Source organism: Arachis ipaensis, chromosome B5 (genome assembly GCF_059453495.1).
Source record: "Arachis ipaensis isolate K30076 ecotype BB chromosome B5, ASM5945349v1, whole genome shotgun sequence".
NCBI lineage: Eukaryota > Viridiplantae > Streptophyta > Magnoliopsida > Fabales > Fabaceae > Arachis > Arachis ipaensis.
The window spans coordinates 159,476,401-159,620,043 of NC_142440.1; the positions used below are offsets into that span (position 1 = coordinate 159,476,401).

Sequence of the window (143,643 nt, forward strand, 5' to 3'; positions counted from 1 at the left end):
GCCTAAAATAAGAAAGCAAAATGAAATCATATGAATGTAGCCTAGTAAACTTATTGGGTCTCAGTTTGCCGAAAAAAATGATTGGGTCTCTTAATCAAACTACGAGTGTTCAAATGTCATCTTAAGATCCAAAAAGAAAAAAAAAAACCTTTCATCTTTAATATAGAAAATATAATCAATTCTAAAAAAAAAGAAAAATATTATGTTATCACCAAAAATAGCTTTTTTTTAATAGAAAGAATTAGTAGAATTAGTTAAAATTATAACTTTTGGCAATAGATATTTCTTCTCCACAAAAGAATAAAGATAAAGTCATAGTTTTTTTTAAATAAAATATGATGTAAAGAACCAAAAGAAGAAAACTTAAGAAAAAAATTAATTTAGATTATTTATATATTTGTTGATATTTAAAATTTGCTACACCATGACTAATGGAATGAAATATTATCGTTAAGAACGGAAGAAAGTAGGCACCGGATTCAATGGTCCAGAACGTTTAGACCATTAAATAGTCTCCTAACAAAACATATTTTTTAAGTTTTTCAATAACGGTTAAATAGTCCGTTTCTAATTTTAATTACAAATTAATCCCATATATTTTATTTAATTATAAAAATGATTTTTTATTTATAAATTATTACTTTATGATTCATTTATTATGTTTATTAATAATAAAAAAAAAACAATAACGAATTAGATCTTTCATTCATCGTAATAACTTTTTGACAATTTCAATCGATTAAAAGTTTATATTTGATCCATTACATCCGTCGAGAATTTTGAAATCATGTTTCTTAGAAAATCAATTGATTGGATTAACAAAACAATGGATTGAATTTTAGGTTCCTATAACTCAATCAATTTATAAACCATTAGTCACTACTCGATTCAAAATTTATAAAAACGATATGAAAATTGAGAACGGCGCGATTCAAAATTCAATCGATTGGATTATCCTACCAATCAATTGAATTAGAATATACCATTAGTCACGTACAAAATTCAATCGAGGTATTATCATACCAATCGATTAAACCTTCATATATCCTTTTAATAACGACCTTCAATCGATTGGGTAATATAAACAATCGATTGAATTATAAAAACTCACATTCTAGTCATCATTCAATCGATTAGGTAATATGACCAATCGATTGATTTTTGCGAAAAACCATACTGTCTTGCAACTTTTAATTGATTGTTTTGTGGTAACCTGAAGTCCAATCGATTGAATTATGGAAACTTGAAATTCAATCGATTGTTTTGTTAATCCAATCGATTGATTTTCTACGAAATACGATTTCAAAATCCTTGACGGATGTAATGGATCAAAGATAAACTTTTAATCGATTGAGATTGCCAAAAAATTATTACGATCAATGAAAGATCTAATTCGTTATCGTTTTTGTTTTTTATTATTAATAAACATAATAGATGAATGATAAAATAATAATTTATAAAATAAAAAATAATTTTTATGATTAAATAAAATATATAGAGTTAATTTGTAATTAAAATTAAAAACAGACCGTTATTGAAAAACTTAAAAAACATATTTTGTTATGGGACCATTTAATGGTCCAAACATTTTGGGACCATCAAATCTTTTGCCAAAAAAGTATATAGAAGTGTGTAGAAGATACTTTAATCTGATAGTTAATGATACTCTAATCAAGTTAAAATGCTGAACTGTTACACTTGCAACTGTACATATATACCCTATGTATTCTATCATGTATTTCATTATTATTCATTCTAAAAAACACAACAATACAGTTCAGATGCACATCTCAATTTTAGACTCTACTCTCTCTTTCCAATTATCACTTTCTCTATTTCTTTCACCAATTCTAGTTTCAACTATCTTCTGATATCTTTTAGAAATATAAAGACCGACCTTTTCTTTAAAAAAAATTTTAAATTTATTTATTCGCATATAAATATGTGATGCACATTATACGCGGAAACATCATCATCTAAAAATTAAAATAATATAATTTAAATGATTATATATTTTATTTGCATTAGGAGATTTGAAAAAGTTAAATCTTACATGAAGATTCGAAATAGTTTTATAATTGTAATAATATCTGAATTATATATCCTAATCAATGTTTAATAAAATTAAGAGAGTACCTAACAAAATGAAAGGAGTACGTAATAAAATTAAGAGAGTACATAAAAAAAATTATGTACTTTTTATTCAATTCAAAATATATAATTGTAAAAAAAATTATTTTAAATAATAAATATATATAACTTAACTTTTTTTTCTTTAATTTCATTATTTAAAAAATATGTCTTCTTCTTCTTTCTTTCAATAGCTCCTCTTACAACCTTTTTGGTGATCTCAGTGGTGCCAAACTTAGAAGGCAAGTACAAAATTATGTCAAGAATTTTATTGTATTAGTCGAACAGCAGCTGGTGGTGGATCAGCGGTAGCATCTGCAGCAATTGCAAGCCCAACAGCTTCAACCAAATAATTCCATGCAGACATTGTGTGATTCTATTCTCTACAAAATGAAGAAGGTTGCATGTTAGTACAAAGTAAAAAGGTGCATATTACCCTTACATTTATCTTCTCTGCATACTCTATTATGCTTATCCATTTGACTGCATCATAACAATAATGCTATTTTCAACAATTCAATCTCAGAAATATAAATTATATTGTACGTAGATCAAATAATACAAATTAACCTAACTCAAAATCAAAGCAAATAATGAAAATTATTACATTCATATCTAAAGAGAGCAGTAGTTTGACGTCTGGATGGAGCGCGGGTTGGTCGAAGAAGAGTGTAATTAATATTATATATGAAATAATATTTTATTTTTTTATTTAAGTACTCTCTAGGTACTCCTGAAGTTATATATTAAATAATATTTTATCTTATTATATATTAAGGTTATATATTAAACAAATTCAGTAAAGATGTTATCCAACCTAAAAATTTAAAATTTAAAACTGTAAAATAATTAATTATTCTTAATGATCATTTAACATTTTAAATTATCATAAAATTATTATATTATTGGTTCTAGCAAAAAATAACAATATTTTATTTAAATTAAAATAATTATTTATTTGATCAAATTAAAATAATAATTAAATAATTTAATAAAGATCTTAATATTTATTAGTGTGTGACTCTATAAATTCAATATTAAATGGATAGTATATTATTAAATTTACTAATAAAATTTGGTGTCTAGTAACATTCTTCGACATCTAACAGTATGAAGTAATATCTTTTTACTAATTAGAATAAGAGAAGAATAAAGTATAATTCTTTCCATAATTTTTGGCTCTCTGTTAATCTTTAGAGTAGGGTTTAATTATCAAACTCTAATTTATTAACATTATCATAATGAACCAACTAATAAATAACTCTAAAAACTCATTTCTTTATTCATTCAATTCGCTTGGATAAGATTTATTTAATTCAATCATTATAATCATATAACTCAAAATTTATCGAAAGTTAACAGATTATTAATTTTACAAATATTTAAATCATATCCAATATGTATTCAATTAGTATCTTAAGATATTATATGTCTGAAATCAAAATATAATAAATAATTAAATACTTTGTTAATTATCATGATAATCTCAGATTAAAAAAAAAAAAAAGATGTTGAATATCTTGCATGTTTCTTCGGAGATTGGGGACTATCCCAGTAGAATTATCTTAGAAGGACCATACCCTTTACCAGTTTACCATTAATGGATATTAAAGCTCGGATTACTTCTTCGATTTCCTTGTCCAAATCCATGTGCATGCCCTCATTCATAGATTTTATTATAGATAAATGATAACGTCATTCTTATTTTTATAATGTCATTTTATATACATAATTTTTTTTATATTATATATATTTATATATAAATTTGTTTAGACATTATCAAAATAGAAGTGACAATATTATTTTTTTAGAATATATATTCCTTCAAGCAAATGTATGTTAATTAATATATAAGGGAGCATATATATATATATATATATATATATATAGAACCTCACCTCACAATAAATATTCTCAATAGAAAAATTCAATTGACTAGATGTAAGAAACTAAGAATATGGGACCGTTACTTGTTAAGGTCTCTATCTTACCAATAAATGATAATAGAATAGAAATCCACACTTAACATCAATAATAAAACAAAGACTTCAAAAGTCTTTGAACTTTTGCCGTTAATAAATAAATAAATAAATAAACAGGTTGCTTGGGACTTTTATTTTATATATCTAAAGTAAACAGTACCAATAAGAACAGTGATTATGGTTAGTTGATATGGCCACATTGACACGTAGATGTTGATGTGCAATTTCATGGAGAATGTGGTGGTAGGGCTTTAGGGACACAAATGGATCCAACCCCTATCATGGAACAGTGTTGCACCAACAACACATGCTTAATTAACTAACTATATTCAATGTTTTTGTACGTGTACCATTGATGAGAGATTATAATGGATCAAGCTACTTTGTGTATGCAAGAATTTAATGGGTCTTCATTTTCATAATGACTATATGTCTATATGGTGCTCTTAGTTTTCTTTTATAAAATGGATATATTCAAATGATTATTACAATAATTAAGTTGCATGGTTGAGAGTTGAAAGATTTCAAATTGGATAAAAAAAACCCCCTCAATATTAAAAGGATATGGTTGAATGAATAGTCATTATATATTGATTAAGAATCAACTAACAATAATTCAATAATTTTCATTATTATTAGGCAACGAAGAAAAAAACCAGATATTTTAGGGGTTTTTTTACTCAAGATGGTCCTCATGATAATAATATATGCATGTCATTTGGAAGAAAAAAAATCAATGCATTATTCATGTGAATTGTGAAGTATATATATATATATATTCAATAGATTATTGCATGTACAAGAGGAGATTCAAATCCTCGACCACTTACTTAAGCGGATAAATGAACTAATGACTACTTGACCAACTCAAATTAATTTCTTTTATATATATATATATATATATATATATATATATATATATATATATATATATATATATGACGATAATATAATTCTTTATTTTTTGTTAATTTACTAAATTTTATAAATGTGAGACATCTTTTATATCACAAATCTTATGTTTACTTTGTCTAAATAGTCTATAAATATCAGATATATATTCCTTATTTTGTGAATTAGTTTTTGAGATTGAGTTAGACGCGTTACGCCTACTCAATATCAATTCTAATATGGTATCAAAATTTATCATTCAATATTATTAGGCTACCTACTTATAAATATTCACACTTTAGATAAATATTTTAGATGTGAAAAAAATGTCTTACAAATTTTACTATATTTCTCAAGAATAAAATCTCTAAATATTCTATAAATACGAGACACTCCTCACATTATGAACTAATTTTTAAAATTAATTTAAATTTATTCGATCTCGATTCTAATATAGAATCACTATTCAAGTTTAATCTCTATGTTATCATCTACGTAACCACACTCCTCACATTACAAACATGTTTTTTATGTGTGTTTCTTCCTTCTCAACTTCCATCCTTCTTTGCCTTGTCTTTTAAACTAGTATATGTATGATCAAATATATATTATTCTCAACATACAACAAGGGTAAACGTTTTTAATCTCAACATACATATAATATACATATTATTTTATCGAATTAAAGACGAATATATATAGTACATAACTGTATATGTTGGGGACATTATTCATTCCTAAAGCACACATGTTTAAAATGTGATGGCCAGAAGATGAACAAATGGACGACATATGGATAAGGAAATTCCTGTTTCAGCTGAACATCATGAAGAGAGCACATTATTATTATTATTATTAGAGTAAAAGATCATTTTTGTCCCCAACGTTTAAGATAAATCCTATTTGTATTCCTAACGTCGTCTTATTTGTATCCCTAACGTTTATAAAAGTGATTCAATGTATTCTGTCGCGTCAATTACACATCATGTGCTTTAGTTAGAGTTTTGAAAATCTCTTCTTCAAGTTAGAATACAAATGTTTGGGTCAGAATTGATGATCCACTCAGGATAATAACGAACTCATTAAAAGTTGAAACTAATCACTGTAATATTTACATAATTCACTTTTTTAGAGACATAATTGAATATAAATACAGATTTTGAGTACAATATTAAAATCGAACATATACAAGTGAGACCTAATTGAGAATGAATACATCTAAATGAGAATAATTGAAAAATACAATCTGATCTATTAGTATAACTGACGGTAGGATAACATTGAATCATTTTTATAAACGTTAAGGATACAAATAGGACGATTTAAACGTTAGGGATACAAATAGGACTTACCCTAAACGTGGGAGACAAAAACGATAGTTTACTCTTATTATTATTATTATTATTATTATTATTATTATTATTATTATTATTATTTGCGTCACCTCCAACTCTCATAGTGAGTTTATAAGATAATAGCCAACTCAAGAATGCTCTTCATTCCTGTTGGAGCATATATATTACGCATAAAAGACATAATAAAGATTACAAAAAATTAATTAAGCACGTGTATGTATAAACTAGTTCCATCTTTTGATAGACATGTTTCGATCTTTTAGCAAGGTATGTGCCCCCATGATAAGTGCTATGAATATGAAATAATTGTCTTAAGACTTAAGAGATGGACAATGGCTTAGTGCTGAACCCTATGTTATTTATGGATGGGCTTCCATTACAATTCGCAAGACATCAATTAACGAAGGATGGAAAAAAAATAAAAATAAATAATAAGTTCTTGATTTTCATATACCTCTTATCTTTTGTTTTTACATTTTTTTTTTTGTAAAACTTTGAAATAGAAGATATTGAAATAAGAACAGAAACCCGTTAATAGTCTCTAGTAAACTCCTTAGAATCATATAGTAGTATATATATAATTGAAGTTCTATAGAGAATGGCAATGTGGTAATTTGCTCTTATAATTAGTATAAACAATTTGCATAATATTTATTGATAATATAAAAATTTAAATACAGTTATTTTTATGTGAAGTTATTAATTAAAAATCGTTATATAATTTAGGGTAAAGTATATTTTTTGTTCTTGAAGTTTGACAAAAATTTTAAAAATACCCTTAAGTTTTATTTTGTTTCAATTTTGTTCCAAAAGTTTTCGATTTGCATCAAATATATCCTCGACGGCTAAATTTTCAAAAAATTTAAGACCAATCTAATAATAATGCATAAAAATTATGTTTGATTTACTTGTGTTGATGGTTGTTATTATGAAATTGTTGTTGAATCGGTTTTAAATTTTTTGAAAATTTAGCCGTCAAGGGTATATTTGATGCAAATCGAAAATTTTTGAGACAAAATTGAAACAAAATAAAACTTAGGAATATTTTTAAAATTTTTGTTAAACTTTAGAACAAAAAATATATTTTATCCTATAATTTTATATGTTTAACTAAATAATTATTTAATAATTTTCGACTATAAATTTTACATAAAAATAACTACACGTGAATATTCACAGTATAAAAAACTATATATTTGGATAGGATTTTGAATTTGGATTTGGTCAATTTCTGTGATTAAATAAATAAAATGCAGGACAGTGGAAACCATTTAAGCAATAATGATCATAGATATATATTAACATCATTATGGTTGTTATAGAAGTCATTTCAAACAACTATGTTTCATTTTTCAGGTCAATAATCCATTTTATTTATGGAAGCTTGAATGGATTATATTCTCCCTTATCTGATCGTCACTGCTATGCATCTAGTTTTTCAATAAACATCTCATTAATTATATAATTAATGAAACTGTATAAATGACTATAAGTGCTTAATTTTTGTATTATTTATTTTAGTTTTGTATTTTTCACTTTAATAACAGTTTTTAATAAACTATATTCTAATTTGCAGCAAATATTTGGCCACTCTCATGCGTAACATCATTATGGGGAGCGCACTATAAATGGATAATTTCACATCATAATGTGCATAATTAAGATCACATTTAATTTATAAATTCTAAATCTTAAAATATATTAGACAAATAAAAATATTTAAAAAAATAAAAAATAATCTAAAATAATTCAACATTATCTTATTATATATTTTTTAATTATCGGTTATATTATTGAATATTATTAAAAGTAATAAATGATATATAATAAAAAATGTTCAGAAGTTAATAAAATTTATTATTTTTTATTATCACTTTTAGTTATTAATTCAAATTTTTTTTAATTTAATAATTTAATAATATATTTTAAACCTATATTTTAAAATATTAATAATTAATTACTAATGAAAACAATAAATTTTATTAATCTTTTAATATTTTGTATATAATTATAATATTATATACATAAAATTATAAATATTAAGTTAAATAAAATAATTTAGATTAGGTTACGGACTACAAGTCCAATCCAATTAGCCGCTGGGTCGGGTCACTACCTCTGACTCAGGCCCAAGCCATTCCTCACCAGGAAAATCTAATGGGTTGGTCCCCAGCACTCGACCCAGTTGACGTTCGGCTTCACCACCTGCGCGAACCGGCACACCACTCCTAACAAATCGGTTGGATCAGCTTACTCGGGGCAACACCCGAAGCCCCGACCTAAAGTCCGGGACGACCAGCACTTCCCACGTGGACAGGGACAGCTCACGAGCATCCTGGCTAGTGGGCTATGTCATCTTTGGGCCAGCCCAACACAGTATATAAGGGGAGAGGTCAGCGCTCTCCCGAGGTACACATCACCTTTTCTAATTTGGTTATCATTTCGTACGGACACTGACTTGATCGTCGGAATGTCCTTGTAGGTGGCCACCCTCCCCTCTCTCGTCCGTCACGCCACCAACACCACCAATCTCCAACTAAGGGTCAAAAACCCGCTTTGTGCTACTCCAGAGTTTCGCTCCCCCATCCTTCCATCATCAACCGACCCGTCGAGCACCCGAGGTAACCAGGTGACGAACAGATTATCATGCATTTTTTCAGCATTATCGTTTGTAATATAATGATATGTTATAATGGCCACGAACAAAATATTATACATAATTGTACAATAATGCATGCAGTGCACTAAGCTACAATAACCTTCCCAATCAAATTTATACAAAAAAAAAAATGCATTATTATTACCATAGTACTGTGTTAGATGGATTTCCACCACACAATTTTTTAGTGATTCAGTACTTATTTGTTATTTCTTCTGTGTTTTCTATTATTAATTTATTACTATAAGCTGTGTTGATGGTGAAGCTTGCCAAAAATGTACTATAAATTAAAGGCATTGTAAGAAAGAAAATTTTCCGTAAAAGGTATTGAATAGCAAAAATATTAATAATAATTATTAAAGCTATATGTACTTGAATATTAAAGCAATCATGTATGTGCTATACAGGAAATAAAGTTGATGACAATATTTTTCTTAGAAATGAAGTTGAGTCATGAGTGTCACTACTCTTGGTTTGGATTCAAACCAAGGTGGGGAAAAAATATCATGTCGCTATGGATATTATTATATAGGGATTTAATTTGGAAAGGGATCTCATAACTTTTCAATTAGACCAAATATTATAACCATTTGAAAAATAAAATATATGTAACATATTATAAATTTTGTAGTAATAAAAAAGGCACACCATGTTACTTACCCTTTTCTCCTTTTAAGCTCCATGATCTAAACACATCTTATTGATTTGATAGTATACAGCTAATTTTTTTTATATATATTTCTACAAAATTATATATCTCAAGGTCTTTTCATTTTTTGGAAGTAACATATATCCTTATTATACTAAAGTGATACAAGCATCATATTATTATATGCTAACGTCAAAGAAGAGAAAATCGAGATTTTACGTGAAATCAAAAAAATAAATTAAATATATAAAATATAAAATTTTAATATAATTTAAATTATAAAATTATTATATTTAATATAAATTTTATAAATTAATTAATTTATTTAAAATTATAATATTAAAAAATTTTAAAAATTAAATTAAGATTTTAATTATTATGACTAATACCAAATAAATAAAATTCAATATTACTTTTTTTCTTTATTATTATTATTATTTTTTTTTTGATCCATTCATTGCCCCTATTTAACTTTTTTGAAGGAGCAAGAAGATCCTTTGATACTCCTAGTAAATCTTTGTGTATCTAACCTTTTCCTCTTCACTAGCTAGCTAGTACAAGCTAAGTTTTTTTTTTTTTCCTTTTTTTTTTTTATCTTTTTTTCACAGTAGATTGAATAGGAGAGCTCAGAAGAGAGGTTTCTAGTGGTTATCCACTCAACTATCTTAGTGGTGCCAAAAATATTGATGGGATAGGTGAGAGTCTTATTGATAATTGTCCTATATATGCATTACCAATAAGATACCCTCTTCTTCTAATGCAAATCCTAATGGCAAGAAGTTGGGTAGGAAATCTATTTCACCATTAATATCAACCTTCTTCTCAAAAAACATGCCATACAATATAGCAAGCACTACATACATGATACATACCGTTGAAATCTTTTAACATTTTATACTATTTTTAACATGTCCAATAGCAAGAAAACATATGCTACTAGCTATATTACTATTTGAACTACCTAGTAACTACATATTTTTACTATAAATAAATTATTTTAAATATAAAAAAAATTATATAAATACTAAAATTAGTCATCGAATATTTATGTATAAATATATATATAATTTCATTTATTTTTAATGTGTAACTTATATATTTTAATATGTATTTATACGAATGACTAATTTTTTATTTATACGTGGTATGATTGTTTAAATATCAGGTGATTTTTTTTTTATTTTGATAAAAGTAACATGTGTATAATGTAGGACCACACAACCTAATTTTCAGTCGATATGCTTAGTTATAACAGGAAATGATATAAATATTTGCCAAAGTTAGTAATTGAAAAAGATTATGATGTGGATTTTCTTTTTCTTTTGCCTTTCTAATTAAGTCTCATGCGTGTATGTGATGATTCTAGCCCAAGAAAATTAATTAGAGATGAAAAAACTTAGTTAAAAGTGCATAGGGATTAAAGTAAGGTTGTGAATCATGAAATTTCTATTGAATTTTCTCACTTTAAGATTTTATTCTTTTATCTGTCTTCTTTAGTAGTATAGAAATTTGATTTGTTATTCTAAAATTCTTATTGGTTTTGTATATTAATTTTAATATAAAGGGTTAAGTATGATTTTGGTTTTTAACGTAGAAGTCAAAATTTTTTTGGTCTCTAACTTTATTTTACAAATAAAATTGTCCCTGAAATTGGTATTGGTTTTAAAATGGTCCTTTCGACAAAAAAAAAAAAAAAAAAAAACAATTTTTTTAAAACAATTTTGTCCTCTATGATTTGTGTCGCTTAATGTCATTCCTGTGAAATCATTTTCCCCTCTTCAAATAACTCAATGTATGTTTCTGAACACACTTGAGTAGATTTTGTTGTTGAAAGTTCCACCGAAGGTGCGGTGTGACATTCGTGACTCGTCTTCATCTCTGGAGACAGTAGTTATTGAGGTATGGTTACTTTTCATGCATTGTCGCTTCACGTCAACTATTTATTGCATTTGGGTGGCTTGAGCTTGACAACAATGTTCCTTCGTTTGAGTTGTTTAAGGTTTAATGTAGGCTGCAGTGACTGTGGATAAAGTTAGGGTTTGTGATTATCTATTTTTTTTTCTTTATTGTTTGTTGTGGTAATGTATTGTGTTGAATAACAAGGTTGTTTGAGCAGAAGATGGTGTACATTAACATGAGGTGCATCATGTAAGTGTATTCGGATATGAGAACGGGGTATTTAAGTATTTGAAGGGACAAACTACAATTATCGAAGACATTGATGGTGATCAGTGATCTGTATTTGACGCCTATAAAGAGCGAAGACAGTTTAGATACTTGCAGTCCAACATTGCAGCATTATAATATAAAAATCCAACTGTGAATGATTCGGAGAATAACTTGAAGATGCTGAAAGGTGACTCAAATACCATTGAAATGTGCAAAATAGTTGGAATGAGGGGCTTGATAGAGTTGTTTGTGGTCCATGATGTTGGGGATGCGGAGAGATTTCCAGAAGTTTGTTACATTGACGTAAGGGGCGTAACTTAGGGTGTTGGAAGTGAGGAACGTAATGTTGCTGGTCGTGATGATATAGTTGTATTTGACGACCCTGTCCCTAAAGCAGTTGAGGGAAGTGGGGCACATAATGAGGAAAATTCATGAAAGTTATGAGGTGGAAAACAGAATGGAGGAGATCAACATGAAACCAGTGATGAAAACAGTAATAACCCTGAATATTTCTTATCCAATGAAGAAAGGGACAATACAAATGACATACACTTCACTGACAGTGAGAAAGAGTATGAATATGACAATGGATTTGAAAAAATTAATTCTGTGTCAAAGATGGTTACTGTTGTCAAGGAAAAGAGGGTTGGGACAAGTCAGCTAAGTGATGAGGAAGAGGCAGATAATGATGAATTGAAAACAGACTATCTGATTGGTGGAGATGACTTAGAAGAGGATGATCATGAGGAGGATGCTGATGGTGAATCAGATTGTGAGGGTCAAAGATTTTCAATACACAAACTTCAAAAGGACATGACCAACTAGAAATAGACGGTAGGAACACTTTATGCATCTAGACAAGAATTTAATAATACTGTGTTGGTTTATGTAGTTCATACAGCTAGAAAGATCAAGTTTAAGAAGTGTGATTTGGTGAGGGTGAGGACTGTTTGTTAGAAGGATTGCTCTTTTTAGCTTTAATGCTTTATGCACACAGGGTTGGCCGGTTGGGAGAGTCAACATGACAGTTAAGAAGCATAAATTCGTAATATACTTACATGCAAACACATAAGGTTGGCATAATGCACTCAAAATGGCTAGGCAACCAATTTAAGAAGAAGGTTGAGTCTAATTCAAAAATCAAAATAAAGGAGTATGTGGCAAAGGTACACAAGAAGTGAAATCTGACTGTGACCAAATCGATGGCAGCAAAAATCAAGCAAGAGGCACTAAGTCAGATCATGCATTTAGGGAGCAGTATATCACTACTAGAAATAGAGTTTTTTCAGACAAAATTTATTCCGTTTGAATGACTTTTTCATTATGGATAAATTTGAGACAAATGTTGAACAATTTTTAGTAGAGGTTATAAAAGAATATATTATGTTCTAAATTTGTCTAAATTTTGTCCTAAATTTTGGCGCCAAATTTTTTCTGGATGACGCCAAAATTTTCATACAGATTAGCAACACATTTTAGACAAAAGTTATAATTTATCAGTATTCCATCCGAATATGCGCAATAACTTCAGACGGATTTGGGACAAGTTTGAAAATTTTTAATTTTATCCTAAATTTGTCTATAATTAATCTTAAATATTTTTACTAACTAACCCTTCGAAGTAGCCAAAAATTTTTTACGACAAATTTAGGACGAAAATATCATTATTTGTAAATTCTGTTTAAAAGTGCATCAATTTTTAAATAGATTTCAAATGTTTATTGAAAAATTTAACATTTAGTATAAAAATATTGTTTATATTTTAAATTTGTCTATAATTTATCCCAAATATTTTTTATTATTTTAAAATAAAATTTCTTTTTCCTAAAATAACCTTAATTATATATAACGTATAAAAAGGTATATTTTTTGTTTTTTAGACTCAATTTCAAAATATCTTAATCAAAATATGAAATAATCATCATATTAATTAACATCTTATTTATTATTATACATGTTTTAAAAAATTAGATTAATAAGTACATTAGTATTTATTTATGAACCCGTCTTTTATAATAACTAAATTTTTTTGCTTTTATAAAATTAATTTCATATGTTTTAACATTATTCATATATTAGCAACATTATTTTTTAATTTATACAAAAATATAGAATAAAATAAAATAAAAATAAACCCAAACAAAATTCAATTAAACTCTTTCTTTTTATCTTAAACTCTTCATTAATTTTGTAAAAATATTATTTCATTTTAATTTATTGTCTCAAGATAAAAGTATAGATATTATTTAATTTATAATAATTGAGATAATATATTTTTAAATAAATCTATTAAAATATAATGAAATTAAATTTTCGTCATTTTCTGTTTTCATAACCATTACTAAACTCTCAAATTCAATATTTTTTTCAAATAAAAAATATTTTTTATAAATTAACAAATTTATTGAATTTTTTAAATTAAATAAATATAAAATAAACAAAAATACATAAAATATAGTATAATTATATAAATATACAATTGACCAAGTCAGAAGGGTTCTAAAAATTGAATACATTTCGAATATTGAGCCCCTAATATATGTCAAAAGCGTTAAATAGGATTTCAGTATCCGAAATACATGTAAATATAGAATATAGGCTCAATACTATGCATAATGCGCAAATTGATGACTCAGTATCCCATCGGATACATGGTCATTCATTTTAATTCAAATAATTTTATATTTTAAAATTATAAAAATATTTTATTTGAAATTTAGATTATTTAAATTAATAATTTAATTTAATTCAATAAAAACAAATATATTTGTATTGTTATACTAATCATTTATGACTACTGCAAAATTAATTTAAAAAAAATGACATTATTAATTTAAGTCATGCGCATATAAAAATAAATTGATTACACTCTACGCGTATAATGACGCCATCTTTTATGTTGATATGATAAGATAGTATCTATACAATATAAAATTAATTTAATAATATCACGCAATAATATCTAGGAGATAATAATTTTATTAAATATAATACTCTCTTAAAATAATCATAAATAATATTTATAACAATTCATTCCTGTATATAGAACGTTTTAAACTAATATGAAAACGTTTCAATTAATATGAAAGATAGAAACCATCACATTATTTAAAATGTAGCGATAAGTCACATAATTTAAAATTGTTATCACATTATTTTTTTAGAAACCATCTCATTTAAATTAATACTCAACAAAATAAAATCATATATAATTTAAATTTAAAAATTTTAATATAATTTAAACATTTCAAATGATAGAATACATAAAAAAATTTACAAAATTTATTATATTAAATTGATAATTTTAAAGTACGTATTTAAATGTAAAATTTTAAATTATGTGACTTAAATTAAAATTGGAATTAAAACCGTTTATCTTCTATAAAAATTTTTTTTGATCTTTTAATTTATCCTTCAATTCATATATGATTTTGTTTGTTGATCTTCACACACAGACATAACATCCTAAAAGAAATGAAAACTGTTTATCTTCTGTAGAAAAATTTTTTTGATCTTTTAATTTATCCTTCAATTCATATATGATTCTGTTTTGATCTTACACACAGACATAGCATCCTAAAAGAAATGAAATAAATGTTATCAAAGTCACAAAGGTAAGAAACCTCTCCATGTCATACATATAAGTCAAATTGTCCTACCCGCAACTTCTTCCTGTTAGTATGTTATAATTTTATACTATTTATAATATATTTTAGTATTTTTTAAGTACTCTTAATAATTTTATTTTTAAAATTTTAAACATTTTTTCGCTTAGTCTAACATTTGTTACGCATAATCTGTAATTATATACTATGTTTAAACTATTAAAAACAAATTATACGAATTATAGCAATATATTCTTATTAATATTCAAATATTATCTTCTATATATTATAATATAACATCTTCTAATTGAATAAATTTTATAAAAAAAAAAAACCTTAATTATATATAACTTATAAAAAGGTATATTTTTTATTTTTTAGACTCAATTTCAAAATCTCTTGATCAAAATATGAAATAATTATCATATTAATTAACATCTTATTTATTATTAGACATATTTTAAAAAATTAGATTAATAAGTACATTAGTACTTATTGATGAATCCATCTTTTATAATAACTAATTTTTTGTGCTTTTATAAAATTAATTTCATATGTTTTAACATTGTTTATATATTAGTAACATTATTTTTTAATACACACAAAAATATAAAATAAAATAAAATAAAAATAAAGCCTAACAAAATTCAATTAAACTCTTTCTTTTGTCCTTAAACTCTTCATTAATTTTGTAAAAATATTAATTTTGCATGTGAATGTATCTATATCTATGTCATCTTTCTAGTTTAATTTCATCATGACCCATTTGTAAAATCATGCATAAAATCATTTTGATAAAATTTGTTTCTTAAAAAGGGACAAGCAAGGTAAGGGTAAATATATATACATGATATCACATACATAATTTCAGGGACGAATTTAAAAAAATTTATTAATGGGAGAAAATATATATAACATAATAATTATTTTTATAATTATATTTATTATTATAAAATAAAATTAATTTTTAAATTATTTCACAAATAAATTAAAATAATAAAATAATTATTTAAACAATAATGTATTAATAATTCAACATCACAAAATTATAATTAAAATTAAAAATCACTGATAAAAATGGTAGTGAAACCATATCTACACAACACACTACTTCTATTTTGGCTATAATTTTTTTTTTTTGAATTTATGGTAAAATTAATCACATAAATAAGAAAAAAAACATGCAATAAGGCATAAAAGTTTAATTTTTTTCGCATATATAAACTAACTCTCACTTCGTTAAGAAGATCTTAAATAAAATCATATAAAAAGATGAATTAGAGTTGGTAGAGTGAAGTTAATATATGATGAAAACTCAGGTGTAGTGAAGTTGATAGTTGTAAATGGTTAAATGATTTAATTGATTTGATCAAATTTTCATTTAACTCTCAGTTATTAACTTTACATGAAGTTAACTGCACTTAAATTTTCACCTTAATATATTTGAACGGGAGATATTACTCTTAGAAATAGAGGCAATAATCACACTTTCACCCAAACAATGAAGCAAAGCAGCGTTTAGGAGAAGAAACAGATGACAACATTATATATTTAGATTACTTGAATAATTTTTAAACTAGAAGAAAGAAAGTTAGAGAGCAGAGAGAAAAAAAGAGTTGAATAGAAATAATGCTTTGAAAAATTGAAATTATTTAAATTGAATAGGTTACTATTATTAGCTTTTTATTAAATAATTAATATAATATTTTATAATATAATAAAGTCATTTAATCTTTTTTCTTTTTATTTATATATAGATATTGTGAAACAAAAAAATAAATAAAGTGAATGGGGTGAAATTTATTTATTTTATGGGACAAAGAAACATTTTTACTATATACTATATATAAAATTTTTAAAACTCAGTTGCCCCTACACTTGCTAATATAAATTTGTCTCTGAAATAATTTTAAGAGTGCTAGGGGCTAGTAAGTTTTGTGATTTGTAGTTATTAATTAGTCATTATTAATATTTTTAATAGTATGAGATTTTATCCAATGGTGTGAGATTACTCACTTTTTTTAGTTGGTTAAGTGCTGGCCAAATTTTAATAAAAGTGCTGACCCACTAGACTTTCTCACCTTATAATCTTATGTACGATAAAAAATAGTTTGATGCATAAATATTCTACGTTAATGCAGAATTCGAAAAAAAATTGTATTTAAAAAGTGTAATGTAGACAATCTAATATGATAAATTTCTGACTATTTTTACGATTTAAATCTGCGACTTTAAAATTATAATGACACAACTCAATCGTTACTCCAAAACTCTCTTCTAATTTTATATAGTAATATATTTACTATAGAAAAATGAGACACAAGATTTCAATTCCATTACACCAAACAAACAACAAATAACTGAATGATTGCTTGTTGTTGTGCACTATGAGTGTTAGTGCTTGGAAAAAGGTTCCCCCTTAACTCTTCTACTTTGGTAGCAAGGAAAAAAAAAAAAAACATACATCACATTTTGATTGTCCACTTGCACAGTATCTTTGTTGCTGCTTCTGCTATATACTACTACTACCATGAAAATGATACAACTACTAGTGCTTAATGATTTCACTTTTTTCATTCAATGGAGGGGCCTTACCTTACCTTACCTTAATTATTCTAGTGCCCTTTATTTGATATAAATATGTAAGTGCTCTAGCATAGTTGGCAAAATTCATCAGTTCCAAAAGCCTTTATATATATTGACACAACTTTCTTATTAGTTTATAGTCCATTATTCATTCAAAGAAATTATTAAAATATGAAGAGTTTTGTAAGCTATATGGCTATTGTGGAGAAAAATAAGCCTTATGTTTCAATGCTCTTTATTCAGTTTGTATATGCAGGCATGGCTTTATTATCTAAGGCTGCAATTTCCAAAGGAATGAACCCTTTTGTTTTTGTTGTTTATAGACAAGCCTTTGCATCAGTTTCCTTATCTCCATTTGCTTTCTTTGACAGGTTTAATTCTCTCATCATCAATTAAATTATTCTTATTATTATTAACCTTTATTAGTGATTACTAGGCTTCTAAATTCTAATTCTCCTTTGGTTGTGTGTGTTAATTTTGTAGTAAGCAGAGTGCTCCCTTGTCATGCAAGTTACTGTGCAAGTTGTTTCTTATTTCACTTGTTGGGTATGAATTATGAAATTATGAATAAACTATATATTAATACTACTCTAAGATAGTGACATAACATTCTAAGACACACTTTGCTTTTATTTCTCATGTGTTAAATGTGCAGGTTGACAACAAGTTCAACACTTTACTATGTTTCAATCAACTACACTTCTGCAACATTTGCTGCAGCCTCCACTAACACTGTCCCAGCTATTACTTTTATCATGGCAGCTTTAATTAGGTAAAATTTAAATAAATAAGAATTAATTAATAGGCATCTATCAAAAGGGTATTGGAAAGTTTCATTATTTAATTTCAGGGTGGAAAGCATTTCCATAAAAAATGTGCATGGAGTTGCTAAGATTTTTGGTTCTGCTCTAAGCCTTTCTGGGGCAATAACATTTGCCTTAGTCAAAGGACCTGCCCTTGATTTCATGAGATGGTATCCACAAAATCAGAACCATTCATCATCAACTTCTGTGGTTCACTCCAAAGGGGATAATATCAAAGGTGCTCTTATGATGCTCTCAGCAAACATTGCTTGGTCCTTATGGCTTATTTTGCAGGTAACTCATCAATTCTATTTTTCACTACTATACTTATAATGTTTTTGCTTATTCTCCTATTTGATTCTATTTCCTTGGAAACTTAGGAAAGTGCTTTGTAAAGCTTTTTTATGTAACTAGTTATTTTGATTTTCTTACTAGAGACTCTAAGTATAATCTTAGCTCTTTTTATCGGTTTGAATAAGATATGACTTATAAATGATTATCACAAGTATTTTCTTACTTTAGATTTATTAAAAAAAAAGGACTAATGCATTATTTTATATCTTTTCTTTCCCAATACAAGATATTTAGTAGTTAGTAATATATTGATATTATGACTTATACATTGACAGATAATTTTACTAATTTCACCTACATAAATGATTATTACAAGTATTTCTTAATTTGATTTTAAAAGAGAAAAATAATGCCTGTTTAAAAGAGAAAAATATATTTAGTAGTTAGTAATATATTAATCTCTTATGACTGTGATTTGAACTACTCAATACAGGGATTTGTTGTGAAGGAATATCCAGCAAAATTTAGGCTTACAAGTGTTCAATGCTTGTTTAGCTTCATTCAATCATCTGTTTTGGCTTTATCAGTGGAGAGAGATCCATCAGCATGGAAGCTTGGATGGGATATTCATCTTCTTTCAGTGGCCTACTGTGTATGTTCTTATATTATTCTAATTCTAATCATGTTTAAGAAAACAAAAAGGAAAAAAAGATTGTTAGTAAATTACTAATGTTAATTAATCAACATGCCTAATTGAGTAGGTAAATTTAGGTACAGAAAAGTAATGTGACATGTAAATGTAAACATTAGTAAAGTTTGAAACAAATTTTGGTTCCATAAAATATGGCTTTGTTCTTTAAAGGAAATTTCTTTGACTATTTATATATTTGATTTTTGTAGACTAAGATTAACATAGAATCTTGGACTATTATTCTATATATATCACTATCCTGAGCTAAGTGGACATTTTTTTTTTATTTTGGTCCAAAATGCGGTTGCATTTTTCCTCAAGGGGATAGGACATTGGAGAATGACATATATATATATATATATATATATATATATATATATATATATATATATATATATATATATATATATATATATATATATATATATTTGATGCCCTATAGTCACATCATATGAGAACAAAGTTGACATATAAGATCTCAATAATGGTCCACTCCACACTTTGATTAGTATCAATTTTTGTTCAGCACATAAAAGTTACTATTCTTGTTAAGCACACAACAAATATAACATGAGATAATATAATAATGAAATTAATTAAATAATGTTACTTAATAATATTAAGATTAATTATATATATTCCAATGTGATTGGCAGGGTGTAATTGTAACAGGGATTTGTTATTGGCTACAAGTGTGTACAATAGAGACAAAAGGACCAGTTTTCACAGCCATGTTCACTCCTCTTGCTCTCATAATCACAGCAATGTTATCAGCACTTTTGTGGAAAGAAACTCTTTACTGGGGAAGGTTCACATTAAATTATACTCTCATCTTTCTTTCTATTTCAAGATGCTACTTATATTAGTCATTATATTGCTTATTAAAGTCATTTATTATGATTATTAATGATATAAGAAAAATTAGGTAGACAAAAAAAATCGTCAGAACTTGCCTTATTTAACATTATAATTATCGCAACAATTAATAAATGCTAAATAAGGTAAGTTATGGCTGTTTTTGGCTGATTTTCTTTGGTTACCAAACATTTTCGAAAAATTAGTGTTTTTAATACATGAATTACATGTTTTATTCTTTTAATATAAAATTTATATTTTGAACTAACACCTTTAAAACATTGCATAGGAAAATTTATAAAACAGAAATGTGAACCTTATTTGCTACTAAATATTTTTAAAATACTTATTAAAAAATATGAAAAGTTTAAAGAGTTTGACGTATTATTATTGTTTAAATTTTGAAAATGAATATTGTCCCTTTTATTTTAATAATGCTACTTTTTTTTTATATATTCATACAAAAATACAATACAAACACTTATAAATGGAGCAACATTATAAAAAATAAAGACAATTTCATTGACTTTTATTTTTCTTAAAAAATATTTTATTAGTGGATTTTGGTAAAATAAATATGGAGATTGTTTATTAGTTAATCATAATTTTTTTTTTAATTATGGCAGTATTGGTGGCACCATTTTATTGGTTGTTGGATTGTATAGCGTATTGTGGGGGAAGAGCAAGGAGAGTGTAGAAAGGAAAAATCATGAAGTTGAAGAAGTTGAACAAATTAAAGAGGAAAACAGATTGGAGTGCATTATACAGAATTGAAGAATCTGATTGATTAGACAAAAAATTAAGAAATGATATATGTATATGTCTTCCCTGTCCCATAATGTTTTGTTGAATGCCCTTCCTTTTATGCCTCTTTAATTTATAAATGTCATGTGTATATCTTATCAACTTTAATTAGTAGTATTATTATTTTTCCATCTACTTTTTCTTTTAGACAACAATATATATCAGTAAATAACTAAATATAATATCTTATTTATTTTATATATAGATATAGATTATATACAGTGTGTAGACTATGTTTTCATTTTCGAAAAAAACCCAAAATAGTCCCTGACAATTACTTCGAAAGACAACGAGACCCTTGATAAAAAAAAAAACCCAACCCGACCCCTGACAATTACCTCGAAAGGACAACGAGGCCTCTGTGTCAAAAAAAATTAATGTTATTTTTTTTGGCACAGGGACTAATCAGTCCCAAAAAAAAATATCAAGAGCTGAATTTTGTGTTTTTTTTCTTGAAGGCCTCGTTGTCCTTTCGAGGTAATTGTCAAAGGTCGGATGGGATATTCACTCTTTATTTTCATGTAATAATGTGTAATTGTTTTCAACGTTTAGAAGCTAAGTGATTAATTCAGTTGGTAACTTATGGTCCTTTACCAATCAAGAAAGAACAAAGAGTAGTTTATATTTGAAACATTAGATATTTAGATATCGACTTACACTTTATTTATCATTATAAATAAATATGAATTTATTTCTTAAAAAAGAGTAAAATATTTATTAATAAATGTTCTGTAAGTTTTTTTTTTAATAAGTTGGATAATTCTCTATTCTAAATATTATACTATCACAAACTCACTCATACTACACACTATATATATACACACAACACTTTAAGAGTTCTTATTCACTACTTGATGTCATCTAAAGTTTCGAATCCGAATATAATTACTTACAAGTTACAAGAGTTAAATCTCAATTTGGTCCCTGAAATTTAGCCCGATTCTCAAAATGATCCCCACAATTTCGTTGGCCTCAATTAGAACTCCTAAATTTGCAATTGTGGCTCCAACTTGCCCCTGCGATCATCTCCGTCACCAGAATGCTGATTTGATGCAATTGCATGACACGATGGACACTACTTAAATGTCGGCGCATTGGTTTCGCGCCCAAACCTTTTGGAAACCACGTCATTTCAGTTTTTTGTGGGTTAAAACTCTTTTTCTTTCCACTACGACGATCATAAGTTGCCAAAAATTAAGAAAATTCTTACACTACGTGGTTTCCAAAGGGTTTGCATGCGAAACCAATGCGCCGTTGTTTAAATAGTGTCCATCATGTCATACAATTGCACTAGATCAGCATTCCGATGACGGAGATGATCGCAGGGACAAGCTGGAGCCACAATTGTAAATTTGGGGGTTCTAATTGAAGCCAACAAAATTGTAGGGACCATTTTAAGCATCAGGCCAAATTTTAGGGGCCAAATTGAGATTTCACTCCAAGTTACAAGACAAATAAATTGTCATTGCCTCGACCCCAAATGTTTTGTATTTGTTTTTTTGGTATTAATATTTATTGTTATTATCGTTCTTTTGGGCCAGCCTGTTCTTTTGACATAGTTTTGGACTTTTGGATCAGCCTCGAACAGGCTAGTGTGTGTGTTTTATATTGTATGAAGAATGAATCATCATATTGTGCAAAGCCCAAATCCATATATAGTACGACCCGGACCAAAAACCAAAAACCGGATTTTTACAAAAAAAGATTGTGTTGGATAAACTACAAGAAAATGGTGTGTCGATTGTTAAAAAGACGTTGATGTTAATGCCCAAAAAAAAAAAAAAAAAAACATTGATGTTAAAATAATATCTACTATAAAGAGAGTAGATTTAGCGGGACAGATATAGTAATAATTTCAGTAGATTTTTTATTAAAGTAAGTAGAAGTTTGGTCTCTCACTCTTGTGAATGGAGAATATTTTTGTTTGTTTGTTTCGTATTTTTGGTTCGTATATTTCTTATGTATGAGTGAGTCTGCGAATGTGTCTATGAACATGCTTCCTATAACAAAGACATAATAAAATCATTAATAATAATAAGAAAAAGTACGAGGAGCCAATGAAATATTTATACAATATGTACAATAGAGATTTAGGGAGTATTAGAAATATAATCATTAGTGTTATCTTTTTCCATCAGCTGAAACTTTTGGGATGAGTAGTATCATGACATTGTATTAAAGCGCTAGATTCGAAAGGTTAAGAGTTCGATCCTTAGTAAACCCTAAAATCAATTTAAGCGGAATTCTAATAATAAAGATATTATCTACTGCAATATAATAAGTAGCCAATAAGTAGTAACCACTAGTTTTAGCTTTGTAAATACGCCAATTATAAACCTAAATTCTAATTAACTACTTAATTATAGTGCTGTGCCATGTATTATCACTTTCTTTGAAAAATAAAAATATATTTAAAGAAAGCGAATACATATATTGAAGGCTTATTAGAATCTTATATTATACTTATATCAATGAATTATATTGATATCCCATAAGAGAATTAGGCTGGCCCTTGAAGTTATTATAGATACATTAGTGTTATTAGGATCTTCCAAATCTAGTGGCTTAAAAAGATAAGGATGATTAAGGTTTCTAAGTGCGAATCTAATTATTATATATATTGTGGAATCAGAACCTTAAAAAAGTAATGCGTTACAGGTCGGAAAAAGGGAACTATAAATATAATAATGAACTAATTAAGAAAGTATTATTGCTAGATTAATATAGTAATTAATTGCTCCAAGGTTAAAAGCAAGAAGCTAAATATATGAGCCAAAGAAAAAGCAACAGAATAGAGAAACCGTCGTTAATGAATATGCATATATATATACCTCTAATTATATATATGCATGCTTCTTGAAATTTCATAACAAGTAAATGCCAATTGAATACTTAACACACAGATAGGATTCAAATATGTCATTACAAGTCTATTCACACATCACATGTTTTGTTTTCTCAATTTCTAAATCAATCTATCCAAGAGTTAATCTTATCTATAACCACCATTAATAATTTGCTATATATATAAAATAAAATTTAAATTCTTAATATTTGTTTAACTAGACAATAAACTGACTACTTGACTAATTTGAATTAGTTACTTATTTAGGCAACAATTAATATCATATATGAACAATTCTAAGGATGAGCACAGGTCGGTTTGATTCGGATTTATAGTAAAATTAGAATCGAACCGATCAAAATATAATTGGTTCGGTTTGGTTCGGATTTGCGATTTTTTGTACATGTAACCGAACCAAACTAAACTGATTAAAAACGGATTGGTTCGGTTCGGGTAATTGGATACCCGATAACTTTGAAATTCATAAAAAAAAAACCAAATTTTTATCTTAAAAATTCAACAAGTACAATAAACATGTAACATTAATAGAAATAATCCAAACATGTTAAACACCAAATACATTAAAAACTAAACTCATTAAAATCCAAACATATTAATAGTGAATAATCATTGTCTAATAGAAAAGTCATATATATATATATATATTTTATTTAATTAATATATGATCAGGTTCGCAGGTTAGTTCGGGTTCCGCACCCCCAGAACTGATATCCGAACCAATTACTAACAAAGGTCACCGGTTTGATTCGAATTGGACCCGATTACCCATTGGTTCCAGAACCAATTTAATAGGTTCGATTTGAATTCGGACGGATAATTAGGTACCCACTAACTGTGCTCACCCCTAAACAATTCAAATGTTTATTACTTGTGATGATTTTAGGTGAAGTAAATAACCAAGTTTAAAATATTGCATTAAGTTCCCAACCAAAAAGATTGCATTAAAATTGTTCTCACAAGTAGGCCTAGCTAGGAAGTTAGTTAATTGAAGATATAAGCAGATGAAGATGAATGGGGTCTATGCTTGACTTAGTGGATAATAAGCATTTAGAGAGTCAAAGATGATACATGTGTGGACCATGTGAACTTAATTATTACTTTAAAAAAGATTATTACGTACCTAACTGGTGCAACTTTAAAGAAACAAATATATATATATATATATATATATATATATATATATATGAATATTGAAGGAAGCAGTTATAATATTTTCTGGTCCTATTAGAGATCGATGAGTGCTAATTGCTGATGCAATTGTGCATTCTTCCACCACTTTCAACAAGTAATTATTATTTCTTTTTCTTGCAAAATATATTATATATATACATACACCAGCTTTTCGTTCATGCTTGATTATTGGTGCAACGGTGCCAATATATGCTAGTTATTTATGAATAGATAGAATATAAACTAAATTATAAATTATATTAAGTAGTAATTACGTATTATATTAAATAATTTAATTAATATATAATAATTATATAAAAATATAAATTTCATTTTGGTTAAATTTTCAGCTAAAAATTTATAAAAATTTGGATATAAATTTTTTTTAGTATTATTCTCAAAAATAAAAATATATAATGTTAAATTTTAGAATGGTGGATTCACTTTTCTCAAAGTGGACGAGAGATTTTTTTAATTTCTTTTTAAATTATTCCAAAGCAGCAAGAAGTTTTTTTTTTTTAAATTAGAAAAAGTATCTAACTTTCAGTCTTTTTTAATATATATATATATATAACAACAGATAAATACATATACAACAAACAAATAAATGATTATATATAAATCAATAATTAAATTATAACAGTAAAAATTAATTATATTCATTGTTAATTATTTACAACTAAATTAAAATATATCAAGAAATAGTTATTAAGTTTATAAGAGTTATAAAATATTATATTGTTATAAATATTATCTAAGTTAAAATATAATAATCTTTTTCTAAGATTTACTTTGATCGATGTTGTTATTAAATTTGTGGTTCAAAATAAAAAATAATAATTTTATAGTTAATATTTATCAATAAACTAACACTATAAAACACATTATGTTATACATAGATTAATACATATGTTCTAATAATTACTATAAATTTATGTGTATAGGATAGTTGAAATATATGTATAGTATGATAAGTTTGTAGTGTTTATTAATGAATATTAACTATATAATAAAGCTCAATTAGCTTAATGTAAAATAAAAAAATTACAAATGTTTTAAGTAATATCAATCAATTTACGTGTGAAAATTATTTTTTTTATAAACTGCTATAACTTATCAAGAATTTTGCCTTCCACATAAATTGCTATATGCAGTGATGATATATATATTTTATACTATTTTTAAATACTCCTAACTTAAAAAATATTTTTTTTATACTCACTTCAAATATTCACACTATAAACCTTTAAAATTAACACTAATAAAATACATACTACTCTCCATCATGCTTTAACTCATTTTTATATTAAAAAATTACTCTGTTAATACTTTTATCAACTCGCTTCGATAAATCACTAAAATTTTTATCTACACCACTCAAATTCTACCAGATAAAAAAAAAAAAAATGACGTGCTTGCTCAGCATCTCGCTCAATCTACGAGAAGCATGGCAGAACATGAACATTTCGCAAATTCAAAAATATCTGGCAGTAGACAAGATTACAATGTGAATTTTGTGTTAACCACGAGAAGCACAACTCACCATATGCATTTATCTCACTCCTATTTTACTCACATGCACAACACCAACACTAAAATAATTTCCGTAAATTTTCTTCTAAAACATCGTTGCTTTAAAAAATTTTATAATTTTTAGTAGGGTGTGCATGGCCTGGTCTAGTTCTAAGATTCGGTTCAGTCTCGAACACTTTAAGAGCTAATTTGGTGTGATTTTTATCGGGTTTAAGGCCGGATAAGGATCTAAAAAATAGACTCGATCATTATTTCAGGATCCGGGCTATATCTCGGGTCACCCGAACTCAGCCCGGTAACTCGGTCATCATACACAATTTATATTTTGTGTTATTAAGGATGGATGATGGTTATTCTTACGTGGAATTTAAGTATTGTAAATCTTAATATTTTGTGTTATTAGTTATTATAAGATTATAAGTTAATATTTTATGTTTAAAATGCATAAGATTTTAGACTAATGAATAATATTGTGTTATTTATATTGATTTAAATATTTGATATTATTAGACAATATTAGTATTGATTATGGTTATGCTTTAATTTCAGACAAGAGTTGGTTCTTGTTATATTTTTCTAAGTGAATTTTACCATGTCAAATAATAATTGGAGTCTTGAAAATTTGGATATTTTCACATGCTAGCTTATAAAAAGGTATAAAGGTAATGTAATGTTAACAGCCCGATTTTCACCCAATTTTTATTTCGGATCTAATAAATAGACTCGGTATATATTTCAGGTCAGATTTAAGTCCAAGCCATGCACATCCCTTAATTTTTGGCAAGCCATAAACAATATTTTCTAGATGTCGAAATATTAGTCACGTGATCCTCACGTGTCATTCACTGCACCGCGTCTCAACTGGCAAGTCTCAAGTCTTACCTCTCAACACAATGTAAAAGTCAACCATAAGGGCAAAATTGTAACATCACAGGAAAAGTAAGCAACGTTGAGTCCAAGTTGGTATCAGTTTTAATTCCATTTTCCTAAGATAACAAGCAAAAAATAAATAAATAATTTTTGTAATTAATAGAAATAGTTAATAGATAATAGTGATTAATTAAGCAACTTTATTATTTTGTTGTGGATTGAATAAATGCGTTTTCTGCGTGTCTTTTTGAGGTCAGAGGCTGTGTCACGGACACGGAAAGAGAGAGAAAGAAAGAGAGAAACCATTGCTAGAAATAATGGTAAGCTTCTTCTTCTTCTTCTTCTTATTCTGATTTTCCTCCCTTTTCTTCAATGTTACTTTCAGTAAGTTTCTTAGTCTTTTGCAGCTGAACTTCCACTTCCACTTTGTGTTGGGAGCTTCAAGACCCAGAATATTTTTTGTGGTATAAGTAGCAGTTTTCTCAAGTTTCTTCTTCTGGGTTCTCTTTGAAGCTTCTAAAATTTCCATTTTTGTTTTAGTTTCTGGAATTCTCATTTGGGTTTCATTTGGTGTAGCATTTAGGTAGGTCTCTTGTTTTATTTTATTTTTTAAATAATTCTTTGATTTTGATTTCTGCATTTTTTTTATATTTTTTCAATTTTTAGGGTTCTGTTTTTTTGTTTGCACTTTGCAGTTCTTATAATCTGAGGCTTGTAGTGGATATTTCAGATTTTAATTAAATAAAATAAAAAAAAATTGTGTTATAGATCTTTGAGCGTGGAGGGGTTAGGGAGCCTAATTATCATTAAAATTCGGTATTGGGGGTTTGTTATTATTAATATCTCACCTAAACCTTTTAATATTTTCATTTCAGCTTTATGTCAATGTGTGTGCCTGCTCCTGTCTCTTGAATCTTGAGAAACTTTCTTTGCCAAACCAAATAGTTTTCTATTTTGAAGGAAAAAGAAAAGTATATAAAGAAATTGGGCAATTAGATTCCCTTCTGCTCAATCATGCCTATGAAATAGGTTACAATCACATATATTAATACAAAGTATGTAGTAGCTTTTTATGCTTTTGATCTGACTCTCTACTTTGCCCTTTTGCCTTTTTATTTTTGTTTTTTACTTTTTCTTTTTCCTCTTTGTGGTAGGGAGCTTGGTTAATTTTTTATGCATGCAAAGTGCAAACTTTTTGTGGTTAAATTCCTATTTAGATAGAGTTTAATTGCTTTTTATGAGAGATTATATTTAGGAGGTTCAACTGCTGAAAATATGTTTCTGAGAAAAGTATGATTTAGTGATTTGTGCTGCCTTTAGCCTTTAGTTCACGTGAGGCTTCCCTTTTTTGAGATTCCCCAATTGATAAATAGAATTGAAGCTGGTATTTAATCTTAGGTTTGCTTGATTTGCAGCGCTTCACACTCCCAAGACTTGCAAGTTGTTGCATCTTCTAACTAGATTGGAACATTATCCGCTGAGTGGTGTTTATCTTGTTTTGAATTGTCAATTGTTAAGTGTATTATAGCAAATGTCCTTCCGGAGTATTGTTCGTGATGTGAGGGATGGGTTTGGAAGCTTATCAAGACGGAGTTTTGATGTAAGGCTTTCCGGCCATCACAGGGGCAAGTCACATAGTTTGGTCCATGAGTTGCAGGATCAACTGCCGGTAATACAGAACAGCCAGTGGGCTAGTCTTCCGCCTGAGCTTCTCCGTGAGGTTGTTAAAAGATTGGAAGCAGATGAGAGTACATGGCCTGCTCGTAAGCATGTGGTTTCGTGTGCCGGTGTGTGCAAGTCCTGGAGAGAAATGTGCAAAGAAGTCATTAACTGTCCTGAGTTCAGTGGGAAGATTACTTTCCCGGTGTCCCTGAAGCAGGTGAGACTTTTTCCTTTTGTAATCATGTACTTGAATTCAAGGAATATTGGGATGCAAAAATGAAAGAATTGTATATTGTATTGCTATTTGTTTACAAGTATATATATATATATATATATATATACCGGAGTACGAGAGTAGTACATAATAAATTACACATTAGGTATATAGCATAAGGTATGCTTTAAAAAAATCATCATGATTGAGGACGACCGAAGTATAAATTTTGTTCATGAGCACATAAATTTGCATTTTTGACTTTTGATTGTCTTTTATTTTGCAGCCTGGTTCTAGGGATGGACTCATCCAGTGTTTCATCAAGAGAGACAAATCTAATCTGACTTATCATCTATTCCTTTGTCTTAGTCCTGGTAAGCTCAATTTTTACATTTTGACACACATATATATGAGCTGATCTGATTACCATGTTTTATGATTGATTTCGATTTTTATATCTATGTAATATTTTAGCTTATACCTTTTAATGTACGAAATAATGAATAGTTTTGTAGCACCATCTTATTTTAAGGGCTAGAAATCTTGTTCATGATGTATGAGCCAAATCTTGTGTTCAATCCAAGGTGGTTGTGCAATCTTCGGTGGCGTCATTCTCCATTGGATCATTATATTAGGTTGATCATGAATATATCTGTGGATGGATCTGCTAAAATATATCTTTGTAATAGTGTTAATCATTTCCCCCATATTTTGTCAAATTTAATTTTCGTTTGTAAAATTGATCTGCCTCTCTATTGTTTTCTCCGATTTACATTGGCCTATTATTTTGTTAATGCCTCCTTTTGGGCTTAGTTATGTTGCTATGGGACTGAGTACTTACAGGTAAGAGTTGATGCCACTCCTAACATTAGTACAAGGATTTTGTATTATCCTTTTCAACTTTATTATTACGAGCATAGTGTCTGATTGCAGATTCGGTACATGTTGGCTTGTTTCAAAATGATGTAATGTGTGATGGTTGAGTTGATTCTGTGCTGCTGAGATTATCTGGAATTAGAAGCAAAGCTTCATTTTTCTGGTTCTACCCTAATTAACAATAAATGAATTTGCCGTTTTATAATTAATTCTTTGCTATGTCGGCAATTCAAATGCCATAGATAGTTCTGCATTTTGAACTAGCAACTGCATTGCTACTACTTCATTTCAATATCATATAAAATATAAATATGAATTTTGCACATTTATGGACTTAGATTTCATTGTTTCCGGGACAAGTTTTGAACTCAACTGTTTTGGCAGCACTGCTTGTTGAAAATGGGAAGTTTCTCCTTTCGGCCAAACGTACCCGAAGGACAACTTGCACGGAGTATATTATATCAACAGATGCAGATAACATATCAAGATCTAGTAGCACTTATATTGGAAAATTGAGGTATTTCATTCTCCCTTCTTAAGTTCTTACATAGAGAACACTTCCATTCAGAATCTTCCAAGAATGGATGTAGTAGAAATCAATCTCTTTTTATAGTCTAGCATTCCATACTTACAGGATATGAATTTCCCCTCATTTCAGGTCAAATTTTCTTGGCACCAAGTTTATAATATATGATACACAGCCCCCATGTAGCACTGCCCAGCTTTCGCCACCGGGCAGAAGCCGTAGGTTTAATTCAAAAAAAGTTTCTCCAAAGGTTCCCAGTGGCAGCTATAATATTGCTCGGATCACCTACGAGTTGAATGTCCTTGGTACTAGGGGTCCACGTAGGATGAACTGCACCATGCACACAATTCCTATGTCATCCCTTGAGCCGGGTGGCTGTGTCCCGGGCCAAGCAGAGCTAATTCCCCGTAACCTCGAGGATTCCTTCCGGAGCATCTCCTTCTCATCAAAATCGATTGACCGGTCATCGGAGTTCAGCAGCGCTAGATTCTCCGACATAATTGGGCTAGGTAACGAAGGGGAAGAGGGTAAAGAAAGACCTCTAGTTCTGAAGAACAAGGCACCGAGATGGCACGAACAGCTTCAGTGTTGGTGCCTCAACTTTAGGGGAAGGGTGACAGTCGCCTCCGTCAAGAATTTTCAGCTTATTGCAGCAACACAACCTCCGGCCGGCACTCCTACGCCGTCGCAGCCGACACAATCCTCTGACCATGACAAGATTATTCTTCAGTTTGGGAAAGTTGGTAAGGACATGTTCACCATGGACTATAGATATCCACTTTCTGCATTTCAAGCTTTTGCCATCTGCTTGACTAGCTTTGACACAAAACTGGCATGTGAATAGTGTGAGAGAGATACATGGTAAGAAAATAGGATTCAATCTTCATTAAGTTCATAGTACTGTACACCTCATAGTTTAAAGTGTAAAGTACAGAACAATCTGTGCTCAATGTACAATTATATTTTCCTTGTATCTTGTTTCTTCTTCTTATTTTTTCTCTCCTTTTTTTTTTCTTTTTACTACCCTTATGTTAGTATGCTACAAACGGTGTCTGGAAACATAGTTGTTGCTTATATGCATGATGAGGGAAAAGGTGTGTAGACATCATAGGATTGAGGTAATGGAAATGTGGGAGCCTTCAGAATATTTGGATTGATGTGATTGCAGCAAATGTAAGTGCCAAAATATCCTTATTTCTGAGTCTAGTAGTAATTTTATTACTTTAAATAAAGAATTGTACCTTAGAGGCACTAGAATTGCTTCCGAGGCAATTAATTTTAATATTGTGTATTCATATTCATTCTCTTGGAAAATCAACTAGTCTAATGGTAAGGTGTATTAAAATCAAAATTTGTGATACTAGTTTGAAACAAATCAACTAGTCCTTTTGATACTAATTTGTGATATTAGTCAAGATTGAAGAATTCGTGCATTTGATTTACTTGGATTGTGCTAATTATTGTTGTTTAAATTCATGCACACCAAGTGTTCAGTGATATGATTCTATAACTTCGGTCAGTTTTTTAAACCGGCGGAACACTTTTTGCTAGTGATATGACTCTATAACTTCGTTCAGTTTTTCAAACCGGCGGAACACTTTAAAACCTCGCAAAACTAAAAAAAACTCCCGCAATTTAGTGCATTTTTGTAGTGTATATAAATTTGTAAATTTATATTAAAATAATAAAATTTTAATTTTAAAAATTAAATTAAATAAATATTATATCATATTTATTTTAAAATAAATTATTTTAAAATAAAATAATATTATACGATATAAAAAATATTAATTGAAATATAAAATTATAATATGACATCATTAATTTTACTCTAAAACATATTTTTATTATAAAAAATAATTTTGGATCGGAGCGGATTGAAGTCACCCGAAATATAACCGAAGCTAACCCAAAAATGACATCGGATAAAAATTATAAACGCAAAAAGATATGACCGATCTTGAACACTCCTAAATTGAGGGGTATTATCAAAGGAATGACCTTTTTATAATGCAAATTCATATAAATATAATGAAAAAAAATCATGTAATTTTCAATGAGTGGTAGGTAGATACTAGTTTCCATCAAATTTATTCTATAATATATTTTATTTGTAAGTTGTAATGTACTATGTAAATTGCTTGATGCATATTCGTAGTTTGTAATATTAGTTTGGTACTGCATTAATGCTTATGCCTATCTAATTTGAATTTAGCTTCTTTTTTTTTTTGTGCTTTTGGGGTTTTTGTCCCGTTTCAATAGAAAAGAAACAAAAAAAAAAAAAAAACTTGCATCAAGCCATGTGAACATTCATGTCAACAGTCACTTAACATTGCTTGTTACTAAAAAATTATTCGAAATACTAATAATTTGACTCATTTTTTTAACTTCTAAGAATTGTTTTGAATCTAAGAAAATCTCACGTGTATATTATATAGATCAAAGTGGGTTGTAACTAATTATTTTCTTAAATACATCAAAGGAATGTCAAAAGTCTATGTGTACATTAAAAAAATTAGTAATTAAATTAGTTATTATATATTTATATATAAATGTATGTATTATTTAATTTATTTTTAATATATATTTTATATTTAAATATATGTTTTATACAGATGACTATTTTTTTTGTTTACATATGAAAAATACTAGAGAATTATTAAAATTTATTATTTTTGTCATTACTTTTAACAATTATCAAATTCTTTTAATCTAGTAATCTAATAACATAATTTAGCTCATATTTTTAAACATTAATAACTAACAACTGAATAAAAAAAAAAATTATGATAATTCTCTGACATTTCTGATCTCCTTACATATACCATGATTGAAGGAATGCCTATAACTAATGTTCTCTAAAGAAAACAAAAAAAGATAAAAATCACACATACATAGATAAAATTATGTAAAAGTTTACAAAAAGAATAAATATCTTTTTTTGTTGCGGTTCTTTAGACAAGAAAATATTTTGTTGCAGTTATGACCATGTGACAATTAAAAGATGACCTAACTTTTTCGGTGAAAATAATAAATAAATAACCTTACTCATATTATTAAAAAGGGATATATATTTGGTCCTACAAGGAAAAAGCAAACTTCAAGCTAGAATCTTATAAAATAAATAACAGAAGTTTCAAATCAAAGTCCTTTCTGATGAAACTTTAGTAGTAATTTTCCAAATATTTTGTGTGCGACCGTGTGATTTCAAGTACAATACTGAAGAGCAGTTCAGTTAGTTATCTTTACCAATTATCAACTAACTACCTAATAATGTGTTGGAAAATTTTTTAAATATATTAGAAGGTGAAAATTCAGGTGAAGTCAACTTCACTTGAAGTTGATATCTGAGAGCTGTTAGATGAAAATTTAGTCAAATCATCTAACGGGTCTCAAATATCAACTTCACCTGAAGTGGACTGCACCTGAGTTTCCATCATTTTAAAAATATCAATATCCTAATAATTTTAGTTGTTAATATCAACTAATATATATTATATATTATATCTTTTCCATATGTAAATAGTTCACAATTTTTCTTTTTTTCCATAAACAGAATTACATTGGTAAAATCCTCTAAATTAAAGTAGTTCTTGCCTTGTTGGCACGTGGAGAATTCATTAATTGTAAAAAAAAAAAAAAAGTGAATAAAACTAAGGTGATGGTGAAAATAACAGTGAGAGATAGTACCATACAATAAATTGCTGGTTAAATGATGTGTCACCAAGTTAGTGGAGTTGGGACCAATGTTTCATTATTATTTTGACAGACACATTTAATGAATGGATGGGAACTCACCATAGCTTTCGGTAACAAACACCATAAAAGGATGTCGATTTTCACCCAACATGTTCCAAATTCCATACAAACAAAAACCACATTTCATCTCTTGCTTCCATACCCCAATTATAGTTCAATATTGCTCTAATTTTAACTTCCTTTTAAGATGTTTGGATAATGTGAAGTTGTTTTGTAAAATTATTTCTGTGAATTTAATTTTTTAAATTTTTTTATATATTTTAACCATCCTTACCAAATCCAACAACTATCTCAGTTATACAATAACTAACATTTAACAAACTTATAGTCATCATTATCATGCATATTCATGGAATATCCTTATCATACTTTCCCCTCATCACACTCTTTTTCTTTCCAAAGCTATGACCAAAGAACATGTATTATTTGAGGGCATGGTGGTTGCAAATATGCTACCATTATCTAAGGGGCAAAAAAAATATATATTATTTAGTCAAATTAAAGAAGATTATTCTTAAAATCTTATAAATTCATCATCAAATACTTGAAATTCTACACAAAAAAAAAAAAAAAAAAATTAGGCCCAGATTTTGATAAAGCATAAAAATACAAGCACACAGATACTCATATATAGCTCTAATCCGGACCATAATATTTATAAAAAAATGAAAAAAAAAAAAACATAGTATAAACATTAATTAAATTAATAAAAAAACATATATATAAAGCTAGGTTTGCTGGACCATTTTATATAATAATATTTAATTACTGATACATGTGTACTTGGGCAATAATACAATAATATGATGATGTATATATAAATAATAATAAAAAAAGAAAGCATATGGGGTTATAACCCCTGACAGACTTACGAGAAGTGAGCACTATTTGGTACTTTGAATTTCCAGAGAGATACATATAATATATATATGCTTCTTGTTGCTGATGCTGCCGCCTCTTGATCTGATGAATGATTACATAAGCTTTTTAATTTGGACTCTCTCTTAATCTCATTGCTCATGGAGACTTAAGCTTTAATTTCATGATGCTAATAATAATAGGATACTAAAGTCAGAAAATAATGTATCCCTATGCTTCCATGGTGGTGGTGGTGGTTGTGGTGGTGGAATCAGCCTTGCGGAGAGAACACAGGATGAGAACAACCTCTTCCACCACCAGTAGCAGTAGTTGTTGTTGTTGTAGTTCCTTCTCTCCATTCTCTTTCTTTCTATCTCTTCTTTCTCTCTCTCTTTTCTCTTTCTCTTTCTCTTTCTCTATTTTATTATAATATTGGGGTGGGGGTGTGTATATATATTGGGTATAAGGCATAGTAAATTTATATTTTCAATTATTTTGTGTAAAATATTGTTTTTATTAATTATTTAGGGTTCATTCTTAAATGTTTTTTTTTACTAAGTACTCGTTATTAAGTAAAAATATTTAAAAAATTGTACTCTTTATTAATTAAATAAAATTTATTTTTTATTATTATATTTATATCATTAATTAACTCTTGCTAATTAAGTCAACTATTTTTATTGTCAATGAGTTATAACTCGAATGACATAGTCTTCTCATACTCAATTACAATAACGATACATCTTTATGAAAATACTATCATCACATTAACATCGGTTACTATATATTTGTGTTTATTAAAATCAGTCACTATATATTCATTTATAAAATCATTTAATTTTTTCATAGATTAAGAAACCAAACAATAGAATAGATTTATAAAATAGTCCGTGTGAAGCGCGAAAAACACCTTAATTTATCTATAAATACATATTATATATTAATGATTAATTTTAATATACATCTAATACGATCAAATTTTTTATGAGCATAAACCGCAAAAATAATATTTAATAAAATTGTTATTAAAATATAAAATGATATAAAATTTAATTTAATATACTAAAAGTATAAATAATTTTATATAATTATTTAATTATATTTATATTTTAAAATAATTTTTAAAATAATAAGTTAAAATTAATTATTTTTACTCCAATAAATGAACTAATTCGATTTATCATATATTTTTTATAATAATAAATCAAATGGTACTGATTAAATTTATTAAAAAATTTAGCTCAAATATAATCGTTTACTTATTTTAATAAATTAAATTGGTCTAATTCGATTTATTTAAATACTTTACTTTATTGATAAATTGAATTAATTTAATTCGATTTATATGTATTTATATAACTTAAATTTATCTGATTTTATTTATATAAATTTATTTAAGACAGATGTATAACTAATTTTTATTTAAAATATTTAAATAATTTTAATCTATATTTATTTTATTAACTTAAATTACCTTAAAGTCTTTATATAAGTTCCATAAAAAAAAAAGATAGATATTTAATTTGGTGATTGTGCTTGGGCGAACATGCTTATTGCTTTTGGTGCGTTGAAAACATTGAAAGTACATAGCGTGTAACAGTGGAAAACGTTGATTATTCACTTCCCTTTCTCACCTTTAAATTACCTTATCCTTTCTTTGCCACTACTTCGTTGGTGCCACGTAAACTATATATAGTTACTCTATAACTTAAAAGTAACCAACAAACACACACCAATGTTTTAAAGAGAATATATAACCCATTAGAAATTGAATATTTTGCATAAACTAATTAATGACGTGTGTTGCCTGTTATTTAATAATGACTTTGCTTTTACTTGGTGGGGGGTGGGGTGTTAGAATTAGTATATAATCTATGGAAAAATATAGGGTACTAACATATTATCTGTCAATTTTTGTCGACTCTTATTTATAATTGTGTTTCATAGAAGTGTGTTTGTGGAAGTCTCTAATAATTAATATATTTTAAATACATATATAAAGAGACATATCCAAAAAATATATATATAAAGACACTTCTATTAAACACAACTATAAAAAGAATATTTTTATTAGACACATTTACGAACACACTTTCATGAAACACAATTATAAATAAGAGTTGGCAGATATGCTGTTGGTAACGTAGCAGAACCGATAATCTATTAATATATAAATAACCGTTATCAAGTTACGATGTTGTGCATATAATAATGCTCCATGTTGTTTTTAAACAATTGAAGTTAACCACTAGAGATTAATTTAATTGGTGAATTGTCTTTACTCTTTAGTGTTCTTATATTTATTTATATATTATGGTTAATTATTACTTACTAATAATTAAAATACTTCTTACGCATCACAAGTGCCTTTCGGTTAATTATTAAAAAAATGATTAGTTAATTATACATGTACATGTCTAAACTTGAATAATGAAATGAGAAATGAATACGATGGTTTATATATATGGAATGATTCTCGTAAGCACAAATTTAACAAACACTTTTTTGATTAAAATAAAAAAGGACGACTTAAATAAAGATATCAAAAACGTTTTTTTTTAAAGATATTTTTTAAAAATTAAAATTAATACATATAATCAATTAAATTGTATTATTTTTATTAAAATTAGACTGGACAAATTAGTTTAGCAAAAAAATTAATAAATTAAATTTTTAAACTGGTATAAATTAATATTTTTTTATAAAAAATTACTATAATATTCCTATTATAAAACACAACTAAAATATTCCTATCATATATATATATATTTTGAAAACTTTAAATTCTAACCCTATTGAAAAAAAATGGTTAGAATTTAAAATTATCAAAATTAATATATATAATAAGAGTATTTTAGTCATTTTATATAATAAGGATATTGTAGTTATTTTTTATAAAAAATAATATTAATTTAGACAGATTCAAAATTTAATTCACTATTTTTCGGTCAAATTAATTTATCTTGACATAATTTTAATAAAAATAATATCATTTAAGTGATTGTATATGTTAAATTTTAATTATTAAAAAATATTTTTAAAAAAGACGCTTTCTGCGTCTTATAGAAGCATCCAAAAAAAATACACTTACGACTTACCATTCTTGACACATTGTTTGGTAACTTGTTTCATATACGAAAATTTTGAGTAGCAATTAGCAAATAGCACAAACTAAGCCTTTTAACGAAATTGGCGGCTTTAGTTGTGGAATAATTAATAATTAGTGATAAATCTAAGTAACATGATGGGAAAAAATATTCGATATTGCTTTCATAAAAAATGTTACCTAACCTGAGTTTCTTACTTTGTTTTTAGTCAAGTCAAGCTTTTCGTCAGAGCTAGAAAAAGGTTATGAGTTAAGTTTAATTTGCTCACCTAATTTTAATTTCTGATTTCTGAATTATTAGGTAGTCACATTGTTTAAGTCAAACTAAAGTAACTTATTTCTACTTTATTCAGAATATAATTTAGCATGTCACGTGGGGTAATCATAGGCATGGTAAATAATAAAGTTTAAGGGTTAATAAAAAAATATGTGGTGTACATTGAAAAGACTAAATATATATGAGATAAAAATGGGTATCCTAAGTGAAAGATTTATTGTCTCTGGATTCATAACATGGAAACAAATTTTATTGATATAATAATAAAAAATAATTTTATATTCTAAAGAAAATTAAAATTCATTTTTAAAGATTCAAATTCTATAATGTTAATTAAAGTTGACCTTAGCTAAGCCAATTTAAGTCACCAAAAAAAAAAAGCTAAGCCAATTTATGGCATGTAGTCCTGTCATCTGACTCATCTCCTACTTAAAATCACGTGTTGCTTTTTCATGAAGACAGTTCAGATGAAGCTAAGTTTTTTTTTTTTTTTTTTTTTTTTTAAGTTATACCCTTACACGCACTTTTTTTTTTTTTTTATTAATTATGAGTTTCATATATCAATTTCTTAATTATAGTTAAAATTTAAATTCGGTGTACCTTTTAACCAGGGGTAGAAATAGGTTAGGCTTTATTCTTAATAGGTCTGTTCTGTTATGTAGTTAATCGGCCTGCAGCATGTTATAAACTTTTTTTAAAATATTAAATCTAACTTGTTATTTAGCTTGAAACCTGATAATTCTTTTTACAAAAATAAAAATATTATTTAAAAAAATTATTTTTAATAAACATATTTATATGTAATATATTATATTTAATATTTATAAAAAATTTTAAGCTTTAAAATATTTAAAATATACAAAACTATTTATAATTAAATATAATAAATTTAAAATATTTTATAATTTTATTAATAATAAAAAATTTATTTATATATATAATTATATATTAACAAGTTCAGGTAGGCCTAACAGGCCAAATAAACTAATTAGTGAACTTAAACCTAACCTATTAACATAATAAAATTTTTATAAGAGTTTAAGCATGTGTGATGTATCTATTTTATAACAGACAAGACTAAACTAAACACAGACCAAACTGCAAGTCCCTAATACTTACGGCCTTTTTTTACCTCTACTTCTAACAAAGCAAATATAATTGCTATTATACCAAGTCTTGCACTGTAGATGGAGCTAAGTTTGATCCCAACATCAAGTTGACAAGATTGATTAAATTCTGAAAAAATAAAAAATAAATTTATGTAAATAAAGTGTTTTTATTTATTTTAAAAAATAATTTTTTAAATGTTTTTTCAAATAAAAACATTCTCCAAAGTTCAAAATAAGTATATTTTCCTTATTTATAAATAAATACTAAATGTATACTATCATAAATATAATTATGTATAAAAATATTATTTACATATTAAAATTAATAAATATATATATTTATAGTTTTATTTATTATTTATGAATATTTTATATTTTAATATATATTTTATTTTAATAACTAATTTTAGTATATATATATATATATATATATTATGTATATTTTATATTTTAATATATATTTAACATATTTATAAAATAGTAATTAACATAACCATAAACCTATCCGGAGGTAGCTTAGAATAGAATGATTAGGTGTATCCGAAAAAAGAGAAATTCTCCACATACAAGCGTTTTCCCATATAAGTCATACAAGTCATTTTTTTTCTCTATGCCTCCTCTTTTTTTTCTCCTTCTTCTTCTTTTTCCGTGCCTCTTCTCATTCTTCTTCTTCTTCTTCGTTTTTGAAGTATTTCATCTTCATCGTCATGTTTCTCCTCGTTCTTCTTGACTGCACGTTTTTCATCTTCTTCCTCCTCATCTTCTACACCTTCTTCTTCTTCTTGCTGCACATTCTTCTTCGTCTTCCTCTTCTTCTTCTTTTTTTCTTTCGTTTCTTGCCTTCTCTTTCTCCTTCTTCATTACGTGCTTTTCTCTCTGTTTTCTTTTTTCGTGATTCTCGATTTCCATTGTTTTTTGACATCAAGCTCTGAAATCATTTTTGAAGAAGAAGAAGTAGCAGAAGATGAAGATGAGGAGGAGAAAGAGAAAGAGTTATGAATTATGCATAATGTATACTTCAACGAATTTTGGGTGTATTTCTTAAATCCTTTGGGTGTATTTTCGTAATCCTTTGAGTGTATTTCTGTAATCCTTTGGGTGTATTTCTGTAATTGTTTGGGTGTATTTCTGTAATCGTTTGGGTGTATTTCTGAAGTTCCATTATCTTCAAAATGATTTCAAAGCTTGATTTCAGAAACCATGAAAATCGAAAAAAAAAACGAAGCAAGAATACCAGTGATAAACGCAGATAAAATAATGAATGAAAAGGCAAAGAGAGAACGCACGAAGGAGATCAAATTTGACAAGAAACTCGTTTTCATGGAGGAAGAAGAAGAAGAGAAGGAGAAGAAGAAGGAGAAGAAGAAGGAAGAGGAGGAGGAGAAGGAGGAATGCGAAGCACGCCATGGAAATCGTATATGGATCAGCGTACTTTTTGTTAAGTTTCTCCCAACTTGTATAACTTGTAAACCAAATGACTTGTATGTGTAGCACTCCTCAAATAACGGAAGGAATGAGTATAAAGACCAAAAAGAATGTGTGTAAATGAGAAATATTGAGTATATTTATTTAAAAATAATTTATAAAAAATGAGAGAAAATAAAAAAAAAATATTTTATATCATAAAAATATATATAAAAAGATATACACGTGTGTAAATATAATAAATCTACTAACACTTTACTAGTCGTGGAACACTAACTAGCCAAAAAAGTTGGAGCATTTCATTGAGGTTATAAGAATAAACAATCTGGTTTTCATCCATTCATATAAAAAAGATAATGCAATTTTAAATAAAAAAAGAAATAAAACATTTTTTATTTTATTATTTTTAAAAAATACCATTTTTGTTACAAAATTATTTTTATGTAAAAGTGATATTAAAAATAGAGTAAAGTATCATTTTTGTCCCCAACGTTTAGGATAAGTTATATTTGTGTCCCTAACGTTTAAATCGTCCTATTTGTATCCTTAACGTTTATAAAAGTGATTCAATGTTATCCTACTATCAATTATACTAACAAATTAGATTATATTTTTCAATTATTCTCACTTTGATGTATTCACTCTCAATTAGATCTCACTTGGATGTGGTCGATTTTAATATTATACCCACTATTTATGTTTAGATTCAATTATGTTCTTAGAAAAGTGAATTATGTAAATGTTGTAGTAATTAGTTTCAACATTTGATGAGCTATTTTTCGGGGTAGATCATCGATTCTATCCGAGACATTTGTATTCTAACTTCAAGAAGAGATTTTTAAAACTCAAACTAAAGCGCTCATAATGTGTAACTGACGGCAGGATAACATTGAATCACTTTTATACAAATAGGACGATTTAAACGTTAGAGACACAAATAGAATTTACTCCAAACATTGGGGACAAAAACAATACTTTACTCTTAAAAATATAAACACATATTATATTAGATAGTTCAATCAAATATTTTAAATCTTCTAATAATTTTTTATTGTTATGTTTACATATAGTTATTTTATTCAAATAATTTTCTTAAAAAAAAACTTCAACAAAAGAAGATTCTTTTGATTCTTGATGACGGGGATGACTTGCCATTCTTGATGACGTGGAAAACTTGGTTTGGTTCTGTTTATAAGCACATGGGATGAAAAGGTTTTCATGAGCTTCAAGAGTTCAACGATGACTTTAAAACTAGGCTCTTATTAAACGTAACTGCTAAGGCTGTTTAATTCATTATTATCTATAGAATTTGTATCCTCTAAATTTTAAATTTGTACTTTAGAGGATAAAGTATAATCTTCTATCCTTGAATAGTTTTTTTCTCATATTTATTTTTGGTCCCACCTATAAAATAAATGGTGAGAGATCACACTTTACTCTTTAAAATAAAATTCAAACTTTAGAGAATCTAAATCCTTATCTATATATATCCCGAATGAAAATTAATTAAATTTATCATCTAAAAAAAATAAAATATTTATAAAATTTACTATTATCTGTTCTTGTAATTTTTACCAGTAATAAATAAATTTATTAAAATTTAAATATAAATAAAAAATTTAACTTAATTTTTGTTTAGTTTTATGATAAACTTCACATTTTAAATTTAAAAATAAGATCAACATTTATAAATTTTAAAAGTAAAAATTTAGATATTTATAAACTCTTAGCTATTAATTTTATATAAAATAATCCAGTTCTAATAAAATTGTAAAATTGTGAAAGAATAGAAAAAAGAAAAAAAAAATAAAAAAAATTTATTAGTTGTTGATTAATTAAATTATGAAGGTAAAACTAAATCTATATAGAATATTATTTATTAAAAATAAAAGTAAAGATAAAATAAAATAGAAAGATAACATAAAAATAGATTAATAAGTACTGAATTAAAGATACTGGTTCACATAAGAAATTTCTGTATGTTTTCATATATACCTTCCTCTCATCTCTGGCGTTTACTTTGATTAGTCAAAGTCTTCCCCATTCACTCTATCCATAACCCTCTTTGATTATATATTATATTATTGTTATTTATTTAGGAACTAATTAAATATACTAATAAGCTCACAAATTATATGATAATGGTGGAACCATCATCATCGTCATCTTCTTCTTCCTTCACATGGAATTGGATCTACGACGTTTTCCTCAGTTTCAGAGGAGAAGATACTAGAAACGGTTTCACCAGTAATCTCTACCATGCACTGGATCAAAAGGGGATCCACACCTTCATTGATGATGAGGAGCTTCAAAAGGGGGAAGAAATTACTCCAGCACTTGTGAAGGCTATTCAAGAATCTAGGATCGCCATCGTTGTGTTCTCTAAGAACTATGCATCATCTGCTTTCTGTTTGGACGAGCTTGCAAAGATTCTTGAGCTGTTGAAACTTGAAGGAAGATTGGTTTGGCCAATCTTTTATGATGTGGATCCATCAGATGTTCGCCATCAGAAAGGTAGCTATGCGGAGGCATTAGCAAAACATGAAGAACGGTTCCAGAATGATGACAATGGCAAGGTACAAAAATGGAGGAATGCTCTACGTGAAGCAGCTAATTTGTCCGGTTCACATTTCAAACCAGGGTAATAATCTACATGCCTCATGTCACACTCTCCTTTAAATTATATCTATGCTTTTATAATCATGTTATATAATAGAGAAACTCTTGCGTCAAATAATTTTTAGTATTTTCCGCCAGTTGATTAGTATTGTTTTTAACAAATAAATTTTACCAATTTATAGGTAAATTTTGAAAAATATGGATGCAAACAGTATTGGTTCATGTATACAAATTCTAATAAATATAAGTAGACACTATATATTTTTTATGTGCAAAACTTTTGTAAATATGGTTGCAAATTATTGTTGGCCAAGTGTTAGATAAAAATGATAATATTTACTGATGATGTAGTTCTTAAAGATATAACTATTAAATATTATATTTTTCTATTAGTTTAAGTTTTTAGAATGAGTGATTTCATAACATAAAAGCCTATGCAAAAAAATCAAGCAAATTCAAAAGAAATTTTTGCTTGAACAAAAATGTTAAGAGATATAACCATTAATATTGTCTTCTCCTATTAGTTTAAACTTTTGGGACGAGTGATTTTATACCATTAGTAATGCTCATGGATTATTTTAATAATTGATTATTTAATTTTAGTAGAAAAGTATGTGAAATAATATATAATAATGCTTTGTTTTCATAACATGGCTTGATATGAACTTGTATAAATGTAGGTCTCAACAGGAATACAAGTTTATTGAAAACATTGTTAGTGACATCTCCAAAAAGCTGAATTACACTCCCTTACATGTTGCTGACAACCCGGTTGGCCTGGAATCACCAGTGCTAGAAGTGAAGTCTCTGCTACAACTTGGGTCTAATAATGCTGAAGATGGAGTACACATAGTTGGGATTTGTGGAAGTGGGGGAATAGGTAAAACAACACTTGCAAGAGCTCTGTATAACTCTGTTGCTGATCAATTTGATGGTTTGTGTTTTCTTGCTGATGTTAGAGAAAATGCAATCAACAAGAATCATGGTCTTGCACAACTCCAAGAGACACTTCTTTCTGAAGTTCTTGATGAGAGTAATATAAGAATAAGAGATGTCAACAGAGGGATTCCAATGATAAAAAGGAGGCTTCAACAAAAGAAGATTCTTTTGATTCTTGATGATGTTGATGACTTAACCCAGTTAAGGGCTATTGCCGGAGGCGATGATTGGTTCGGTTCAGGTAGTCGGATAATTATCACTTCTAGGGACAAACATTTGTTAGAAGCACAATATGGGATGAATCCAAACAAGATTTATGAGGTCAAAGAGTTAAACAAAAAAGAAGCTCTTGAATTGTTCTGTTGGAAGGCCTTTAGAAGCAACAAAGTTAAGTCAGGGTATGAAGATATTTCAAACCGTGTTCTTTCTTATGCTGGTGGTGTTCCTTTGGCTTTGGAAGTAATAGGCTCTAACTTGTATAACAAGAGCATAGATCAATGGAGCTCTGCATTAGATAAGTACAAAAAAATTCCCATTAAGAAGATTCAAGAAGTGCTCGAGGTAAGTTATGATGGATTACATGAAGATGAGAAGAGTATTTTTCTTGATATAGCTTGTTTCTTCAACAAGGAAAAGATATCATATGTGAAGCAAATGCTACATGTCCGTGGTTTCCACCCTGAAGATGGTATTGACGTTTTGATTGACAGATCTTTGATGAAGATTGACAAGAATAATAATTGTGTGAGAATGCATGATTTGATTCAAGATATGGGTAGAGAAATTGTTAGAAGGGAATCAACTTCTAAGCCTGGCAAACGTTCTAGACTATGGAATGATGAGGACATTGTTCATGTTCTAGAAAATGACATGGTATGTTGTTATATTTATGTATTCAGCTTGTAAATTTCTACAACCTCACATGTAAAATTTGACATATATATAAATATATGTTTGGTGTTTGCAATGATTATGATACAGGGAAGTGATAGAGTTGAAGTCATAATTTTGCACTCAAGCAAGCGTAGAGTGAATTGGAATGGAAAAGCATTCAAGAAAATGAGGAATCTCAAAGTTCTCATATTCTGGGATGTACATTTTTCAGTTGGTCCTGATCATCTGCCAAACAGTTTAAGAGTGTTGGAGTGGGATGGATATCCATCACCATCATTACCCTCTGATTTTCATCCCACTAAACTCTTCATACTCAATTTGAGCAACAGTTCTCTCAAACTGGACAATCCACTCAAGGCATGCATCATTTCCTACTATTTTACTCAATCAAATATGCTTATTCATTTAACAATTCTCAACTATATCTTCATATTTTCCTATGCAGAATTTCAATTCCTTGAGTTTCATGGATTTTGGAGAGTGTGAATTCTTGACAGAAGTACCTGACCTTTCAGGAGTCCCAAATCTAGGAGCACTGTGTCTTGATAACTGCTCCAATTTAGTTAAAGTCCACAGCTCAGTTGGATTTCTGGAGAAATTGATTTTGCTGAGTGTTCAACGATGCACCAAGCTCCGCACTCTCGTAGACGAAATCAATCTTCCATCTCTTGAGACTCTGGACCTCAGTGGCTGCACAAGCCTTGTGTGCTTCCCAGAAATTGTAGCAACTATGGAAAACATTCGAGTAATTTACTTAGACAGCACCGCCATAGATGATTTACCACTCACCATGTTCAATCTTGTTAGCCTGGAGCGCTTGTATCTCAGGAACTGCACAGATCTGAAAACTCTTCAAGGCTGCATTCGCTTGTTACCTAAACTCGAGGTCGTTATTTTTCCGAATCAAAGAGGATTTCGATTGAATTCCGTGGTACACGGATTCCAGCAACAGATATCGTCAGAGTTCATGATTCACCGCGGTCCTCGTCCTCTGGTTCCAATTTGGGAAGCTTATTGCACAGTCTCCAGTGATTTGAATCTCATCCGATTATATCACCCTTGGCGCCGCCATGTTTCGCCGGAAGAAGAACGCGGCGCCAGATCTGAGGGTGCATCGAGTGTGAGCTTCTGGTACCGGAGAAAACTCCCGGGGGTAATCAGCGCGTTGTTTACGACTGAAACAACGGACATTGACGCCTTTGGCTCTGTTCTAGAGTTTAGGGTTCTTGTGTTGGTGAATCGCAGTTACATGTTCTCTTCGTCGAGTGTTTACGTAATCTCTGAGACAAGAACGAGACAGCCATTACTGGTGAATGTAATTCTCGGCACACTTCAAGGCCACGGCGAGCGATATGTTTTCAGATCGGAGTCGGAATCGGAGAATGGATGGAATCTGGTGCAGATTGTTGGCGAGATGTATTTTCACAGGCCGTGTACGGAGGGGGAGGGGAAGAGCACGGCGGTGGGAGCAGTTATGAAACGGAGCAGCCTTCTTTTTGACAGGGAATATTGTTGCATGGAGGATATTCGATATTCAAACGGTGACACGTGTGAAAGTGATGCCCTTGAGTCACCAAGAGATATGATTATGCGTGATCCTGGGGATGATGATAATGCTACCGGTGTTGATCGTAATTTGATTAAAGTTAGCTTACCAAATATGTTATGGTTCATGCGGCGTATGGCCCCTCTCTGAATATGGCACCACATCTAATTCTTGTTATAAAATACATTTATATACCAAGTACTCTTCATCCGTATAAAAATAAGCATTAGTTGTTATGAAAATATTAGTATAAAACTAATATATTATAATAATTGATTTAGTAATTAATTTTTAATTATAGAATTATCCTGTCTAGATAATATAATATATATAATCAAAGGTTTATTTAAAAAATAAAATAGTGTTAGGGAGCTAGTAGATTTTTTGATTTGTAATTATTAATTAGTTATTATTAGTATTTTTAATGGTATGAAATTATATTTAATAGTGTAAAATTATTCATTTTTTTATTGATTAAATACTAGTCAAATTTTAATAAAAGTACTGTTACCCAAATTTTTCTTTTAAAAAAAATGTATAACTAATAACATACAACAATTAAATCAAAATAAAGGTTTACTTTTTTAAAATTGAGTAAAGTATCGTTTTTGTCCCTAACGTTTGGGGTAAATCCTATTTGTATTCCTAACGTTTAAATCGTCCTATTTGTATCCCTAACGTTTGTAAAAGTGATTCAATGTTATCCTGCCGTCAATTACACATCATGAACGCTTTAGTTTGAGTTTTAAAAATCTCTTCTTAAAGTTAGAATAATGATCTACTCCGAAAAATAGCTTATCAAATGTTGAAACTAATTCCTACAACATTTACATAATTCACTTTTCTAGGGATTGAATCTAAACACAAACAGTGCGTATAATATTAAAATCGAACACATGTAAGTGAGACCTAATTGATAATGAATACATAGAATAATTGAAAAATATAATCTGATTTGTTAGTATAATTGATAGTAGGATAACATTGAATCACTTTTATAAACGTTAATGATACAAATAGGATGATTTAAACGTTAGGGACAAATCATGATTAACCGCGCTTCTCACTCTATATTGCTGCTAACTCCATTTGTTATCCCATAAATCATAGGTTATATCTAGCCAGTCTTATTGGGAGACTTTTTTTAATTATATGAGTAGCCATTGACTAAATTGATGAACAAGAGATTATTACATTTTGATTTGTGCAAATACTATTGGTTTAGGCTGGTTTATTATTAGACTTTAGAGTTATAACATTCAATGAATTTGAAGAAATCATTAGAGATTAAAAGATGATATCTTTTGGACCCAAAATTTTACTATGAAAAAATGTATGGCCTACCAAGAAAGCTGCAAAGCAACCAAACCAAACAACCATTAACACGTTGGTTATGTTAACCAACCAATAATAATATATCATGTATTATAAATAGGTATCTATTCCCTTCACAATTCTCACATCACTCCATAAACTCATCACTTCTTTAATTCATATTAAGCTTTTAGATCATGTCTGAGGAGAAGCACCACCACCACCTCTTCCACCATAAGAAGGATGAGGATAACACTACTTTTGAAGAGGTAGTTGACTATAAGAAGGAGGAGAAACAACACAAGCACCATGAGCACCTTGGCGAGCTTGGTGCTGCTGCTGCTGGTGCCTATGCCTTGGTAACTATTTATTTCTCTTAATTTCATCATCAATATTAATTAATTATACTCCTAATTTGAATTATTCTTTTAATTTGTACTTCAGATCATTTTTGTCTACTCTTCTTTAATTTGTTCAGTTTAATTCTTGGAGAACAAACATTAATATTTAACTAGTAAGTTTATTTATATGTATTGTTCAACTAATTGAATGATTAATTATCTTATTAGTTAATTGCATAATATAAAGAAAAAAAAAATAATGAGGTGTGTATTATATATATTACACAAGATCTGATCCTCAATCATGGACACCAATAATTTTTTTTTCTTAACTTTGTTCCTTTTTTTACTAACATCCCCACACATCTCTATTGTTAATTAATATAGTGGAATAGTATATAGGTTAATTAAATTTTTTTTAATGCAACTGTTGATTTTGTGACAGCATGAGAAACATAAGGCTGAGAAAGATCCGGAGCATGCTCACAAGCATAAGATAGAAGAGGAGGTTGCCGCGGTCGCTGCCGTCGGAGCTGGTGGTTATGCTTTTCATGAACACCATGAGAAAAAAGAAGCAAAGAAGGAAGACGAAGAAGCTCATGGAAAGAAGCACCACCATTTGTTTTAAAATGTTTTAAGAATATTTTTATCGTTAATAAAAGAGGTTGAGTTTAGTAGTTTATCATATATACATGATAATTACAACAATAACCAAACTCCTAAGCATTATTATCATCACCACACCCTAGCCTTCTATTTTAGTTTCTTATATATTGATAAGCTTTTGGTATATTTATGTGTATTTCTATATATCTTCCAATTATTCACTATGCACTATATATCGGCTAGGGGTTCTCAATCATTGAGTTTGGAGTGTGTTTAATTATTTGGTGTTAATTAATTGCTTGATATATATTTGTATATATAATAATTTAATGTAATAATGTGTGCTATGTTGAATATATTAATAAAATAATAATATTGTAAAGTATAGTTTGAGTCTTTTGATTAGATTAATAATTTATTTTTTTGATCATTTTCTGCAAGGCAATTATGAATGAAGAGTTGAAGACTCCTGATTAATTATTAACCTTTCGATATTAAGATGGATAGGACACCTAAATAATTGTGTTAGCTTTATTTATTTGCAAAGGATCCATTATTAAAACTACTGTCACCACCAGCGCATATAATCAAAATGTTCACTATCAAAAGTTTGAAAATTAAATATTCAGTTTTCCTTACACTAAGACTAAATTAACTAAATTTAAGTTTTTGCCCCTACAGAAATAGACTGAATTTAAATTATTCTTCATTTTTGGTATAAAACATGATTGTTTTTTCTAAAATTAATCAAATTCATGATAACAAATTTGAAAATGATGGCTAAAATTAAAAAAAAAAAAGTACATAGATTTATGTCTCTTAATTTAAAATTAAAATTACAAATAAAATATATAAATACAGATTATAAAAATTAATTTAAGTTGATTTAGTGATTAATTCACTTATTTTCTTAACTAAATATCTATTTAAATTGTATAAGGCATGTAGTAACGACAAATTCTTATTGAAAATAACTGAAACCTACTATTCTTCATGTGCATTCAAGATCATATGAATCACAATGCCTCAATCTAACAGTAACATATGCATTACATACACATGAGGGCACATGCAATATAATTGATAAAGGCCAATAATGCATGTTCTTAATTTGATCTGATCTATATCTTAAACCTATTCGTAGATGGAGGACTGTTTGGTTGGTTATAAATGGAAAGTTAGTTATGAAACTTAGCTTCAATGCAGTGTTCATTTTAAAACTTGACTAGAGTTTCAATTTGTATGTGTTCAATTTATTGGAATAATTCAATTTGGGAATTAGGGTTAGAAATTAGGGATTTTATAAAATAACCTGAATAGATATGAATAAATATTTTGATAAAATTGGAGGGTAGAGTAATTTTAAAATCAAATATACTCTATTAAAAATATTTAAGAATATTATTTATCATCACATTGTTAAATTCAATCAATTATTTCTAATTTAAAATATAAAATAAACATATTAATCATATTTTTATAAAATATAGTTTAAACTCAATATTAGTTAATCAAATTAAATAATATAACTTTTCATTATTTTTCTATCACCGAAACTTTAATTTCAATTTATAAAATAACTAATAATAATAATTGTACAAAAATAATAATTGACTTAAGGTATTTATAAATATCAATCGAATCACTTCTAATAAAATAATTTCTAGAAGTTTAAATTAATAACGTAATTCATTTAAAATAGAATTTATTTAAATTAAATTATACAATTTCTTCTTATTTTTCATTTATCAAAATTATAATTTCAATTATACTAAATATCTAATAAAGATTATATAAGGATTCTAATTAATTTAAACTTCAATTATGATGAAACTCCATTTAATTACGTTTAGTAAAATAATTTACTTAAAATAAAATTATCAACAAATAAAATAAATCACAAATAACTAATTATTTGATTTTCAAAAACTAGAGTTGTTACATTCTACCCACCTTAAAAAAATATGTCATTATATATATTTGTTTTTGATATATATTTGTTTTTGATATATACATAAGTTCCAATTTCCGCGCCTTTTTTAATCAGCGGTATTAACCGTTTGTAGGTTGAAATTTAAAGTTCGCTAATCTGTATTACATTCATGAGATCTATCTCAAGAAAGGCAAGCTGAAAGGTCATTATTCTTCCTCTCTTTCTTCTTCTTTTGTCTGATAGCAATCTTCTGTGCACTTTCTTCTTGTTTTGTATGTTATAATTTCAGTTATCTTCTTTCAGTTATATTTGGTTTTCTTGATTTACGGTCTAACTTGCAACCTTCCTCGTTTTGCAGAAGGACTATATATAAACTTTGCACGCTCTCAAAGGTAGATTCAAGATCTTTGTCATGTTTCTGTTAATATTAAAACAAAACGGAAAAAATACCTTTTTTTATATAAAAGATTCTGACCCAATTGCCAAAATCTTAAATTGAATTGAAAATGTTACAAAGTTTTATCATTTCAATTTGAAAACAGAAGTTTCCCATTAGCCATTAGAATTTGGGAACATAAGTAATTGAAAAAGAAAACGAAACATTTGTTTTACAAATACAAATGCATTAGATTATCTCTTTTTCTTTCTCCTTAATGAACTTTATGTAAACAAATAAATAAGGTATAATTTCATTTACAAAGTATTTTATACACATTTTATTTTTTAAAAAGTAAAAAAGATGTAACAATCCAGAAAATGCCAAAAATATATTCTTTTGTTAATGAGAATTCATGCATTTGATGTAAGGGTGTTTATGAGTTGGTTAAGTTGAGTTTAAGTATATTTTGGATTTGACATTAAAAGGTTACTGTTTATTTTAATCCAATCTAAAAATAATTCTAAATAAATTGAGTTAAACTGAGAATTGATCAAGATAAATATATATAAATTTATATATCATATTTAACAAATATTTTAAAAATTAAATTTAACAATATTATATTATATTTATTTAAAATAAATTAATTTTAAATAAAAATAATATTATATAATATAAAAATATTAATTGAAGTATAAAAATATAATATGACATCATTAATTTTATTCTAAAACGTATATTTTTATTATAAAAAATAACTTCCAATAGGTTGCAGGTTTTTTTTAAATAGATTGATTTTTGTTTAATTAAATGTGTAAAAATATAATGTTTATCTATCTAATTAAGATTTTTTGGGAATGAGTTGTATTATCAAAGGAGTGACCTTTTTATAATGCAAATTCATGTAAATATAATGAAAAAAAAATGTAATTTTGAATGAGTGGTAGGTAGATAGCAGGCATATTATTTAAATGATCATAACAATTAGCTTTTTCATTTTTTTTTAAGATCTTAGAAGAAAAAAATATTAAAAAATAAAAATACAAATTAAATTATTATTATTATTATTATTATTATTATTATTATTATTATTATTGTGAGAAACAGTTCCTATTTCATGTACGTGAGAGTATTACTAATGTTTTTGTGTATAAAAATTTATGTGTGATTTAATTATATATTTATTACACCTAAAGTTGCACAATTACCTAAAAAAGAAAGAATTAAAAACACGAATAAATTTAAAAATAATACTATACATCCAAATCTTTTTGTTAAACAAGATCAATCAAATTAGTCTAACCTAACAAAAATCAGTTATAGCTTATAATTCCAAGTCTTATTATTTAACTTGATTGGACATAATTCATGAAAAGATTTGGATATATGGCATTACTCTAAATTTAAATTTAAAGTCTTTTAAAAGCAAAAATACAGAAATAAAATAAAAAGAAAATATCCATCAAATTTAGGTGAAACTTGTCGAAAATTCATATCATTCTGCTAGAACTATATTGACGCAGAGGCAATTTTCAAAATCTGATATATAATATACCCTTCTCGTTAAGAGTTTTATTTGAAGACATGAACAATAACAATAAAATCAATAAAAGAAGGAAACAGAAGCAGGATTAGCAAAGGAAACACATGAAATTCAGCTGATACTTGCCCTTAGTCACTACTTACTTCCGAGAAAGAGCCTTCCTCCATTGAAGCATCAAAGGTCAGATCACCATTACTTATACAACCTGAGAATATGGTGAAAACTCAAGGGCAGTTAACTTCATGTTGAGAACTATCGACTGATTTGACTAAATTTTTATCTAACAGCGTAAAGTTGATTCTACTTGAAAATATATCGGACAAACAAGTAGTGGATAATAAAGTATAGTGAGCAGCATTGGTGGTTGTAATATCAGCTTGTTCCAACAATGAGAGAGCATTCTCAAGCAATATCTCAACTTCGCCCATTGTAGGTCGCTCATCTGGTTCGTGCTGCAAGCATCTCTGCATGACACTAGTGAATACCTGGCAACATTCTGGTGCAATCTTTCCTTTCAGAATTGGATCTATTGTCTCCTCAAGAGTTTGCCCTTGAATTGAAGTGAACCTTGGATGGAGTAATGGTATGATCAGTTGCAGCATCATTATGTTTGAGACAACCCTTGTATACCTTTTCATCAAAGGGTGACAACCCAATTACTAGTTTATCGTCAAAGGAAAATCGATGACATAGCTCTTGTATTACTGTCGGATAATTTTTCTCCTTCTTTGAATCACCAAAGCATAAACATATGAGGACCATTATTCCAATCTGAGACACTAAACAGATAGATGAGATTAATGATTATTTCTATTCTGATGTATTGGAACTCTTACACTGTCACAGATATAATATATCTCTGCAATTTTCGCTTTGTGAAATCAGTGATAGAAATAGTGGGGGAAATATACAGATACTTATCAAATCCTCGTGGTTAAAGAATTAAAGTCAAAATGACCATACCATTTGGTAACATAAACAGGCTGTCAATGCAGAAGTCAAGAGAAAATTAGTGGGACAAAATAGTATTTTTGGAGTAGCTGTTGCTATTGGAAACAAAATTAGATGCTTGCAATCTGAAACTATATTATATTCATGTCAAATTTTACTTGATTAGATTACAATGAAATTAGCATTGGTTCTGCATCCGGGATAACAATACCTTTAACAATGAGTCCACCATTTTTGTAATGATAAATTGATAATTGTGTTGTATGTATTTGAGAAGGGAATGGATTAATTCTTATTCTCTCGATTTTTTTCTTTAATTTTTTTGTAAAATATGATCTCTAATAGTAATCATATATTTTTAAGTAGGACAAAAAAATATAAAAAAATATTAAATAATAAAAAAATATCATTGACAAAATAATTTTAAAAATTGAGAAAATTTATTTTTATTTAAAATTATTATTAAAAATTTTCTAATGACTTAACAAAAGAGATGGAACCAAATAAATAATTTTGATAGTTATAAAAATACTTTTTTTAATCTTAATTTCTCTCCACATTTATTCTTATTTAGGTTAAAAACACTTTTTTTAATCCTAAATTTTCCACTAGTAGCTCGTCTTTCAAGTATATTTTTTTCTCCCATCATATTTAATTTTAGAGTTTTATTTTCTATTTTTTATGGTTAATTATGAGCTTTTTTTAATGGACAAAGTAAAGAATTAAATGTTTAACTATCCTTAAATTAAAATAATAAAATTTAAATACAATAAAAATTACAAATTTAATAATAATAAATTTTTTATTTTATTATTTTACCAATTTTTTTACTATATATTCTCTCAAGATTTTTTCGCTTAGCATCATACCAAAATTACTTTTCAAGGCGCAATTTTATTTAGTACCATATTTTTCAAGTACATTTTTTTTTTCTGTTTAGATTAATTTTAGAGAATTATTTTCTTATTGTTTATAGTTAATTATGAGTTTTATTTTAATTCTAAAACTTTTTCTTTTCCTATTCCCGTCACAATTGTAATTTTTTTTTTAGTTATATGTAATTGCAATAAGAATGTCTTGTCTTTGTATAATTATGAATATAGTTTAGAAGTTTTTAAGAATAAAAAACCATACAAGTTTTATTTTTTAATATGTCTTTTATGTTACTTAATTAAAAAATTATTTTTTATCCAAATAAAATTAAAAATACTTTTAATATTTAAAAAAATTAAATATGATCTGAATGTTAAATAACTTTTTAAAAAATGAAAAAATACTTCTTGCGTTTCATGGGTCCTCTGTTTTCAACGCAATTTCAATTGCGAAAAGCACAGCATTTCATTTCAAACCAAAACAGCAATCGACCATGAAGAAGAAGAAGGAGAAGAAGCAACAGCAGAATGAGAATCATGAGAGCAAGAGCATTGACGACATTCTCCCTCTTGAGCTGATTCACAGAATCCTACTTAGGGTTCCTGTCAAATATCTCGGTCGCCTCAAGTGCGTTTCGAAGCTTTGGAACACTCTCATTTCGGATCCCGATTTTGCGAAATCGCATCTTCACCTCTCTGCCGCAACCACCCATGTATGCCTCTTCATAACTGACTGCTCCAATGCCTTTTCCGTTGACATTGACCCAGTATTTCACCGCCACACTGCACTAAAAGAGGTATCTCTCCCTTTCAAGGAGAACACACCTTTGGATTTTACAGTTATGTGCTCCTGCAGAGGGCTTGTTCTCTTACACAGTGCCCCGCATTTTTTTATCGTATGGAACCCACTAACTGGATCCAGCAAAAGAGTTTCCTACTCTCACATTGTTTCTCGTGGTCATCGCAAGTACTCTGACTTTATTTTTCGTTTTCGTCGCAAGGACTTTATGTCTGTGTGTTTGTATGGATTTGGTTATGATGCTTCACAGGATGACTACTTAGTTGTTGTAGCTTCTCAGGATAAGAATGACCAAGAGCACTTTGATTGCTTGTCTTTGAGAACCAATTCATGGACTAATCTTGATTTTGCACTCTCCAAACCCTTGGGTATTAGCAACTGGCAATCTGGTGGGTTCTTCTTGAATGGCGCTATTCATTGGTCGTCTCCCACTCTTAGTGTTAGAGATTATAGTATTCTTATATTTGATTTGAAGGAAAGAAGTTTCTCAACCATATCTATGCCTGAACAAGTGATGGGTTATCTCGAGCCCACTCTTCTCGTCCTACTAGGAGGGTGCCTGGCTTTGTATTCTTCTGATCGCGGTAAAACTAACATATGGGTGATGAGAGAATACAAAGTGCATTCATCTTGGACTTTTTATCAGATTCCTCGTGGACATTCTGCGCCTCTATGCTTATCCAATGGTAGTGACATTGTTGCACAAAATTCTCTTCTGTTACCTAAAGATTCCTACTTAAGGTTGGCCAAATATAATGTCAGAGGAGAGCTCCTCCAACGCAGAATGTTTTATGATCATCATCTGGTACATGTTAAAGCTCGTCCGAGGTCTATATCGTCCAGAACAAGCTACATTGTATACACAGAGAGTCTCGTGCAAGTCCCCAGTGAGATTAAGGATAAGGATGAGGATAAGAAGAAGAAAAATGGTATGTAACTATTCTCCTAAGGATTGCACTATGTTATTCCTCATAGTCTTCATTGCTTTGTGATTAATTAAAAATACCTAGCAAGATGCATTATGCATCAAGTTGCAATCAGATGCGGGGTTTGGCTGTTTGCATTTATCAATGCTTATGGAATAACTGATCACTGTCTTGCTTCCTGAAGCCTATTCTTGTGGTGAGGGGTTTTAAGTTATTTCTTTTTAAGTTATATCTTTTTTATAGGCCATCAGAATCAGAAGAACGATGTCAAACAAGAAAAGAGAACTAGGAGCGAATGTGGTACGAGTATAGCTGAATGCAAGGAAGGAAGTGAGAGGCATGCAACCTTAGCAAAAGAGGTTGCAACTAACTCGGGACAGATGGCAGACGATCCTCAAATTCAGGGCCTCAGAAGAAGCGTGAGATTGAGAAAGAGGTGAAATAGCAAGCTGCTGAGGGAATTCAGGCAGTAAGTGTATTGTGGTATTCTTCCTTCTGCTCTCTCAACTCTCTTTCTTTTCTGTCACTCTCATTCAGCTGCTACGTAGAATATTCCCTTCTATTCTGTTATCTTCTCTGCCACCTTGCTGATTCCCATATTCCATCCTTCTCAGGTTATGGATTCTTCCCAGTGCTGCAACCTGATTCTATGGATTCTGATCTCCCTATTTCTTTTAATTCCATCGCATTTACTGTTACATTGAAGAACTCTATTTTGTTTCTGTTCTTAGAGCTCAAGTCACTGATGAGCTTCATTTCCTTATGATTGTTCTTAGTTCTGAACTCTAAGCTTGTGTTACTGGCTTAAATTCCTCTATTCAATATACATACCACTTCACTGTTTTTTTTAGATCATCTATCACCCTATCAGAATGACTCAACAGAGACACTTAATTATGTTGTAAATAAAGTGTTGGCAAGTTCTTCTGGAAGAAGCTACTAGAGAATTTTGTTTTATTTTGCTTTTGCATTAAAGTATGATTTCCCTTTCAACTTTGATGTAAAAAACTGGAACATTTGAAAGAGCAGATAGAGTTTCCTCTAGTTATCCCTAAAATTTAGTATCGTTGCTAAACAGAGTATTTAAGTGTTTGATTATCGATGAGGAATAATCTACAAGATGCCATGTTATGCAAACTTACTAAATCAATAAATAACAAATTATGATTTAAGCATCTGGTATTTTACAATAGAGGAGTGCTAGGGGGACAGCAGATTTTGTGAATTGTAGCCATCAATTAGCCATCAATAGTGTATTTAATGGTGTGAGATTTCATCTAATAGTGAAAAATCACTCATTTTCCTTTTGCTGGCTAAATGCTGGCCAAATTTTAATAAATCTGCTGGTCCCCTAAACTTTTCCTAAACAATATACCTCAGTTTGTTGAGGAATCAAGAGGCTTTCTTTTCCTTTGTTGACTGAAGATTCTTCCAGAGCAATCTACATATCAGATATGCTTTTTTGAGTTAAGTAAAACAGAGTCAAAAATCACCTAACTCAGCATTTTGAAAAACTTTTAACACCACCAGCACGTATAATCAAAATGTACACTATCAAGTTTGAAAATTAATTATTCAGTTTTTCTTACACTAAATTAACTAAATTTAAGTTTTTGCCCCTACAGAAATAGATTGAATTTAAATTATTCTTCATTTTTGGTATAAAACATAGATTGTTTTTTCAACAATTTATAACATATATATATATATATAGGTTTAAAAATTAATCAAATTCATGATAACAAATTTGCAAATGATGGCTAAAATTCAAAAGAAGTAAATAGATTTATGTCTCTTAGTTTAGAATTAAAATTACAAATAAAATATATAAATACAGACTATAAAAACTAATTTAAGTTGATTGAGTGATTAATTTACTTGTCTTCTTAACTAAATATCTTTTTAAATCGTACAAGGAAGGTAGTAACGACAAATTCTTATTGAAAATAACTGAAATCTGCAATTCTTCATGTGCATTGAAGATCATATGAATCACAATGCCTCAATCTAACAATCACATATGCATTACATACACATGGCGGCACATGCAATATAATTGATAAAGGCTAATAATGCATGTTCTTGATTTGATCTGATCTATATGTTCAACCTATCCGTAAATGGAGGACTGTTTGGTTGGTTATAAATGGAAAGTTAGTTATGAAACTTAGTTTCAATGTAGTGTTACATGAACTTTACTACTACACTAGTTTCTATTTCATATGCATCCATGTACCACTATAGACCTATGGAAGGTTATCAGGTGTACCGGGAACATCGGTGTTCCAGTTATTTTAATCGTTGATCTTAATTATAAAAAATATATATAATATATATTAATTGAAATCAACAGTTAAAACAACTGGAACACCGATGTTTTCCGGTACACCTGATAATTTTCCATAAGAATATGCTATAAATATGCCAAAATTCTAATTGTGTAAAATAGCATGATTTTGTCTTTTAGTTGAAACTATATATATATAGGAGACATATGGTGATGAATGATAGATATCATTGCTTTTTCCAAATTCCATTCATGTCAGGCAAATACATTTGTAATTGAGAATAGAAAACCAGAGGGTGGTATACTAATTAAGAATTAAATGATTATATTGGAAGATACACATAAAACAGAAGCTACCAAATTAGTTTTCACTTTAATCAATAAAATAAAAGTAAAATGGTTCAGCTTTAATCATATCAGAATCATGTAATGTTAGGCTTAGGCTTTTCCTTGATGCATTGTAGGTGCAAGAAAAGAATATATACTTTTCCCATATATTACTACTAAAACTACCCAATAGAAGCCTCATTTCTTCTATTTCTAGTTTAAATATTCAATCTTATGCATGCCTTGTAAGAAAATATTATAGCAGCAACAAAATGGAGCTTGAATTAGGACTCAAAATCACTAAAACAAGAGATGACATTACTTCCATCTCTCAGTATCAGTTAGCCAAGGATCGAACCGGACCGGTTTTTGAGTCTAGAGAAACAAACACCATGTTCATCCTCATTGCTCATCTTAAAGGTTAGTCCAAAAGATTTCATAATCTTTCTTTTTGTTTATTTAGTTTCTTGCCATTTTCATTCTGTAGTATGTAATGTACTATTTGAATTGAGAAGCATCAATTAAAACACAGGTTATAAGAGGAATAATATTGACATAAAGATTAGTGAAGATGGTAGTAAGATATCAATTAGTGGAGAGAAGCCAATTCAGGAAATGATGATGATGGGGTGGGTAATGCTCAAGAAAGATGTTGAGATTTCACAGTTCAATAAGACCTTCAAAATTCCTGAAGGGGTGGTTTTGGATCGGATCAAAGCGAAGTTTGATGAAGAGGAATCGATATTGAAGATTGTAATGCCAAAATCCTTGAAAGGGATTTGTGGGGCTAGGATTGAAGAGATCAAGGAAGATGAATCTGATGGAGGGAGATCAGAATTAGAGAAAAGTGAAGCTGATCACATTTTCAACAGCACTGGGGAGACAAGTGAAAGGGGATTCAGAGAGCCTGAAGTTCGAGAAATGGAGGACAGTGAAAGTGTTATGGAGAAGGAACAAGTGTTATCTGAAAAGATAGAACATGAAGCAATGAAGGAATCAGACTCAGAGCAAAATGTAGGTGCAAGTATCCCACAGAACATTGTGAATGCAAGCCATGATGAAGAAAGTGTGAGAGAAAAGAGCAAAAAATCAGAATGTGAAGCAATTAAGACATTGGAACCTGAGCAAAATGTAGGAAATCATATTCCACAGAGCATAGGAGATGATGATAGAGATGATGTTGAAAAGATGCTTGATAAGGCCAATGGATTTTCTCAGGACAAGCATGGAAAGTGGTTAGAGAAGGAATTTGAAGAACTTAAGTCTGAAACTGAAGGTATACATAAAGAAAGTGTTGAGGAAGTTAATAGTAGGGAAAGATTTGAAGAAACAAGAACATCAGAACTGAACAAAACTGAAAATTTTGAAGGGACCATCAAGAAGGACATGAAAAGGCCTAAGAATGAAACTGTGGAAGGTGACGATGAATGTGAAGCAGAAAATTCTAGTAAAGAAGTCTTTGAAGCAATCACTACTGTAAGGGAAGAGTTCCCCAAGCAGTTACCAATAGCATTGCAAGGAGGCGTTGAAGTATCGAAGAGGGAAGAACCAAAAGTGGTGGCCAAAGAAGCACTGGCTGAAGAACAGAGAGCGGAGAAAGCTAACAGGAGTATTGAGGAAAACACCTTAAATGAGACCTCACGAAAGGAAGATGAGGAGTCTGACAATAAAAGAAAGGTCAAGAAGGTGGCAGAGGCAATGGCCTTAGGAGAGAATGAAAAACCTGGATATGGTGTAGTGAAATTGAAAGAAGAGGGATCTATAAGGATGAATTTTGAAGCAAATAAGGTTGTTGAGGAAGACATAAGTAAGGACAGAAATGAACAAGTTAGAGTGCCAAAAATGAATTCAAGGGATCAACCAAGTGTGAAAGAGAATACTGATAAAGGAGGACTACATGGAAGCAAAAGACAAGAGCTTTTGGAGGGAGGGAAAACTAAACATTTCGAAGAAGAGGGTGCGAAAATTGAACAATCTGTTAAGAAAGTGAATGGAGAGAAAAACGGAAAGATTGAAGCTGAAGCAAATGAAGGTTTAAGGAGAGACTTGACAAGGGATACATTTCAGCAAGAAATAGATGATCCTGATATTCAAACTAAGGAAAGTGAACAAAGTCTACAAGAATCGACGGGTAAAGGAGGCTTTGAAGCAAGCATGGCTGAAATAAAAGATGCAGCAGAAGTAAAAGAAGAGCTGGTCAAGCAGAAGAGCGAGGCAAAGGTGGGGGAGGCAGAAGATGCCGAAGATGGTGCGAAACTTGAGCAGCCTATGAAGCAGGCGAAAGGAGAGAAACATGAAAAGATACAAGATGAAACAACTATGAAAGGAACAAAAGAGCCTGAGATTCAAAATAAGGAAAAAGATCAACAATGTGTGCTGGAAATGAATAAGGGAATGCTTGAACTAAGCATGGCAACAATTGAAGAAGCAAAGGAAGCAAGAGAAGAGTTCATCAAACAGCAGAGTGGGGAAAAGATGGAGGAACCTAAAGATGTCAACAATAAGGGTGCAACAATACAACAAATTGTGGAGAAAGAAACAGGGGAGAAACATGAAAAGACACAAGTTGAAGCCAGTGGGGATCTGAGGGAAAATATAACAAAGGAATCCAAGATTCAATCTGAGGAAAAAGATCAACAAAGTCTACATGATGCTATGAGCGAGGAAAGATTTGAACTGAGCACAGTAGCAAGAGAATTTCCTCTGCAGAAGAATGGAAGGGAAGGACCAAATGTTGAGTCCACAGAGACAACTCAAGAGTCAGATAGTGAAAGAATAACCAAGACTTTTCAAGAAGTAGTCAAGGAAAAAAATCCAAAAGCATTTCTTGTAGGAACTGATGAAAGAGATGCGAAAGTATTAAGTATGGGAGTTAAAAAGACTGAACAAGGGAGTGAAAAGAAACATGACACTGAACTGTTATCTCAAGAAAATCAAAGGAAGGAAGCTTGTGAATCAAGAAATCAAAGTGTGAACCAAGATATCGAAAAGTCAAAGAAAGCAAAAGAAGCAGAAAGTGCAGATCAATGCACTTATAACACAGAAAGAACTGAAGCAGCTGCAGCCATAGAAGATCAAATGGCTAAACCAAGGTTTCCAACAACTCAACAATTTGAGGTTGAAGAATGTACATTACAAGAAGACTGCAAAAAGAAACATGAACAATCTCCAAAATCACAAAAGGAATATCATACAAATGATTTGCGAAATTCAATCGGAACGAAGGAGCAAGAATCCGAGCGTATGGAAGTTTTGAAGCCAGAAGCTCCTCTAGAAGAACTCCTAAAGAAAAGTGAACAGGAGACTAGAAAAGACGAATTTCAAAAGGGAGAAAAAATTGAGGAGAAAATGCAAGACATTGAGCAATCCAAAAGTAAAGTTGATGACAAAGATCAACAAGATGTTAGCAAAGAAATTGGGGCAGCAGAGATCATAGGTAGAACAGAAGCGAAAGAACAATATGCATCAAATGCAGGCTCACCAGCTGGAAGCAAGGAAACTGAAAAAGATTTGGAAGCAACACATGAAACAGAGAAATACTTCGCTCAAAACGTTGAAGATAACAAGCTTCGGAACAGGGAGGAAATTAAAAAGACCATTTCTGAAGAAAATGATGAAGTTAAATATGCTGCAGAGCTAAGAAGAAGAACACAAGTGAAAGAGCATCAGAGAAAATCAGAAACTGCTGAGAATGAAGAAGAACCTCCCAAATTGAAAGAGCAAATTATTGAATGGAAATCACCAAAAACAAAAGAGTGTGTGCCAGAATCAACAGGCATAAAACAACATGGCTATGGCACAGAAGACACAACATTAAGTCAGCAATCCACACATGAAGAAAACAGAACACCAGAAAATGCTGTTGATGAATTACCAGAGACAAACACTGACACAGACTACCGAAAGTTAGTTGAGTCGGGGGATCCCTCGGAAGATGAACGAGTTGAATCTTTTCCGGCACATATCCCAGAAAATCAAGGCTTTGGAGACAATCAGGAGGGAACCAAATGTCCCAAGATTTCGACCGGCGACCCTGATAAGAAAGGATATCAAATAACAAAGGATATTGATGAAGAATTGCTGAGGAAACAAGACTTATCAGGAAAAATTGTTCATGAAGAAAGGGGAGTGCAACATTTTGCAAAGAGAGGAGAACCTGAAGAGGACCCCAAACAACTTCACAAAAGAGATAAGGTAAAACCAATTCAAACTGCTATAGATAAGAAGCCAATAATAATAGACATAACCCCAGAGATTGAGAAGGTCAACGGATTCAAACAAGTTGCAGAAACAATGCAGAAACCTCAAGTAAAAATTGAAATGATTTCAAAGAAAGGAATGGATAAACCACAAAGAGATGAAACACCACCTCTGGCAAAGGAAATCAAAAGAAAACAGCCTCCTGAATTATTATGGTCAAGCATGGGCCCTGAGAACTCTCAGGTTAAAGAAGACACAACAGATGAAGGTCATGAAGAGTGTGACATAATAGAGGTAGAGAAGCAAAGAGAAAGTGAAGAGAAAGATGTTAGTGGAGGAAACAATGACAAAACAAAAAGGACAAAGAAACTATTTGTTCCTTTGTTCATAGCAGGATCAGCCCTTCTTGTGTCTCTGGTATTTATGTTTGTGCATCGCAGAAGAACTAAAAGAAGGTAACAAAAATTAAATTTATTTTTCCTTTTATGATATGATAAAATATCTTATGTTACTTTAACTAATACTCAGATCAAATTGAAGTTCACATTGCACACCAATTTTGAACTCAAGCAAATTGTACAAATAAGAGCATGAGGAAGATTGTTTATCTGCACACAAATGCTTGGAAATGCTACAACTTGTTCTTTTGGTGTTATGTATTTATCAAGCCTTGTAATATTTGTAGAAAAATAGATTATACAACAGCAGCTTCACAAACCAAAAACAGCAGGGGAGGAAAAACAAGCAACGCAGACCATGAAGGTCAACTTTAAAATGTCTTAAACTCTATACAGTTTAGATGGTTTATAGATACAATAAACCTCCCCCTTACCACAATGTCATTGTGATCATCAATTCAAATATATAGCCTATACAATCTTCTCTATCCACCTCTTACTTCTTCACAATTTTTCAGTAAAATCAGGTTATTTTATGACTTTATGTTAAACATCAACAAACTAACCCAAATGATGATTTCATTCAGCATAGCTTGGCCTAATAAGAGAGTCAAGTCCCTACTCGGCCGCGCACAATTACATGGAACACCTCCCTTACTTGGCGTTCCAACGGGTCTAATCCATCCTTGAGGGCCTCAAGAACATGTGAAAGATCTTGCACTCTTTGTCTAACCTCCTCTCCTTTCTCCTCAGCTAATGGAAACTGCAAAGTGTCAACCAACTCATTTATCACCCTAGCACATTTCTCAATCTGTTGAATCTCCCTCAGCAAGCCACAAGCATTCTTCCTCTCCTTCTTCTTGGAATCCTCCATGATCCTCTCATGGAGCGACAGCAACGGCGCAGACCAAGGAAACTGTCTCGGAATCAAAATGTGGAGCTGCAATCTGCGATCCTGGCATGGAATTGCAGCCACAAGAGCCCACATTACAAACAACAGGACCGAGCTCATCGTATAAACCGGCATAGCAAGGCCATTAGTGGCCACAAGATCATTACTCTTAGGGGGGCACAAGCTGTTCCCAATTGCTTGGAGCTGCTTAGCAGCAGACCAATTCCTCGAAACGCTCCATGAGAGCGATCGAAAATGGCCCACTGATCGGTGCTGGTAGTTACTATTTTGATTGTGAATTTGATACAAATCCTTAATGGTAGTGTTTCTACCAAAGGATCTATTCCTAAGAGCCATGTAAGCACTAGATTCCTTATCATCAAACATACAATTAGCCAAATCAGCGAGAGCCTTCTTGGCACGGCGGCATTGGCCCTCACCAATGATCCTCTTTTGATCCAATGCACATAGAACAATCTCTAACAGCCTCTGACACTGCTTAATCTGTTCAATTCCGTCACGGACGGCGTTGCAGAGATCAAGGGCCTTCACGCAGCGTTCAAAGAAATCAGAAACAATTCGGTCCATTGGGGGCTTCATGACCTGAGCCCTGTGATTGAAGAAAATCATCCTCAATTCGTCTTGGCATAAGATGAAGATATCAAGGAGCTTCCTCATCCATGCGAGTGAAAGCAAATCATCATTTCCAACCGCGGCCAGCTCAAGGAACCGCAACGTGACTTGTCTCTGAAAGGTTTCTAACTCAAGCTCCAAGCTTGAACCATCCATGGAGTGAACTTGGTTTCCACGGATAGACATAACAGAGGAACCTTGATCATCCATGATTGCAGACATTCTCTCTTTAAAATAAAATAAAAACCTCTCTATATATACAAAACTCTGACCCAATTGCCAAAATCTTAATTTGAATTGAAAATGTTGAAAAGGTTCATCATTTCAATTTGAAAACAGAGGTTTCCCATTAGCCATTACAATTTGGGAACACCAATAATTGAAAAAGAAAAAGAAACAAAAATTTGGTTGAAACCACGAAGGAATTGGGCAATGGAATAAGAATGCAACGAAAAGTTGGAAATTTTGCCACAAATAGATAAAATCAGAGGAGAGAGAGAGAGAGAAATTCAAAATGCTTGTGGAACCCTAGTGAGAGGGAGAGGGACTTATATACTTGTATTGAGGATCATTGGACCGCGTTTTATGGTTGTTGGAAAAAATAGAAAAATAAAAAAGTGTAAGGTCAAGAAGAATACTATTACTAACGATTAAAAATTATAAAATTTATATTATAATGATTGGTTAACAGGATTTTAGCTTTTGATCCTCAGTGATTAGTGAAAATTAAGGTTTCGAAAGATACACACGGATATCACTCACACGGTTCGGACACGGTGGCAAGAACATAGATTCTATATAGATTCTTTCAGATGTTTTACGGCAAAAATATTAAAAAATTAGACTCGGAGATGGAGTATTTATTTAACACTTTTTAATTTTGGTATTAGATTTATAGTAGTATTTTTTAATAATATGTAAAATTTGGTGTATTTATAGATATCACAAATCAAAGAACAAATCTAATATTTGATTTGTGAACTTTAATTTTTTAAAATTTTTAAAATACAAAATTAATTCTCCGATTTGTGAATTCTCAAAAATTAAATTCAATTTCTCTCAAATCGGACCATCAATTTTTTTCTTTTTTCAATTCGATACTTTCGATTTGTGTTTTGAAATTTTAAAAACAAAATCGACTCCATATTAATTAAAAACACACAAGTTCTTCATAACTATGAATAACACATCCAAAAAAATTTTAACCAAAAAAATAAACCTTTATTTAGAGAGCAGCAATTAAGGTAAAAAAAAAGTTGATATTATGTCATTATATATTGCTATATATTATTAATATTTAAGGTAGATATCAAAATAGTTTTTAATGTTTTTGTGTCTTATTTATATCTCAAATATTTTAAAAATGATTTGATATTATTCTTATTTTAATGTCATAAAAAGTACTAATTAAAAGTTCATATCTTTTCAATTTCTAACTGTTTATGTGAGTTAGTAGAGAAACAATGATTTTATGATTAGCTTAAATTTTAAAAACAATTCAATAATAAATATATAATTCAGATCTATCTATATAGTAAAAATATGCAATACACTTATGATTTAATAAAAAAAAAGTTAAGTAACGACGTCTATTGTGATTAACTTTTTTGTATGTTGAAAAAATCTTAGTGTAATATTTAATCATTAGATTTTATGGTGTTTTTTAGAATGGTGAAAACAATACAATACGCTCTCTTTGAATTGACAATACACCTGTATATTTTAAATTAAAATATACAATACAAGAAGAACGTATTACCAATCAAAGAGAAATGTATTGTACTGTTCACACAATTCTAAAAAATATCATAAAATTTAATGATTGAATATTACACTACAATTATACCAATATGTAAAAAAATAAACAGTCTATTATTGCATTTGAATTTTTAGGATTAGTTTCTTCTACTAAATTAGAATCTCTCATCTTGAAGGTCAAATAAAGAAAGCATCATGTAGTTTGGAATGTAGCAATGTCTAAAGTCTAAACTCATAACAATGAATAAATATATTGGATTTGAGCCATTGATTTTGGGAGAAAGAAAGAGAGAGAGAGAGAGAGGATAATTGGCCAGTGGCCACCTTATTTGGGGGCAATTATGTCAGAGTGATTAGGATGTTTGTTAAGGAGTTGGGAAACTATGCCACGTGGAGGGCAGACAGGGCTTGATGCTGAGTGGGTCACGTGCTCAAGTGACATTGACACGTGGGGCCGGATACGGTATACCAGAACCGAGTCTACGTACTCGGATGAGTGAAACCAATTAAAACTTAAAAGACTTGGTCTCTTCAATCATCTTATGCTTATGTTACGTGGCCTTTGCTTCTAGAATCAATAATGTCAAATTAAGCTCTAAATGAAAGACTAATATAACAAAAAATCATGTAATTTAATTGGTTATTGTTGAGTCAATTTTATTATTGTTGAAATTGATAGGTGTGATGTGATTCTCAGGTCTTATCACTTGGATAATTAATGTATTGGTGATATAGTGCTGAATAGAATAATAATTTAGTAGTCATTATCATATACTTGTTTTATTGTGAAGCTTTCATTTTTTTTTCTTATTTTATGTTTATAATTAAAAATGTGTTCGAGAACATATTAGGATATGGTAGCATTTGTGTCAACTTAAAGTTGGCAAAACTTCTTTGTCCGATTTTTATATTTTCAATATTTTGTCCTTTGATTTTTATATTATATATTATTACTACTATTATTATCACGAAAAGAAATTTTTTGCATTTGTTGAAAATAACAGATATTACATGTTATTTCAAAATGGTAAAATAAAATAAAAAATATTGTACTCATTTGACTAGCTAATAATAAAGTTATTTATGACCAGCACTGGCTTATGGCTGGCAAGCACACAAAATTTGTACATAACAAGCTCATCCCAATTTTTCTAGACTCCAAAATCTTAATGCTCTCCAAATTTAATTAATATATTTTCACTAAGAAGAAACTTGAGGTTTATTTATTACAACAACAAATTTTCATTGTTTTTTAACGAATTTAAAGGAATATATAGGACGAGTTGGGGTCCTCCAAGTTTCTTTTGATTTGAATATGTATGTACTTGGAAAACCAAGTTTGGTTGAAATATGTATGCATGATAATACATAATATATGACTTTATATAATAATGCCAAATAAATACAGATAAATCACCGCCAAACATCATCCCTAAAATTTAGTATCATTGATATTTGATCATGTTCAATATACTTATCATCAGAACTAATAATTAATACATATTTTCCCCAGTGACAAGCCATTTTCATATATCATTCTTAAGTATAGGATGAATCCTCCTTTAAATCTCTTCTTTGGTGCTAGTTGGCTACTATGTATTAACTATTAACTGTTATGTAATGCATATTGATGATGAAAGAATAGTGTACTCTACTAGTTTGAGACGATTCTGGTATATATTTGTATCATAAAGTAATAATTAAAGAACACTTCATGAGATCAGTAATTGGGTAGTGTGTCTAATCAATCTATATACTAATATGAATGCAAATATCTTATCCCTATTAACGTAAAATATTTGAAGTTCATTAAGCATATATCATGCAAAAGTTGACGAACTTTTTAATAATGTGTGTAAACGTTTAACTTATTGAATTCTAATGACAAGTTATATTTATCATTTGTGCAAAATTTTATTAAAAAATGATCAAATAATTTACTTATATATATTATGTTGATTTAAATGTGTATAAAAAAAATCTATCGAACAATATTTAAATAAGCATAAAATTTATAAATATGATGTATAGCATGAATTTTGAATCTAATTATTAGTTTTTGTAAAAACTTTCATTAGTAAAAACTTAATAGTGTAAGAATTGAGTTTGACTTACATTGATACAAGAGTATCCAAAAAACCTTGAAAGAATTATTATCTAATTAATTATAATAATGTAAATGCTTCTTTATAGGCATTTATTTGCATTTTCTAAAGGTCCTACTTAAGAATTATGAATTATCCCACAAAAGTATAAATATGACAAGAATCATTAATGAGAAAATCAATATTGTGAGATATCACAGCATGACACTCAAATATTAAAGTGAGGTGGGGGAGAGTATCATTCATAGGTAAGGTTAGTTATTTGATCAAATCAAACTTGGAAGATTTCCAAGAGGTAGTTGGTTAGTTGCTTTAGCATTAGAGGGTCTCAATGATGGGGTCCCCTTTCTCTTGATCATGTCCCTCTATGCATCACAACCAATCCCTACATAGTTTCCCAACAAAATAGCATGATTTGAGTTCCAATGGCTAAGGTAGAAAGCTCCTTCACCCTTTGAAATAGTCTAGACCAAGGGTTGAAGCACATTAGATTTAGTGTTGTATCAGCTATTCAATTATTGGGGGGAAAATATTACAAAAATAAAGAAAATCCAAAATCAATTATGAGGTGATAGAATTGATTTTGGAGACTATAGTTCTAGAACTGAAACCAAAAAATGCTATAAGCTTCTTTTATCCAAAAGGAATCAAACAAGGTAATTAAAGAAACAACATTTCAATACTATGATTATGATAAAGGTCAGACATGATGCTGAAAGTTTTTAAGAATGGACAAAAGCATGCAAGGGAGTGAAAAAGAAAGCTTAGATTGTTGGGTAGCAAAAGTACATTTGCTATTTGAATGATTTATATGATTATGTTGAATGGCATATCAGTATCACAATAATGACTTTATATATGTGAATCACAGAATCAACCTTCATATTAATAGTTTCAATAATTGAGATTTTCAAATAATGGAAACTTTATGATCAAAATGACAAAATTGGAACAGTGCACAGAAATAATACAATTAGTGATGTGAACCCTCGTTTTTTTTTTTTTTTTGGGGAGCTGAGAGATAAGTGTGGTTGGTTACATACACTTAACTACTGAAGCTACCAAGAAATCTACAGAGACATCATTTCATCAATTCCACTTGCTACATCAGCTATGAATATGCTACCTGAATCACACCATCCACCCAAAACATCTTCTTTGGAGCTCTGCAATGTAAAACACATTAATTAGATAGAAGCAAAGTGCAAGAATGAAATTCGCAACTTATACAAAAGTAAGAACAAACTAATCATAATGAAAATTTGGTAAGAAACTCAGTTACAGTACCTTACTAAAGCCAAGCCAGTTCGAGTCACCTCTAAATGAAAACAACTTGTCAGTTTCTTTCCAAGTTCCACACAAGACCTGTTTGAAATTGTTTAGCCTTATGAGCATCTACAGGAATATTCTGTGAAACATCTTATTACAAAGAATGCTCAGAATAGTGAGTCACAGAAAATCAGTTTAACACAAGCAGCGACATTATGCTCATGACTCATTATCTCATTGTACATGGTGTTATTCATTGGTTGTAAAATTGTCTGAAAAAGAGTTACCTCATAATCAACCCCTTGAATATAAATGTAATCAGGGTCAATTGTTGAGAAAGCAAGTCCTGTTATCTGCAGTAATAATAACATTATACTTTATTATAATCAATGTTATATAAAGTAACCAAGCAAAGCTACTCAGATTTTCCAAAATGAATAACACAGGAAATCAACTTAAAACACATAGTTAGAACAAAGAGAAGTACATGGTAAATAGGGTTTTTCAATTATACACAAGAACCTGAACATATAGCAATAATGTAATAAATACTTAACAATAATTACAGCGACTACATAATATTTTTCACAACTGTTTCCACAGCAAACTTATACCCTAACAGTAAAATACATAAAGATGTCTAAGATATTACAATTTCTTCATGAAAGATTTATCAAAAGCAGGATCGAAGTAGTTGAGAAAGATGAAGGCAGAGAAATATATTTAAAGTTTAAACTGACCTCAAATTTAGAGCAGTGCACCCATCTAGACAATGCCGACCATCTATATATACAAATGTAATTTACAGGCTAAGATTAATCCAACAAGGTAAGGATTAAACCAAAAGAAAAAAAGTGTGTTCTATAATGGCAATTGCTGAACACATTTTATACTTGTTTTATCTAGAAGCCTAGAAGGCAACTAACCTGCGAGGATCATAAACAGTCACAGTACGATCTGCTCCACCCACAGCAACATTACCAGTGGAAGAACTGCAGACAGAATATAAGATGTCACCAGGGGTACCACAAATTCGTTGTAAACAACCACCATTTTCTTTCATTCTCAAGTCCCATAAAGTCAGCTGCAATTATATTAAATAATGTAGCTCAGAAATAGATACCAATAAAGGGTATAAGGAAAGGAAGAACTCATAATGACAATAAAGCATTAAAGAAACTATGAACTGAAAAAGTTCACCTGGCATCCTTCGGTAACAGCTATTACAGGACTCTGGTTTCCATTAACTACATTCTGCATGAAGTTTAACGAAGTAGGATGCCAAAGCCTGAAATATGGAAAAATAACTAAGGAATTCTAGCAACTAAAAGTGAACATATACAAAATTTAGCAGATTTTCTCAGTTATTCCTTTGCTTCCACAAGTAAATACCAGGTCATTTAATATCACTTATGTCCAAGGAAACGAAAAAGAAAAATTAAGAAAATAAGCCAATTTATGTAATTAAAGTAAGCTAGATACATAAACTTGATTGCCTTGACTAATAAGAAAAAAACAACACACTGCACAGGAACTGAACTGAAATGTGAACCAAAACAAGAGAAGAGAGAAATCAACAATTGAGATTAAAGTGAACAACATACAATTCTTAATTTCTTATAATAAAAAATAAATAGCCAAAGAAATATTGTAAATTGTCAAAGTTAGGTCATATTCAAGTCTAAAGGGTATTGCATGGATGGAAAAATAAGAATGAATCATGGAGAAGCAATTAAGGGCAGATACTTATTCCTATTTCCATAAAATTTAAGATAAAAGTGTTGAAGTACTGTACAGAATCCTTACGGTCGTAATGTACGAACATGTATGTCCTGGTCATAAATATCAATCGTTTTGCAAAAGCTACGTGCAACAGCTGCCTGGAAAATAGCACAAATATAACATATCATAACCAAGAGGGCAAGCATATTAACTCTACACACTAGTTTAATAACATCAGCAGTGATAATCAACAATAGGTTTAAGATCACAAGAAAGTAAAATATTAGTCTTGGTCTCTACACATTTGATTAAGGAAATAGCTCACCATAGACCATTGACTTGGACTAAAGCAAAGTCCTGACCAACTTCCTTCCCCAATACCATTATCAGGAGGCAACACTGAATACGTAAGCCTGTCAACATCTACAGAAAGGCAACTCTTATTCAAGTCAATGATAACTCCAGCTTACTTTTTTTCTTTTCTTTTGAGTAGCATTATTTCTCTCAGAATCCAGCAAGACAGTATATACAATAACCAGGTTTTTGTGTTCCTTAGAATCTTAGCATTGTAAAAGGAATAAATTATGTAAATCTAACTAGTTGCCTCTATACAAAAATGATATACTTGACAAAAAGTTCATAGTTGCCTCTAGACAAAAATCAAGTATGTTTTCTTCTCCAAGCAAACTTAAACATAAAAATTAATTCTGAGTGCAAGGAAAGTCAGAATGAATAAGTACCTCTACCAGATGTATCTAGTTTGGATACAATAAGATGACCATAAGAATCCACACTTCCTAATATTAAGTAGCCATTACCTGAAAAATGCATCAAGTTCAATCATGCATGCTATTGCATTATAAGGTAGCTAAACAGAGTATTAGATTTAAAATAAGAATCATGCTGTATTGCTGTTTAACCACATACTCTCAGTGTCGGCAAGAACAATACTCTGAATTTCGGAACGATGAGGACAGCGATTGATTATCGACGAGGCAATAATCTACAAGATGCCATGTTATGCAAACTTACTAAATCAATAAATAACAAATTATGATTTAAGCATCTGGTATTTTACAATATACCTCAGTTTGTTGAGGAATCAAGAGGCTTTCTTTTCCTTTGTTGACTGAAGATTCTTCCAGAGCAATCTACATATCAGATATGCTTTTTTGAGTTAAGTAAAACAGAGTCAGAAATCACGTAACTCAGCATTTTGAAATGAAAAGTGAAGAGCAGGAACCTGGAGATTATAGATGTGAGGACCAGAGGCTATGTAGAGAAAACAAGAACGGGAAGAGTCAAGGCTGACCTGAGAGGGAAAAACGAAGAAAGTAAGAAAGTTAGAAACTTTAAGAGAAAATGAATTGTTAGAGAGGGGAACGAACATGGAGAGCGAGGCGAGTGGATTGAAGGCTTCCGGGAGATGGATTCTCGATGAGGGTGGTCGGAACCACCGCTTTCTTCAGACACCTAGCTTCCAACATCTCTCCTGCTTCTGCTTTCACCACTTCTTGACCTTTCAAAATATTGAGTTTTTAAAATGATATTTAGTTTCAAAAATTGTTTAAACGGTTACCATTTACCAATTTTAATGCATAAGTAATATTATTGTTATATTATATAATAACTTTTTATTTTAAATATTATTTTTAGTTACTAGTTAGGGTTTGTTGATACTGTGTTAATTAATTCAGTTAATGTGTTACTTTAGAGTTTCTTCCTATCTCTCGTTTATTATACCATGCCTTCTAGTTTGTGAATCAATTGGTATACGCGTTCTACAATAAACGGTGTACGCACAGCGGGATCGCAAAACTATGTTCGTTCTTTCAAACTATAAATCACTAGAAGAGAAATTAAAGAAAAACTCTACTTTATTTGGAATCAGAGAGAATGTCATATCGAGAACAAAAAATTAAATAAATACAACAGCACAACATAATTATAATAAGATTATATTATCAACATGCTCGGATAATATAGTAAAATTACAAAATGGTTATTTATATCCTAACTAGCCCAGCCAACAGCTGCGAAGAGCAATGCAGGAACAACGCCGCTCCAGATACCAATAGTCCAATACCAACAAAGCTGATATTTCCGAGTAGAATTAGATATCTCCTTCAAAGATTTTCCTGTTAAAATGTCAGAACCCTATAATTTCCGATTACTAATTATACATGCCAATTATCATTTCTAAAAAAAATGCATTCATAGCCCTCAGATCTCATAGCTACACAGAAATCATGTGTAGTTTAAACGGGCTTCATTAGCAGCCTTCTTGCACCATTGACTTGATCATTATTATTATTATTATTTGTAAATATAAGAGTACATCCAGTCACACCCACACACACAAACACACCCACACATACACAGAGATGGATTAAGAGAGAGAGAAAGAGAGAGAGAGAGTCAATGGTGCATGTCCAGCTAGAAAACAGAACCACGTAGCTACTCAATAGTCTAATTTCTCCATCATTGGGCAGCACTAACATACACGAACAAAAACAACAGAAAATTTATGTGAGCTAACAATAATAATAATAGTCAGAAAAAGCCCTCAGATCTCATAGCTTAATAGAGAATCATATGCGGCTTTGAACACCCGAATTCCATTCATAACCGTCTCTGCATCAATCAAAGTTCCATTCACATACATACATACGTACATGGATTCATATGACCGGTTCGGTTTTCAGAAACTTGAGAGAAAGAGTGCGAGCGATGAGGAACCAAAAAAAAAAAAAAGAAAATAGTATATTCAAGAGAGAGAGAGAAAGAGAGAGAGAGAGAGAGTGCAGATCAGATTATGAAGGAATACGAGTAGCCGCTCAACAATCTATGTTGTGCATCATTGGGCAATCTATGAACTATAAATTAGGGTTCTAACTACAAGATTTTCATCACTCAAACAAAGCTTCATGTAACTGCTCAGAGAACACTGTATGCGTCAAAATTTAGGTACGGATTTCATTTTTCTTTTGAAAATTTCAACAATCTGAAAACAAAACAAAGTAGCAAAAAATCAACAAACAGAAACATCACAAATAAGAAAACACCTGAACAGATAAAAATTTGGGCGAAAATGTGAAGAGAACCAGAGAATGGAGAATATGATCTAGATTTTAGCAGCGGAAATCGATTAGGGTTTGAGGGATTTACAACTTTGCATGTGCGCTATATATAGTGGGAACAAAGGAAGTTACCAATCGGTCCCTCCCCATTCCCCAGTCTCCACTCTCTCCACTACCACTCCTATGGGCTTTTCTCTTGTGGGCCTATCCACACAAAGCGTAACTGTCCACTACTTGACAAAAAAAATGTGATCCATTGTTTTGTAAAATATTTTCATTTGGAACTGGAAGTTTTTAACTAATATCAGGAACAGGTATCAACTAGAAAAATTAATTTCCAAGTCAATACTTCATGGAAGCATTATAAATTTATAATATAAGATTGTTTTTGTCATCCAGAATCTGTTCAACATATGAAGCCAAATGGGAATGGTGACCATAACATATAGCAGCCAATAATCCTCCATATGCTAAGCAGTGTACACCCAGCTCAAAAATGTGTACCCTTGCATTCTCATTGCAAGTTTGTTCTTCACAGGTCTGGATACTATTTCCAGATTCGTGTAAGTAACATACTTCAGATTTTTTCTTAGCCAGAGCTCCGGGATCCGTTGCTCTGGAATTGCTGGTAGAGACTAACCAGCCCGAATCCATAGGATCCTTGATCGATCTCAAAAAACGGCAACCATTGACAAGGAAACTCCAAACCTTCTGTGTTGAATCATGGGAGATGCAATCAAGAAACTCATTTGATGCATTCTCAAAATCATCATTCCTAATTTTACCATTACATATATAGGCTCTGAATGTATCCATTAATGAACACTTGGAACATTTGACCTTGGAAACCGAAGAAGCAACCAGACTTGATTTGAAAAACTTGCTCCATTCTGAACTTCTGGCAAGATACAACAAAGACTCGCCTGCACCTGTCCAAAAATTTGCAAGAGATGCAATCAGTGAGGATTCGGAATTGAAGAGATGATGTGCTGTAGTTGCTAGTAACAAGGAATATGCTGCACTGGTTCTGCTCATGTCGAAAGCTTCTAACTGGTTTTGATATATTGTAGAAGTTGTAGACAAGATATCACTAGCACGAACTTTATATGCCGAAGCCAGTGTTGTGTATGCATTTAGAGAGAGGTAATGCAGGGGATGCAACATGAACTTATAATGTGGTGTTTCTTCAACATTGTCCAACTCGTCGCACAGACCCTGCATAAGAATCTTCTCAAGTTTCTCACAGCAAGGCTCAGGATCACCAGCCATGAGATACTCAGATATAATATCATCAACTGAATCATTCAGTCTTCTTTCTGCTGTGTCTCTGACAAGATTGTAGCTGGAGCTTGAACTAGTAAAATCACAACCGGAAACAGAAATTTCCTGAGATGTTTTGGGAAAATTGCAGATTGTGATGACCACATCCTAGGCAAAGAAATCACTAATCTTGGTGATACCATGACTGAGCTAAATACAGTAGAAAGTGAATTCCAAAGACAACTTACTTGCAATGCATGATCAACATATGTGAAGGGCACAACACTACATCGCATGCAACAGCAGATAAACCTGTACTTGGACCATAGATCCAATTGCCGCATTGCCTACAAATGCAACATGCAAAATCAAAAGCTATATACTGATCAATACAATTTAGACACGTTTCATAATGCCGAAACCATCATCAACGAATCTGATAGTTACATGCATTACATTCTTCAACTTCATAATGAGAATACATATCAGGATCTTAGAACTCAACAATACAATACTCTACAATACAATACATGGATCAATAAAAATGAAGCATACCTTAGATTGCAAGAGATCAGTGTATGCTATGGTAATCTCTTGTCCCTTTTTTATTCTCTTGATACTCCTCACAATCAATCTCGGTCCATAGCCTTGGTTTTGCTCCTCTTCTTCTAATGCAGAAAAGTAACCCCAATTCACTATCATAGTATTCACCAAACAGTGCAAACCAAAAATCAACCAGTAACAAATATAAAGCAAGATTTTGAATTTCTTTTTTAAATTTAAAATTAAAAATACAAATTTATGAAGACCTTTCTGAAAATGATTAGTGATAGTACAAAGCCCACTATCTATCTGCAAAAAACAGCACAATTCCTATCTCATCAAAGAACAGAAGCAAAAAGACAGAATTGAAGAAACTTATTATAGAGATAGTAGATGAAGTACTCGTGAATCAGGAGAACCGCGAAAGGAAGATGGAGCTATTCGAAGCTTGGATTCCTGCGAAGAAGAAGAAGAAGAAGGAGAGAGGATGAAGCGGTAGCAGGCATTGGGGGAGCAGCTGTGGTTGATCCAAGAGAACGCCGGACCATAAACCGCGATTCCCAGTGCGCGCCCTTCCTTATCCTGCACCTCCACGGCGTTCGTTAGCACCGCGCACAATGCACACTCCGCCTCCTCCAAAACGGCGTCGTCCGGCTCCAGCTCCCCTCGCAGCTCCGTAATTGCAGTGGCCAAGGCTCTGACTCCACTGCTGATTCTCTCGGAAACCTCGTCTTCGTCGGAGTTGTTGTGGCACGTGAGCTTGTGGCGGTTGGAGAGGAGGCCAGCGACACGAGAGGAAGTGACGGAGGGGCGGTGGTGGGAGAGGAGGAGGAGGGCGGCGCGGAGGTCGGAGGAGTGAGAGACGGCGGGATGGTGGAGGAGGAAAGGGTGGGCGGCGGAGCAGGGAGGAGAGCAGTAGAGGAAGGGGGTGATGGGAATGGGAGAGAGAGGGAGGAGAGAGAAACAAGAGGAGCAGTGAGTGTGGAGGTTGGAGTGGTGGAGAGAGAAAGTGAGAGGGACGAGGGATGGAGTCATGTCTGTGGCTATCTCTGTATCTTCCATGCTTCGCATCTCCATCTCCATCTTCTTTCTTTTCAAGCCTCCTTCTTGTAGCGTTATAATTTTGCTTGCGGTAATAAGAATAAATGAAAAATAAGATTTTTCATTTATTTGCTACTTTGGCAGGTTTTGACAACAATCGAGTGCCTCTCCAAATATTTCAGTGTGTCAATTCACACCTCAATGTTACAAGGATGAGGTTATGACAAAGCAAAGCAATGGAAGGATGATACGACGATGGAGTGGTTAATTAGGTTTCAGTGAGTGAATGGATTGGAAACTGAGTCTCTTCTATGATGATTGGAGCAAAATGACAGCAGTGACCAAAAACATTAATGTTTTTTTTTAATGTATGTTTAAATAGATTCTTAAAAAATTTTGCCTCCTAAACCGCTTATTCCAAACAAAGAAACACAATGTCTCTGGGTTTTTTTTTTTTTTTTTTTTTTTGTCTATTTCTAAACAAAAGACACAAATGAATACGAAAATAAGGTAGCGTTTGTTTTGAAGTACTGAGATAGAGATTGAGAGACAGAGATTCAATATTATGTTTGTTGGTTCAGAGACTGGTACTAAAATTTTTGTCTCTATCTCCAAAATTTCAATATTTCAGTACCTCCAAAAAGTAGGGACACATGGGACTAAAATTTGTAGAGATAGAGACTGAAATGTTAATAACATTTTATACCTAGAATACTCTTATTTCAATTAATTAATTCCAATTTTACTCTTTGTGCAAAGTAAATTAGAGTTTTATTCTTATTTCTCTTTAGCTTTAGCTTTCTAATTTCTGTCTGTTTTTTGTTTAACAACTGGTTTATCTACCTTTTCAATCATCATTTTTGTTTTAATGAATACTCTTATTTGGAATGTGCGAGGTGCGACTAGCGAGACTTTTAGGCGCATCTTTAAAGAATTGATGAGACAACATAGACCAGACATTGCTATTCTTTTGGAAACTAAGTGTAGTAGAGACACAGCAAAAAGAGTGATACATAACCTTGGTTTCTCTTACTCTATTTTGGAAGAAGCTCAGGGATTTGTAGGAGGCATATGGATCTGCTGGAATAGACCAGATATCAACATAACCACCATAGAAAAGCATAGTCAATATTTACATGTTAAAATCCAAACTCAGAGTGAAAAGAAATGGTTCCTCATAGCAGTCTATGCCAGTCCTCAGAGCCAAAATATAAGGGAATTATGGCCTAAAATTCTCAATATAGCTAATCAGACTATGGGAGATTGGTTGATAGTGATTAATGCATTGGACTGGGGCTGGAAGGGGAGAGGCACCAGAGGGTTGATAGAGGGGTTGAGGGAGGGGCTGTTGTGGCTGAGAGGAGGGTGCCAGAGGCTGGATAGATTGAGCATTGTCAGGGAAGGTGATAGATGGTTGAAGGAGGGGCTGCTAGGTCAGAGAGGAGGGTGCCAGAGTCTAGCGAGGCAGAGCATGAAGAGAGAATAGGAGGGGACCTGGGTTGGCTGGAGTCTGTGACACTAGAAGAGGGTTAGTTGAGGCAGGGAATAGATGGAAAAACGGAAATTCGGATTCATTAAAGACAACATCTCTAGAGACAAACTCCTTTCCTAGTGGGGATAGGCATCGATACCCTTTTCTGGTTGTCTGAGTACCCAATGAAGATACATTGATGAGATTTAAAGTCAAACTTGTGGGGGTTGTAGTGTTTGAGGAGGGGGTAGCATGTACAGCCAAACGGTTTAAGGAATAAGTAGTCAGGTTTCCGGCCAATGAGGAGTTCCAATGGGGACTTGCAGGAGAGAGTAGGGCTGGGTAGTCGGTTGATGAGGTAAGTGGCAGAGAGGGTAGCATCTCCCCAAAAAGATAAGGGTAAGGAAGCCTGAGCTAGTAGTGTAAGGACAGTTTCAGTGATGTGGTGATGTTTTCTTTCAACGGTCCCATTTTGTTGATGGGAGTAGGGACAGGTTAGTCTGTGATGAATTCCATTAGAAGTAAGGTAGGCTGTGAATGCATTTGAGACATATTCCTTTGTATTATCTATTTGGATGGATTTAATCTTTAAGCCTGTTTTGTTTTCAATGAGTGCTTTAAATTTCACAAACGCGTCAAAGGCTTGGCCCTTTGATTCCAACAAATAGGTGCAGGTATACCGAGTGCTAACATCAATAAAGCAAATGTAGTATCTGTGGCCTAGTCTGCTGTAAACAGGGGCTGGACCCCAAATATCTGAGAACACAAGTTCTAGAGGTTTGTAGGGTGTGAGGGACTCAGGGTGAGGTAACTGATGCAGTTTACTGATGCAGCATGTGTTGAGTTAAGAAATTAACAAAATTAATTAGTGATGACAAACATTATTTTTGGCAAATAAATAATTAGTGTGGATTAATTATAATTATATATTACTAATTATTTATTATGTGTTGCAGGCCATAATTCAATACAAGCAGCCCAATTGGAACAAAATAAAACAACAAGGATGGGGGCTAGTAAATCAAGCGAAGCCCAAGAGAAACAAAACCAAAGAAATCAAAACGGGCTAAGCAAACCATATCCATATCCATATCCAAGCCCGATTGAATTCAGCAAGCAAAACTCTCTCACCTGCTCTCACAAAATCAACGTTCACCTTTTGCTCTTGGTCAGAAAACACAGAAGAAAGAGAGAGAGCTTCTCCCACACGCCATTCACCGAAGAAGAAAGAAAGAGAGAGATTAAGCTTGAAAGGCAGATGTCAAATCAGTGAGTTCAAACCAAATCAAGCTTAAGAAAATATTAAAGGTAACCCATTTCCTCATACATGCAACACTCTTTCTTCTCTTCATCTTCAATTCTCTGTATCTCCATTTTGGGTTATATGGAAAAGAGAATTTTCGTTCCTCTCTGCTGTAAATCCACGGTTTCAAACATGTCTTGGGGACCAAGTTGGTTTTCAAGGGCTCAGATCAAGTTGATCATTGGAAGATCTTTGTGGTTATTACTTTATGGCTTTCGGTCAAGATGAGGAAGTCAGAAGCAAAGTTTCTACTCTAAGGTTTAAGGAGAAAAAGTGAATCTGTGGGTTGGTGAAGCTCAAGGCTCAAGGTGTTGACCTTGGAAGAAGAACCAAGTAACATGCAAGGAGATAAAAGAGGTTTGCTGTTCATTCAGAAACCAAGGAGAGAAAACCAGTGAATAGAGGTCTTGTTCTGAGAGAGCTCTTTGAAGAAGTTCAACTAACTGGACAGTGTAACCTAATCAAAGGTGCATTCCGCTAGTATGAAGAATTGAATCAGAGGCTTGCCAATCTGGTTTTTTCGCATAGCACAGAGGCTGTTGATGAAATCAATCTCCTTCATGTTTTACAGATTGTAATGTACTTTTCAATGTTTATCTTTCTGTAATTTCTTGCGAGAAAAGGCATTGTGAGGAAACTCAAGTAAAAGCCATGAGTGAAAAAAGGCTGAGTGAAATACTTGAGAGAAAAGCCTAGAGTTATTTTCTGATTTCTTTAGGTTGGTTAAGTGTCTTGTATCTTGTACCTGTAAGGTATCCCTTTCTTAGTTGGGTTAGCACTAAGAGTGAATAGTGAAGTATTAGCATAGCCAATGTCAAGTTAAGTTAGAACTTGAGTGTGAAATAATTGGGTCAATCCTGTGAAATTGGTGTATGTAATACTGTTAACTATAGTGAAATTCTTCCATAGTTGTGGAGGAGACTGGATGTAGGTTGCATAGCACAAGGCAACCGAACCAGGATACATGCTGGTGTTAGCTTTTCTCTTCTCTGCTGAGTTTTGTTTTCTGATATTCATGAGACAAAAATAATTTGTCTCATAAATTTCTGCTGCTGAGTTCAAACAGAACCTGAATTGAAAGTTTGTTTTAAAAAGGTAATAACAGCAACTTAAAAGGAAGGCATAGATTCAACCCCCCTTCTCTAAGCCTACCACAACCTTCAGCATGCATGACACAAAGTAGGAATAGAATTTTTTTTATTTATTGATTCATGAGGGATATTACATTCTTTCATGACAAGACTAACTATTTTGTCACTGGGGTGACCAAGCTTTCGATGTTATAGCTACATAGTTTGGGTACTATTTTTACATGTAATGTTTGTATATACATTTCCTATAGAGTTGTGACATTCACTGTTATTCCCATATGTGATTGCTGCATAAACAGGAGCCATGCAGACAGCAGCAGGAACAAGAGCAGCAATGGCATAGGGTGCGTGTTTGTTTTATTGGGTTTTATGGTTGAGGGAGGTGTTTGAGTCAAGGTGTTTGCACTGATAGGTGTATGAGGGGGCAGTGAGGTGGTGTGTGGAGTATTGGAACTTGTGTTTACTGAAATTCCTTCAAATTTGTAGAGACCATCCCTAAGGAGTCCTTGTAGTAAAACCTGTCTGGTTATCTGACATTTCACATTGCATAGATAAGCCCAAAACTCAAAGAAAACGCAATTATCCAGGGCAAACTTAGCTACGCTTATTAAATTTTTTGAAATGTTGGGAACATGGAGCAGGTTTTGCAGTCTAAATGGTCTATTTGATAGAGATGCATGCAATATAGAATTTTCAATATGTGTAATTTTCATACCTTGGCCATTACCACCATATACCTGTTGTGATCCATCATATTCTGATCCTGTGTTGAGGTTACTCTGGTCGAAGGTAATATGGTGCGACGCTCCGGAGTCTGGATACCAGCCGGCATTAGGCACTGCAGAGGGCAAGGCAAGGTAGGGCTAAGGACTTGGAGCAGCATGCTGTTGAGGACTAGATTATGGTGTGTGATGTTGCACTTGTCCGCCGTTGTGGAATGCCATGGAAGGAGGAGGTGCAACATTGAGAGGTTGGAGTTGTGGATTAGTGTAGTTCTGGTCAAAGCGGTGGTAGCATTGCAATGCAATGTGTCCTATCTTCCCACACACTTGGCACTGAGGCCGATTACCTTGCCACCAGGAGGATCTGCCGCCTCCGCCTCTGAATCCTCTGGTACGTCCACCTCTATAGCCTCCTCTAAAGTTGTTGGAACTATTGTTGAAGTTGTAAGAGTTATTGTTAGGCGCATCACCTTTTTTGCGTTAGATTTGCTTGAAGAGATCCAATATCTACTTTCCTAAATCTTTCAAGCAATTCTTCCTGTGTTTGTAGCTGAGATTTGAATTCCTGTGCCTCCCAATCAGTGTATGATGGAGTATCTGATGCAGATTCAGTTTCCGAGTTGAGTTTTGACGGAATTTTTTGTGGATCTAAGTGATTTTGTAGCTTGTTCATTTTGATGCATGCTAGGGCCTGCTTCCTCCAATCTTTGAAATTATGCTCGTTAAGCTTGATAGACGAGAACGCAGCGAACGTATTCTGGTTGAAGAAACTCGTTAGAGTTCTTGAAGCGGTACTTTCATGGCTTCTGATAGGATTAGATTCAGGTTCCATGGATCATCCAGCTCTGATACCATGTAAGGTATCAGAAACTGTTGAAGAAACAGAGAGAGAAGAGAGTAGAAGAAGAAAGAGAAGGAAGAATTATTAGATCTGAAATCTTTTCACATTGAAAATTAGCATAAGGTTCTTTGCGTTACATAGTACTTATACACCGCTTCTGGATTTGACGAGCTGGAGAGTTAGTTACCAACAAGTTTCTAAACTCTTCTAATCTCTAAATGCCTTTTCTATTTTAGGATGCTGAGTCAGCTTCCATATTTCTCTAACTACACTTACAATTTTTTTTAATAGTTATCCTTTTTTCTTGCTTAAAAATTTTCATATACTTTTTCAAACAATATCAATGCTTTTTTATTTTTTATACCAAATAATATTCCAAATATATTTTATATTTACGTTATTATAGTCTTCATTTGTCTTGTTTATCTTACTAGTTAAATTTAACAAATATTATATCATATTTATTTTAAAATAAATTATTTTAAAATAAAAACAATATTATATGATATAAAAATATTAATTGAAGTATAAAAATATAATATAACATTATTAATTTTACTCTAAAACATATATTTTTATGGTGAAAAACAACTTCGAATCGGAACGAATCAAAATCACCCAAAACATAACCAAAATCGAACCCAGATTTCTAAAACAATGAATACTATATACAATTTTTTGTGCAATCAATGGAAATGCACTAAGAAAGAGTTCAGTACAATTTTCAATCTTTCTATCCAATTAAGATTTTTTGGGAATGAGTGGTATTATCAAGATAGAAATGACCTTTTTATAATGCAAATTTATATAAATATAATGAAAAAAAATTGATGTAATTTTAAATGAGTGGTAGGTAGATAGTGAACATACTATTTGATTGATCATTGCAATTAGCATTTTCATTTTTTTTTCCTAAGATATTAGAAGTAAAAAATATTAAAAAATAAAAATAAAAATACAAATCAAATTATTATTATTATTATTGTTGTTGTGAGAAATAGCTTCTATTTCGCATGCATCAGAATATCACTAATGTATTTATGTATAAAAATTTATGCGTAGTTTAATTTATTTTTAACGTATATTTGTATTTCAACATATATTTTATATAGTTGTTGACTTTGGTAGTTGATTTTAATATACACCTAGCATAATCGTATTTAAATACTAGTTATGAAAAGAAATTGACGCATGTTTAAATGAGCTAACCACCAACTCAAATTAATGAATGAAAATTCTATACTATAATCTTGTTGGGTATAGGCAAGGGCCTCTGACCGAGCCCAGGCCCACCATTGTTCTTTTTTTCAATTTAACAAAATTTTCTGCATAGCCTTTGTAAATGTAGTTAAATCTATACAAAAGAGGCCCATTTCAATTATTGTATTTTCTTTTACAGGTATTATGAAAGAAAAAACAAAACAAATACTATTCTTGTTCAGAAGAGTGTTGGTGATCTGGACTTATGTCCATGGTTCAACAGATGCGGTCGAAAAATAAAAAGCATAATTGTGGTCAGGATAAAATTGTTAATTATTAAATGTTTATACCAAAATAATAAACAAGTTAATGATTTGAATTATATTAACTTAGATAGATAAATATTAAAAAAAAAACATATTAAACATTTTTTTTGTTAAAAAAAAGGGTTGGTTTTTAATCTTTTCTTATTCACAAATCACAACATAGCATGCATTGTCATATTGAGTTTGGCCTCTTATCCTCCGTTACCAATTTCTTCACTTTATTCTGGCAAGTGTTTCTTTTCTCCACTCATATACATATATTGTTTTTGGTTTAAGGTATATATATATATATATATATATATAACGAATATTCGGGGATATACTTCTTTACCATAGGGATCATGCATGTGTGAAGCTTTTGATCAAGATTATCCTTAGGGTGACCATGGTTGACGCATTATTTCCAGTTTTTTTGCGGGCCTTAACCTGCATTATTCCTCACATGAAACTCCAAGAGAAAATACTACATATTAAGACACTGATGATGATTATTGGCAGTGACATATATATCTAATATAATAAACCAAGCCCGTGTATCAGGTTAATTATTATTTCCTTATACTAAACAACAATCAAGGGGTTAGTTGGCTCAACTAATTAGGATAAAATAATAATACGATGATTCATTCTTAATTAGAAACTAGGAGCTATATATGTATCTGCCACTGCTGCTAAAGGTTTCATCATGGCTGCGAAGTGTAGTTGTTGAGCAAAAAGAAAAAAACATGTGCCGCTCATCATGCAATAATTATTCTACTCTATCTATATCTATATTTTTTCTTCTGTTACTCTGTGTAGATAATTCCTTAGAAGTAGTAGCATATGGAGATCCTACTCTTGGATTTATCCCTGTTCCTTTGACACAAGCAAATTTGAAACTGCAAAAACCATATGACATACCCTTAGACCAAAGGTATAGCTATGAACATGGAATCCATTGGTTATGGGTCTACGCCGACGACAAGCCTCATGAACCAACCAGCCACACTCAACCTCGCACGGAAATTCGTATCTCAGTATGCTTAATTATTTTCAGTATATCAAAATTAAACTCTTTCTGTGTTCTTCCTTGTATCGCAAGTAAACTTTATTTTAATATTTCAGGGGCTTGACTACAACTCAGGGGTGTGGCAATTTGAAGGGTATGGTTTTGTACCAAATGGAACATCTGGTGCTACAATAGCACAGATCCATGGTGCTGCACATGGTGCTACCACACTTATACTAAGAATATATAATAACGGAGAAATGAGATACTACAGCAGAGATTTAGTGGCTGAAAATCTTTATGACAAGTGGTTCAGACTGAATATCATCCATGATGTTGATGGTGGAACCGTTTCAGTGTTCATTGATGGAAAGAAAAAGTTTCATACAAAGGATAAAGGTCCTGGAGACTTGTACTTCAAATGTGGTGTTTATGCAGCACCTGCTAATATAAGCTATTACATGGAATCAAGATGGAGAGACATCAAAATTTATAGATTATAATAATTTTGTTTATTCAATAATAATCCATTGTTGTTAGTATTCTCTGTTTAGTTGATCCAAGATTCAAAATTAAGTTGGTTTGCTCTGGAACCCAAGTTTAATCAACTGGTTGACCATATTCTATTTCTAATATGTCTAATCGAAGCTAAATTATTGGATTATATTATTGATTGAAATGTTAGCTAATAACTTATTATCTAACTAACTAGCTCTTCTCAATAAATAATTACACTTAATATTCGGCCCATCTAATGTGTACAAAATGAATGATGAATATTCCAGGATCTGAACTTGAATATTATTCAGAGCACTTCATGGTGGTTGGTCAGGATGATTTTGAAGCATTTGCAGGCCAAAACCTCCATTCAAGTTATTTCATTACACATTATTTAGTTATTTGAACTTTGAAGTTGTAGATTTATTCCTAATTAAAACATTATTTTAGTAGATCACACAATTATGAGTATAGATAGTTAATTAGTAATAACTGATATTGAGTACTTGTCCTTGTTATGATTCTTTTACTTCTCGTAGTCTTTGATCAATGTAATTAATATCCTTATTACCCTCTAAACAAAGATGGGCACCAAAGAAATCACCCTTTCAAACATCAAAATATATAGAATCTTATAATCCTTAGTGATCCAAAGATGTGATCTAATTCTTAGGAACTTCAAAATACGATCCAGATTTGTAAGACTTGTATGCTTTCTGTCAAAATAATAATTGGTACAACTTTGAGAGCTATGTTCATTAGAACGTTTGAGATCATGTCGCACATCGGCGGGAAGGGGAACAAGCATTCAAGCCTTTGGTTATAAAAGAACAATTCTTGGACTCTAAAAAGCATACCTTTCTCGGCCTTTTGGCTAAGATCAAGTGTAGTATCTGTTCTTATCAGTTTAATATCTGATATGTGGGCCATTGGCCCACACGATATTAAATTTATTTTTTGAGGGCGATGGGCCATACAGTAGCTTGCTACTGGGCTTGTCGAGCGTCGCCTAAGCCTTACACTATCGCATGGGCCTGGCGCACCCCACCTATTCAGTTTGAAATATTGCATTTTAACCCTAGAATACAATCTATTTGGGGCAAAAAACACAAGAATAAATTGAATACGTTAGTGTAAAGTGAAGAGATTTGAGTCTTCCACAACACAAAATTGATCCATGATAGGAGAACACAAATTAAACAAAAATACATAGGTAACTGCAAACTATGTGCTATATAACTAATGAAACCAAGCTCTTATCCTCAACTTCTATTGCTATGGATTCTATTTTTCTTATGGGATGATGAAATATACATCTTCAATACGTAATTATTAGTCAAACCTTCACAAAAATTACTTGACTGAAATCAATAGAATGCTATCCTCCTATTTTGAAAAATGCAAGGCTTATAGCTCTCATCTAAAAAAAATAACTATATAATGAATAAAAGAAAATACTTAACTTGGTGTGGGAAAAAAAACTATACACCACCACAAGGCACACAACACCACTTGGCTATTTGAAGAAAAAACCACTGCAAAGCATTTGGGTGATCCTCCACCAGAGATGGAGTTGGGAGCGGTAGCTCAGACGGTAGATGCCGGTGAAACGCGTCAACTGCCGCAGTAACACCATCTTCATCCTTAATCAACTTTGCAACTTCCATTGCTCGAGACTTCACCTGAAGGTTTATTATTAGAATCGAGTGGATCTAACCATTAAATGTAACAGAAACCATGACCATAAGAAAAAAGACCTGAATTGAATAACCAGTAAATCTAACATTCAAGGAAATATAGATGTTTCCATTTTCAACTTCAATGCTAGTCATAGATTGTGTAGCTTGGACTCCAAGTTACCTCTGGCTGGAGCATGAACTTTATGGCATTTGATAAATTCTCAAGAGTGAGCTGAGAAATTGGAATTGGTGCTGGACCTAGCCCTTTTTGATATATTCTATCCCCCCAAAAGAATTGATCTCCGAAGAATGGAACGATGGTTGTCGGACACTGTTAGTTATGGTAGTTATATTAGTAATCAACCGGCAGAAATGCTAAGACATAAACACAGTTTCTTATGCTACAACATTGAACATTACCCCGGCTTTTAGTCCTGTAGCTGTGGTTCCAGCTCCACCATGATGCACCTGCATTTTGTGCAGAAATTAAATTATCTCCAGTTGATCACTTTGGCGTGATAAACATTTTTTATTCTTTTTCTTTCCCAAATAACCCTGGAAGTGTAAATTTCGACTCACCACGGCGGAACATTGAGGAAACAACCAGTCGTGAGGGCATCCTTCTAGAAGGAAAACATTGTCAGGAACTTCTGTCACTGCATAATGGAACAAAATAACTATCCCAAACAAAGATGGAAGTGGCATTGATCATGATCTAATTTCTGAACAAAGTGTTGATGACAAACCAAATCTAATGTGGTATTTAACATTGAGAATTCTGAAAGGAACTAAACTGGGACAGAATAAAAATTAAGGAATAAAATTTGGAGGAGAATACTTACAGTTTCCGAGATTTCCCCAGCCTCGATCGATGATTCCCCGTTGTTCGGTATCATTCAGAGCCTCTATTATAACATCAGTAGCTCTTTTAGGATCTTCAAGAGGCTAACAAAGTAAAACACAATACTATCATTTAGAGGACTAACAAAAACTCCATTTTTTTATTATGTTGGAAAATAAAAAACTTGTTTTAAGACTTTATTAATGTTGTGAAGACATTAAAATTGCAGAAAAACTACTCATTTGTTCATACAAAATGACCCAGTTCAAGAGAAAATCACCATTACCATGCTCCCAAACCCAAAATATAATGGTTTTGAGCCTTTTTGGATCCATTCGACGAAATCCTTGCGTGGTTGATACTTTGCTCCAACGTTTAAGAAACAATAACCAACAACATCAACTAAAGGTCCCCAATCTGTAAAATTTGTTAGATATTTTTAGCAATGGTAAGAAATTTGACACTACAAAGCATGCTTATCAAACATTTCAAGACAAATAGTGTGGTTTTATCAACAGAACATGGGTATGGAGCAAAAGAGAGCACCAAATTCTACTCCAAGTCAAAAGTTACTATGCAATTAAGCTACTCAAGAAACTAGCATTGAACACTAATCATGTTTGTGCTTATTTGATCCATGTCCATACCACTAGGCTTGGGAACAACATGAGGACTCCACATATATGCAGTTGGTAAATGAGATATCGATCCACGGTACATGCTGAAGTATGCAATAGGAGCAAGCTTCAATTTCCTTTTCCTGAAGTCATTAATAATTCCTCGGATCCCCCACCATATCAGAAGATCAACAATTATATAGGACAGCTGGATGCAATGAAACATGATTACTGGTAAACTTCGCCAGCAACATATTACACAGTTATCAAAATTCAGAATGCAAACAGTTGTTTAAGAAAAGTACATACCCAGTAACCAGCACTTTGCGGAACACGAGCCAGAGGATGTGGGAACTGATATGTTGGCCTGCCTATTGAGAAAACATGTATGTGAGAAGTGATTCCAAGAAAGAATTTATAAAGAACTATAGGCTTAATGGTTATTATGAATCAGGAATCATGGAATCATCTGTATCTTATGAAAGCAATATAGCCTTAGCCTTCTATATCAAAAGTAAATAACATAAATTTCCACTTAATGATCATTATTATGACTTTAACTTACGTCCAAGGCATCGTGAAGAATATGTGTATCGGCACTCCAAGGGCTTCAGCAACATGTATATGTCCTACAAACCATGAAATATGATTCAGTTCATCTCTTATGAATTGGAGAAACAATACACATGTAAATGGAAAAGAAAGAAATGAAAATAAATGTCAAAGTATGAAATGAAGAAGAACACAAAGTACATTAGGCTTCTAACCACTCACCACAAGCGGTGGGATTCGCAATAATAGCCTGAGCTCTGAAAGGAACGCCAGTTTCCAAATCAGGTGCCGTGCATGCCGGAAGAAGAGAATCAACTATGGCCTTCAGCTGCTTTCTTTGAATAGATATTTCAGTCGGACCGGAAGGGATTAAACCTTTATTCCTCACCATATCTAGTATCAGCAAAACATAGTATAATTTCAAGGACCAAGGATAGAAAATATTGCATCAAAGTATTAAACTATTAAGTGTAAAGGTTCATGATTGGTAAATACTGCATTAAACTCTTACATGCTGCCAAAGCACGAGGGTCGCCACCCAAAGGATAGAAATCTACGCCAGCAGACTTTACAAATGTGTCAAAATCAGCATGTGTTGCCAGCCTAACATGGTGACCATACTCCTGCTAACAATAATAAAGTATGAGTTCAGAATAGTTGACAATTTGGATAGAGTTCATTGAAAGTACTTGGAAATATTGATTGTATCCTCTGAAATAGATCATTGTCACGCATGATCTCATGAAAGAATTGGTCAGGAATATTCAAACATGCCTGAAGTTTTTTTGCAATGGCCAAGAAAGGTTGTACATCTCCTCTAGTTCCAACCACAAGAATGACAATTTGCAGCTGTGGAATTGATTTTTTTGATTCAGAAATAAGACTTCCACTCAATGTTGAATCTTCAAAAGATTGGAACTCCAATAATTCTGATGCAACAGGTGCACTTTTCTCTAGATCAACTTCAACAGTCCCATCATTTTGTATCCTCACTAGGTTGGCAATCAGTTTTTGCTGAGAGAATTGAAAGAATTTAGCAACTCTAATGCATAAATCACAAATAAAAGGAGAATTTCAAGAAGAGAGCTATGTTATGCTACATATTTTAAAATATGGATTTTATCTTAACAGAACAAAATAATAATATCAAAATGTAGAGTCAGCTCCTAAGCATGAATATGCAGCATATACATACAAGTAATTAAGTATTCTTCCATATATACTTGAAATAACACTAACATCTAAGCATATAACTTAAATTAGACTAAAAATGCACAAGCACAAACATGAAAATCAAAACGATGTAAATAAGATGATACTTATATGTACCTTATCACGCTCGGACAACCTGTCCAATATTAGTTCATGCCTCGGAGATCCCCATTTTTCCATCATTGATCTAGTAAGCATAACTTCATGTCCAGAAATAAGCAGGTTCCTCTCAGTTCCAGCTGTCTCTCTGGTGAAATGCTCCAAACCTTCAAGAACAATATTCAACTTTTTATACTATGTCATAGCATCAAATATGCTTGCCATTCGTACATAATTAAAGATATAAATGATCCGAGAAACATATCGAAGAGGAGACATGACGCAAGAACACAGTCCATAACCTACATTACAACAATTCTAATGCTTAATTTACAGTCATCAACTACCTAATAGGACTAACAAAAGAAACTTTTGACAAGAATCTGATGAGAACTAACCTCCTCGCGGTGAAGAGCCAACTTTTGATGATCTCTGGCCTAGATGATCCTCACATTCCTCTTCCTCTTTACAAGAAGACGAATCAAACCGTTCATCTGGAAGCTTACTCTCCGCTATAACCAATCCATTGTCACTCATTCTCCTGAGATCTTTATTCTGTATGCTAACAAAGTCTTCTAAAAATTCCTTGGACAAGTATTCAATCCCATTGGTATTACTGCCCATTCCCATAATCTGTATTTTCAACTCTCATTCACTTTTTCTAGTTCTAACTCTGCCAATTCCATAAACAACAAATAAACCCAGCAACTAAACTATAGCACCCTCTAAACACACTTCAATTCACCGTATAGGTAAAACTAAGAGCAAATTTTCCTTCTTTTTTCTTATGTATCAAACCTATACTAAGCTCACAAACCCATAAAGTACTTCAAAACCAGTTCCATGGCATCTGAACATTCTCCATCTCCACTTTTAGCCCTTTTTTTCAATCACCCTATAAACAGGTGGCAAGTGGGGGATCAAAAAAGACCAAACACAACACTAAATAATTGAAAGCTTTATACAACCCACCAGTCAATCAAGCACAAAGAACGTTCGGTAAACATAAAGCTAAAGACTTTTTCCAATTCTAACCTTGACCCAGCTCTATCAAGCTATACCATCACTTTCAGCACAAAGAACAAGAGAGAAAGCTTCACTTAACTGAAACAGGGTGGCATCTGAAGAAGAGATTGCAGCAGAATGGAATCATAATAACTTTATTCGCCATTTACACCAATCATGGCATTGCCACTTGCTTCAACTCAAGTACCCAAAAAAAGACTGAAAAATGGAAGGATTTTAATAAATAAAAAGAAAAAAATTTGATTTTTTTTTTTTTTTTTTTTTTGGGATGGGTTTGAGGTGGTAGTTGTTTTGGACAAGGAAGTTGTTTCATTTAACCATTTCAGTGTCAGAAACATAACAGCAACGAAGTTAGGATTACAAAGATGTCAATTTTTGTGAAGGTGACCCTCCATTCTTCCAGAGAGGAAAACAAAATTCCCTGTTAAAGGAAAAAAAGATAATATTTGAATATATTTATATATATTAAATATCAACCATCAAATTAATTATTGTATATTTGAATATATTTATATATATTATTTATATTTTTTACTAAATAATTAAATTTTTCATAATAAAATTTATAATAGTATAATAATTTTTTTAAGATATTAAATATGTATTTTTATATAAAGTAACTCAATTTTACATATACAGTACATAATAATTATTTAGTATAATATTACAGAAACGATTGATTAAGATATTCATAAAGTCATCGATCTTTTTTTTTTCAGATGGAAAAAAAGACACCAATATAGTTAAATATTTAAGGTGCTAAATATCTTATACATTTCTTGTAAAGTCACTTTATTTATATATTCCATCTTTATAATTTACGTGTGGGGCATGGACCTTAATTTGTGGGGTTATTAATGTTAACAATGTGGATCAACACTCAACACTGAACAGAGCTTCGTTGGCTAAAGTTCCTACGCCCATGGGAGTCAAAGATTATTGTAAATAGAAAATTAAAGTCATACTTTAATTCTTTTAATATAATTCCATTAAATTAAATTTAGAGCTTTATGAACAAGTCACATAGTGGTGAAATTTAGGAATGTCAATGGTACAGGGCGGGAGCGGAGGTGCCTCCCTACTCTTCATTTTTGTCTTTAGATTTGTTCTCTATTTCCGCCTCCATTTCCCGTCGCGGGAGAATATTGCTCCCCATTTCTATTCTCCATCTACATAATAGTTCTAACTAATTATTAATTTTCATATGAATATAGCTGCAAGTATCTATCTTATGCAAAAACTGCAAGATTTTATACAAAAAGTCTAAATGACACGATGGTGACTTCTTTCGAAATAACGCAATAGAAGACGCAACGACGAGCCGAAGGAAAAAACAGTGGACGAGGTGAGAGACACGACAACAGAGAAGAGAATGGACACGACGGTAGAGTTACAAAAAAGAACGCCGCAAATAAAAATTACGATGCGGTAAGGGTGATGGCACGGTGAGGTGTGACGATGCGGTAAGAAGGGTGACGAGTGGGTGGCTGCAAAGAGGTTGGATGGAGCAGTTTTAGGGATCTTTGAATTGAAGAACGGTCATGCAAATAAAGATCAGGAGTTTTGAGTTTCTATATATATGTGTGTGTGAGAAATAACTAAAAAACATATATAAGAAATAAACTATTAAGGATAATTCAAAGAACTCATAAATTTCGGAAAAATAGCGAGGATAGGACGAGGATCTCCGTTTGGATCCCGTGCCTATTTTAAAAGAATTTTGTCTCCCATCCCTATTTCATCTCCACAAAAAAAAATTCTCCACAATCAAATCTCCATTCAAGACAGTCCCACAGGAATCTCGCGTCTCAAAGAATTTTACCATTCGGTGAAACTTGTTAAAAATAAAACCATAAGGAAACAAATTTTCATAGATAAGATAATGTATCCAGAATCCAGTATTTTAAAATTCTGTCTCCGTTAAAAAAAGTTTTATTTTTAATTTTTTAACAAGTGTCCAAAACTTTTAATTTTTTTTCCTTTCCAATAGCTGAGGGAGAATAAGACAAAACAATATAACAAAGAATATCATACATCAATTACTAAATATAGTATAAAAGCTAACACCAAATCAATTTAAATTTAACTTTTGTAATAAGAAAATAAAAAATACTCTACGTTCATTAAAAAATTAACTAATAAAATAATCATATCTATTATAATAGAATAATTAAATTTGTAATACATAAATAATTAAATTTATTTAAAATAATATAATAAAAAACTTATAAAATATAATACATATTTTTATACATAATAACTTATTAATAACTAATTTTTTGCAATAAAATTCATAAATATATGTATTAGAGAGAAAGGAATTAATATAAGAATTTCTTATAGGTATCATGGGTGAGAAATGATCTTAGTGCAGTGTGTATCTGCATATGCAGAGATATTCACGTGCCAGTTGGATGGGGATGCTACGCTAAAATATTTCTTATAGGTATATAAATATATAGAATAATGAGCAACATGCTATTCAAGCTTCTGCATGTAATAATCCATATATTCCTTAAATGTTACATTATTATTATTTAAAGGTAAATTATTATTTTAATACCTAAAATTTAGATCCGTTTTAATTTTGTCTTTAATAATTTAAATATTTTATTTTAATCTTTAAAAATTATAAATATCTTATTTTAATTTTAAAAATTTTAAATAAATTTAATTTTTTATTATTAAATTTGATATGAATAATTAGTATATTAAAAGTTAATAACGTTAATTTTGGTATATAAATAAAATCGATCTATTAATAATTATCAGTATAAAATTTTTTTATTTAATTTTAAAGCATTGAGGATTTATTGATATGATCTAGGATTATTTTTTTACAAAAAAAGAAATTGAAAAATGAAAATATTGTAAGAAGATTTTGATTATATTTTTATAATACAATAAAAGAAATATGACTTAATAATAATATTGTTAATATCTACATCACTCATTTTATTAACTATTTATCTATTTGTGTAAATTTAATAGTAGAATAATATTAAATTTGTTCAAATTTTTTAAAATAAAAAATTTAAAATATTAAAAACTAAATCAAAATTTGATCAAAATATTAGATATCAAAATAGTATTTTAGTCTATTATTTAATAGGATAATATTAAATTGGTCTCCTATATTTGAGTCAATCATGTTTTGATCCCTAATATTAAAGCGTCCTATTTGAATCTAAAAATATTTTATTTAATTTCAATGTAATCCCTTCGTAATGTCAATATTAAATAATTAACGAAATTTAATTTTCAGATAAGAAAACTTGTATAACCAAATTCTTTAGTGGCTGAGAAAAGTTCTTCGCAGTAGAATGACAAATTGACAATGGCCTTGTCCTCATCACCATCAACGAATTTTACCACAGAAAGCGGGTTCTCGACAATATTCTCCATGTACTTGAACCAAAATTAGTGATTCGTAGTGATGCGTCTACTACTGATTTTGTATTCTCGAATTTGTACTTCTTCTCTAAAAAATAACATTAAAATTTGATGAAATAATAATATTAATTATTTAAATACAATATTTTTTAATTTTAAACTTTAAAAACTAACAAAAAAAATTTATATATAAGAGATCAATTTAAAATTTTACCCTATTTAATATTGCTTCCTTGTAAAAGTCAGAAAGATTATTAAATTAATAAGAAAAGAAAGCACATCAGGATCTCTAAAATTAGTAATATCTTAGATGACGTATCAAAATGAGAACTAGAAAAGTAGGATATACATCATCTCTTTTGACTAACATGTCACCAAGCAAATTAAATCATTCTGCAAATATATATAATTTATATAGAATTCTTATTAACTAAGTTTATTAAAATATCCAAATAGGAGATTCGAGAAAAAACTATTAAAAATGACCTTTTGATACCCATAAATATATAAATAATAATGTTCTTATATTTGACTGCAGTTTTTTCTGCCAATAGTTTTGTTTGGCCTATAAATTTGAGACAACCCTTTAACTATATACTAGCTTTTAATATGTATTAAATAGTATAAAAATACAATATACACAATAAGACTATGATGTACACGCAACAGAGAACAAAATAACAAGTAAATATTTGGAAAACTTCTTGTGTTTTTATCCATGAAGCTTCGACGAGATATTAATTATTATTTTGGTTACTTGGATCATAAGTATTGTACATGAATTGGTTTAGTGAAAACTACAAATCATCATGCATTAGCCAGCGATAATATACCCAAAAAAATAATATAGGATAATATATATTTAATTAAGTTTTACTGCCATTTTATATTTCCATAAAGTATTAGTACTTTAATTTCTTTTGTATATAGTATTTTAACTGATGACTCTAATGAGCTAATTCAAATAGTTAATATATGAATAAATTTATTTTTCAGCCCGTTGATGATTTTGTTTTAGCATGAGTAAATTCTTTTTTACAAAATACTTTTTCTCTTTTTTTTTTTTCATCTTGGTTCTGAGTTGTGATACCATAGTACTTGAGACTTTTTTAGTATTTCCTTTTATTGTCGTAAAACTCACTTTTGAATCATAAAAAGGCCCAACATGGGCTTGAATCGAAGTCCTTTCCCCATTTGGATTTTTGCCTTTTTTTCGTTCAAACAACAAAATTCTCGTGACAGAAAAAAATATTAGAATTGGCCTCTCTAACCAACTGAGTTAATAGGGCATTTGTGCTTGAAAATGTTACTGATAAGTGATAACATAGATTTCACAGTTAAAATGTAAATATTCAGTTAGTTACCAGACTACTTTCTTGTTAATTAAAATGTTAACTTATGTAATCAACTTCTTTCTTCTGTTTTTATTTCGTTCTTTTTTTTTTTTTAATGTTTGGGCACTATTCTTAAAAAAAAAATTTTAATAATATTTTTTTAAAAATCTTTTACAAAATAAAAGTGATTTTATATTTAAACATCTCATGTAAAAAAATTTATTATCTATTAAACGTCTCATGTGAAAAATATTTTTTTAAATATCTTTTAAAAAAAATATAAATTGTAGCTTCTCAACAAAAATATTTTTTTCTAATGTTTTTACTTTGATCACTAAAAATTTACCAAACACACAAAAAATAAAAAAAAAATATTTTTTATTAAAAAAAGATATTTTTTATTAATTTAATAACCTCCAAATAAGCACTAAAATATTTTTATTCTTACAAGATTATATAATTTTGAATTTAATTTAAAAACAAAAATCGATTGTAATAATATTTCAAATCCAAATCTAAATCTCCGCGAGATCCTGCATCCTTATATAAAGGAGAGTAACACATTCTTCTAAATAAAACCAATTAACCCTACTAAAAAAAGATATGCCTGGAGTTGATCAATGGGCAAGCATACATCAAGATACGTTGAATCAAATTATAAAGCGGTTCCATTCATACGATGAATACCTTCAACTTCGATTCGTTTGCAAGCAATGGAACTTCAATATTCCACTGATCCCCACTGGCAACAAAGTTCCATGGCTGTTATTACCTATCGCTACTGCTGCTGCTAAAAAATCTTTGAAAGACGACGACATCTATCATAATCAAGAAGAAACTCTTGACACCCGTAGTCTTGAAGAGAAGGAGATTTACCATCTCACAATGCCAGAGCTGCAAAATAACTTTATTTGTGGATCTTGTCATGGATGGGTAATAATAGTATTAATATACGAAGGCACCATACAAATGTTAAATCCATTTACAAAGGTTTGTTTCGATCTTCCTCCAATTTCAACTCTTCCTGATGCAATTATTGATACTCATGGTGACAAATGTATTCTTAATTTTGAGGATAGGGTTGGCACTCTAGATATGATTTTCATGCATAAAATCAATGTTTGGAAGGTTATTACAAATTCAGCCCCTAACAATGATCATTACAATGGTTTTATGGCCGTGGTCATATACGGACCTTGTCGAAAATTGGGCTTTTACAGGCCCAATGATCACAGGCCCAATGATCGGAGATGGATCAAGTTTCCAACAAGTCATGAGGACATTATGGATGTGATATTTTTTAAAGAGAAGATATATGCAGTGGACTATGACTTCCAACTGTATGAATTTGATATAAAGGAAAAATTAGAGCCAGTGAGAAGAATTTATTACCAAGGCAGACCTCTTTATAAACTTGACACCAATTTTGTCCAATATAACTATTTGATTGGTTGTGATGATGGAAGTTTATTGATGCTCGTAAGACATGTTAGTTTGGCGAGGGGATTTTAAACGGTGGCAGGATTACGAGACTATCAAATTCGATATTTATAAATTGAATAAAAAGGCAAAAGTATGGTCAAGAATATATGACTAAGAGAATTATGTATTAATAGTTGGATTCAATTCTTCAATTCAGATATTAGCGGACAGTTACAAAGGAAATAAGATCTATTTTACTGATAATATGTTTGGATTACACGCAGAAGATGATGTTTGGCGCCATGACATTGGCATCTACAATTTAGAAGATGAGAGTTGTAAGAGAGTATTATCAAATGTTAATTTTTGTTGTTCTCCTATTTGGATATTACCTTAGTTTAATCTATTTCTTTTTTTTTTTTCTGGATTTTTTATTTGTACTTTTGGATCAAGACATGTTTGCCTCTTTTTTATTATTAGCATACAAGTTTGATATATAATGGTGAGATGTGTTTAATTAGTTTAGTTAAATATTATTTATTTGTGTGCATATTGACGGTTTTTTCATAAATTATAATTAGAATGAAATTCATAATATGCGGTAAATAGTTATTTATCAAAGAGACAAAACTAATTATAAAAAAATTTATTTGACGTTGTACACATAAAATCATTAAATTTAAATCTTGTGACATTTATAAAAAAATTTTGGTTTTTGTTCGGTCAAACAACTAACAAAAAGTCTTATGAGCTAATAGGCTATTTATAATATTATATTTATCTTTGGTGAAAAGTAAAAAATACAACATTCTTTAAAAATTAATTTATTATAAAAAAAAATTAAAACTTAACAATCTCACATATTTTACTTGTAGAGCAAATAGAAGTAATAGGAATAAGTGATTTTAAATGATTTTGGGTTCATCAAGACTCGAACTCTTGACCTTTCAGATCTAGCGCTTTAATACCATGCATGATACCACTCATCCCAAAAGCTTCAGCTAATGGAAAAAGGTAACACTAATGATTATATCTCTAATACTCTCTAAACTTCCATTGTATAAATATTTCATTGGCTCCTCATTCTTTCCCATTCAAATAATAACGACACTTTCTTTACAAGGATATTGGCTATCAACATCATATCGTGGAAAATAGTGTCATTCAATTCAAAGTTGCATGCAGCTTGGAGTATAGAATGGATCGTCCTCATTGTTCAAGCACCCAATTGAAGATACTCTATAAAGATTGTGGTCCTCCTGGTACCTTCATTCCGTGGAAAATGGTGCAAGAAATTTAAAAGTTGCAACGTCAGAAATACTCTGGAATTTTGTGAGACATGATAGTGATAGTAATTCATAGCAACGAATGGAGGTCCTCTACTATATATTGGATCCATATATGGTACTATAATAGGCACATTCCAGTTATTACCACTCATTCTTGAGTTCATACTTCACTTGTGATGAGCGTGGTCATGATGAGGATGAATAATCTGATTCTGATTGAAGCTGTTTTACTTCTTCTTGTTTGTGCTACTGCAGGAGGAGGAGCGGTGAAGTGCGCAGAGCGGGAGAGGCAAGCACTGCTGGATTTCAAGGCCGCCATGGTTGATGACTACGGCATTCTCTCTTCGTGGAAGGGTCGTGATTGCTGCCATTGGAACGGTGTTCGCTGCAGCAACCTCACTGCCCATGTTATCAGTCTCGACCTTCACCGTGACGTCATCGTAAATGAATATTCATTTTTGAGAGGTAAGATTCCCAGCTCGTTAGTGGAATTGCAGCACCTCAGGTACTTGAACCTCAATTCCAATCGTTTTGAAGATTACCATATCCCTGAATTCTTTGGTAACCTCACCAGCTTGAGGTATCTTGATCTGTCATCTTGTGGCTTTGGTGGAAGAATTCCAACTCAATTTGGATCTCTTCCTCATTTAACATACTTGAATCTTTTTGACAATCGTTTAGAGGGTTCAATTCCTTATCAACTTGGAAATCTGTCCAAGTTGCAGTATCTTAATCTCGATCTAAATGATTTCCAAGGAACAATACCATCTCAACTTGGGAACCTTTCAAGCTTGCACGAGCTTTACCTTGACGGTACACTTGGTTCTCTCAAAATGAATGATGATGGAGAATGGTTATCCACTCTTACCTCTTTAACCAATCTTGACTTGACCTCTATATTGAATCTCAACAATTCTTATAACTGGATACAAGCCATCAGTAATATCTCCACACTAATGGTGTGTTTGTTTGAGGTGAAAATAGGAGGAAAGAAAAGGGAGGGAAAGAAATTGGAAGGAAAATAGTTATTTTTCCTTGTTTGGTTGAGGAAAGAAATGGGAGAGGAAGGAAAATGGATGGAAAAATATTGGTGGGATCCACCATTTTTTTTTTCCTTCCAACAATGGAGAGAAAATTAATTCTCTCTTTCTACTTCCAATATTACCCCTTTACTTTTTTCAATATATTTTATAATATAAGGGTAAAATTGTCTTTTTATACTATTTCTTTCCTTCTCATTTTCCTTTCATCCAAACACATCTAAAGAAAATAAAAATCCATTCAATTTCTTTCCTTTCTTATAACACCTTCACTCCTTCCCTGTTATTCCAATGGTTGTCCAATGTCACTTCCAACCTTGTTGAACTTGCCCTTGATTCTGGCCTCTTAGAGGGTTCCACACCTGCCACATCAAATCATTTTGACATAACAATGCAATCACTTGAGCGGCTTCACATATCTCATTATCAAATCACGGCCAGGGATTTCAAATCCTTTGCGAATATATGCACCTTATCTTCTTTGGAGGTGTTTGAAAGCAATTTGACCGAAGATTTGGAATCAATTCTTCACAATCTCTCAGCTGGCTGTGTCACTCACTCACTACAAGAGTTGTATTTGGGCTATAACCAGATGACTGGCTCAATACCTGATGACCTTTCAATATTCCCACTTTTAAAAGAGTTGTACCTCTTCCAAAATCAGTTAAGAGGAAAAATACCTGACAATATCAGGTTGCCATTTCAGTTAAAGGCTTTGTCCATCAGTTCAAACTCTATAGAAGGTGGAATTCCAAAGTCATTTGGAAACATATGTAGTCTCCAATCATTAGACTTGTCTTATAACAAGATGACAGGAGAGCTTCCAGTTGCAATCCAGCACTTGTCTGGATGCGCAAGATACTCACTCCAACATTTGAATCTCCAAAATAACCAATTCAACGGAACCTTGCCTGACATCTCAATTTTCCCATCTTTAACACATTTATATTTGTCTCAAAATAAGCTAAATGGGAAGGTTCCTGAAGGAATTCAATTTCCGTCACAGTTGGAGACATTGATCATGAACTCAAACTCTTTGGAAGGGGTCATCACAGACTCTCAGTTTCATAATTTGGGTTTGTTTGGGTGAGCTTTTAAGAAGAGATCTTTTTTCGAGTTATCTTTTTTTAAAAGATCTTATAGAGAAGTAAAAGTAATTTTATATTTGGATATCTCATGTAAAAAAGTCTTTTTATCTATCAATTATGTTTGGGTATAATAATATAAAAGTACTTTTTGTTTATTTATTACATGAAAAAACATCTTTTTTTTAAGGAAAAAAGATCTTTTAAAAAAAGATGTAAATTACAGCTTCTCAAAAAAGATCTTTTTTTTATTTTACTAGTGCTTTTACTTTTACTACTAGAAATTTGCCAAACACGTTAAAAAATAAAAAAAAGATCTTTTTTTAACAAAATAATGGCGCTCAAACATGCACTTTGTCTAAGTTGAAGGTCTTGGATTATCTGGCAACTCATTTGTTTTGGAAATTAATCGTGACTGGATTCCACCTTTTCAGTTGCAAGTGATAATGTTGCAGCATTGCAAGTTGGGTCCCGATTTTCCAAAATGGTTGCAGACACAGAAAAACTTGATGCAACTTGATATTTCCAATGCTGGAATTTCGGATATCACTCCAGAGTGGTTTTGGGCTCTATCAACAAGGCTAAATAAGATGAACATTTCGTACAACAATCTCACTGGAATAATTCCAGATTTTCCATTGAGGCTTACGGAATATCCTTCTATATATCTAGCTGCAAATCAATTTGAAGGCTCAATCCCGCTATTTTTACGAAGAGCTGTGTCCCTGGATCTGTCCAACAATAAATTTTCAGATGTTACTTCATTTGTATGTGCCAATGATACAGCTGAAAGATTAGGCCAATTAGATATTTCAAACAATTATTTATCTGGTCAAATCCCTGATTGTTGGGAGAATTTTAAATCATTAGCTTATATAGATGTGAGTAACAATAATTTTTCTGGACAAGTCCCCACTTCAATGGGATCAGTTCTTGAGCTTCTTGTATTGATATTGAGAAACAATAGCTTGACGGGGCAGCTTCCTTTCTCGATGAAGCATTGCAAAAATTTAGTGATGCTGGATGCAGGAGAGAACAAATTATCAGGAATCATTCCTTCTTGGATTGGAAGCGGCTTACAACAACTGCAAATGTTAAGCTTGCGGAAAAATCACTTTTTTGGAAGTATACCATTATCTCTCTGTTTTCTAAATGGCATTCGCTTCTTGGATCTCTCGGTTAATCTTCTGTGGGGCCCAATTCCAAAATGTTTCATTAACTTCACTGCAATGACCACCCAAGAAAGGTTCTTAACAGATTCCCATGATCATTCTTGTATTGTCAACCACACTCTTGGAATGTATGGGTATGATTATGATATAATTGCTTTGTTGATGTGGAAAGGTGTAGAACACATATTTGAGAATGATAAGCTGCTTCTAAAAGGTATTGATCTCTCAAGTAATCAGTTCTCAGGGGATATTCCGTCAGAACTTGAGAATTTGGTGGAGCTAGTTTCATTGAATTTATCAAGAAATAACTTGACAGGAAAAATTCCTTCAGAAATTGGAAGGTTGTTATCATTGGAGTCTCTTGATTTGTCAAGAAACCATTTATTTGGCTCCATTCCTTCTAGTCTTGCACAAATTGATTTTCTCTCAGTGTTGGATCTATCACATAATAATTTGTCTGGACAAATTCCAACTGGCACACAGTTGCAGAGTTTCAATGCCTCAAGTTACGAAGAAAATCAAAATCTCTGTGGGCTACCTCTCGAAAAAATGTGTCCCAAGGAAGGGCCACGTCAAGAATCTGTGGTTAAAACCCAAGATGAGAATGATGATGGTTTTATTCAAGCGTTCTTCGCAAGCATGGGATTGGGATTCTTTGCTGGATTCTGGGGGATCTTTGGCACTATCCTCTTCAATCGCTCATGGAGACATGCTTGCTTCCGATCCTTGAACAACATAACAGAAAAAGTTATGTCAAGGTGGCAATGGTGGTGATATATGCAATAATGCAACAACTACTAGCTTGATTGGTAATACCTTCTTTTTTATTTATTTCAATTTTTGTTGATATGAAATATTGTTTAACCTATGAACTTTGAATGATGTTAATGGTTTCTTATCTTTTCACTGATAGCGGATCGGCGACCATGTGCTGGCATCATTCTAGTCAGGAAGCAAATAAAGCAGCAGCACTTTCAACTTTCAAGTGATCAATAAAACTAAGTAGTCGTTCATGAAGCGAATGTGAGAAACTTTAAAAGTAAATAAAATATGAGTTGTTACTTGTAACTAAGTACTAGTGAGTGTTACTTATTGATATATCAGTTTGTATTTGTGAATTGTAACTACCAGTTACCAATCAGTATTGTAATGTATTTGGTTTAGACAAGAGAATATGATATCTATTTTATATTTTTCATGGGATAACGGTCATCAAATCATTTTTGCATGGCAATGAATTTTCTTGAGAAGCTTGACTAGCAGTTCAATATGGCTTAACTGAATTCAGCTAAGTAGGAAGATGGGATGATGTTAAGCAATCATTGTTTCAAATGGATCACAGTCATGCATGTGACATAGTTGTTTTGGATTTTGGTGCATTTGGTTGCATAGCATGTATCTCATATTCGCTCTTGCATATGCCTAAGCCACGAAAATTCTGTTTTTCCCCTGTTTTGGATGCCTACTTTTGCTTCCATGCATTCATCATTGCTTCCCAGCTGCAATTCATTTCTTCAATTCGCAGTTGTTGCATCCAAAACACGCGGTGTTATATATTGAACACATTTTGAAGATGGTTTCTTCTCTCATTTTGCATTCACCAACAATCTCAATCATTTAATTTAATTTATCTTCTTTGAGACCTATTATGATACACGTGAGACTCAATCTATATGTGTTAATTAGGCATATATTGATATACTTTTTCTACAGGCATATGAGAAAGCAAAGCTCAAATTTTCTACACAAAATTTACTAGAATTGCATTTATTGATATACTTTTTCTACAGGTACCTTTTTTTTATTACAGTACGTTCACTTTTTTTTTTTTTTAATGAGTATGTTCACGTGTCTTGTTATTACAGCATAGTGTTACTTCTAAGTACGGGCAGATTATGTCTATCTCTTCCTCTATCTCTAAAAGGTGACATTATTTCAACTTTTTATTCCAGCAGTTTGCAGATTCACTTCATATGTTGGTGCAGCTTTCCTCCTCGCCCCTGCATGGGCATTGTGCAGTGCACGCCATTGCCATCCTCCTGCAGCTGCAGGTTGTTAATCTACAATGTGTTATTTCCTGGCAATTGTATGGTTCAACTTCGACATTTCCACTGTTGTTGCTGCATTGATTCTCACATGCGCAACTATCAGTACAGTCTCGTTCAATATGCCTGCAACTATCGCAAATAATTCCATGCAGACATTGTGTGATTCTATTCTCTGCAAAATGAAGAAGGTTGCATGTTAGTACAAAGTACAAAGGTGCATATAAAAAAGGTTGCATGCATTAAGTTTTAATGAACCAAGTCACCAAAAATGAACCAAGTGAGCCAACAACTGTATCATGCAAAACAGGTGCATATAAAAAGGTTGCATGCATTAAGTTTTAATGAACCAAGTGAGCGAGGACTGCAACAACTGTATCATGCAAAACAGGTGCATATAAAAAAGGTTGCATGCATTAAGTTTTAATGAACCAAGTGAGCGAGGACTGCAACAACTGTGTTATTTCCTGTACACAGGGGTATAGCCAACTGGAAAGCCATACCCGTTTCAGTTGCTTCGGGTTACGTCGGGAGCGGATAGAAACCGACAGATGAGCTCATTACCTGCACTAGGGCTAGACATGCATCATCCTTAATTGTGCATCTGCATTTGATTATGTTTGCTTGTCTTATTTCTTTATAATTGTGCTGCTTGTCTTGTTGTGATTTGTTTGTATGTTGAATTAAGTCTTTTGCTTGTACTTTTAGTTTCTGAATGTTTTAAAGTGATTAATAATTGAAGTTGTGATTGAGAATTAATTAAGTGGCTAAAAAATGATTGATATAATTAATCTTGTCATTGAGATTTGTTTGAGTTTAGAGTCTTCGAAAGAGGTGAACAATTAATTAAAGTAAAGCTAAGAGTATATTCAAAAGGATTGATAAAATATAGTTTCCTTAAGTATGTTAATTTGATATAAAGGAAAAGTTAGAGCCGGTGAGAAGAATTTACCAAGGCAGACCTCTTTATAAACTTGACACCAATTTTGTCCAATATAACTATTTGATTGGTTGTGATGATGGAAGTTTATTGATGCTCGTAAGACATGTTAGTTTGGCGAGGGGATTTAAACGGTGGCAGGATTACGAGACTATCAAATTCGATATTTATAAATTGAATAAAAAGGCAAAAGTATGGTCAAGAATATATGACTTAGAGAATTATGTATTAATAGTTGGATTCAATTCTTCAATTCAGATATTAGCGGACAGTTACAAAGGAAATAAGATCTATTTTACTGATAATATGTTTGGATTACACGCAGAAGATGATGTTTGGCGCCATGACATTGGCATCTACAATTTAGAAGATGAGAGTTGTAAGAGAGTATTATCAAATGTTAATTTTTGTTGTTCTCCTATTTGGATATTACCTTAGTTTAATCTATTTCTTTTTTTTTTTCTGGATTTTTTATTTGTACTTTTTGGATCAAGACATGTTTGCCTTTTTTTTATTATTAGCATACAAGTTTAATATATAATGGTGAGATATATTTAATTATTTTAGATGCAGTGAATCAGTTGGGACACACTAAGCAGGGAAAAGATGAATGGATGACTAGGATTTAAAGACCTAAAAACTTTTAATCTAGCTATGCTAGCCAAACAAAGCTGAAGATTGCTCAAAAAACTTCACTCAATGTTCTATAAAATATTTAAGAATAAATACTTTAACTACTCTTCCTTTCTTGAAGCTAAAGCAGGACACAGGCCATCCTGGATATGGCAAAGCTTACTAGAGGACCGAAAGGTACTAGAAAAAAGGGTGAAATGACATGTAACTAAACAAGGAGGTGTTCGAATAAGGGAGGATCCATGGTTTGGAGCTCAACTACCATTTCTTATACCTAATGGAGAATGCAAAAATGAAAACCTTACCTGACTTAGACAACTATTTACAGAGTCTGGTGAATGGAATCAAACGCTCGTCAGTCTAAACTTTGGCTGTGAAACAGCACAGAAAATTTGTCAGCTCCCTATCACACAGCAAGAAGACTCGGTATATTGGGTGCATAATAATTCTAGAGAGTTTACAGTAAAATCAGGATATGCAATTGTGTACCAATTTTACCATCCCCCACAAGAACAGCTCCATCAGCGCTTCCAACATAAAGAAATATGGAAAAAGCTCTGGAATCTAAAAGTACAACCGAAAGTAAAATTATTTGTGTGGAAATTAATTCATAAAGGAATTGCAGTTATGAAAAAGTTGAATAGAAGAATACCCCAAATTTTAGCTAATTGCCCCAGATGCTTCATTGTTGCAGAATCCCCACTTCATGCCACTGTACTATGTCCTGAAATGGTAGGATTGTGGAATTTATCCCCTCTAGTCAGTTTCAATTAAGATCATTACAAGATTAAAAGTGCCCAACTTGCTTACCTTCTATGGCATTCTTGGCTTATCAGGAACAACTTCGTTTTTGAAAGGAAGAAAATATCTCCCGAGGAAGTTCTGTCTCGGGCCATGCAAGCAGAGGAGGAGTTTCGCCGGCACCACCAAGCTCAAAGAGCTTCGTCGCCATAGCCAGAAGTTCTGGTCTCTTAGAAGACATTATCTTCCCTTTTCCCTTTGTTTTTGGATTTGGATTCTCTAAAGTTTGAATTTCGCTTTAGAGATTAAAGTGTGATCTCTCACCATTTATTTTATAGGTGGGACCAAGAATAAATATGAGAGAGAAACCATTCAAAGGTAGAAGATCACACTTTATCCTCTAAAGTACAAATTTAAAATTTAGAGAATCCAAATTCTTGTTTTTAACCTTCCTGATTAGAATTTAAACAGCGTATTTGCCTTTGGCTATGTTTGGATTTTTCCCTTTTCTATATACTATGCAGACTATGCAGACAGCTGGCTTCAGCTTTATCTTTTAGTAATAAAATGATATAACTTTGGGAAAAAAAATTGTTTATCAAAGATTTAATCTTGACAAAACTAATTATAAAAAAATTTATTTGACTTTGTACACATAAAATCATTAAATTTAAATCTTGTGACATTTATAAAAAATTTTGGTTTTTGTTCAAACAAACAACTAACAAAAAGTCTTATGAGCTAATAGGGTATTTATAATATTATATTTATCTTTGGTGAAAAGTAAAAAATACAACATTTTTCAAAAATTAATTTATTATAAAAAATTAGTAAGTTATCAAAGATTAGTAGGTAAATTGAGTTTATTTTGTTGTGAAATAAATAAGATATGGTAAATATAAATAAAGAAGTAGAAATAGAAGACTCTAGTACCGCAATTAATATTTCAATATAATAGAAATTATTTATATATATATTACCAATATATAGTAGTGTATATAAAAGAAAGAGAAGAGTGTGTTAGCAGTATAAGAGAGAGAAAGAAAATTTTTATTGATTGTTCGTGTCTTTTGCTCCTCAGTTGCTTCTCTATTTATAGACAAAGCAAGTTTTACATTTTCAATTTCATTAACTTTGGTTTGTCTTGAGAAGTTGAGTAATTCAGTATCTAAAACCAAATTAGCCGCCCATATTAATGGACATCCACTTTGACCATTTTGATCTTATCAAAACATATTTATTATTATTATTTGAGTTAAATCTCAAAGTGGTCCCTAAACTTGCAATCGAGTCTCACGGTCGTCCCTAAATATACAATGGCCTCAATATTGTCCCTGAATTTAACAAAGGTGACTCACGGTCGTCCCTGAAGCATTTTTCGGGAAATATTCCTTAACGGCGTGATGACATGTACTGAGAGACGCCACGGTGGATAGATGATGTGGCTATCGTTATTTGACTCAATTTAGTCCCTAAAACTCTTCCATAAGAGAGTGACTTCTAATGGTGGACACAGATAGAACTCAAATTGGGGACTAGGGTTATAAACCACTTCAGGGACTAAATTGAGTCAAATAACGATAACAGCCACATCACCTATCCACCGCGGCGTCTCTCAATACACGTCATCATGCCGTTAAGAAATATTCTCCGAAAAACGCTTTAGGGACGACCGTGCGTGAGTTACTTTTGTTAAATTCAGGGACAATATTGAGGCCATTGCAAGTTTAGGGACGACCGTGAGGCTCGATTGCAAGTTCAGGGACCACTTTGAGATTTAACTCTTATTATTTTGTTATGATCGAACAAGCTAGTAAAAAAGAAGAAAAAATCAGCCTCTCATTTAATACGATTCGAGACAAAACCATTACACCAGCGAAGTACTCAGCATGAAATTCTTCCATTACTGCTGATCTGATATCTTTAAACATCATCACCCTTCCCTAATTAGCAACTTATCTTCAACGTGATGGTGCTCCTATGCTAATCCAAAGTCTTCAACATCTTCCTTCATCAAGCCTTACCAACATGTCTTCTCCCTTCCAAACAACAAGGCGTTGCTCTGTCTGAAACAAGGCGTTGCTCATTCATCTCTATCTCGGTCTCCTTCATCAAAGATGCCATTCCATTTAAGATCAAATGACTACGGTGGTAAGATTCTTTAAATAAATTTGATAAAACTTCTTAATTAGATGACATTTTGGCGATTGCATAACTGATTCTTTTGGGTTTAGTGCATAAATTGTTAACTTATTTTTTATTCATTATTTACTTCAATTTCAAAGCCCAACTTCTTTATATTTTGGACAAATATCATACTTTTAATATTTATATATTTTTTTGTTTTAGACTTTAGCTATATACATAATACTTAAAAAAACATTCAAAACTTATAAAAAAAATAGTTAACCTAACAGATTATTTTTTTAAATTTAAACTATTTATATAAAATATAATAAATAAAGAGTTGAGATTTGATGAATTAACAAAGAGTACAACACTCCCTACTTAGCAAAGAACATTTAAAAATAACCCCTATTTTCTTGTTAATAAAAATGTTAACTTTTGTTGAATTTTGAAACTAATTTAGAAAATAATTTAAGCTAGAGTAAATCTTGAATCTTGAATAAAGACTAATTAAAAACAAGATTCAGGGCAAACATATAAACAACGTAGCACTATACATATAGCATGAACAATTATAACTCTTCTATTAATTTTTAATTTATTTTATGATTTTTATCAATTTATAATAATACTAAATATATATAGAGAGAGTATATTCGAATAACCCTTAACAATTCCTCTTTTCATAGGATTTCTGTTTATCATTCTTTGTTGGAGTAACAAACAAAGAAACAAAATCACATCTTTTTAACTTGATATTCCTAATCTAACCAGAACTTTATTTACAAAAAGATAAATATTAAACACTCTATACATAGTTCATATTTACATAAGACATATATAACAAAGTGTCTTTTTTTTTTTTTTTCAATAATTATTAATGTGACATACAAGCATTCAATCCAATACATGATTTTGTGATTGGAAAAGTATATGGAACCAAGAGGTGATTAGCCAAAAAGTAAACAACTTAATTAATTTATAATTATATTTAATTAATTTTATTTGTTTTTAATTTATAATATTTGATATTGAGGAGTGCTAGGGGGCTAGCAATTTTTGTGTTTTGTAACCATCAATTGGTCATCAATAGTATTTTTAATGGTGTGAGATTACATCCAATGGTGAGATATCACTCACTTTTCTTTTGATGGTTAAGTGTTGGCCACAAAACACAAAAGTTGCTGGCCCCCTAGACTTTCTCTTTGATATTAATTGCTTCTCACCCCAAATTAAAATTTTGAATGATACGTTAGAGAAATAGAGACGGGGATCACGGAACTTCCAACAATCCAAATTCTTAGTATATAAAAAGATTTATAAAATATATAAAAGAACATCCATTTAGTATGAAAAAAAAAACATTCTGATACTTGATAGAAGAAACATCCTAATGCCTAACATAAATACTATTTACGTAGAAGTTTTAGATTCACCCAAAGACATTTGGCTGATTTTTTGCTGGTACCCTCTTGGTTCCTAGCATTACTGTTTTGTGATTTCATTAAAAACCAAACATCTTGCTCGGTTAATTGTGACAAGGCACAAGCACACATGCTCTTGAAGTTCTTCCACTTGTTTTCTAAATCCAACATCATTTTTTCTTATAATCTCCATCACCATTTGCAAAGAGAAAAACTTGTCCTCTTTTCTTTCCAAACAGAACTTCACTATTAGCTTGATATGTTCAATCTCACCATGAACCCTAACAACAAGCCTACTCATTGTTTCAAAATCTCTACTCAATATATATGTTCCTTTTGATGCAATGTCTAGTTGATCACAAATTCTTCTAAAAAAACTTGAAGACGAGAACTTTGATCTTCTTATTAGCTTCTTCCCTATGGCTATGATTGTTAAGGATTTTAATAAGAAATTTATAAGCTTAATTTTCCTTCCAACTTTTGTAATCATAGACTTCAAATGTTGCAATAATAATGAGTGCTTATCACTAATATGCTTGAAGTATTCTTGATTACTATTGTTGTTGTTAATAAGCCTTGAAAATGGATTACGTAAGAATATGAATGAATTGAGCTCGGAAATCATGAGATTGAAATTTTCTAAGGATTCATCATCATCATCAATAATAATAATGTCTAGTGCCTTTTGAATGAATTGGTAATTGGATTGGACTTGTTTGATACTTTTGAGAAGACGGATACAAATGTTTGAAGCCTCATAAGTGATGTCAAAGTAACTTAGCATCACACTTCTTAGTTCTTGGTGTGATCTCTTTGGAAAGATTCTTGTTGTGTTGTCAAGAATGGAAGATATAGATTCTTGGCATGGTTCAAGGAGTGTCTCTGATGAAAGTTCGATGTGGTTGAAATAATTTTTAATGAGCAATTCATTAGCTTTATTAAGGAAATCAACATAGGATTTTGTCCTTAAAGCCATTTGGTACTCCTCATGGAAGTTCATGTTTTTTTGTTCATCTTTAGGGTCCTTCAATCCTGATTATGCATGCCACAAATTAAACAAATGAAGAAAATTATATCTATGGTACTAAGGCATAGAAAAATAAAAAATAGGGTAGAGACTAGAGACAGTAGAATTTTTTTATTTTTTTATTATGCTAAAGGAAAAGTATATGGAACCAAGAGGTGACCAGCCAAAAAGTAAACAAAATCGTTTAATTAGAACCACTTTTTGAATAATATGTTTGAAAACTGCTCCTGGGATCACGGAGCACAAACAAAAATCCGATTCTTTACGGAGCCCAGACACATTTTAGCTGGTTTTTGGCTAATATACTTATTTTTGTAAATTTAGCAATAATTGTCAGCTACTCAAGCTATATATAATAGCAATTTGAATATAATTTTCAAAATGAACTTAAAAGAAATCATGACCCAAAAAACATAAAAACAAAAGCAAAAAATATAAATAGGTGTAGAAAAGAATATTTACCTTTGCCACCTTTATTACAAGGTTTTATTAGTTTTGCTAACATATTTCTTGATGTTATGGACAAACTCGATCGATGTTGAAAATTGAAGAAAGGGAACTAATAATATCAACAACAACAAAAATCTTAGCTTGTCATCGATCAATATCACATAGGAACTATATAAAATAATAATAATAATAATAATAATAATAATAATAATATCATGCAAAGTTGAAGACTACTCATGTACATCAAGTTTTAATTTCCTTGTAGTACTATATAAAATAAAATTTCTACGTAATATATTAGTTGAAGTTGAAACATGTTTTCAGTTTATTTGCTTGTAAAGCCTCTCAGCATGCAGGGCCGCTACAAGAATTCAAGTTCAAGCTTTTTCTTTTTTATATATGATAATATTTAGAAATTAGAATAATATCTACTCTTTTTTCTATTATTATTGAAGATATATATAATAAATAATATCTACTCTTTTTTTTCTTAAGTAGCTTGCATGCATACTTTATTGCTGAAGTTAAACATGCTGGAGATTCTTCTTTGGAATTTTCTTCTCTCTCATTTTCTTTCTTATATCTTGTCCTTATTTTTCTTTCTTATATATGTCCTGTACTTATTTTAGATACATAAATCTTTTTTATATATAAAATATTTATTATTTTCCACGTACAAGTCATTTTTTCATATAAATTCGTACAAATTATTTTATCTTAATTTACCTCACGCGTCTCTTAATCTATCTAACTTTTCAATCAACGCGCAAATATATAACTACATTTTTTAAAAGGATTTCGTTTCTGTTTTCGATCTATGTTCTCTTCCATCTCTGCATTTTTTGTGTGCTTTTCTTCGTTCGTTCTCTACAATTTTGAAATCAAGCTCTAAAATCAGCTTTGAACAGTTATTTCGTTGTTGAAAATAATGAATAATTCAAATTCAGATTGTCAATTGAACCAGAACGAAGTTGATTATTGATTTGAATCCGATCAAGCGGCTGAAGTGTGGTTCGATTCTAGTTAATATTTTTGTTAGTAGTTTATGATTCTGTAGGTGAATAATATTGCTTTTTGTTTGTGAAAATTGATGTTCATTATTGATAGTTTGAATTGAATCTAATGTAAAAGTTTAGTATTAAAGAAAATATTTTTCTATATTTGTAACAAATTTCGGTGTAACACGAAAATATTTGAGTATATTGTTTAAGAATTTTCGGGATATGTGTGCTAATAAGTTCTGCATAATTCAAAACTCTTCTTCTCACTCCTCCTCATCTTTTGCTGCTTTTTCTTCTTCTTTTTCATCATCATCACTATCTTTTTTTTTCTTATTCATCTTTTTTTCTTGTTTTATTTTCTCAAGTTTCTTCTTGTTTTACTCTTTTAACAAGAATAAAAACAACAAAAAAATCAAACAAAGAAGAAGAAGAAACACATAATGGTACAAAATTACTTGGAAAGGGATGAACTTATATTCATTCAACTAAAAGAAAGAACGAAATAATGGAAAAAAAATACAGCATTAGAGGAAATATTTTGCTATATTTGTAGCAAATTAAATTTGGGTGTAATATGAAGATATTTGAGTGTATTATTTAAGAATTTTCTGTGTACGTGTGCTGATATGTTCTGCATAATTCAAAACTCTTCTTCTTCCGTCTCCTCATCTTTTGCTGCCTCTTCTGCTTTTTTTTCATCATCATCACTATCTTCTTATTTTTTTTATTCATCTTTTCCTTTTTATTTTATCTTTTTAAATTTCTTCTTGTTTTATTCTCTTAACAAGAATAAAAACAAAAAAAATCAAACAAAGAAAAAGAAGAAACCCATAATGCTGCAAAATTACTTGAAAGATGATGAAATTACATTCATTCAACTAAAAGAAAGAAAGAAATAAGAAAAAAAAAGAAGAGAAAAAAAATATAGGAATTAGAGGAAATATTTTTCTGTATTTACAGTAAATTTGGGTGTAACCCGAAAATATTTGAGTGTATTGTTTAAAAATTTTCGGTGTATGTGTACTGATAAGTTCTGCATAATTCAAAACTCTTCCTCTTCCTTTTCCTCATCTTCTGCTGCTTCTTCTTCTTCATCTTCTTATTTCATTTTCTCATAATTCTTTTCGAATTCAGTTTCACAACTTCCTTCCCTTTTCGCGACGATTTTTAGAGATTTTTGAGAAATTTTGATCCTTATTTGAATTTTGAGTGTTGCGATTTTGATTTAAAAAAAAGAACCGTTTGCATTATTTAAGGGTTAAAAAAATGCGTGTTTATATGTAATCTAAATTGAAGGTCATTTTTATTGAATTTTAGGTCAATTTATATAAACTTCTATACCAAAAAATTTAATTTGTATGTGTAGGATATTTTATAAAATATATCATTCCATGTATTCCGATCCTTTCATATTTTCTCTTAATTAAATCAATTAAGTCGTCTCAGCTTATTATATATAGTGCATGTGTTTCTGCAGTATCTAACTAAAATTGTTTATGGTAATTTATCAAAATCATATATATAATTTAATTTATGCAAGTTCGGTTATGATATGATATTAAATATATAAAATAAAACTATATGCATGTAGAATTCACCCTAAATCAATATATATCTCAAATGTTAGTTACTACAATTACAATATATCTGTTTATTTTTTATTATTATAATTGCAAGCAAATATGTTGGCCCCCCATGTATATAGCTTTGAGGAAATGATATACATATATATAAAATAATTCCTATCTTGATATCTTTATTTTTCATTACCCACATAGTCATCATCATCAATTAATGATTAATAATTAGGCATCTACGATTACATCCATTTGATTTTAATCTCGTAATTAATTTTGTCCTTTATATATTAAATTAAATAAAAATCCTATTTACATACTAAAAATTAGTTATTATATATTTAATTTATTTTTGATATATATTTTATATTTTGATTGATTTTATACGCTTGAGTGAGACTAATTTTTGTATATATACCTAATATGATTGTGAAATAAATATTTAATAATAACATTATATATTCTTAGTTATAATAAGTTTTATTGTTGGTGAATATCTTAAAAACTTTTATAGTACGATAAAGTGTTCTACAAGAGAGAATGTTTTGAAAAAATTTGAAGATAAGACTATTATTATAAGTATGAAATTACTACTTTAATTTTTATTAAATAAATTAGAGATCAGAGAAAAGAAGAGAATATGTGATATTTATCGATAACAAGAGTATAATAAAGTGGCTAAATAAAAAGGAAAATACGATATTGAGAATAATAGAACCTAAAAAATAAAACTTATAAAATAAGGTATTTGGTGTAAAATATTTGGGTCAAATTTAGAAATATCTGTGATATTAAGACAAAAAAAAAAAGAGAGAATGTGGCTATCATAAACAATAACTATTGGGTGAAGGAGATTACATAGATACAGGTACATGGTAATAAAAGGGAGATGAATGAGGTGAGTTTATATATAAAATTAAAATGATATGAGTGGTTATTAGTATGATGAAATCATTTGAAAGAAAATTAAAACAACGCAAACACAATATTTGAAGCGTTCAACAACCGACAAAAAAAAATATTTAAATTTTGTCATGTAATTTTATTTATTATTTATTCGAATATTTGTTGATGTCTTAGTTATTAATTTTTTAGATCATTTTATTGTGATGTATATTTTATTTAATTTGTATTTAACTTTGATGATATTGTCGAAGGAATACTTCACAAATTAAATTTTTTCGCTCTAATTTTAGAATAACAACGATCTAAAAGAAATATTAAAATGTCTTTTAAATGCTGCATTCAGATTCAATTCTTATTTAAGGTTGGATGTAGTTTAAAAATCTCAGTGTGTTTGAGGAGGAAGAGATGTGTATCCTAGTGAATAATGACAAGAGAAGCTTGAAATTGTTGAGGTAGATTTGTCCATTAATTCATGGAATTCATATTATGTGTTCTTTTGCTCGAAATTTTTTTCTTGAGAGATAGTTTATATTACCGATTTATCATGAGTGGTGATCCTAGTAAATAGTAGCACATACATTTTTCTATTTAGGGGTGTGTATGATTGGATCTGGCCTGGATTTGATTCAGTCTCAAATATTTTAAAGACTAATTTAGTGTGATTTTATTGAATTTAAATTTAGATAAGGGTTTCAAAAATAAATCTATTCATTATTTTGGATTAGATCGGGTCAAGACAGACTCGGCTTCATCCGACTCGTGTGCATCTTAAGGAAACTAAAAAATATATATATTTTAAATTTATTTCAATATTATGTAATATTAATTATAAGTTTATTATTTTATTTTTAATCGCACTTGTTGAATTAGAAAATAGATCAAAGAAGTATCAAATTAGAATATATTAACAAATTCAAGTTCAAATATGGATATCAATCAACTTTTCAGTAACAAATTTCTTCTTTATAAATAAGTGCATCATAAATAAGTTTTTTTATAAATTATTTTTAAAACTTTAAAGACCCGATTTTCACCCGATTTTAACCCGCTATAATTGTGGGCCGAAAACATTTAAATTTCATCGAATCTAAAATCGGGTTAGAGTCTAAAAAATTATACCCAATGTATATTTAAAATTCAAGACAAATCCAATTTCATCCGACCATACATATCCCTAACTCCTTCTAATTGAGGTATACATATATTTCACTATTTCAGGATAATTACCTCAAATATTAAAAAAAAATAACAATAAATACACAAATATCATGTATTCTACGTGTACGTATTATTGCCATCCTAATAATCCAAAAAACATTGACGTTTAAACAAATTAAATGAGAGAAAATGAAAAGCAAAGAGATGTATGTGGACTAGTTAGCTATAGCCCATTGAATTTGATATTTATGTATATTTTTTCAAATTGAACTCTCCACGCACTTACATGTATATACAGATATATATATATCATTGCAATGATTTAGTTTTATTTTATTTTCTTTCTCTTTACTATTCCTAAAGGAAATATAATCTCCCCTTCTAAGAAATCATCTTCTCTATCTAGTTCCATGGATTTTGAGTATCTTGTGCGTGGGAACCTCAACAAAAAGGGTTGCCTCCATGCATAGCACAACACATTTGTCTTTTTCTTCCTTCTTTTATTATTATCTATCGATTTATATATTAAAAGAGGTTTTAATAAAAAGAAGTATAAGGAATGTATGTATATATATTTTTCTATTGTGTAAATGCAAAGCTCAAGACTAATTAAATACGTCTCAATAATTTATTTCATCAAAGTTTTTTCGATAAGTTTCTTCAATCATCTATTCTACTTTACTATACTCTTGTTATTAATAAAAATCACAATGTTCTATTTTTTAGTCTTTAATTTTTCAAATAAAAATATTAATTTTATATTTGTAATAATAATTTCACCTTCAAATTTTTTTAAAAATATTCTTTCTCGTAAAACACTTTATTAATAAAGACATACTAATATAATATGCCATTTGAATTAGTTCTTAAGATGTTAAAACATGCTTAATATTTTTTTTATACATGTGCATTAGTGTTTTTGTCAAGCTCAATAAACTAAATTTTTGTTTATTAAGAGTCTTTATGCATGATTAAAAAAATTTATACAAACTCAAAAATTAGAAAAATCCCAGTCCCCAAAAACATAAAGCGCTACCAAAGCCGAACTACCATTTTTTTTTTCATTATTTTTGAATTAGAATCTTTTAAATTTTGAATTTTACTTTAGAAAGGTAAAATGTGATATCTCATCACCATTTATTTCATAAGTAAGATCAAGAAAAAATATATATAAAAAACTATTTAAAAATAAGAGATTACACTTTAATTTTTAAAATAAAAATTTAAAATTTAAAAAATTCAAATTCATTATTTTCATTGCAAAACTATATTATTATCTTTGAGTTTAAGATGCTCTTACATTATTTACTTTGTTCCTTGGATTTGAAGTGGAGTGCAATTGATGATTGCTCTTTGCTTTTGTTTTGTGAAACACAAAATGTATTTAAATATAATTATTATCTTATTATTTAATATAATTAACATATATATTATTTATATATTTATTAATTATTAGATAAAATATTATTTACTTAATGTCTAGTGAATAGTGTATCATTGAGCAGTATTTAATTGACAGTTTCGGTGCTATGACATGTGTAGAACAATAATTGTATATGAAAATTGAATTTGAATCAAAATAATTAACAAATAAGGATATAAATTGAAAGAAAATGATTCTTTTAGAACCCCAGAAATTAAGGAAGTTTCTCCTAATTAATCTATAATTCTAGGTCGGCAGATACATATCCAAAACTAGATTATTAGTAGATGTGAACGAATTTTTCAAACATATTCTTTTAATCTTTCTTTTTTTTTTGAGTATAAAGCGTGTGTAAAAGTCAATTATATATTCCTTCCCCGGGTGAATTCTGGCTGAACAAAACTATTTCAATGTAGCTGCTTCCATTGAAGAATAATATAATATAATTTTATTACTATAAATAGAAGGTCTTTATAACTATCTACCAAAAAATGTCTTTATAACTACCAAGGATAATATGGATGAAAAATCATTGTATGCGCTTGCATTTTCTTTTTGATATGTCAGAAATATATAATTAATTTATATTCATTATATTTGTATTCGAGTATTAGAAATATTTAATATACTAATAGTATCTTAATATATAATAGCTAATACGATCCACCAAGGCCACACAAAACAAGCATGAGCTGACGGTCTTTCAACTTGTGAAAAGTCGGACTGACCAACATCCTGTCAATCGGTACAGGATGACGTCACGCCCTTTTCAGACCCCTCACAGTCTCCCGAACTACAAAGAATCGGACTCTCCGAGCAACTTAGCATTGAGACCAAGCAAGCATGCTCTCATGCTCCGGGGCAACTATTCCAGACCCGATCTCTAGGTCTTTTCTCGGAACGGTCATCAAACCTGACATGTGATGAGATGCCCAAACAACGCGCTCCTTGCCTAACCATGAAACGGCCAGGAACTCCATGAATCTCCGACCGCGACCGGAAAAACCAAACAACGATCTCCTTGCCAAACCACAACGGCGAGGAAAAGGTTCCTCCCGCGATGAGACCGAGCACCCTCACTCTCTCGCTCCGGGAGCAACTGTTATGGATCCGGCTCACGACTTCCACACCCGGAACAGTCTCCAAACCCGGTTACCCGGATCCGAACCGCTTCACCCTTCTAGAAGGCCCAGAACCGGCCCACTAGAGCTTCTAACCAACAATCAAATTCAAATACCTCACTTATCTTAACCAGATAAGATAAGATAAGATAATTACCATCACCTATATAAAGGGGAGCCCAGGCCTCCTCAGGTATGTCATTCACTCTACACATCTTATACCTCTCAGATCCATTCTGACTTGAGCGTCGGAGTGTCTTTATAGGTACTGAAAGGATGTCAGAAACTTGTGAAGTAATCTTGAGAAGAAGAGAGAACTGAGAGAGATATTGAGAGTGTGAAGAAGAGAATGAGTGAGACTGAAACTGAATTAGAGTGGAAAGCATGTGATTCTGTTATGTTCAATTAGTGCAAGCTACAATTGCAGATTATATAGACTAACTAAGTTAGTTGTAGAGCAACTACTTTTGCCAGCTCATACAGAACAGAAAGGGGGAACTAACTGACTCAGAGGGAGGGAATGTAACTACATCTAACAGCCTAGCTTAGCATATTTTCACACGTGCTTAGTGCTTAGCTTACACACACATATCCTTCTCTATATGACCCTTACATTTATCTTCTCTGCATACTCTATCATGACCCTGCTATTTTGAATTTGCTGAATTTTTCACCTTTTGCACTTTAAGTTTGTCTCGAAGCTGAATGAACACTGCAGAGGGGAGAGCTTTGGTGAGGGTGTCTGCTACTTGGACTGAACTCGGAACATGACATACTTGAACCACTTTACTTGTGACATGGTCTCTTACAAAGTGCAGGTCTATTTCGAAGTGTTTTGTTTTTGAATGTAAAATTGGATTTGCTGCTAGGAGTACAGCACTCTGATTATCACAGTATGCCATAGGTGCTTCTGGAATTGACCACTTTAGCTCTCCTATTAGACCTTTTATCCATATTAGTTCTGCCACAAGGTCTGCCAGTGCTCTGTACTCAGCCTCAGTGCTTGACCTGGCCACCACTCCTTGCTTTTTTGACTGCCAAGATACTAAATTCCTTCCCATGAAGACACAGAAACCACCAACTGACTTTCTGTCATTTGGATCACCAGCCCAGTATGAGTCACAATAAGCTGTGATCTTTAGGGATGGATCCTTGTGGATTTTAAGGCCATATGCAGATGTACCTTGCACATACCGCAGTACTCTTTTAACTAGTTTCCAGTGTGCCTCTAGAGGAGATTGCATAAACCGTGCAACCTTGTTTGCACTATAGGCCAGGTCCGGCCTTGTTACAGTGAGATATTGCAAGCTTCCCACTACAGAACGATAGAGTTGAGGGTTGTCAAACACAGCACCTCCAGTGGCTTGAATCTTAAGAGTTGAAGGTAGTGGTGTTGCACATGGCTTGCAGTCATTCATGCCAGCTTTTGCAAGCAGGTCCTGCACATATTTGCCTTGAGACATCATCAGGCCTCCATCCTCAGTCCTGGTCACTTGGATGCCTAGGAAGTAGTGCAGCTCTCCCATGTCCTTTAATGCAAAGGTTGAGTTAAGTCTTTGAGTGACTGCAGTGAGAACTGTTGGACAGTTTCCAGTTACAATTATGTCATCAACATAGATGAGGACATAGGTGAGTGACGTTTCTGATTGTTGGACAAACACTGAGACATCTGATTTTGTTGGTGAGAAGCCAAGATTTAGAAGAGCTGAGGATAGCTTATGATACCAGGCTCTAGGTGCCTGCTTGAGACCATAGAGGTCTTTTCTGAGCTTGCAAACTAGGCTGCTATCACTGGCAATATATCCTTGTGGCTGCTTCATATAAACGTCTTCAGTGAGCTCTCCATGCAGAAAGGCATTGTTCACATTAACTTGCCTGATTGACCATCCTCTGGCCAGGGATATGGACAGGATGATCCTGATTGAGGTTGGCTTCACAACTGGGCTATAGGTCTCAGTAAAGTCAAATGCAGGTCTTTGTGATAAACCTTGAGCAACCAGGCGAGCTTTGTGCTTTTGTAGGCTTCCATCTGCATTGTATTTAATGCAAAAAATCCACTTACTGCCTATGGCTTCTCTGCCAGGGGGCAGGGGAACAAGCTGCCAAGTGTTGTTCCTTTGCAGGGCTTCGAATTCAACATCCATTGCCTGCTTCTAGGCAGGATCTATTAGTGCTTGCTGCACACTTCGAGGTTCTACTGCAGCTTGGAAGGCTTTTGTCCTGAGGGAGCCAGTTTTGCTTCTTGTTACCATGGGATGAACATTTGAGGCATTAGTTACTGGTGGTAAGGCACAAGGAAGGACAATTTCCAGGTCTGAGATAGGAATCGGGGTAGGAGAGTCTGAGGGTGCTGTATGCTGTGAGGATTGAAGCTGAGAAGAGGAGTTAGAGGTTGCGGGTGCTGGGTGCAGGGAGGCAAGATTATGTTGAGGGAGTTGAGTAGGTAATGGGGAGGAGGAAGTTGTTTGATGAGTATTGGCAGGGGTGGATTAAGTCTGTGTTGGTAGGAGTTGAAGTGGTGGTAGGGGGTAATAAGGTGGGGGCTGAGTTGGTGAGCTTTGGTTGTTGAAGGCAGATTGGGAGTCTTTGAAGGGAAATTTTTCTTCATCAAAGACTACATTGCGGCTGATAACTACCTTCCCTGAACTTGTCAAGCACTTATATCCCTTATGAGAGGTGGCATATCCAATGAATACGCATTCTAAAGACCTGAATTGTAACTTGTTTTTATTGAATGGCCTTAGGTGTGGAAAACATGAACAGCCAAACACCTTTAGATCCTCATAATTTGATTGCCTTGCAAACAGTTTTTCAGTTGGTGAGACTCCATCTAGCACTGGTGTAGGAAGGACATTGATGATCTTCACTGCTGTTGTGAAAGCGTCACTCCAGAATCTGATGGGTAAGGAGGCTGCAGCAAGCATTGTAAGGCCCATCTCCACAACATGCCTATGCTTCCTTTCAGCTGTGCCATTTTGCTGATGTATGTGGGGACAAGAAAATCTGTGTATGATTCCTTGTTCATGCAGTAACTTAGATAGACTTACATATTCTGCAGCATTATCACTTTGAATACACTTTAGTTTGGCATTTAATTGTAACTCAGCCATATGTTGAAAATGCAAGAAAACTGATTTTAATTGAGCTCTATTTCTTATGAGATATAACCATGTGAATCGAGAAAATGCATCAATAAAGTTCACAAAGTAATGATTTCCATTAGAATCAGGTAGGGGAGCTGGCCCCCAGATATCAGAATATACAAGTTCTAGTGGAGCATTATACACAGTTGTAGATTTAGGAAAGGGTAAAGTATGTGACTTGCCAATGCAGCAGGAACTGCATATTGACTTATTTGGTGAAAATGGGAGATTACACAGCTTTAGAATTTTAGACACTACTGCTTCTGAAGCATGCCCAAGTCTAGCATGTCAAAGTGTGTATTTATTTGTTGCTGCCTCCAGGGAACCAGTGAAGGCAGAAGGTGGGTTAACTGGGTGAAAGTTCAATAGCCTATACATTCCTCTGACAACATCTCCTTGAAGAATGACCTCATTTGTGGCCTGAGATTTAACAAAGCAACCATGTGAGTGGAATTCAAAAAACACCTTATTATCACAGCAAAATTGGTAAACACTAGGTAGGTTTTTAGTTATATCTGGAACCAATAACAGTTTTTGCATTATTAGATTCCTAGAGCTCAAATCAGTTTTGAAGAGGGTCTTTCCAACACAATTAATAGCCAAACCTGTACCATTTCCAACTACCACTTGTTCCGTGCCTGCATAATTTTCTTTTTCAGCCATGATTTCTGGATTTGCAGTCATGTGGTGTGTAGCTCCAGAGTCTGGATACCAAACTGAATCATGAATGGTTGCAGGATTAGCCAACACACTGCTGAAGTTGGCTTTTGGTTGCTCATCCTGCTGCTGTCTTTGTGCATAATCATCTCTGTGATGAGGTTGTGTCTAAGGCTCATTATCATAATCATATCTGTACCAGCAAAATCGTGCTGTGTGTCCATATTTGTTGCATAACTGGCATTGAGGCCTTTCTTGCATTCTTTCATAATTTTGGTACTGAGTTTTGCCAAAACCTTCATAATTCTGAGTTCCTGACCTGTTAAATTGAGGCTGTTGTCCCCTTTCTTGATGTGAAGACTGAGTTCTGCCATAGCCTTGTTGACTTCTTGGATTTCTGGAGTTCTGAAACCTGCCTCTGCCACGAAAGCTTCTTCTGTATCCTCCTCTTTGTGCAAGATTGGCTTGATACATATCTTGATCAAATTGATTTATGTGGCTGGACTGAGCAACATTTGCTTGCAATATGTGATCAAATTCTGGCTTTCTGAACCTCTCTAACATGTTTTCATGTATAAAAAGCACTGCTTCTAACTCACCAACTGTAATTTCTTGGGATCTTGTCAGAATGGAAGTCAAGATAGGTGCATAATCTTCAGTTAAGCCATGGAGAATTGCATTTACATGTTCACTTTCACTTACAAGTTCTTCCACTGATGTTAATGCATCAATTGTGCTTTTGATCTTTAAAACATAATCATTCACTGAAGCACCTATTCTTGTACTGCTAAGCTGATTTCTCAATTGTATTACTCTAGCCTTAATTTGTGACGAAAAATGACTTTCTAACCGGCATCCGCTTCGACCCGCAAATTTTCGATCTATCTATTCACCCGTACCGGAGGCATCCAGTACAGTATCTATTATATATAGAGAGAGATATACATGTATGATCATGTATGTATATATAGCACATTAATTATATTGATATTTTATTATACACGAAGACATTTTTGTATGTTACTTTTAATACATAATATAATTTTCATACATAACGTATTACCTAAGAAAAGACAATCCAAACATGGGCACAACTAACATAATGCATTATTATTCATTAAACACAATAATATTGAAAAACCTAAAAAAATTAGTGAAATATTAAAAAATTTAAAAATAAACACAATAAAAATTTATTCAATATTTAAATGTATTATCTTTAAATTTTTTTACCTATTTCATCAATTCATTCTTTTATTTTAGTCCAAGACGCTAGTTATATTTTAGTAATAAGTACATAAATTTATTATTTTTTTAATTAAGAAAGATTGCATCCTTTTAAATATCTTTTATAAAATATTCTAATTCAACATAAATTTAAGATAATATTTGACAAAAAAAAAAGGGTTAATATATTAAAAAATAAAAAAAATCAAAAAAATATTTTTAAAAATATGTTACATCAGTTATGCATATTAATTGAAAAGACTCTATATCAATAATCGATAATATCCAAAAAAAAAAAACTAAATAAAATAAATTTTAATTATTTTTAATTAATTATTTTTAGTTACCAAATATTTTCGATTAATAATATACAACAGATTAATATGCATTCACTCACGTAATAACAAAAAAAATTAATATGTACATTATTATTATTGTTGTTATTATCATTATTATTATTAGAACATTAATATGCATTGACCATAATTATTGAACCGCGTGACCTAAATTTTTTTATTCACTTATAAATAGCTTAATCTCCCACATTATTAAACCATCTAAATAAAACATAGAACACTTGTTATTATTCCCTTCACCTTTAAGATCAATAACATATATTATTATGGCTGAACAACACCACCACCACCACCTCTTCCACCATGACAAGGAGGATGAACAGACCATGGATACCGCCGGCACCGAGGTTGATTACAAGAAGGAAGAAAAGCACCACAAGCACCTTGAACAACTTGGTGAAATGGGAGCTGTAGCTGCTGGTGCTTATGCCTTGGTAACTTTTGTTTTAATTCCATAATTTTATGTGAAAATTCATTGTTATTAATTTCACCGTAATATTTTATTTTTTAATTAAATTTCAAATTTAGGTGCTCCAAAAATATTAAACTAATATCTTGTTTACTCAATATTTGACATTTTTTTCACAGTATAAGTGTTATTATCTCAAGTAATTATATATATTCACTATGATGAAAACCAATCATAATTTTAATTTTGGTTTAATTACTCTATTGGTCCTATAGTTTTGCGAAATTTTCAATTAGGTCCCTATACTTTTTTTCCTTTTAATTGAGTTCTTACACCAATTTTTTTTTAATTGGTCCTTACACTTTTTTTTCCTTTTATTTAGGTTCCTATACCAATTTTTTTTTTTTTTTAGTTGGATCCCTATAAAATTAAGTCAATTACTACTAAGAGGGACTTAATTGAAAAAAAAAATAGTGCAGAGACCCAATTAAAAAGAAAAAAGTATAGGGACCTAATTGAAAATTTCACGAAACTATAAAGACCAACAGAGTAATTAAACTTTTAATTTTTAACCAACGTGACGTCACTAATAAAGAATCATTAGTAAATACTCAAATTATTCCCAACAATAATTTCTTTTTTTGAAAATTTTGGTTTAAAATTTTTTTATTATTTTAATTTAATTCGTGCTTTGACATTTATTATTGTTTATGAAAAATTAATTATAAAAAAAATGCAACTTTTTTTTCAAAAAAAAATTTATCGAAATAAGATTATTTAATTTAATTTAAAATTTTCGATCATTTAATTTCTATGTGTAGCATGAGAAGCATAAGGCAAAGAAAGATCCGGAGCATGCCCACAAGCACAAGATAGAGGAGGAGGTAGCAGCTGCCGCCGCCGTCGGTGCCGGAGGATTTGCCTTCCATGAGCACCATGAGAAGAAAGAGTCAAAGGAAGAGTATGAGGAGACTCATGGAAAGAAGCATCATCATCTTCTTGGCTAAAAAATAAAAGAAGAAGAAAGTGAGAGAGAGAAGAAAAATAAAAGAGGGTTATATTATATAACAGCCTCAGTTAGCAACTACCTTAAACATTTCGTTGATTAGGGACAATTTATATGTGGGTTTTTGTTTTGGTGTGATTATGTTTGTGTTTGTGTTAAGCTTTAGTAATTTTAATAAAAAATTGTAATGATATATATGTGAAGTCAAAAATAATACCGAGTGTATAAAAATTAATTATTATATATTTATATATAATTATATTATTATTTAATATATTTATATAGATAATTATTTTGGTAGCTTAGTTTTTTATACATACTGATATAAAACCTATGATGCACGGACACTGACACGGACACGAGACACGACACGACACGGGACACGCCGACACGCGAATTTTAAAATCTTACATGACACGAGGACACGCATACATATAAAATATAAAGTATTTTTTAGATAAACCGTAATGATATTTTAATATTTTATTAATATTAAAATATAAATTAATTTTTTAAATTATTTTTAATGCTTTATTTTAAGTATATTAAGTATTTAAAATATTTTTTGTTTTAATAAATAATAATATATACTATATCTAAATTTATTTTAATAATATATATTAAGAATAAGACCGGACACGCTGACACGTGATGGTATTTAGGTGTGTCCAAGTGTGTCCGGAGAAAATTTTTTTATTTTTTATTGAGACACGGTTTGGACACAGCAGATACGCGTATCGGACGAGTGTCGGTGAGTGTCGTGTCCAAAATGTGTCCGACACGCAGACACGGCAACTCAGCAAAATGTCCGTGCTTCATAGTATAAAACACTTCTAAATTTGAGATTATATTTTCTTGAAGAATAATAAAGAGAAAGAAAATAAAAGATATATGTGTACACTAGTGGAAAGTTCAATTTAACAAGGATTTTTTTTATGTTATCCTCCAATTCAGTATATCAAAAATTAATTTATTGTTGATCTAAATTTTATTTAAAAATTTATCGTTGATAAATAAATTACTACATATATAAAATAATATTTGAATTTTCAATGCTTATTTAAAAAAGACTAATAAATTAATCATTAAATCAATCCAAATTATCCTGAAATATATATACCTCAATTGAAAAGAAAAATGTATATGTTACTATTTACCAAAATTGCCACTCATGGTAAATTGGTAATGTACTTGTATCTTTATCAACCAAACTTTTCCAATGATAATTGGATTTATCGTTTATGGGAGAAATAAGTTGATTTGCTAGTTAAACTCAAGTGAATTATTACATACACTAAACAAATTTTAAATTTTCAACATGTAAATGAACTAACCAGTAACTACCATATCATAACTCAAGTTTGTTATAAAAGATGTTTAGTTAGATATGAAGATTATTTTTGTCAAGCCTAATGGACTTAATATTTTCTCGGTAAATTAAAAAAATATTTTTTTAGGTGAACAATTAAATGTAATATTTAATTAAGAATCTTTATGGCTAAAAAAATTAGTTAGAAAAAAACTTTTTTTTAGTATGATTAAAGAGAAGGTTTGAAAAAGAATCCAAGAGTAAAAGCATAATCTTCTATCGTCAGATGGTAGATAGGTATTGCTTAAAATAGTGGACGAAACTATTTTTATTTATACATTTTCTTGCTTTAAGTTGCCTTATGGTTTAATTTTGAAAATTCACTCTCTACTTTTTCAGTTCTGGTGGGGACAAAAAAATTCTGAAAGGCAGATGACTTTGATTAACTGGGACATTATGACTTGTCCACGAAGAGAAAGAAGCCTTGATTTAAAGATCTCAGAATCCAAAATTTGGCGCTTTTAGGCAAACAGTTTTGGCGACTCATAACACAGCCTACTTCCCTATTATCCAAAATCCTAAGAGGTAAATGCTCTAGCAATGGTAATGCTATAATGGTAAAAATTAGAGTCTTACCTTTTTGGGGATGGAGGAGCATACTGGAATGACGAAAGATTGTTGAAAAAGGTCTTAATTGAGCTGTGGGTACGGGAGATAATATCCGAACCTTTGAGGATCCTTGACTGCCTCCTCCGTATCCTTTAATGATTTCTGACATGCCAAACAGATAGGTTATTTCTGAGTTGGTTCCAAGAGTTAAAGATCTAATTATTGAAGATAGAAATTGGAATTAGAATCTCATTCAAGAATTATTTCCTCAAGACATTGCAGACAGAATTTTGTCAGTTAAAATTCAGTAGAGTAAGGACAAATTGCAATGAAATTTGAACAAATCCAAGTAATATGATACAGCTTCAAGTTACAGAATTGACTATTTATTTTACCATCCGCCTCTGGAGCTTTGCCCTAATTATATGCAGCAGAAAAAGCCGTGGATTGATCTATGGAAGTTGAACTTGCCTCACAAAATTAAGCTATTTATCTGAAAAGTTTTCCATGGCCGGCTTCCAGTGCTTGCTCAGATTCATCACCGCATCCCATCTATATCGCCAATATGCCCCTGTTGTCATGAAGCAACAGAAACAATCACTTATTGTTTGATCAATTGCTCTAGAATTAAAGAAGTATGGTCTCAGAATTATTTTTGTGGCTGTCTTTCCCCTCAGAGTCCTAACAACTTTTGAACATGGTAGACTGTATCAACAGAGATGCTTAACCCGTTGAAGAATGCTGACCGTAATTCTCAATTGCTTGCCATCATTTGTTGGAACTGTTGGAAAGCTCGTAACCAGTTAATTTTTGAAGGTTCTACTTAAATGCCGTCTGTCATCCTAGCAAGCTTTGTCAAGTTGCTCTGTGAAATCTAAAGAATTCCCAGTTTAGATCGTCATCTCCATGAGACAAACTCTTAGTTTCATTCAATTTGATTTATGATTCTTTTTTCTTTAAGATTTTTCTTCGTTTTTCGACAGTGCACCGTTGGATGAATACATTCAGTGTATTGTTTTGAAAAATCTCCACCTTTTATTATGCTGTCCTGCTTTTGGACATCTTTGTATTTCATTTTTCAATAATTAATAAAATATAACCTATTATTTTTAAAAGGAAAAAAAAAGAGAAAATTAGTCAGAAATCCCCTCTCCGACCCAAGGCATACTATATGGGCCAGTGTTACATTTATACAAACTCAAAAACACATGACAAAATGGCCCCAAAAAAATACACTCATGACAAAAAACAATTCCCTTTTTATTCTTCATTTTCATTGTAAAACTATATATTAGCTTTTAATTATAAGAATGATGATTGTACAATAATGTATGTATTAAGAATTAAGATGCTCTTACATTATTTACTTTAAAAATCCGCTAGCGAACTTTGTCCCTTGGATTTAAAGTGGAGTAGTGCAATTGATCTCATGTAGTTTTTTCTTTTGTATTGTCAAACACAAAATTTATTTAAATATAATTATCATTTTATTTAATATAACTAGCATATTATTTATTTATAGATAATTGCATGATACTTTTACTTAGTGCCTAAATACCAACTAAATTTTTTTATAACAAATTTTAAATATTAATTATTTAACTATTTTTTACAATTAAATACCAACTTTTAAGTACCACACAGCAAACACATTTATTTATCAATCATTGTATGAAAATTGAATTTGAATAAAACTACTTAACTAGTAAGGATATAAATTGAAAAAAAAAATTCTTTTAGAACCCCATAAATTAACAAAGTTTCTCCTCATATATAATTAATCTATCATTTTAGGTCGGCATATACAAATCAACAACTAGGTTAATTAGTGTGTACGAATTTTTCAAATATATTCTTTTAATCTTCCTTCTTCTGAGGATAAAGCGTGTGTAAAAGTCAATTATATATTCCTTCCCCGGGTAAATTCTGGCTGAAAAAAACTATTTCAATATGGATCCTTCCATTAATAATAGAGTCAAAACAATTTTATTACTTTAAAGAAACGAAAGTAAGAAAAATAATCGTCCAAACCGTGAACAAAAAATTCGAATGAATACAAAGTTCCTCATATGTGCTAGCTAGTTATATATAAACTATGTTTACACCAAAATCAGCCACCAAAGTCAGTTATTAATATAAAATACATGTTGAAATATAAATATACATCGAAAATAAATTAAACTATATATGTATTTGTATACGAAAAAATCTAGGAGACAACAACTTTATTAAATTCTGGCCAACATGTAACTAGCAAAAGAAAAGTGAGTAATTTCACACCATTAAAAACATTATTGATGATTACTTAATGACTACAAATTACAAAAGTTACTGACTCCTAACACTTCTCTTTATATACAAATATATTAGTGACTGATTTTAGTGACAATTTTGGTGTATAAATAACATTTTCCATTAAAATATAGTATAAGAGGTATATATGCATGTATAGCACATTATATTGATATTTAATTTATTATATAAGAAGACTTTTTTGTATGTTACTTTAATATGTGATTTTCGTACATAACTTATTACTTAAGAAAAGACATTATTATTAATTAGTTTCTTTACTAATAATTAGAATGTCTTGACTCACATAATAAAAAAAAAATTAATATGCACATTATTTTTTTGCTTTTTGATCTTTATGCACATTATTATTAATAGAACATTAATATGCATTGACGAGAATTATTAAACCGCGTGACCTAATAAATTGCTTAACACTTATATAAATAGCTTAATTAATCTCCCACATAAAAAACCATCTCAATAAAACATAGAATCTTGTTATCATTAAGACCCTTAAGAACAATAACATATATATTATGGCTGAACACCACCACCACCACCACCTCTTCCACCACCACAAGGAGGATGAACAGCTAGTGGATGCCGCCGGAGCCGGATATGATTACAGAAAGGAAGAAAAGCACCACAAGCACCTTGAACAACTTGGTGAAATGGGAGCTATAGCTGCTGGTGCTTATGCTTTGGTAACTTTTATTTTAATTCCATAATTTTATCTCAAAAAGCATTGTTATTAATTTCATCGTAACATTTCATTTTTCATTAAATTTCAAATTTAGGTGCTCCAAAAATATTAAATTAGTATCTTGTTTATTATTCAATATATTTGACATGTTTTCACAGTAAAATGTTCTGATCTCAAGTAATTATATATATTGATTATGATGAAAATCAATCGTTTTTAACCACTGTGAGTGTGAGTGTGATGCATGTCGCTAATAACAAATCATCTATCAGTGAGTACTACTCAAATTATTCCAAACAAATTTTTTATTTAAAAATTTGGTTTAAAATATATTTTTTTTTATTCTATAAATCCTGAAAAATTAGTGACCTTACAAATAGATAGTCAAGTATAATTTTTTTTTATGTAAAAATTAAAAAATACTATAAAAAGTGTACGCACCAAAATCAGTGGTTAGTATAAAATATATATTAGAAATAAATTAAATAACACGTATATAATAACAAAAAAAATTTAAATATATAAAAATACGTTAGTTAGTTGGTTAATAATTTGTTATCTCCTCCCTTTCATTTAGCTAATCACCGCACATATATGAAGTTTGTTAACATATATTATATATTCTATATCTTAATTTAATTCCTTCTTTGACATGTATGATTGTTTATCAGAAATTAATTATCAAAATAAATTTTTAAAAAATTATCAAAACAAGATTATTTAATTTAATTTAATCATAGTTCAAATCACATAATTTTTTTATACTTATTTAGAGGTTAGGTCGAGTCTCAATCTTAACTTTAAAAAAATACATATTTAATTTAAATATTGACCAATTAATTTCTATGTGTAGCATGAGAAGCATAAGGCAAAGAAAGATCCGGAGCATGCCCACAAACACAAGATAGAGGAGGAGATAGCGGCGGCAGCTGCCGTGGGTGCGGGAGGATTTGCCTTTCATGAGCACCATGAGAAGAAAGAGGCAAAGAAAGAGTATGAGGAGACTCATGGAAAGAAGCATCATCATCTCTTTGGTTAAAGAAAATAATAAGAGAAGAAGAAGTGATGAGAGATCAAAGAAAAATAAAAGAGGGTTATATATATAGCAGCCTCAGTTAGCAACTATACCTTAAACATTTCGTTGATTAGGGACATTTTTTATGTGGGCTTCTCTTTTGGTGTGAATATGTCTGTGTTTGTGTTAAGATTTCCTAATTTTAATAAAAAATAATAATGTGTATAGTTATTGACTTTGATGTCTCTACATATATATAAATGAAGTAAAAAATAATGCTATGTGTATAAAAATTCGGTTATTAAATTAATCGGTACATATTTATATATAAATACGTTGTTTATAGGGGTGTGTATGGTCCGGTCTGACCTGAAGATTTGGTCCGTTTTCGAACATTTTAGGAGCTAATTTAATGTGATTTTATCAGGTTTAGAGTCGAATAAGAGTCTCAAAAATAGACTCGGTCATTATTTCGGATCAGATCCGAGCCATATTTCGGGTCACTCAAATTCAGTCCGATGACCCAGTCATCATATACAATTAATATTTTGTGTTATTAGTGATGGATGATGGTTATTCTTATGTAGAATTTAAATATTGTAAACCTTAATATTTTGTGTTATTAGTCATTATAAGACTATAAGTTAATGTTTTATGTTTAAAATGCATAAGACTTTAGACTAATGCATAATATTGTGTTATTTGTATTGATTTAAATATTTTGTGTTATTAGACAATATTAGTATTGATTATGGTTATACTTTAATTTTAAAGAATAGTTGGTTCTTGTTATATTTTTCTAAGTAAATTTTATCATGTCAAATAATGGTTGGAGTCTTGAAAATTTGGATATTTTCACATACTAGCTTACAAGAAAGTATCAAAGTAATATAATGTTAACGGTCCGGTTTTCACCCGGTTTTTATCCGGTATAATCGTGGTCCGAAAATTTATAGATTTCATCAGGTCTAGAGTCAGATTCGGATCTAACAAATAGGTCCGTTATATATTTCAGATCGGATCTGAGTCACATCAAACCCTGTTTCATCCGGCCCATACAAATCCCTAGTTGTTTAATTAATTTTAAAATATATTTTATATTTTAATATATATATATATATATATATATATATGATTTTTAATAAATTTTCAACACTTAAATGAACTAACCAGTAACTACCCTATCATAACTCAAGTTTGTTATAATAGATATTTAATTAGATATGTAGATTATTTTTGTCAAGTCTAATAGACTTAATATTTTTTTGGTAAATTAAACTTAATATATACTTTTAGGTGAACAATTAAATTTAATATTTTATTAAGAATCTTTATGGCTAAGAAAATTAGTCAGAAATCCCCTCTCCGGCCCAAGGCATACTACATGGGCCAGTGTTACATTTTTAGGAACTGAAAAACACATGCCAAAATGGCCCAAAAAAAAACAGTCATGACAAAAAAAATTATCCTTTTTCTTCTTCATTTTCATTGTAAAACTATATATTAGCTTTTAATTAAGAATGATGATTGTACAATAATGTATTTATTAAGATGCTCTTACATTATTTACTTTAAATCCGCTAGCGAACTTTGTTCCTTGGATTTAAAGTGTAGTGCAATTGATTCATATTGTATTCTCAAATACAAAATTTATTTAAATATAATTATCATATTATTTAATATAATTAACATATCATTTATTTATGGCTAATTATATAATATTTTTTATTTAGTGTTTAACTTTTTTCCATCTTATTTTTTATTATAAATTTTAAATATTTAAAATTTATTAAATTTTAAATTTTTAAATTAAATATTAATTATATTAAAATTTTATATTTTATATCTATCTTCATAAAAAGTTTACAAGTTTACATTATTGCACACTATAAATTCTTCTTCATTCTTCTTCGTCTCTTCTTATAATAAACTAGAACATTTTCAGCTAAGTAACTTACAAATTTACATTATTGCACACTATAAATTTTTTGTTGTGGCCCAGATCGTAACAGGATACAAAAAAAAAAAAAGAGAAAAGACCAAAGTCACTGAATTTTATTAAATTTAGAGATTAAGATTTTTTAAAATGATTTAGAGACTAAATTGCCACAAAATAAAACTTTTTTCTTTCACATTGGATAATCCAAACACCTTAGTTAATGATGTCACATGTGTTTATCGATAGGATTTAGCTGATAAAAACTGCCTAAAAAATTATTATGAATCCCAAAATACAAATTTAAAGATATAATTAAATAACTATTAATCTTGAGAATAATTTAAGTTTTGAATATAATTTTAAAAATCACTTTAAAATTTAATTCTTAAAAGACTCTTTGTGACTTTATTGAAAGATTACATTACATTACATGTAAATATTTTCATCAAGCAGCAAAACGAAAATGACACACATTATGAAGTAATTAACTCATCGTATTCAATTCTTTTCAAGTGGGGTTAAGTTAAAAGTGTATGTAATGGCAGCTATATATCATCATAATCTATTATATTGATTGTTATTTATTAATTAGCTGGCTAGCTAACGATAATTTATTTATTTTGATTAGGGGTGAGTACGGGTTGGTTTGGTTCGGGTTTATGGTAAAATACTAAAATTAGAACCGAATTGATCAAAATGTAATTGGTTCAATTTGGTTTAAATTTGTATGTTTTTTTACATGTACCCGAACCAAACCAAACCGATTAAGAACGGATTGGTTCGGTTCGGATAATTGGGTACCCGATAACTTTGAAATTCATAAAAAAAAAACCAAATTTTTATCTTAAAAATTCAACAAGTACAATAAACATGTAATATCAATAGAAATAATCCAAACATATTAAACACCAAATACATTAAAAACTAAACTCATTAAAATCCAAACATATTAATAATGAATAATCATTGTCTAATGAAAAAGTCATATATATTTTTTTATTTTTTTATTTAATTAATATATGATCGGGTTCGCGGGTTGGTTCGGGTTCCGCACTCCCAAAATCGATACTCGAACCAATCACTAACAAAAGTCATCAGTTTGGTTCGAATTGGACCCGATTACTCGTTGGTTTCAGAACCAATTTAATTAGTTCGGTTCGAATTCGGACGGGTAATCGGGTACCCGCTACCGTGCTCACCCCTAATTTTGATATCTCTGCGACTATATATATATACCTAGCTAAAGTAGTTTATTTAAAATTGAATGGAGATTTTTCTAATCTTTTGCAAAAATATTATAAGATACTTGTCCAAATTATTTATCACATTTTATGTATATATATATATATATATATATATATATATATAATAGTTTATATTTATATACATATAGTTTCATTTTTTTTCTGTGATATGAGAAAATGAGAAATAAAACAAAAATGTGGTAGCATGCAACGACACTTTTCTTTGATTTAATTTATTTAACTTTTTATTCATGACTTAAATGTGTATAAATATTCCATAAAATCATGAATATTAATTATTATAAGATCCCACCGACGAAAGAGGAGGGGCAAGTCCTCAATCTGAAGCTGTCAGCCACTGCTATATATAAATGGACCAGTTAATTATTGGACATGGGACCCACCATCCACGTGTCTAATACTTTTGTACACGTGGCACATTTACTCCACAAATTAAGTCAAAATCATTATCCTCATCTCTTAAATCCTAATGAGTCAGATGATTTTTCCTAAGCACCTATTATTACATTTAGATTATTCAATGATGATGACATCATGCATGAGGAAAAAAAAAATTATTATTGAATATTTTGCTCAACACAATTGTTGTTGGTGTTGTTTAATTAAAAAAACATTACTAAAAATAAATTTTATTACTTATTATATTAAGGATAATAATTAAGGTTTAAGTAATAATTGATGATGACTTAAGTCACTTAACTACACAAATATTTAAGACTTGAAACTATTTTAAAATTTTTCTTATGTTTAATTTGATTGCATCTTAGCAAAATAAACCTAATAGGAGAAGCTAAGGCTCTTGTTATATATATATATATATATATATATATATAAACTCTGATTATTACTTTGAGATTAACGTGGGTGTAAATGATAGGTTCTACATAATTTGATTAATTTAAAAATTAAATATATTTTTTGATTAACTAAAAATTTAATTTTAATTAATTAATTAAATTGATTTTATATGATAAAATTGGTTATTAACTGGTTATAAAATTTAAAAACTAATTTTTAACCAATTATAAAAATAAAAATTAATCTTTAAAAAAATTGATTTTTGAATAAAAAATTAGTTTTTGAAAAATTAAAATTGGTTTTTGGATAAAATACTGGTTTTTAGATCAAAAATCAAAATTTAAATTTTTTTAAATTAAATTTTTAATCTAAAAAATTAAACTTTTTTAAGATTTGGTTTTAATTTTGGTTAACGAGTTAAAAATCGATTTTTTAAATTTGATTTTAGTTAACTAATTTTAAAAAATATAAATATAATTTTAAAATTATTTTATTAAATTAATTAACTAAAATATAATTATAATTTTTTAACCAATTAACCACATTTTTATTTTTTAATGTACACCCCTAATATACGAGGCCTTGAATTTGAATCATGGACAATCAATCATGGCTTGCTTATCTTCTATTTCACTAACTTTAGGAATATTATTATTATTTTATCAAGTGACCACTTAAAAGACTCCAAACAGTCAATATATATATAGATGATATGATATGATTTATATATGGATAATAATCATATATAATTTTCTTCAATCTTATAGTGTTTAATTCATTTAATTTTTATTCTAAAATAACATATTAGAAATAAAAAAAAGGACTAAATTTGGAATTGATTTGGAAATGAACCTATTGAAGCCTTGACTAAAGATAATAAATTAAAGAAACTTGCTCATTATTATATGATCTATTCAGATATTCCCTCCACCTTGCCCTAAAAAATTACTTACCATTATTCCCACATACTCTTCAATTATTTGATTAAGTATCCATTCAAGCCTTAATAATTTGCTTCTTTATCACCTTCACTACTATCTCTTACTTTTCATATTATGATTACAAAATAATATATAAAAAACAGAAATGGACATGTTGGGCAAAGTCCTTCCTAGAGGGAACAAATACAAATAGGACACTATTTGTAATAATAATAATAATAATAATAATAATAATAATAATAATAATAATAATAATAATAATAATATCTTAGCTAACTAGAGGGGAATATTTTCTTTTTGTGTATTAACAAATGAGTGCATTAAATAGATATATAGAGGGGGGGGGGTCACTAGTAATGACTCATTGGTCAATTTTGAATTTATGGAAACAATATTAAATTCTAATAATTTTACAAAATAATAGAGAAATCATGACGATGAAATAGAAAAAAGGTTTAATTACTTTGTTAGTCCCTATAGTTTTGCGAAATTTTTAATTAGGTCCCTATACTTTTTTTCTTTTAATTGGGTTTCTGAACCAATTTTTTTTTTCAATTAAGTCCCTCTTAGTAGTAATCGGCTTAATTTTATAAGGATCCAACAAAAAGAAAAAAATTAGTGCAGGGACCTAAATAAAAGAAAAAAAAGTGTACAGACCCAATTAAAAGAAAAAATTGGTGCAATGACTCAATTAAAAAGAAAAAAAGTATAGGAACATAATTAAAAATTTCGTAAAACTATAGAGACCAACAGAGTAATTAAACCTAGAAAAAATGTCTACCAATTAATAATTTTGAAGAAAAATAAATAAGAGTCTGTTTCGGAAAGTGACAATACTAATAGTATACCTTTGATAACATTATTAATAATGGTGCCCCAAGAAAGCTTCACTACTCTTATAACCAGGATCACCTATTTCAAGATTGAAGATCACACAAACATGGCCCCATAGTTAATTATTCAACTGAACCCATGTCATAAATATATAAGTTAAATTTGATATGAACAACAATTAATATTTTACTAGTACATTTACCACAATTTTTTTTTTATTTTTAATTTTACTATTAATACATTCATGCACGTAACAACCAACACAATTAAAAATCACTGCAAAATAATTAACGTATTATTATTATTATTATTATTATTATTATTATTATTATCAATAATAAAAATTATTAGCGGTTAATTACAGTATAAACTTCGATTCTGTCGGTAGCATGTCCACTTTTAAGCAATAATACACTCATACCAAACCCTGATCCAATCCATCAAAACCAAACGCATTGAAATCAATGAATAATCGATTGGTTAAGAAGACTTGTAATATATAAATTCGTTATTTTAATTTCTTCATTTATTATTAAGAGAGTGACAGTGTTTGAGTAGTTTGTGTATACAATAAATTAATAGATATATGGCAACAACTAACCTAATTATTATTACTAAGGCATAAAGGAATAAGAATCTGAATTGGTCCAATTGCTCTATGTTTTCAAGAAATCATCAAAATCTCCCTCCAACAGGAAGCTACCAGATTTTGAATTTTATTATATATATATATATATATATATATATATATATATATATATATATATATATATATATATATCGTGAAAGTGATTTTAATTATTTGTGGTTGGTCGACTCTAGCTACTAGCATATATATATATATATATTGCAAAAAATATAATGATAGAAAATATATTTTAAAGTACAAAAAATATGTGTGTACTTTTTACTAATGAAATAATCGATTTTCCGTATTATAAAATTCATCGATAATTAAATCTATATTAAATTTTTCAGCAATTTTTTTTTTAATATAATCAAAAGATAATTAACAAAAAATTCATCTTTTATTTTGTTTGAGTTATTCTTCACAATATTCATAGCTGAAAATATTTCTCAATTATAGCAATTAAAATAAAAAGAATTAATATCAAATGAATAAAAAAAAACAATTATAAAAAGAAATAGAATCTATTTTATGAAATTTAAAATTTTTATTTAATTAAAAAATATTAATAATAATATTTTTTAAATATTATTTATTTTTTATATATTATTAGAAATTATTAATATTTAGATTAGATTATAAATTTTTATTTATACTAAATAAATTTTAAAAAAAATTAAATCATACATAATAATTTATTATTATTAATTTTTTTTAAAACGAATGGAGAGACCAAAACCTCCACTCATCCCATATGTTACTAAATTATATATTAAATAAATTTTTAAAAAAATTAAATTATACATAATAATTTATTATTATTAATTTCTTTTAAAAATGATTGAAGAGACCGAAGCCTCCACTCGTCCCATATGTCTGTCCATATATATATATATATATATATATATATTAGTAAAAACAGTTCTTTAGCTACTAATGATGTATTACATATATAATCAACACTTACGATGTTTTTGGATAATTTTTTAAATAATTTTTTGAATATTTTATATAAAAAATTTATTCATTAATTATGTTTGGATAATGTAAAAAAATTTATTTATTATTTAAAAAATATTTTTTAAATAAAAATCTTTAAAAATATAAATTATAACTTTAAAAGTAAATATTTTTTTAATTTTTTTAGTATTTTTATTTTTATTATTAAAAATTTATCAAATACATTAAAAAATAAAAATATTTTTTAATAACACAAATAAACATCAAAATAAAATTAATAAAAATATCATCAATATACGTTAAAAGCTTTATCCATTTTCTCAGTATAAAGGATAAAAATCGTTTATTTTTCTTCCTCTGTTGATTAATCCCTTTCACAAGCATATGAATGCAGTACATAAATATGTCAACCTTGCTTGTCCTCTTTCTTTATATTATTATTTTATTATTTTTTTTTACCAAAGATAGGAAACTCGAACCCGCAACCTCTTAATTGAGTATGGAGAGACTATACCATTTGAGCTATTACTCATTGGCGGCAAAATTTGGAAAGATAGGAGACTCGAACCCGCAACCTCTTAATTAAGTATGGGGAGTCTATGTCATTTGAACTATTACTCATTGGCGAACTGGAAAGATATGTGATTCGAACCCGCGACCTCTTAATTGAGTATGGAAAGTCTATGCCATTTGAGCTATAACTCATTGGCTATTTTATCATTTTTTAAAGCTAGAATAGATTAATGTTGTACTATATATACAACATGTAATTAAAACATTTCCAAAAAGCTTGTTTGTAGTTGAATTTTGATATAAATAAAACCCAATTAATCAGATCCATTTGTTATTAATATTGAAATTATAATAATACAGCATATATATATACTTTAGCTTATTATTGTAATGTGATAATAAAGAAAAAATAATGCTGTGTCTGAAGATGCAAAATGTTTAAATGTGGACCACAAGGGAAGTGTCGGCAGCAATAATATTAGTGAGCATTTTTTTCTTAGGGGGAAGGCTTGACCTAGTCTTCTAAAAGCACAATTAATAAATATTATTTCCTTCTAAATAATATATAATACCACAAGTCTATATAATCATTAATGTTGTTTTATCTGATAAAGTTTATGCTATTTGTGTGACCCCGACCCTATTTCGTCACGAATTTCACGACCATATATAAGGACTAAAAAGTAATAATATACGGGAATGAAAAAATTTTAAGTGTGCTAAAAATATTGATATTTCAGTTGTTTTAATTGTTAATTTAAAGTATAAAAAATATATAATATATATATTAATTAAAATCAATAATTAAAATAACTGACACCGGTATTTTTAGTATATTTAAAATTTTTCCTAGGAAAAATTTATATGAAGTGAAGTTTAAAAAGAATATATAAGGACTAAAAAGTATCACTTTTAAATCACGAGATAATAAACTGCTCTTGCATATATTTATTGTTACTTTTGTGCATCTGCAAAAACTTAGTAATTTTGATCATTATTCAATTAATATAGATATTAAATTATTTTTAATAAATAATTTTATTAATTTATGTATATAAATTTTAAAAAATATAAATATAATTTTAATTATATATATAAATTAAATATATATTTTTTATGTATAATAAATATTTATAAATATAAATATAAATTACTACTAAATATTAATTTAAAATAATAATATTTATTGATTATATAATATTTTATTATTTGTGTATATATACCTAGCTAGCTAGATTCTGGAACTCAATAAAATAAAGTAAAATAATTAAAATAAAAAAAAATCATCCTCGTAACTACGTATTTATAAGCTACGTATTTATAATCAATTCATTAGGGGATCATGGCCTAGTCAGAAACACTGACAAATTAATAATATTTCATAATGATATTTACCTACTACTCATGTTAGGTAAGGTATATATATAAATGTGTTAAAAATCACCAACATGGATTAAAAAAAATATTACATTCCAAACAATTCCTTCCTTCCCTTAACTATGTATCGGTCCGAATTTGCAAAAATAATATAATCAAGATAGGAAAATTAAAGGAATATTCACATGGCAGAACTAATAATGTACCTTTCTTAATTATTTTCTAGTTTTTGATAGACAGAGTCAAGTAACCATTGAAGGCTTTATTACTATAATCATGCATGCACAAGATTACATTCAGTTTCACCAATTTTCATGCAGCTTCAGAAGGAGAAACAGAACAAGTACAAAATAAAGAATTTTAATATATATAATAATATGGACATATGGGGGGTATATATAATTATATATATATTGGTTGATTTACTAAAGTCACAAGAGTTCATCATTGTGTAGTTTCCACTATTGCTTTGTTTTGTTTCACATGATATTTAAATTCAAAGTATGCTAAGATTTTTATACATATTATCATGGCCCATCCACACAAGCGGCACGTGACTTTTCTCCCCGCTCTTCAGCTATATATTTACCTTTTTCATTATTTGAGATTAATTTGTATAAAACCTTTTCTTTATTATTTACTTAAATGAACCCTAAATTAAACATGATTGCAATATATAAATAAACAATTTCGCTACGTTACTAATAACATTTCTGTCAACTTCCACTACAAGAAATAAGGAGTTTAGCCACGAAAAAAATTGTGGCTAAACTCTAAGATAACCGTAGCAACCATACATTGACCACGAAAGAATATTTGTGGCTAATCGGGGGGTTGCATTTTCAATTTGCCACGATTTTAACGTTATTAGCCACAGTTTTAAACATCGTGGAGACCTTCGAAGAGCCACAATTTGTATATCATTGTCTACGTATAATGCCGTGGCTAAATAATTTGTGCAGGCCGGATTTTTCAGCCACAATT

General features: G+C 30.3%; 16 protein-coding genes and 1 non-coding gene across 31 annotated transcripts; 12 read left to right on the top strand and 5 right to left on the bottom strand.

Annotated features, from left to right (window-relative positions):
* Positions 1-18,099: 18,099 nt before the first annotated feature.
* Positions 18,100-21,608, top strand: UMAMIT22 (nodulin MtN21 /EamA-like transporter family protein). Its single transcript, XM_016345531.3, has 7 exons — positions 18,100-18,397; positions 18,510-18,572; positions 18,682-18,798; positions 18,877-19,123; positions 19,617-19,775; positions 20,471-20,622; positions 21,296-21,608. Exons 1-7 carry the CDS (start codon positions 18,198-18,200, stop codon positions 21,441-21,443), a joined length of 1,086 nt encoding a protein of 361 aa, XP_016201017.1. The 5' UTR covers positions 18,100-18,197; the 3' UTR covers positions 21,444-21,608.
* A 6,488-nt stretch (positions 21,609-28,096) lies between these two features.
* On the top strand, positions 28,097-32,476 carry LOC107644938 (tubby-like F-box protein 8). Of its 4 annotated transcripts, XM_016348904.3 has the most exons (7): positions 28,173-28,232; positions 28,320-28,376; positions 28,453-28,495; positions 29,328-29,791; positions 30,075-30,162; positions 31,049-31,181; positions 31,323-32,476. In XM_016348904.3, exons 4-7 carry the CDS (start codon positions 29,444-29,446, stop codon positions 32,032-32,034), a joined length of 1,281 nt encoding a protein of 426 aa, XP_016204390.1. In that variant the 5' UTR covers positions 28,173-28,232; positions 28,320-28,376; positions 28,453-28,495; positions 29,328-29,443; the 3' UTR covers positions 32,035-32,476. The 4 variants fall into 4 exon arrangements, with proteins under 4 accessions (XP_016204394.1, XP_088342511.1, XP_016204390.1 ...); XM_088486385.1 differs by lacking the exon at positions 28,453-28,495 and having other exon boundaries at positions 28,133-28,232; XM_016348908.3 differs by lacking the exons at positions 28,320-28,376; positions 28,453-28,495 and having other exon boundaries at positions 28,097-28,232.
* Positions 32,477-39,712: 7,236 nt separating this feature from the next.
* Positions 39,713-47,920, top strand: LOC107644939 (disease resistance protein Roq1). Its single transcript, XM_088486387.1, has 5 exons — positions 39,713-39,786; positions 43,640-44,365; positions 45,024-46,155; positions 46,264-46,533; positions 46,622-47,920. Exons 2-5 carry the CDS (start codon positions 43,860-43,862, stop codon positions 47,870-47,872), a joined length of 3,159 nt encoding a protein of 1,052 aa, XP_088342513.1. The 5' UTR covers positions 39,713-39,786; positions 43,640-43,859; the 3' UTR covers positions 47,873-47,920.
* Positions 47,921-49,163: 1,243 nt separating this feature from the next.
* Positions 49,164-50,370, top strand: LOC110262700 (abscisic stress-ripening protein 3). The gene is made up of 2 exons (XM_021103357.2): positions 49,164-49,395; positions 49,823-50,370. The coding sequence occupies exons 1-2, from the start codon at positions 49,234-49,236 to the stop codon at positions 50,003-50,005; spliced, it is 345 nt and encodes a 114-aa protein (XP_020959016.1). The 5' UTR covers positions 49,164-49,233; the 3' UTR covers positions 50,006-50,370.
* Positions 50,371-56,018: 5,648 nt separating this feature from the next.
* LOC107644942 (F-box protein CPR1) lies at positions 56,019-58,443 on the top strand. 3 transcript variants are annotated; one of them, XM_088486390.1, is made up of 3 exons: positions 56,019-57,389; positions 57,630-57,683; positions 58,258-58,443. In XM_088486390.1, coding segments are annotated over exons 1-3 (1,413 nt in total). In that variant the 5' UTR covers positions 56,019-56,032; the 3' UTR covers positions 58,260-58,443. The 3 variants fall into 3 exon arrangements, with proteins under 3 accessions (XP_088342516.1, XP_016204403.1, XP_016204404.1); XM_016348917.3 differs by having other exon boundaries at positions 56,071-57,389; positions 57,630-57,869; positions 58,001-58,443; XM_016348918.3 differs by lacking the exon at positions 58,258-58,443 and adding an exon at positions 58,001-58,236 and having other exon boundaries at positions 56,084-57,389; positions 57,630-57,855.
* A 1,801-nt stretch (positions 58,444-60,244) lies between these two features.
* On the top strand, positions 60,245-64,779 carry LOC107641562 (uncharacterized). Its single transcript, XM_088486386.1, has 2 exons — positions 60,245-60,420; positions 60,533-64,779. Exons 1-2 carry the CDS (start codon positions 60,273-60,275, stop codon positions 64,657-64,659), a joined length of 4,275 nt encoding a protein of 1,424 aa, XP_088342512.1. The 5' UTR covers positions 60,245-60,272; the 3' UTR covers positions 64,660-64,779.
* Positions 64,780-64,935: 156 nt separating this feature from the next.
* Positions 64,936-66,491, bottom strand: LOC107644943 (protein BYPASS1-LIKE). The gene is given in 2 exon segments (XM_016348919.3): positions 64,936-65,217; positions 65,219-66,491. Coding segments are annotated over 2 exon segments (1,167 nt in total). The 5' UTR covers positions 66,346-66,491; the 3' UTR covers positions 64,936-65,177.
* Positions 66,492-70,837: 4,346 nt separating this feature from the next.
* On the bottom strand, positions 70,838-74,732 carry LOC107644944 (uncharacterized). The gene is made up of 14 exons (XM_016348920.3): positions 74,721-74,732; positions 74,366-74,496; positions 74,221-74,289; positions 74,063-74,128; positions 73,905-73,980; positions 73,718-73,795; positions 73,303-73,400; positions 73,062-73,135; positions 72,456-72,543; positions 72,182-72,339; positions 71,996-72,038; positions 71,543-71,608; positions 71,274-71,351; positions 70,838-71,152 (listed from the first exon to the last, which is right to left on the bottom strand). The coding sequence occupies exons 2-14, from the start codon at positions 74,462-74,464 to the stop codon at positions 71,057-71,059; spliced, it is 1,089 nt and encodes a 362-aa protein (XP_016204406.1). The 5' UTR covers positions 74,465-74,496; positions 74,721-74,732; the 3' UTR covers positions 70,838-71,056.
* A 1,616-nt stretch (positions 74,733-76,348) lies between these two features.
* On the bottom strand, positions 76,349-79,185 carry LOC107644940 (protein SET DOMAIN GROUP 41-like). Of its 6 annotated transcripts, none has more exons than XM_016348911.3 (5): positions 78,263-79,185; positions 78,127-78,169; positions 77,873-77,985; positions 77,566-77,664; positions 76,349-77,485 (listed from the first exon to the last, which is right to left on the bottom strand). In XM_016348911.3, the coding sequence occupies exons 1-5, from the start codon at positions 78,941-78,943 to the stop codon at positions 76,427-76,429; spliced, it is 1,995 nt and encodes a 664-aa protein (XP_016204397.2). In that variant the 5' UTR covers positions 78,944-79,185; the 3' UTR covers positions 76,349-76,426. The 6 variants fall into 6 exon arrangements, with proteins under 6 accessions (XP_016204397.2, XP_088342514.1, XP_088342515.1 ...); XM_088486388.1 differs by having other exon boundaries at positions 76,349-77,443; positions 77,873-78,012; XM_088486389.1 differs by having other exon boundaries at positions 76,349-77,443; positions 77,873-77,982; positions 78,263-79,094.
* Positions 79,186-86,580: 7,395 nt separating this feature from the next.
* On the top strand, positions 86,581-87,346 carry LOC107644945 (citrate-binding protein). Its single transcript, XM_016348921.3, has 2 exons — positions 86,581-86,871; positions 86,960-87,346. Exons 1-2 carry the CDS (start codon positions 86,581-86,583, stop codon positions 87,344-87,346), a joined length of 678 nt encoding a protein of 225 aa, XP_016204407.1.
* Positions 87,347-88,194: 848 nt separating this feature from the next.
* Positions 88,195-88,389, top strand: LOC148566409 (U2 spliceosomal RNA). The gene has a single exon (XR_015885302.1). It is a non-coding gene; the product is annotated as a U2 spliceosomal RNA (small nuclear RNA).
* An 86-nt stretch (positions 88,390-88,475) lies between these two features.
* Positions 88,476-93,789, bottom strand: LOC107644941 (sterol 3-beta-glucosyltransferase UGT80B1). The gene is made up of 14 exons (XM_016348915.3): positions 92,740-93,789; positions 92,360-92,508; positions 91,805-92,044; positions 91,542-91,653; positions 91,253-91,423; positions 91,044-91,107; positions 90,788-90,845; positions 90,509-90,686; positions 90,148-90,278; positions 89,863-89,965; positions 89,600-89,676; positions 89,441-89,488; positions 89,202-89,351; positions 88,476-89,023 (listed from the first exon to the last, which is right to left on the bottom strand). The coding sequence occupies exons 1-14, from the start codon at positions 92,969-92,971 to the stop codon at positions 88,823-88,825; spliced, it is 1,914 nt and encodes a 637-aa protein (XP_016204401.1). The 5' UTR covers positions 92,972-93,789; the 3' UTR covers positions 88,476-88,822.
* Positions 93,790-98,697: 4,908 nt separating this feature from the next.
* On the top strand, positions 98,698-99,913 carry LOC148566410 (putative F-box protein At4g22660). The gene is made up of 2 exons (XM_088487528.1): positions 98,698-99,468; positions 99,734-99,913. Exons 1-2 carry the CDS (start codon positions 98,698-98,700, stop codon positions 99,911-99,913), a joined length of 951 nt encoding a protein of 316 aa, XP_088343654.1.
* Positions 99,914-100,950: 1,037 nt separating this feature from the next.
* On the top strand, positions 100,951-105,134 carry LOC107641563 (receptor-like protein EIX2). 3 transcript variants are annotated; one of them, XM_088488184.1, is made up of 4 exons: positions 100,951-101,764; positions 102,006-102,921; positions 103,294-104,911; positions 105,016-105,134. In XM_088488184.1, exons 1-3 carry the CDS (start codon positions 100,982-100,984, stop codon positions 104,874-104,876), a joined length of 3,282 nt encoding a protein of 1,093 aa, XP_088344310.1. In that variant the 5' UTR covers positions 100,951-100,981; the 3' UTR covers positions 104,877-104,911; positions 105,016-105,134. The 3 variants fall into 3 exon arrangements, with proteins under 3 accessions (XP_088344310.1, XP_088344308.1, XP_088344309.1); XM_088488182.1 differs by lacking the exon at positions 102,006-102,921 and having other exon boundaries at positions 101,155-101,270; positions 103,365-104,911; XM_088488183.1 differs by lacking the exon at positions 100,951-101,764 and having other exon boundaries at positions 102,842-102,931; positions 103,365-104,911.
* Positions 105,135-105,839: 705 nt separating this feature from the next.
* LOC107644946 (uncharacterized) lies at positions 105,840-108,928 on the bottom strand. Of its 3 annotated transcripts, none has more exons than XM_088486203.1 (4): positions 108,531-108,928; positions 108,373-108,444; positions 108,219-108,284; positions 105,840-106,322 (listed from the first exon to the last, which is right to left on the bottom strand). In XM_088486203.1, the coding sequence occupies exons 2-4, from the start codon at positions 108,404-108,406 to the stop codon at positions 106,072-106,074; spliced, it is 351 nt and encodes a 116-aa protein (XP_088342329.1). In that variant the 5' UTR covers positions 108,407-108,444; positions 108,531-108,928; the 3' UTR covers positions 105,840-106,071. The 3 variants fall into 3 exon arrangements, 2 of the variants coding, with proteins under 2 accessions (XP_088342329.1, XP_016204408.1); XM_016348922.3 differs by having other exon boundaries at positions 108,210-108,284; XR_015883172.1 differs by having other exon boundaries at positions 106,186-106,322; positions 108,026-108,444.
* Positions 108,929-126,271: 17,343 nt separating this feature from the next.
* Positions 126,272-127,745, top strand: LOC107644947 (uncharacterized). Its single transcript, XM_016348924.3, has 2 exons — positions 126,272-126,492; positions 127,289-127,745. The coding sequence occupies exons 1-2, from the start codon at positions 126,325-126,327 to the stop codon at positions 127,472-127,474; spliced, it is 354 nt and encodes a 117-aa protein (XP_016204410.1). The 5' UTR covers positions 126,272-126,324; the 3' UTR covers positions 127,475-127,745.
* A 4,378-nt stretch (positions 127,746-132,123) lies between these two features.
* On the top strand, positions 132,124-133,639 carry LOC107644949 (abscisic stress-ripening protein 3-like). The gene is made up of 2 exons (XM_016348926.3): positions 132,124-132,390; positions 133,243-133,639. Exons 1-2 carry the CDS (start codon positions 132,223-132,225, stop codon positions 133,426-133,428), a joined length of 354 nt encoding a protein of 117 aa, XP_016204412.1. The 5' UTR covers positions 132,124-132,222; the 3' UTR covers positions 133,429-133,639.
* Positions 133,640-143,643: the final 10,004 nt, after the last annotated feature.

What these genes read in the sequence shown, in the direction of transcription:
- UMAMIT22 (XM_016345531.3), top strand. Translation starts at nt 18,198, where the DNA reads ATGAAGAGTTTTGTAAGCTATATGGCTATTGTGGAGAAAAATAAGCCT. An exon ending in CCATTTGCTTTCTTTGACAG is followed by an intron (nt 18,398 to 18,509) that starts GTTTAATTCTCT and finishes TTAATTTTGTAG; the next exon opens with TAAGCAGAGTGCTCCCTTGT. An exon ending in ATCATGGCAGCTTTAATTAG is followed by an intron (nt 18,799 to 18,876) that starts GTAAAATTTAAA and finishes ATTTAATTTCAG; the next exon opens with GGTGGAAAGCATTTCCATAA.
- LOC107644938 (XM_016348908.3), top strand. Translation starts at nt 29,444, where the DNA reads ATGTCCTTCCGGAGTATTGTTCGTGATGTGAGGGATGGGTTTGGAAGC. An exon ending in TCCCGGTGTCCCTGAAGCAG is followed by an intron (nt 29,792 to 30,074) that starts GTGAGACTTTTT and finishes TTTATTTTGCAG; the next exon opens with CCTGGTTCTAGGGATGGACT. An exon ending in ATTCCTTTGTCTTAGTCCTG is followed by an intron (nt 30,163 to 31,048) that starts GTAAGCTCAATT and finishes CTGTTTTGGCAG; the next exon opens with CACTGCTTGTTGAAAATGGG.
- LOC107644939 (XM_088486387.1), top strand. Translation starts at nt 43,860, where the DNA reads ATGATAATGGTGGAACCATCATCATCGTCATCTTCTTCTTCCTTCACA. An exon ending in GGTTCACATTTCAAACCAGG is followed by an intron (nt 44,366 to 45,023) that starts GTAATAATCTAC and finishes GTATAAATGTAG; the next exon opens with GTCTCAACAGGAATACAAGT. An exon ending in ATGTTCTAGAAAATGACATG is followed by an intron (nt 46,156 to 46,263) that starts GTATGTTGTTAT and finishes ATTATGATACAG; the next exon opens with GGAAGTGATAGAGTTGAAGT.
- LOC110262700 (XM_021103357.2), top strand. Translation starts at nt 49,234, where the DNA reads ATGTCTGAGGAGAAGCACCACCACCACCTCTTCCACCATAAGAAGGAT. An exon ending in CTGCTGGTGCCTATGCCTTG is followed by an intron (nt 49,396 to 49,822) that starts GTAACTATTTAT and finishes ATTTTGTGACAG; the next exon opens with CATGAGAAACATAAGGCTGA.
- LOC107644942 (XM_016348917.3), top strand. Translation starts at nt 56,156, where the DNA reads ATGAAGAAGAAGAAGGAGAAGAAGCAACAGCAGAATGAGAATCATGAG. An exon ending in GGATAAGAAGAAGAAAAATG is followed by an intron (nt 57,390 to 57,629) that starts GTATGTAACTAT and finishes TCTTTTTTATAG; the next exon opens with GCCATCAGAATCAGAAGAAC.
- LOC107641562 (XM_088486386.1), top strand. Translation starts at nt 60,273, where the DNA reads ATGGAGCTTGAATTAGGACTCAAAATCACTAAAACAAGAGATGACATT. An exon ending in CCTCATTGCTCATCTTAAAG is followed by an intron (nt 60,421 to 60,532) that starts GTTAGTCCAAAA and finishes ATTAAAACACAG; the next exon opens with GTTATAAGAGGAATAATATT.
- LOC107644944 (XM_016348920.3), bottom strand. Translation starts at nt 74,464, where the DNA reads ATGTTGGAAGCTAGGTGTCTGAAGAAAGCGGTGGTTCCGACCACCCTC. An exon ending in GTCCAAGTCAATGGTCTATG is followed by an intron (nt 73,136 to 73,302) that starts GTGAGCTATTTC and finishes GCTATTTTCCAG; the next exon opens with GCAGCTGTTGCACGTAGCTT. An exon ending in ACTGTTTATGATCCTCGCAG is followed by an intron (nt 72,039 to 72,181) that starts GTTAGTTGCCTT and finishes TTGTATATATAG; the next exon opens with ATGGTCGGCATTGTCTAGAT.
- LOC107644940 (XM_016348910.3), bottom strand. Translation starts at nt 78,943, where the DNA reads ATGGAGATGGAGATGCGAAGCATGGAAGATACAGAGATAGCCACAGAC. An exon ending in GCGGTTCTCCTGATTCACGA is followed by an intron (nt 78,170 to 78,262) that starts GTACTTCATCTA and finishes TGTTTTTTGCAG; the next exon opens with ATAGATAGTGGGCTTTGTAC. An exon ending in ATGTTGATCATGCATTGCAA is followed by an intron (nt 77,486 to 77,565) that starts GTAAGTTGTCTT and finishes TTCTTTGCCTAG; the next exon opens with GATGTGGTCATCACAATCTG.
- LOC107644945 (XM_016348921.3), top strand. Translation starts at nt 86,581, where the DNA reads ATGTGCCGCTCATCATGCAATAATTATTCTACTCTATCTATATCTATA. An exon ending in GCACGGAAATTCGTATCTCA is followed by an intron (nt 86,872 to 86,959) that starts GTATGCTTAATT and finishes TTAATATTTCAG; the next exon opens with GGGCTTGACTACAACTCAGG.
- LOC107644941 (XM_016348915.3), bottom strand. Translation starts at nt 92,971, where the DNA reads ATGGGAATGGGCAGTAATACCAATGGGATTGAATACTTGTCCAAGGAA. An exon ending in TGTTGTTCCCAAGCCTAGTG is followed by an intron (nt 90,279 to 90,508) that starts GTATGGACATGG and finishes CAAATTTTACAG; the next exon opens with ATTGGGGACCTTTAGTTGAT. An exon ending in AGTTCATGCTCCAGCCAGAG is followed by an intron (nt 89,024 to 89,201) that starts GTAACTTGGAGT and finishes ATAAACCTTCAG; the next exon opens with GTGAAGTCTCGAGCAATGGA.
- LOC148566410 (XM_088487528.1), top strand. Translation starts at nt 98,698, where the DNA reads ATGCCTGGAGTTGATCAATGGGCAAGCATACATCAAGATACGTTGAAT. An exon ending in TAAAGGAAAAATTAGAGCCA is followed by an intron (nt 99,469 to 99,733) that starts GTGAGAAGAATT and finishes TCTTCAATTCAG; the next exon opens with ATATTAGCGGACAGTTACAA.
- LOC107641563 (XM_088488184.1), top strand. Translation starts at nt 100,982, where the DNA reads ATGAGCGTGGTCATGATGAGGATGAATAATCTGATTCTGATTGAAGCT. An exon ending in GTAATATCTCCACACTAATG is followed by an intron (nt 101,765 to 102,005) that starts GTGTGTTTGTTT and finishes TTATAATATAAG; the next exon opens with GGTAAAATTGTCTTTTTATA. An exon ending in CTCTCAGTTTCATAATTTGG is followed by an intron (nt 102,922 to 103,293) that starts GTTTGTTTGGGT and finishes ACTTTGTCTAAG; the next exon opens with TTGAAGGTCTTGGATTATCT.
- LOC107644946 (XM_016348922.3), bottom strand. Translation starts at nt 108,406, where the DNA reads ATGAAGCATCTGGGGCAATTAGCTAAAATTTGGG. An exon ending in GCAATTAGCTAAAATTTGGG is followed by an intron (nt 108,285 to 108,372) that starts GTATTCTTCTAT and finishes TTGTACTTTTAG; the next exon opens with ATTCCAGAGCTTTTTCCATA. An exon ending in TGTGGGGGATGGTAAAATTG is followed by an intron (nt 106,323 to 108,209) that starts GTACACAATTGC and finishes TTCATTTTGCAG; the next exon opens with AGAATAGAATCACACAATGT.
- LOC107644947 (XM_016348924.3), top strand. Translation starts at nt 126,325, where the DNA reads ATGGCTGAACAACACCACCACCACCACCTCTTCCACCATGACAAGGAG. An exon ending in CTGCTGGTGCTTATGCCTTG is followed by an intron (nt 126,493 to 127,288) that starts GTAACTTTTGTT and finishes TTCTATGTGTAG; the next exon opens with CATGAGAAGCATAAGGCAAA.
- LOC107644949 (XM_016348926.3), top strand. Translation starts at nt 132,223, where the DNA reads ATGGCTGAACACCACCACCACCACCACCTCTTCCACCACCACAAGGAG. An exon ending in CTGCTGGTGCTTATGCTTTG is followed by an intron (nt 132,391 to 133,242) that starts GTAACTTTTATT and finishes TTCTATGTGTAG; the next exon opens with CATGAGAAGCATAAGGCAAA.